Genomic DNA, 118,426 nt, shown 5'->3' on the forward strand with positions numbered 1-118,426 from the left:
TAGAGTACTATATTCATTTCTTTGGGAAATGCAATTGCGTATTACCTTCTAAGTAGTGATTTTCCTTAATTAACTTTTACAACAATTATATTCCAACATTCAGTTCTAAAACTTAGATATTGTTAACAGGTCTAACAAAGACTAAAATATCATATTTCATCGAAATCAAATAATCAATTCTCTAACAAGTTAATATTGAGATAAATAACACATTGATTGTTGGTTGATTAATTGTTAGTTGCTTAACGTCAAGTGGCAAAACTTTCATACATGTGCAGGACTTTTGACATTGATTGTCACAAGAAATAATCAATACGAATACTGATGTCACATATCATACGAAATACATCTTTCGATAAGCCTGTAATTTTGAAGGACAAGTAATTTTAGCTTTCATCTCTTCACATTTCATCATTTCAATAAAAATACAGCTATACAGATAATAATAGTATTCAGTAGATAAAACAATAACATCTTAACAAAACAAAAATCAATCATATAAATATCAATATACAAAAAATGTTTTACGCTCAAGGAGGCTTGAAGGTACTAAAATTACCGAAAAAATTACAACATTTTTTTTTCATTACAAATTTTATTTATTACACTATCGACTATTACTTTATGATATGCCACAAAACTCAACCAAAACCATCGATTCGTTAGACCCAGATGACTGTTTAAATGTGAATATCAGTGATTCTAAATGAATTCCGTCAATTTAAAAATGCATATGCAACATTGCTGATAAAAGAATTTAATCCGCCAAAATTATAACCACCGAAATATTTCGTATACCTCATTCAATGGAAATCGCAAAAGTTTACGCCCGCGAAATAAACCGCCATCCGGTAGGATGGACATTGAAACAGATATAAAATAAAAACTTCTTTAAACACTGTCTTTTGAATTCTCTGAGTGAATGAAAGCACAATCAAAGTACATTTATTCAATATTCTAATATTGAAAGCATGTCGGCAAACACTGTATTTGTAAACAAGTTGACTACGACAATATCATGAACATTGTAGCAATGTCATTTCTTTTTTTGCACACTTAATTTCAAATTTGCGTCTGAAAATCCATTTCAATGTGCATAAGAATTAAAGAATAATGTTTGTTGCATTAAAGTACCTTGTTTCAAGTGCTTGCTATTCACTTTGATAAGATTCAGTTAATGATATGCTGCTTTTTTTTTCTCTCGTGATCCCAATGTACTGATGACTTTTTGGACGATCTTGGACTACTGTTTCATAAGCGTGTTCATATCCATCTCCAACGTTGCCTACCATAACACTATTTGATACTTCACTGTCAGAGTCATAACTTACTCGACTGTTTTGGTCACTTGATGCCTCTTTGTTCATGTCTGGTATCAATGGGAAAGGTATTGGAGATAAATCTTTTAAAATATTTGTGTCATCCAAAGTTATAGACGTTTGCTGCTCTTGCACTCTTGTAATGTCACGTTGTGATAAACTTTTTTTTATAAATTCTTTATTGCATGACATTGCATTATCGTCAGTTGAAATACCAACTGCTCGTAGTTGTGTTTGATTTGGAACTATATTATCGTTGTTAGAGTTTGTTGAATGTAAGTTGCTGGCAGCAAGGTTCGTTATTGACCCAATTTCATCATAAATATGATAATTAGAGTCTTCATGCACATTAAAGCGTTTTGGAACTCTATTCCTTATGTGATTTATACAGAAGCCGGCAATCACAATGACCAAACTTAATAGAACCGCACCTACGATGTAAAGTGTGACTAGATGCGTACTCTTCTCTTGGTTAATTACACGTTCATCTACAATGGATACTTTTCTAACATTATTTTGGTATCTTTATTCAGTTCTAGCATTTCATATAGTTATGTAAATTAAATGACCAAATAGAAAAATGCCTCGGGTCAAAGTAATATTGTTTTTGTTTATACTTTCGTACAACGACATTTGTTTAAAGGTATGTGTATGATATTGTTGTTTCTTTTTCGTAAAATCATAGATCGCAATCAATTAAGATAACAAGTATTCGAGTAATGATCGGTTTTATCATAATTACCACCACCATATTAATTTCATGTTTGGTATTGATTTATTGCTGATGCATATTAAGACTGAAGGTTTATCAGAATTGCATATCATCAAAGAGATGCTTTATACTTCTATTACTTAAACACAATTTGTATTAATATCTTGATATGAGCGTCACTGATGAGTCTTATGTAGACGAAACGCGCGTCTGGCGTACTAAATTATAATCCTGGTACCTTTGATAACTATTGTGGACTGTAGTATGGCAATTGCATATACTATCTGTGACATATGTTTTAATATGAGCAAACAAATTGTAACATAAAAATAACAATGATCATTGCAAAACAGAAGTATTACGACGTTCTGTTCAAACTCAACATGAAACTAAAATAGCATCAGTGGGGACAATTCACGTGCATATTGTCAATAGCCAAACAAGAGTTCACAAAGTACTACAAACTTATTAAATATATGCTCTACTCAGTTCCTCACAAAACGTTGATTAGCAGTTCCTAATTTCGAAAGAAGATCCGTATCGTTTCAAATATTTTATAATACAGTCGTATTCGGCATAGAAATCCTATTGAGAACGAAAACGATGATGAAGCTGTTTACATGGCTAAATTTGAATAACAGATGTTTCGTATAGGTCATGATTGTACTTGACTTCGGTTTTACGAATTAGATATAAACGTTAAGTAAATAGTTGAACATAATCTTTTTTTAACCACCCCAATCTATCAATTACTCTAAAGTGGCTTATTCTTAATTTCTACCCACCTTTCCTTATGATTTCAAAATTAAACTTGCTTGCGCCAAGACGATTCGTTATCGTGATACAATAGGCTTGAAAATCATCTATATCTACTAGCTCACTTTCAATCAAAATATCATAACCTTCGATTCCATTTGAGTTGTCATATTCACTGTATATCAAGATATGTTTCAAAGTGTATTTTGTTATTTTCATTTTGTTGTCTTCCATATGTCCTATTTTTTCCAGGAATATTTCTTCAACACCAGGATAGCTGTAGACTTTAAATGACATCGTCATTGATGATTTTCTCTGTTTTCCAACCTTAACATATCTATTTTCTTTTGCAAAAACAGGTGGACCTAAAAAATATATGCAAACATTGTGTTAATACATATGTATTAATTTGAAAATTATCTTAAATAACTTAAATATTTATTCCTGTTTGTGTTGTTTTAGATATTGAAGACTCTCCGCCAGTAATCAAATTCGGTGGAATGTTTTAGTTGACTTTTACGATAGTAAAGAGGCATTATGTTTTCTGGTATGTGCTTCTGTTCGTTTGTCCGTACGTCTGTTCATTCGTCCGTCTGTTCCGCTTATGTTAAAAGTTTTTTGGTCAAGGTAGTATTTTATGAAGTTGAAGCCCAGTCAACCTGAAACTTAGTACACATATTCCCTATGATATCGTTTTTCTAATTTTAATGCCGAATTAGATTTTTGACCCCCAATTTCACGGTCCACTGATAATAGAAAATGATACTGCGAGTGGGTGATTCGTGTACTATGGGCACATATTGTTTTTAATATAACATCATCATGTAAAAAAATACATTTCTGTGCAAAGAAAAAATCAGTAAGCAATTGTTAGATGGCAAATTATAGATTAAAAGAAAAAAATGGTAAACTTGTATTCTTTTAAAATACAATGACTTGCTGGTAAGAGTTTCAACTTGTATATGTACATCAAAATTAAATATGTCAGTGAGAAAGAAACTGACAGTTTAATTCATGTACTCCAAGTACAATAACTTACAATTTCTAACCAATCTACTCTAGGCAAGAAAAATTTCCTCGATCACGCTTTACGCAAGTGTTTGTTTGTCATTATGAGATTGGATTATTGTATTGAATAACATTCATGATTATTGTTTAATTTTTTTCTAAGTGCACCCACATCTCCAGTAACGGATGCATAGCTCGTCACAAAGAAAATCACAATCGGGAATAGGACTTATATGTGAAATAATAAAATTTAAACTATTGATATATTCCAGAAACGTTAACTCAGTATGTACATTGTCAATACCAATATCTTCATTTTGAACCGATCACAAAGTCGAATATGGATTTATACATCTCTGGCGTTGAAATGGTTGAGCATTACTAGTGAGGCTTTCTAAGTTTCCTAACGTACACAATGTATACAGCGTAAATAATACCTTTCATACCTTCATATTTCACATTTCTCGACCAAGTCTGTAGTATATTCCCATTGGTGTCTGGTATACCGTTACAAACAACGCATCTAAATTTTCCATTTCTTTGGTATGGAAAAGGATCAGTGTCGAATGTGAATGTTTCATTAACCAGATTTACTGAATGAACAAGTTCCCCATGCTTAGATATTTGATCTAATCTGTAAACAGTATAAATTGCTGGGTTTCCATCGCACTCACACTCAATCGTTCCATTAGTGTAAAGAACTCTACCTGCAGGCGGATCTAAAATTCGAGTTTAAATCTTTTTTTGAAGAAATTTAGTTTTATTTTCTTTCCACATTATACTTATCTATAATACTAAAATTACGAGGTCCACTTTATCAACCGGCATCACGTTAAAACGATGAATCAAAGAATTCAACTTTATTTATAACTAATAAAGTACAATGGTGTAGATTAAAAATTACACCACTCCAGACCCTTTTGTTTTCCAGATAATTAATATTGCCAATAATTAACAAGTTCCGGGTCGAATCCGATACCGATACCAATTTAGTATATTCACCTGTTACTTTAACCTTATATGTACGTTCCACATCTGACAGGCGCACCACCAAATGGTGTATTTGATTTTGCTTTAAACACGGGTCATAATCACAGGGTCGACACAACTAAATTCAATCATTGTCAAATTGTTCCCCATTGTAGTTTTTTAATTAGTAAGACTTTCTAAGATAACAATACGAATACTAAAAATGTGGACTTAACTTGAAATAAGGCGTTTATATAGGTACAGTTTTCAATTTGTTAGCGGGCATGACGTAAAACAGCGAATCAAAGAATTGAACTTTATTGGACAATGCTGTTGATTAAAAATACTCAATTCATGGACCTGAATATTACCAATAATTGAAGAGTTCTAGGTCGACGGGTTCAAACAGAAAGATTTGAAAGCAGAGAAACTGTATCTTATAATCGGCACGACTTTTATCAGATGATAATACCAATACTGAAATAAGGCTTCCGCATAGTTATATACTTTAATTCAGTCACGGACCCGCGATATCACGGGTGTGTTCTAGTATATACTAAGCTTCAACAAAACCATTATAACGCTGTAAGAAAAGAGGTTTGAAAAATAGTTGTTTCGAAACGTAAAAGTTTGTTTATCTTGCATTTACTGAACACCAAAAATCCACAATAGACACAATGATTAAAACTTTCAACAGCAATGTACAACTGCTTCCTTAATTCTAAGTTCGGGTTATGTTATGGGGGACGTGAATTCCATACCAAATCGCATTTAAAGAAGGCAATGATTTTGATAATTTATTGCATTATGCCAAGCATGTGACATTCAAATGTTAGAGTAGCGAGTAACGCGCCATATACTAACTTTGACATTTTGTTATCAAGAGCCGGGTACCTACTCGATCGACTTTTATCAAATAAATACAATAAACTGAAGAAATGTTTCAAAATTTATAAAGCAATTCATTACGTAAGGATATTTTTTTATTTTCTGATCTGTGATTAGATAAAAACAAATGCAAATTTATCCAATTTTATTTTGGATAAAATACAAATGTACATTGCAACCTTTAAAAATTTTTTTTAGCCTGAACATCTTTTAGATAATTGAACATAAAAAAATATGGTATTTATTTCATAAAAATCTTTCATATAATAATTTAGCAATATTTCTTTTTATGATTTTAGTTGAAAATTATTTTATTTTGATTGAACTCAATTTTGTCCAATATCTGTGCGAGTTTTCAGACTATTTCTCTATCTTTTTAGCACTGATGGTTTAATTTTACAAATACGTATTTATATAGTTGTTTAAATTTTATAAGACCATTGCAACTCGGATTCTAATCGGTTTCTAATCTATTAAGGTGTTTTAGATTTTCGTGAAAACCTTTTTCCATAACAAATGATCCCTTCGCCTACCCCACCATCCCCCTTTCCCTGTGTCAATAAGGGTTTATTCCTTATGTGTGTTTGTTTTTCTAATCTGAGTGTTATTTTGATTCATCAGACCATTTTGGAATGAACATTTCCCGGCATCATTTTAACTGCCTAAACAGTTCATAAATAGTGTGTATTTGTATAAAAGACGCCACTGTGCAGAAACGTCAAAATGACACCCTTGGACATCATGGCTAGACATAGGGAATACTTTCCGAAAAAAATTGTAAGGTCATAATGTTTGTGAAAACACCCGACTCATTTAACCATTTGTATGCACTTATAGTTTGTATCTTATAAATATGTTAGTTTTGTATTATAAATGCACATACAGCATTTATACCACATGTTTCACCCAAGGAATGGACAAAAATAACGTTTGACCAAAGTGGCTAGACATTCGATTTTTAAAAATTCTGCTTCAAAAAAAAGTTTTTTTTTTACATTTGAAACTTTGAAATTTTTTATCTTTCTTTTAACTTTCTATTGAGTATAGTTTTAATATGATTTGATTTTTTTATAGGGACATAATAAAACTGAAATTTTGATAAACTTTCCTCAAAACTCATTAAGACAGGTTCCCCTTCTGAATATTTCGTTGAAGGCTTGGTTCAAATTTCAGCCAATACCAAAAAAACGGGTGTGATGTTATAATATAAATCTAGTAGGAATCAGATATACTAAATTTCGCTGCTTTTATGTGCAAAATTACAACGGAACATAGAGAAATGCATTTAATTTAATTTTAAATGTTACGCCGGACATGCAATTTTCAAAGCAAAAGTAAGATTTGTGAGTTCAATAAAATAAATGTATGGTGCAAAAACTTAAAGAATTAACTTAAAATAAGAAAAACATGTCCGGGCCATTCTGTTGATATTTGGATTTTGGTGATTTTATTTGTTTATAGGCAAATGGTTGCTGTTCTAAAATCATATAATAACGTAACTTTAATCCGAACGCATTATCGTGCTTAACGTTATATATGCACATCATATAAGGATGTTTACACATCATATAAGTATGGTTGCACATCATATAAGGATATTTGCTCATCATATAAAGGTTTTTGCACAACACATAAAGGTGTTTGCACATCATATAAAGATAAATGCACATACCAAGACAGTGTTCGCGTTCCATACAAATCATGTGTCTAATTTTTGCTTACATCTGACAACCATCAACCATCAATTTTACCTTCTCTTTTTGTCATTTATACTTTTGCCGATGGAATTTTTACTTTTAAAAAGTGCTTCAATATGCTGAAAACTCGACGACTCAAAAGAGTCTTTGAGACATTCATTACAATGAAGCGGTGTCAGATACTTATAATTTTAGCAAACCTAGTAAAATAATCGGAGGGCATATAGAGTAAATAGTATAAAAGTTCGAATTGTGATATTAATTCAAAATTGTAAAAATTTAAATTGCTTTTTTTGCAGAAAAACTTTACAATTATTCAGAATCTATATATACATGAACTATTCCAAGTAAGGAATATGATAGTTCTTGTTCATGTGATTATGGACTTTCCGCATTGATTTTCGTCTAAGTTCAGTACTTTTGAGATTTTACTTTTTACATCACTGGTTAAATATGTGAATATCCAGCAGAAGGACTAAAAACACCCGTTGTGTAATAAGACAAAAAAAATAAGGTTCTTGGTATATTTTAATTACTGATGAAAAAAAAATTCAATTTGTCATTATCGTACATACTTACACCTTATATTTAATTTAACTGCAATCATTATTGATGAGTGCGTACTAGCCATACATTCATAGTTTGACAGATGATCTGTGCGAACGGGTATGAAAGAATATATCACAGTTTTCTTATCACCAACAGCTTTAACTATTCCATTTGATTCTAACATCAAAGTTAGGTCTTGTACTGTGTCAGAGAAACAACTGATGTCCATTTCTATACCTTCCTGTGCAATAATTGTATTTTCATCTGATTGGTTAATGAACCGTAGTTCTGAAATTATAGACATTGCTTCTTCATACAGCTAACATCTGGTTAAAGATTGTTTTACGTTCTATATCTGTATATATATATTGTCATAATTTCAACTTTCTATATGTGTTGTTGTTCTAAAAGGATGGAAGTAGCTTCCCAATTGTAATCTTCATTTTTATGTGTACAACATTCCAAATTCTTATTAAAATTTCCTTGATAGAGCGTTTGTAATTACAAGGAAGCGTATTAACCAAGAGTTTAAAAAAATGTATCTAAAGTTGGTTGAACCTTTGGTTACTTTTGACGATTATATTTTCTATACCTTCATGTTAGATAACACGGATCGTGGTTATGAACGTTGCAAACGGTTTGCAATTATTGTCCTTAGAAAAATCGAATACCACAATTTTCGACCAGAAAGGATTATTTTACAATAGAAGCAATTTCTAGTGAAATAGATATCTAGGGTTGGAAATGTTTGACATTCACCGCTTCTACGGGGCAATAATTCTTTTAAAAGACCAGTTTCTGAAGTAGATGCTGTGTATGTCTCATGTATTGACACAACTTACTTGAAATTGACATAGTGATAAAATTTGTTTACTCAATGAAAAAACGTAAAATAAAGAAAAATAATATCTTAGTAATGTTTAACATGAATAAGTATTAGATAAAAAAGAAAGCTTTTCGCACACTTGTAATGTTATTTTCCCTCAATGGCTATCCCCGGGGTCATTAAAATATATTAGGATCATAAATACGTTTATATCTGTAAGGAAAAATATTTATATTTTCCTAGTTTAAATCTTGAACGTGTTACTCAAGTTGAACTTTTGGATATATATTAGTGTATTATAGACTTGATGATAATTCTTAGCCAATTTGAATCCAGTTTTTTTGAGTGTTTTGATGGAAGTCCTCTAAGTCAATTTGGAGCCACGGATTTCGTTCAAAAAGTAATGGCGCCAAATCCAATTGAAAATGCAGATCATAATGTGAGTACTTTAACTACGGTAGCTCAGATACATAAACCACATCTAACGACAACAAATACTCCTAGAAAACGTCATTTATCAGAAACAGACCAAGATCAGGTCGAACATAAGAAGATGTAGCATTCCAGTATTTCCGCCACCCCCTCCACGCATTTCCCAAACTCTGACAACACCCAGTTTAATGCAATTGTTCAAGACAGACAATTTTAATAGTGTAATTAGCAGGTTAGAGAGCAGAATGTCTGAAATTGAGGGAAATGTGGGAAAACGCCTAACTGTTAAATTCGACAAAGTCATTCATGATAAAGTAAAAAGTGAAGTAGGTAAATTGAAAGACCAAATTTCTAGTGAAGTTAATGAATTGAAAGAAAAGGTTGTTTCACTAGGAAAATCATATGCAGAAATTGCGGCATCTAGCGGTAAGGTTATTAACTCTGAACTAAAAGACCAACATCAGCTTAATGTTATTGTGAAAAACCTCCCCTTCGACAAACGAGAAGAAAATGACAATTCAATACTAAAAAACAAGGTTTTTGCTTTATTAAAGGATGGTCTGAAACCGGCAGATATAAATGTAGCTAAATTAGTCTAATTAAAGATTGTTTTACGTTCTATATCTGTATATATATATTGTCATAATTTCAACTTTCTATATGTGTTGTTGTTCTAAAAGGATGGAAGTAGCTTCCCAATTGTAATCTTCATTTTTATGTGTACAACATTCCAAATTCTTATTAAAATTTCCTTGATAGAGCGTTTGTAATTACAAGGAAGCGTATTAACCAAGAGTTTAAAAAAATGTATCTAAAGTTGGTTGAACCTTTGGTTACTTTTGACGATTATATTTTCTATACCTTCATGTTAGATAACACGGATCGTGGTTATGAACGTTGCAAACGGTTTGCAATTATTGTCCTTAGAAAAATCGAATACCACAATTTTCGACCAGAAAGGATTATTTTACAATAGAAGCAATTTCTAGTGAAATAGATATCTAGGGTTGGAAATGTTTGACATTCACCGCTTCTACGGGGCAATAATTCTTTTAAAAGACCAGTTTCTGAAGTAGATGCTGTGTATGTCTCATGTATTGACACAACTTACTTGAAATTGACATAGTGATAAAATTTGTTTACTCAATGAAAAAACGTAAAATAAAGAAAAATAATATCTTAGTAATGTTTAACATGAATAAGTATTAGATAAAAAAGAAAGCTTTTCGCACACTTGTAATGTTATTTTCCTTCAATGGCTATCCCCGGGGTCATTAAAATATATTAGGATCATAAATACGTTTATATCTGTAAGGAAAAATATTTATATTTTCCTAGTTTAAATCTTGAACGTGTTACTCAAGTTGAACTTTTGGATATATATTAGTGTATTATAGACTTGATGATAATTCTTAGCCAATTTGAATCCAGTTTTTTTGAGTGTTTTGATGGAAGTCCTCTAAGTCAATTTGGAGCCACGGATTTCGTTCAAAAAGTAATGGCGCCAAATCCAATTGAAAATGCAGATCATAATGTGAGTACTTTAACTACGGTAGCTCAGATACATAAACCACATCTAACGACAACAAATACTCCTAGAAAACGTCATTTATCAGAAACAGACCAAGATCAGGTCGAACATAAGAAGATGAAGCATTCCAGTATTTCCGCCACCCCCTCCACGCATTTCCCAAACTCTGACAACACCCAGTTTAATGCAATTGTTCAAGACAGACAATTTTAATAGTGTAATTAGCAGGTTAGAGAGCAGAATGTCTGAAATTGAGGGAAATGTGGGAAAACGCCTAACTGTTAAATTCGACAAAGTCATTCATGATAAAGTAAAAAGTGAAGTAGGTAAATTGAAAGACCAAATTTCTAGTGAAGTTAATGAATTGAAAGAAAAGGTTGTTTCACTAGGAAAATCATATGCAGAAATTGCGGCATCTAGCGGTAAGGTTATTAACTCTGAACTAAAAGACCAACATCAGCTTAATGTTATTGTGAAAAACCTCCCCTTCGACAAACGAGAAGAAAATGACAATTCAATACTAAAAAACAAGGTTTTTGCTTTATTAAAGGATGGTCTGAAACCGGCAGATATAAATGTAGCTAAATTAGTCAGGAAAACAAGCAGATCTGACGATAGACCGGGTATTGTGGTTATAACTTTCGCTACTATTGAACACAAGAAAGGTGTATTAAAAGCTAAACGTGTACTGAAAAACTCAACTAAATATTCACGTGTGTATATTGAGAAAGATTTACCACTCCAACAAAGAATTAGTAACAATAACAATAGTACACTATTAAAAGCCTTAGGCAGGGATAACGATTTCATGATTAAATCTGGGCGTGTAGTGAGGAAACAGTCTGATAATACTAGTGTTCACAATTTGCCACAGGTCAACGGTCAACGAGCAAACAATTATCCACGCTCCCGTACCGATAGAAATAGACATAATGATCGAGATCAATACCGTGATCATTCGGATGGACGACAGAGCTACGAAGGTAACAGTAGGCGTGGTCGTGGGAGGTTGTATTAGCTTACATGCGGGTTTTGGAACATTAAAGGGTGGAGCAAAACTATAAATAGCGAAAAGAATTCTATGCTAGCTTAATGTATACATAAGAGTAATTTGCATATATTAGGGTTGGCCGAAACTCACCTGGTTGGTCAATCAGTTGTTGATATCGAAGGTTACACGTGGTTTGGACATAACCGTAAACATATACACGTGCGTGCAAGAACAGGATCGGGAGGTGTTGGTGTAATAGTACGAAACGATGTTTTAGTGAATTATAATGTTGATAAAGTGAGTGATTTTGTTGATGGGATTTTATGGATACGTTTTTTCCGAAAAAAACAACCCGGACAATCGTCCTTTTTTTACATGTGTGATATATTTGCCTCCAGAAAACTTCGCACGATCGGTGAACATTTATGAGTTTTCTTCCGATATATATACAATCCCTAATGGTAGCCCGTTTTATTTGTTTGGAGATTGAAACAGTCGAGTATCCGACATGCCGGATTTTATAGAAGGAATAGATATTTTACCAGAGCTCATTGTTGTTGATTTTACAAACAACAGTTACGGAGACATTTTCTGTGAGTTTTTGAGTAATGTTAATTGCTGTATTTTAAACGGAAGGAACTTTTTAAGCAATGATTATACATTTATATCTACTAGAGGAACATCTGTCGTTGATTACTGTATAGTGCCATATGCATATTTGAATAAATTTGTAGATTTCGAAGTTAATAGAGCTCAAAGTCTTGATAATAGTACTTTTACCACAGGAGCGTACGACCCAAAATATGTTCCTGATCACTCATTGATGTGCTGGACATTTAATAATTTAGTTTATGATGACCAATTTACGGTTCGTCATGCTCGGTCGACCGATAACGAAACAACTGAACATGTGAAATTTGATACACGAAATTTGCCAAACGATTGGTTAACAGATTTTGAAGTAGTATCTAAGGTAAACCAACTCATCTTGAACATTAAAAAACAATCAATTAGAAATAGACAATAAATACGACGAGCTTGTTAATGTTATTCAAGATGAAATGAACTCCACACGAGATAAGCGGTATGCGTATTGCGCGGATGGTATCAGTAATAAGAGAAGGAAGACGAAGAAGCCTTGGTGGAATGACAACCTTACAGTACTATGGAATGAAGTGTGTGCAGCTGAACGTATTTGGCGTAAAAATCCTAGCCGTAACGAAAGGAAAAGTGCACGTCATGTATTTGTAAAGACGCGTAAAACTTTTGACAAACTGCCAACAAGCGAAAAGACAATACTGGTATCGTAGTCAAGAAGAAATTTGTGCCGTCCGAAATGGTAACCCCCGGGAGTTCTGGAAGAAAATAGGAAGAATTGGTGTTGGAAATGGAGGACAGAAGAACATCCCGATGGAAGTGTTACAGGATGACGGTTCAATTTGTACTGATATTGATGTTGTTTTAAATAAATGGAAAATTTCTTTTGATAATTTATTGAATTATAAAGATAAAGATAACTTGCCCAATGAAAGTATAACAAATAATAATTCCGATGATTTTTTAGATTGGGAAATTACTATTGACGAAGTTTTAAATGTATTGATTAAAGCAAAAAATGGCAAAGCGCCAGGTAATGATTTGATACCTATAGAGTTGTATAGAAATGATATACTTTTACAGTACCATCCAAAAATATCGATTCGATATCTTTTTTGTCCGATTTCCGTGTTTTACGGAATCACACCGCATACCGCGGATTTCACTTCTAAAATCCTCCAAAGATTCTCTCCAAAACCGCGTGGTTGTTAATTGGTTTATTGCCCATCGGATGTACTTAAAATTAACGACGCGTGACAACATAATTGGATTACCCAGATAATTTACCTTTGAACATTTAATCGATCTTGGTTGCACAGGTGTGCTTTAAAATCACGGTATTATAAATTGAGCAAATGTTTTCCTTTCTTTGAAAGATAAAGGTAAGACAATATCATTTAGAATAAGATAATTATTACCTTATATGTTTTTGTCTTGTGCCATTATCTTTAAAATAAAACGTTCATACGAAAAAGTATGAAGAAAATACTTGTTATTTTGTGTTTCTATTACAGTCCAGTCAGGTCATACATTGTGTTCTTTCAACAAGGACGATTTTGCCACAATTAGTATCTTTTGTAACTTATTCAATAAGCAATATCGGCGCATTAACTGTTCATTATTTAAAAATCAACTGGCTAATAAAATCATGTTGTTTTTACGCTCGGATCATCAAGTAAACTTAGTTTACTGAGCAATGTGAAATATTATGTTTCACCACCTCGGTACATTTATACAGACTTGAATAATTTAAATTACGAACAGAAACTGTAAAATGACAACTCTGTTGAACAAAGGAAATAATTTCAAGTGATATTGATAGCGCTCGTCAATTTCGTATTTTACGGAACGGTTTTCAAATTTACGAAAGTATTTAAATCAATTTCGTCATTTTAATTTGGAAAGTGTAAAAATATTTTCACATTAAAGTACTATAATTCTACCGGTCTCCATATGTTTGACAAGTTTATGACGCTCAATCATTTTACGTTTACAAAAGATGTTAAAAGTTGTGATGATAAGTAATCCGCGTATGCTATCCGATAGGTCACTAATCCTTTAATTATTAATAAAATTTATTAAACCTCATAATTGCCCATCATAATTATTATTCCAGTTAAAGCAGTCATCATTTTATTTTTCAAACCCCCGCCTACAATTGGCAGTTCTTTATCGTATTATTGTCATTTGAAAACAATTTAAAATCATCCCGGACAATTTCCATCATAATTTCAATTAATACATCATCAACCGTGAATTTATATTGTTAACCATGGACGTATAACTAATGTTCAGGTCTACTTTCTTTTTTGAAAGATAAACATTAAGATTCATATAGTTAAAGATTTGTTCTCGTTTATTCGGATAAGAATTATATTATAGATTCCTATTAATCAATTGTAAAAGAACCTCCTCAATACGATTGCACAAAAATGTCGTTCTGCAACTTTAGAAACCTTAAATAGAATTTTCCCACGGTCGTCTAGAAAGGTCACCCGAGTTTACTGGTACGCGATATTATTTCCCGCCCTTTAAAAACTCGTGCCGAGGATACAATTGATGTTAACTATTTATAGCATTTAACATTGTTAAGTAAGTCAAGTTCAAGTTCAAATTTACATTCATTGTGAGAAAATAAATGTTTTACAACAATGAATTATTGCAGCTGTAGAAGTATTCCTGATGTAACCGAAATGACTTATTATCATACAGAACTGCCAACAAATCGTAAAACGAAAATGCCGTAATTATTAAGCATAACGAATGGTAAATAATATTTCCCTTTTTAGTTGAACATACAAAACTTTCAGACACGTTATTTTTATGATTTTCTTTAAACTGCTCTCATTAATTTAGCGAAAGTTTCCGGTTATTTTTACACAATTTAAGTATCTTCATTTCGTAAATAAAATATCAATTTACTTGTGAAGACATCAAGGTCAAAATTAAGTAGTTTTCATTTTTTTTTATAAAACTTAAATGCAATTGAAAGAATTGACAACAACCTTTTGCTTTTAAATCATTTATTCATTCCAGCAATTAGATAATCGTAAAAAGAAATTGCCGTAGACTTACACAATTATTACGGGGCTATTATTATGCCTAATGAATGGTAAATGAATTTACCTTTTTACTTGCATATATAGAAAACTTTTAGACACAATTTTTAAATAGAGACTTTAACTTTGAGGTAGAATATTTGGTTTTAAACATTTTCAACTATATTTTATAATCCTTTTTTTTTTATAAGCAAGTACAAAAAGGTAAAGATATTTTTAGATTGGCTAACAAAAAAAATACGAAAATATTTTGACTTATTATTACCACAAATTAAATTTAATTAGTATAAAAGACATTTAAAATTATACACCTGTTTGACACTTAAAATGATACAGTAGACCGGAAATATAATTCTTTATTACTTCAACCTTTACATGTCAGGTAATCCAATTACCCTATCAGTGGTGTGCCGGTAGAGATCAAAGAAGGATAAGGGCAATTAATTCCTCGGTGTAGAGAGTGAGCTCGCTATCACAATAAACATTTACCTGATTTTGGGAGAGATTACTCCCAAATTCCTCCCAACATTTTGGGAGGATTATCGGAGTTTTTCGGAGTGACTCCGACATTTTCCTCGGTGCAGGGTGTGGGAGAGTTGGTCCTCTTGAATGGTACTGCGTACCATCCAACAATATCGATTCGATATCTTTTTTGTCCGATTTCCGTGTTTCTCGGAATCACACCGCGTACCGCGGATTTCACTTCTAAAATCCTCCAAAGATTCTCTCCCAACACCGCGTGGCTGTTAATTGGTTTATTGCCCATCGGATGTACTTAAAATTAACGACGCGTGACAACATAATTGGATTACCCAGATAATTTACCTTTGAACATTTAATCGATCTTGGTTGCACAGGTGTGCTTTGAAATCACGAAAAAGTATGAAGAAAATACTTGTTATTTTGTGTTTCTATTACAGTCCAGTCAGGTCATACATTGTGTTCTTTCAACAAGGACGATTTTGCCACAATTAGTATCTTTTGTAACTTATTCAATAAGCAATATCGGCGCATTAACTGTTCATTATTTAAAAATCAACTGGCTAATAAAATCATGTTGTTTTTACGCTCGGATCATCAAGTAAACTTAGTTTACTAAGCAATGTGAAATATTATGTTTCACCGACTCGGTACATTTATACAGACTTGAATAATTTAAATTACGAACAGAAACTGTAAAATGACAACTCTGTTGAACAAAGGAAATAATTTCAAGTGATATTGATAGCGCTCGTCAATTTCGTATTTTACGGAACGGTTTTCAAATTTACGAAAGTATTTAAATCAATTTCGTCATTTTAATTTGGAAAGTGTAAAAATATTTTCACATTAAAGTACTATAATTCTACCGGTCTCCATATGTTTGACAAGTTTATGACGCTCAATCATTTTACGTTTACAAAAGATGTTAAAAGTTGTGATGATAAGTAATCCGCGTATGCTATCCGATAGGTCACTAATCCTTTAATTATTAATAAAATTTATTAAACCTCATAATTGCCCATCATAATTATTATTCCAGTTAAAGCAGTCATCATTTTATTTTTCAAACCCCCGCCTAAAATTGTCAGTTCTTTATCGTATTATTGTCATTTGAAAACAATTTAAAATCACCCCGGACAATTTCCATCATAATTTCAATTAATACATCATCAACCGTGAATTTATATTATTAACCATGGACGTATAACTAATGTTCAGGTCTACTTTCTTTTTTGAAAGATAAACATTAAGATTCATATAGTTAAAGATTTGTTCTCGTTTATTCGGATAAGAATTATATTATAGATTCCTATTAATCAATTGTAAAAGAACCTCCTCAATACGATTGCACAAAAATGTCGTTCTGCAACTTTAGAAACCTTGAATAGAATTTTCCCACGGTCGTCTAGAAAGGTCACCCGAGTTTACTGGTACGCGATATTATTTCCCGCCCTTTAAAAACTCGTGCCGAGGATACAATTGATGTTAACTATTTATAGCATTTAACATTGTTAAGTAAGTCAAGTACAAGTTCAACCCAAACTGTTGACAACTGAGATGTGTATCGTGGAATTGTCTTCGCACGGCAAATAATTGTTTTTAAAATCTTTTATATGATCACTGTTTAAACTACACAAATTTACATTCATTGTGAGAAAATAAATATTTTACAACAACGAATTATTGCAGCTGTAGAAGTATTCCTGATGTAACCGAAATGACTTATTATCATACAGAACTGCCAACAAATCGTAAAACGAAAATGCCGTAATTATTAAGCATAACGAATGGTAAATAATATTTCCCTTTTTAGTTGAACATACAAAACTTTCAGACACGTTATTTTTATGATTTTCTTTAAACTGCTCTCATTAATTTAGCGAAAGTTTCCGGTTATTTTTACACAATTTAAGTATCTTCATTTCGTAAATAAAATATCAATTTACTTGTGAAGACATCAAGGTCAAAATTAAGTAGTTTTCATTTTTTTTATAAAACTTAAATGCAATTGAAAGAATTGACAACAACCTTTTGCTTTTAAATCATTTATTTATTCCAGCAATTAGATAATCGTAAAAAGAAATTGCCGTAGACTTACACAATTATTACGGGGCTATTATTATGCCTAATGAATGGTAAATAAATTTACCTTTTTACTTGCATATACAGAAAACTTTTAGACACAATTTTTTAAATAAAGACTTTAACTTTGAAGTAGAATATTTGGTTTTTAACATATTCCACTATATTTTATAATCCTTTTTTTTTATAAGCAAGTACAAAAAGGTAAAGATATTTTTAGATTGGCTAACAAAAAATACGAAAATATTTTGACTTATTATTACCACAAATTAAATTTAATTAGTATAAAAGACATTTAAAATTATACACCTGTTTGACACTTAAAATGATACAGTAGACCGGAAATATAATTCTTTATTACTTCAACCTTTACCTGTCAGGTAATCCAATTACCCTATCAGTGGTGTGCCGGTAGAGATCAAAGAAGGATAAGGGCAATTAATTCCTCGGTGTAGAGAGTGAGCTCGCTATCACAATAAACATTTACCTGATTTTGGGAGAGATTACTCCCAAATTCCTCCCAACATTTTGGGAGGATTATCGGAGTTTTTCGGAGTGACTCCGACATTTTCCTCGGTGTAGGGTGTGGGAGAGTTGGTCCTCTTGAATGGTGCTGTATATGTTTTACATAATTTATTTAATTAGTGTTTTAAATTTGGTAAAATCCCATCCATGTGGAGTAAAGGGATAATAACACCTATATATAAGTGTTCTACAACAGACACTAGGGATCTTTTGTCATGTCGGGGCATTACATTGGCACCTTGTAGTTATAAATTATGTGTAGCATTTTAAATAATAGACTAGTATACTGGTTAGAAACTAAAAATATTTTACACGATGAGCAAAACGGCTTTCGTGGTGGCAGAAGTACTATTGATCATTTGAGTACGTTAACATCGATTATTGAAACCAGAAAAATACGGAAAATATCTACGTTTGCAGTGTTTGTTGATTTTAAAAAGGCATATGACACGGTTAATAGAAATTTATTGTTTAATGATCTTAATGATGTTGGTATAAGTAACTGTAAACATTTTTTGTGTGTTATTAAGGTTCATCATAAGGAATTGAAAAATATGGCCGTGTTTACACCTCAAAAATTACTATGAGTACAGACAAACTGGTACATTTAGGAAAGTTTTAAGGCATGGCAGGAACTAGATATTTAAAAGTTTTATGAAGTCTACGTTTCAGAAAATGAAAAACTTACCTGCATTTTGATGTGCATTTTTTTCCAGTCTGCAGAATATAGCAAAATAAACAAACACCCGAGTTTCATTTGATACGGTCCACTCAGTTACACAGTTAAAACCTGTTAAATCACCTATTGTTTACAAGTGTCTATTGTCCATCTATTGTCCATTTAAACCAATACTACTCACAACATTGATTATATGAGGGGAGCTTCTCAATCGTTTTCACTACTTAGTTAATTTTTGCACCTTCTGCAGGAACGAAAAAAAATGGATAGCAAAATCTAGAAAAGTTAATAATTTTCTGAAACATAAAATGCATTTAAAATTTATATATCTAGTTCCTGCCATCCCTTAAAACTGTTGCAGGTGTATAAGTTAGTCTGTACTCAGAGTAAAATTTGGGGTGTAAATACGGCCATTTTAGCCAAAAGGTTATGATGAACCTTAAAGCTATTTTTTCTCAAGTTGAATGTGCTATAAAAAATTAAATGGGCATATGACTGAATGGTTTAGTGTAAATTCAGGCCTAAAACAAGGCTGTGTTTTGTCGCCAATTTTATTCAATATTTGTATGAACAGCTTAGTTACAAGTATTAAAGCATTAGATATTGGTATTGATATTGACGGTGAAAAGTTGGCATTTTGTTATATGCAGACGACATTGTACTGATTGCAGAGAATGAAAGCGATTTGCAATTTCTGTTAGATGTTTTAAAAATATGGTGTAAAAATAAGTTATTAAATGTTAACTAAAATTGAACATTTTAGAAATCCTTCTGTATAGCAGACAACAACATTGTTTTTATTTAATGATAAGCAGATATGTGTTGTACAAAGCTATCAATATCTGGGTTTACTAGTAACTGAATTTTTAAATTATGATGTAATGGCTAAAGCTGTAGCCAAATCAGCGAACAGGGCATTTAGTTTGATTATTGTAAAGAGTAAGGCCCATGGAGGTTTCCAGTACAGTACATTAACTACATTATTTGATAGCCTGGTCTGGCTAGTAATAAGTTATGGTGCAGCCATTTGGGGCACCAGAGATTTTTCATGTATAAATGCTGTCCAGAACAGAGCTATCATGTCTTTTATGGGTGTGGGTAAATATACCCCGAACGATGCACTTCAAGGGGATATGGGCTGGAGACCTCCAAGTGTTAAGCAGTGGACTTGTGTTTTTCGACACTGAGCTAGGTGTAACATAATGTGCGCAGATAGATTAAATTATAGAATGGAGTTATAAAAATGCTCTTAATAAGAGAAGAAATTGGTGTTTTAGGATTATGTCTAAGTTTAAAGAATGTTATATAGTTTTGTATACTGATTTAAATATTGTAATGTGTAAACAAAATATCATGTAGATAGAAGAATTTTTACTTGATAAGAATATAGAAAACTGGCAAAATAGAATATTAACACAAAATCTTGGTAAAAAATTGCGGACTTATAAATTGTTTAAAAACAGTTATGGAAGTGAATTATATTTATCTAAAACATCATCTATAGATACAGAAGTGCTTTTGCTAAATTTAGATGCGGAGTAGCTCCGTTGAGAATTGAAACAGAGCGGTATGAAAATAAAAAATGTAGACGAAAGAGTGTGTTTTATGTGTAATGATAACATAGAAGACGAAAAACATGTAATAATATCATGTACTTTATATGCAGATTTGCGCTTTTGTTTATATAGCGAAGCTTTGAAATATAATGTAGATTTTATTGATTTGTCTAATGATGATAAATTTGTGTATTTATTTAAAAACATTAGTTGTTATGATATGGTTGCCAAAACCTGCTTTGATATTTTAAGTAGAAAAAATACCTTTTTATATTTTTAAAATGAAATTATTTTAATAATCGTATTATTTTAACTAGTTTTATATAGAAATTGTTTTGTAGTCTCTCATAATTCTTAATATAATGGTACTTGTAATTTATATTTGTGTATTGCCTATTTTATAGTGTGTATATACTTTGTATGTACTGTATATTTATGTATTGCAAGTAGTGAGACTTTAATACAATATTGAATCTGAATCTGAATCTGTATTTTTTTTTTTTTAACTAACGGTGGCAATCAACATTACCTGTAATTTTGGGATAATAGTTGTGAAAGAAGGTGTCGGTTTTGTTTAGTTTATGAAAAAGTTCTGAGCCAATTTTTTTTATTTATTTGATGTAAATTCAAATCATTGTTTTAATGATTTTTTATTGGTCTACACGCGAGAGTAGCACTCTTAAAAGGTATCTTGCTCAGCTAGGGGAAGAGTAAATAATCTCCCACGTATTAGTTAACAAATATTTGGCATTAAAACCTAAAATTTATTAAAACTTTATTTTATTACAAACGTATAAACTGAACTGACAATTAATGAGGGATTCAAATAAAGATAATAATCTAAATCAATTCGTTATAAAACAAACGTTGTCTATAAAATAGAAATTGCAACTTTATGTATAAATATATTATTTCATCCTCAGACAGATTTCTACTTACTTACTACTTCCAGCTTTACTCTTCCAAACAATGGATTTAAATAACATTTAAAAAATCCTTCGTCTTCAAGGGTAACATTGTAAATTTGAAGATGTACATCAGTTGTAGAATATCGAACTTTTAGAGAGTTGCCTATACTGTAGGAGTCTTCATCAACTATGTTATGATAAACAGACACGTCGATTGTAAATGTAAGTACTGGCGATGACCCTTCAATTGCACAGACATGTTCAATTGAACGAGATGAACAGGACATATCTATAGTTGGAAATAAGTATATAATTATATGTTTTTGCACAATATATATCGGTGCTACACAAACATCAAAGTACATCAACATACATCTAAACCTTTATATGGTTGTCTTAACAATATAATATGTTTAATATTTTCCTTGCAAATCATTCAGGCTATAATTCAGTTTATGAAGCTAAGAAACGAACTTTTAAATAAAACTTCATACAATGTTAATTTCTTTTGTCAGCTGACACAGTTAGGCATTATTTCATAATGTTTTAAATAAATACATGAACTATTTTTTTCAGAAAACAAAGTTATGTTTTATTTGCCTCTCCTCTTGCCGCGTCAATTATATTTCCACAAAAGGTCAGATGCATCCCATTAATAGTCATACATCATATACTGTATATAAGGAGAAATTAATAGATTTTATCAAACAACATGTGTCATTATGACACCATGCTCTTCTGATATATTCATGTTGTATTCATACTTTGTAATTTAACAGATATTTATTTATTACCATGAGCTATGGTAATTTCTAGTCAACAAATGTTTTTATTTGTCAATATCTCTATACCTAGCGTAAATGAGGTGTAAAATGTTGACAAATATAATACCTACTTATGTTAAAATCAGCATAGAGCATGGCATGATAGATTTATATTGATTATATTATGAAAATGTAGGACTGTTGTAGTTCGAAACGGACCTATAATGGCGTTCAAAAAGCATCCATTTTGTAATCAAACCGAAAAAATTCTCGATACACAAATGAAACATGTCAACTTACTTGAGAATGATTTTATTTTTTAAGGTTCACGTCTACTATTAATGGTGACATCATTTATTAATGTTGTTATAGTTCATTATTAAAAACGAAGCAGTGAAAGTCCCCCGTGCAATACATTCGTTATAAACTTTACTACCAACCCCCTACTGACCATAGATGCCTCACCCTTTATGGATTAACTAACCCTATATGAATTCGTAGGGGTTAGTAGCAAACCATACAACTAATATTATTCGTCAGTGATGGTTATCAAATAACCTTTTTGAACCCGTCCGATAACACTTATATACTTAATGATAACATACTTGTTATTTTAAGCTCTGAAACAGTTATTAAATTCCCATAATTCAACTAGTAAACTCCTTCGTGTCTTTCTGTTACATTTATAATTGGAAATGGAAAACTGTTCACATGTAATATCGTGTCGTATTGTTTTGGTTTCACCCTCAAGGGGTTTATGTAATATGATAAACATATTTTCTGGTAAAGCAAATCTCTCTTTGGAATGATGACGTTAAATGTAAGATTCACCGTTGACCCTTCTAAAATGTAAACTGTGGTCATGGAATCTGCAAGTATGGCAATGGAGAAGGCTGCAAAAAGTTAACAAATCAATTTCAAAGTGTTTTTAGATAAAGATCATGATTTAGTATCATTGTCGTTAAAATAAGCCTTCCACAGCATACATTTTTTCTCTAATTGTTGAATGTCGTTCGGTGTCCCATTATTTCTGGTGGCTAGTTGTATCGTTGGTAATCATACCACATCTCCTTATTGTATATGGGAGCAACCTTAAAAAATATTTATTAATTGCTACGATAGTCTCCCATTTGATATAGAATATGATTCTACTTGATTTTTTTATATTTAATATTGTTTAAGGACAGATTTGACTTGTCTTTCAACAATAACTTGACAATAAGTGGTAAAAAAAAAAGGTAGGACGATTTGGGTAAATAATATGACTTTTTTTGTATGTTTGATGAATTAAGGTGTCTTTGAAAAAGACGTGAACACTAGTGGAATGCAACTGTAATGTTAGAATGTATAGTAATGTAATGTTAGAATGTAAGAAATCCGAGTCAAGCGAATCTTTTTAAAGTACATGTATGTCAAATATTAAACAACTTTTATAAACAGTAAATTTCTAAATTTGTTTGTAATTGAAACGTCTTAATCACAGTCTTTTTTATGAATATACATTTTGTATATGTTACTTGGTGTGAGGTTATCATTAACCGGTAGGTTAATTTTTCCAAGATATTGTAAAAATAATTGACGACGATCTACAGTTGCTAATATCCACGTCATTTAACTCTGGTGGATAAAAGTCGCATTAACAATCACACAACATAGTTCCGAATGTTATAGAAATACGAGGTAATGGATACAGTTTAAAAGTCAATGACACCAAGGGTTAAAATCAGAGACAAATAGTTGTTTGAATTTTCTAGTTTTTATATAGATGACTGTTGTGTGGAAATGCAGGTTGGATTCGTTTTTTTTGTCATCTTCATGTATATTTCCCTTTCTAAATGCTCGATCGTCATGAACTCAAAGCTTGTTTGCACAGCTCAAGTTTGCGACTTTGCTTCCATAATTTCACCACAACCCTTTTTTTTTTAATATATATATGATGGTGTTTTTGGATATGCTAATTAGGTGATTTTCTATCAAGACATTGGGTAATGATTAATCAAATTTTCGCAACGTTGTCGCATGCATACAGAAAACGACACAGCCTTACGACATATCCAATGTTCAATTGATTATTTCGGAGACTCAAACTCTTGTTACGCTTGTATGCGATATTTCAATGACACCACTTTGTATTTCAATCTTCATACGGTTATCGTATCAGTAATCGTCTCCAGCAAACTCATATACAATTGAAAATATAATAAATCCAAACCCAACATTCCTCATATAAAGTTAATTCTTTTACTAAAAGTCATATACATGTGCGATTGTACATGTATATATATAGAATAACCATACATTGTCTCAAAATATCAATGTTATTTGAACGAGGCTTAGAAACAGGTAAAAGCAAGGCTGTACCGAGCATTTTTACCTGTTTCGAGCCAAGTACAAATAACCGATTGATATTTCGAGACAATGTATGGTAATCTTTATATGCTGCAGCTCTTAAAACTGTTCTCAATGAAATATTTAGGAAAAAAACCTCATTTTTAAATTTGAAGCGGACGACGTAAAATTTCCGCGAACCTGTATGTTTTATTGACGTCATAAATAAAACTCTACGGAAACGCATTGTCAACGTCATAAACAAGGTGATATACGGTCAATGACTGTATATGACATATGAATATACGGTCAATGCAATTTGACTGCTCAAATAGCACAGCTGCAGTATATAACACAAATATTATGGTTTGTCTCCAAATACAATGTGTTTTATATGATCAGTGTTACACTACTCACATCTGATCTTATTGACATACATGAAATACAAGCTAACGTCTTTTACAAATGTTTTAGCAAGTAAAGTGTTTGCTGTATATACACAACATGTCAATCAATGCTATAGAGGGTAATATCTGCTTCAAATTCTAAAGTCTTTACCTAGTCTTCCAATGTATCAGTATTGTGCAGTTTTTTGGATCCCGGTTTTTGTAGTTAACACAATCTTTTTATTGCCTTTCGTTTTGTTTTTTATCGCATTTTCAGTTTTTGAACAATTTTTGGGATCAGAATGTCCGCTTCTAATTTATATATAAATATAAGTTCTCACCTTGTGAAAATAACCAAACAAGAAACAGTTTCTCCAACACCTTTAATAAAATACAATGTTTACATTACTAAAGTGTAAGGAAGAAAATCATCAAAAACTTGTAACAATACCGATGCACTAGTAAAAAGACGTCAAAGTTTAATTTAAAGTCGGAGAGTATTGTAAATGAAAAATCTCGATGAGTGTGCGATTGATTTCAACAATTTACATGTTTTATAAAAAAAAAATGACAGTTAATCTGTCAGGTAAAGACTAGTGTTGAATCATTGTTTTTTAAGTAAAACAAAAGTGATGCCATGTTCATGAATAGAATGTCGGAGTTAATTTTCTAGTACGATTTTCTATTATTGTAAATATTTACATCTTTTAAACTCTGGTGTATAGTTGTATAATTTGCAAGCACACTACGTCTTTTTGATTGCTTATGAAGTTACTATATAAAAAACACATGGTTGGGATGGTGTTAAATCAGATTGTTATCCCGAGAAAACATGGTCAACCGTGGCGAAGCCAAAGCTGACAATGCTTTTTAGAGGTGAACCAATCGATATATATCACCATCTTAGCATTGTGTTGTTTAATTTGTTATACTGAATATCCTATCATTATTGCTTTTTACAGATGAATTTATTTAATATTATTTTGCATGACGTCACGTACATATCAACGTTACGGGTATTATTATAGAATTTGAACCAAAATATCGAATTCAAGCACTGTCTTTAATAACTTGATGTACATTCAATTCAGTTTCCTTTAGATTATAGATTTTTGATTGGTCTAGACCAGAGAGTGACATTCAAAAAATTGTCACCCTCTCAAACATGTGATAAAGTAAATTATTACTTTTGTATCAGCCAATCAAAATATGATATTTTAATGTGAGGTATGATAAATGTATATGTTAGCGGCAATAAGTGAAATAATGCATTCAGCTTAAATCCTAGGCATTAAGATAATTCATAGGCGTTAAGTTATTGCCTGAAATGTTCAAGCATAAAGCTTTTTTACTGAAATCTGATGAAGATAATTCAACATGTTCAACATATCTCCAAACATAATTTAAGGCAATAAGTACATTAAGTGAACTATGTTTATTCGGTAATTTATTCTTGATATAAAGCAGTTTCTGAATTATATTCCTAATAACAATGAATTACAATCTACATTCATTTCACAGATCTTAAAATTTTAGTATTTTTTATTTTCAAAACAGAATCAACTGATGCTTTTTTGTGCTTTTTCTTTGTGGCATTACAAAATATAAAAAAGACTTAATTTTTTTTTATCTAATACAACAAGGGGATAAGATTCTATATAATTATTATAATAATTGACCAGGTCAAAAGTAAACAGAATAAGGATATGGGGTTTTTTTCTCACACCATTTTTCCTATATTTTATTCTATTGGATATCAGTAAGTTTTCTTTGTTTAAAATTTTGTTAAATACCCCTAGGCCATCTTGTCTTTTTTTTAAATTCTTTATCTGTTGTTTAGCATAAAGCTATCAATGAGTATTGAGGAAAAAATTCTAAAATTTTTACGGTCTAATTTCGAATCAGGAAAAACAACCAATACAACTGTAAAAGAAATGTCAGTGTCACAGTTCTACAAATTGTGAAAACAAATAATTTTAACACAAATTTCTATCAAGTTTCATATTCTTAAAGTATTATTTGATGAGTTTTTAAAAATATGTATACATTTTATTTTTATCAGTGATTTCAATCCAGGAGATGACATAATTATATTTTAGGCAATAAGCTTTATGCCTGCACTCATATGTCATAATTTAAGCTTAATTCTAGGAATAAAGAGCTGTTAAATAGAGAGCTATTCCTTTAGCTGATATGGTCAGCTTGTTAAGTTGCATACATTCGAAAGTTGGTTAATTTAAACACAAGACATGTATGCAGAAATCATACATAACATTGATGAATCGCAATGTATTCTCCTTTTATAGAGTAGAGTGTTCCTGTCTTGTTTCTGTCCTTACCAAATGTCCATTCACATTTTTCCATGAACAAGACAATGACTCATTGGATTTGCAAGAAAAACGTTATGAACAGAATATACCGACATGTTAAATCAAAAACAACATCACTGTACGATAAGATAAATGAAATTAGGATGCAATAATTAGAAAATGTATTGCAAATGAAAAAATGAAAATACGAAAACAAAAATGTAAGCCTACCATTCTGAATGTCAATTTGAATACTGCATCAGTCTGCAAGTACTTAATATTTCCTTCTTTTATTTCATATTATATTACATTCTATTAAATCATACTGAGGTGACAATAGTTTCACATTTCCGTTGTTTAATATTCGGGATAATATTCGTAATTGCTCGAAATAAAAGGAAGTTACAATTACATATATGACAAAATATTAAGCATCTATCAAATTTTGCAACTGAGGGCGACACATATTTCATTAAAAGGTGTAATACCACCAAATCGTATAACATCCACATTGCATACGAAAAATTTCCATCAATTTAACAGTTGTATGAATTTAATTCTACTATTTATTGCATTTACAATTCATAAAAATATATCTTTAGTGTTTTCAAAACACTATTCTTTTTTATTTGGTGTTTTTATCGAATATTTTGAAAACTAGTGGCTATATAGTTACCAAAACTTGTGCACAGAAAAAAGGTTGAAATTCATATATAAGGAATTAAGTTGTGTGTGCTTATCCCAATGCAATTCATAGACATACAGGTTTTCTATATTTTTAATAATTTTACAGGGTTACCTGAAGCTATTGGATCGGGATTTTTTATCAGTGTCACTTTTTCGTAGACCAATCCTCTCCACTTTTTACTAATAATAACGGAACGTGACTAATTACCGGATAGATATACACAGATAACAAATGTTGTCAACACATCCCTCCCCTGTCAAAGCACCTGCTATTGGTCATTCCTGATTACTTCAGTTTTTGATTTTTCTTTAATTTTTATATTCGTGAAATATTCGTGAAAGATTTATAAGTTTTGAATATCAGAATTTTTCTGTTGAATTTAGATGGAATTAGGGATAGTGTTACTGTGAGTACGTTACCTTCCGCAAAATTAGAAATGTTCGCAATTACGCTACCCCACAAACACAGCGACAGGTCAGAGGAAAAGAAAATATAAATCAATTTTCAAAATTAAGATTTCGTTTCACCACATGTTTTGTTGATACTTTAATGACCTTTATATCAATTTAAAAAAAATAATATTTTAATAGTTCATTTTTGTTACACCCAGCCTTACCATGAATCATAAAGGAAAACGACTATTACAAAAAATTTAGCAGGAACAGCTCACCCTTTTCACCACCTAACTTAATTATTATATTCGGTGTGTTTTTGCTGTTCACATGTACATGTAGTCATATTTTATCATTGTTTGCTTTTTGTCTGTTTTGACTTATGACTGGTGATTTCCACTCCGTATATTCTTTTTATTCAAGTTTTGATCCAAGAGAATTCATGTGGGTGTATAATATATAAATTCAGAATTAATATTGCAAACGAGACTTTAAAATAAGGCCTTAAGTCATTCTCATAACCAATATCGTAAATAAACGATTACACGACTTTTATTAGTCATTGTATATAGATATAGGAAGATGTGGTGTGAGTGCCAATGAGAGAACTCTCCATCCAAAAACAATTTAAAAAGTAAACCATTATAAGTATTTACATGTTTTTGTACTAATTATTACCATAAAAACAACATTAAATGAGTTATATGTTAAAGTATAATGCATATATGCTTGTATTTCCTATCATGATTTTTTTATAGAGACTTGTTGCTCACAAGGTTGCCATTTAACCAAAATGGTGAATTAGAATCATCCCTTCGTAAATTTTACGGATGCCATCACGAGTTGGTTAAATGGAATAACGGTTGCACAGATGATATCGAATACGTTCCTTACGTCGTGACTATAATCCCCTTCCCTTTTATGAATGTGACCTACTGACATAGACTATTTACTGGATTTGTTATAACAAGGGCAACACGACGGGTGCCACATGTTGAGGAGGACATGGTTACCCTTACGGAGCACCGAACATCACCTCTAGTTTTTGGTGAGGTTCTTGTTGTTCATTCTTTGGTTTTCTATGTTGTGTCATGTGTACTATTATTGTCTTTTTGTCCTTTTCAATTTTAGCCATGGCGGTGTCAGTTTATTTTCGATTTATGAGTTTGACTGTCCCTGTGGTATCTTTCGTCCCTCTTTTATATATAGAAAACCTCTAGTTAGATATATTTCTGGTACATACACATAATCTACAGTCAGCATTCACTAAGACTGCTTACAATTGTTTCGGTTCTTGTACATCCTCGGTTTTCAAATATTTGGCTTTTAAGTGTTCCTGATGAAGGTAAATCTAGAAAGCGCATGAGACGCATGAAACTTATGTAACGTGTTGTTCTTATTTTTATTTATTTTCAAAACCATATTTAAATTCGATATTGTTAACAGGAAGATCACAGGTATATATCAAATGAGTATACCTGGCCTCGTAATGAACGAATGTTCACGTGTAATCTCAGAAGATACCTTCTCGATTGAATGCATGCTCCCTGTTCTGGCCTATGTTTGCTTTTTTGTTTAGATAGAAACAGGCTAGGAGTATTATTTACAAATAGAAGTTAGAGCATTCGGTTCAAAGTTTGAACGGACAAACTTTCATGACAGAGATTATACAATAATTTCACGTTTGATTATTAGATAATATAGTGGTATATATATATATGGATACAAACCATTAACGATTCAAAACCAAAAGTTGCACTAAGAATGCTCACTTATCTTATCTTAAAGTCTTGTAATAGATTTGCCTTATATTATGTAAACCATTTACTTACACTGATTATATTGAAACAGTGTAATGTAATCATTAGAAATAATTTGTTGAAAACATTTTTGAAATGATTGGTAAGTTGTTGAAAATTTCTTTATTTGTTCAGTGATGAATAATACAACATTCAATGCATACATTTGAACATTTACTGCCTCAAGCTCTAAAATAAAAATATGTTTTGTTTTGCAGAAATGTGCAAGGACATGTACTTTCACGTATGCCTATTTGTTGTGGTAATATTACTGCAGTCAACGATTTCCAGTAAGTTATCAATATGTACATGTATATGCTACGTGTGTTAAGATTACGTCACATCTCGATCCACATTTTCGATGAAATTGTTCTTTAAAACATTAAGAAAAGTCAGTGTAAAAAATAAGAATAAATTCTAGAGTTATAATATTTTATTAATCTACTTACATTTTTGTATTTTAATAAATGATAAAACAGCATAATGTTTTAAATTTTTGAACACATTTAATATTATAACTACAACTATATCAATGATAACGCATTTCACAACACATTTGCAAGTGCTTACAACTACCTCTTACTCACACTAAATGCGACTGTTTACCTTCAAATTAAAACGTGTCAGAAGATTTAACCAACAAAACAATGAATATCTAATGATACATTTAACATGATGTCTATCAACTCAAAAATATTTCTTCAACTATTCATCTGAAAATAAATATTGTGTACTTATATTCTTGAAACATCCCTAGAATGCCTGCAACTGGATGGTCAGTACGTACGCAAAAATCAATCAATCAATCTGAATCATTTGACGAAATCATCTTCCTATCGTCTTGAAATCAGTCTTAAAAGAACAGAATATGTAAATCATTAAGCTTCGAAATTTTTAGTACGAATTGCACATATCTATGACAACTTAGAAAATAAACCAATGGGCTTCAGCACAGTCGTATTATGACATAAACTTACTTACTTACTTACTTAGTCCTTGTTATGCCTTTTGGCACATAGGGCACGGACAAGTTGCCGCCACTCCTCTCTGTTTTCTGCTTTTTTCTCAATAGTTCCCCAGGTGTAACCTCTCTCCGTCAGCTCTGTTTCTATTGTTCTACGCCATGTTGTTTTTGGTCGTCCTCTCTTCCTTTTTCCCTCTTGTGTCCATCTTAATGCAACTTTGGTCATATCTCCTTGTGGATTTCTTAGAACATGACCAAGCCATCTCCATCTTTTCTGTAGCAGAGTGGTTTCAATATCTTGGCTTTTTGTTTTCTTATGAAGATCTTCGTTAGTTATTTTGTTTGGCCAGTATATCTTCATGATTCCACGTAGGCAGGTGTTGTGAAAGCTGGATAACCTGTTAATGTCTTTTTCGGTCATTCTCCAGCATTCAGCTCCATAAAGTAAAACTGATGTTACACAGCTGTTATAGATTTTCAATTTGGTCTTTTTTCTGATTGATGGTGTTTTCCAGATGTTTCTTAGTCTCTTGCCTTGCCAATTCTAGTTTTGATGTCTTGTTCAGCTCCACCTTCTGATGTTACAACACTACCTAGGTAAGTGAAAGACTGTACCAATTCCAGTTGTTCTCCATTTACTTTGATGTCTGGTGTATTAGGCATGTTAACTGTCATTATTTGTGTTTTCTTAGAGTTGATTTTCAAACCAATCATTCCGGCATTTTGTTCTAATCTCTCCGTTTTTTCTTTCATTTGATTTTCAGTGTGGGATACTAATGCTAGATCATCTGCATAGTCTATGTCCTCTAGGTTTGAAGTGAGTGTCCACCTTATTCCGTTGTTGGTATTTGACATTGTTGATTTCATCACCCAGTCGACTGCAATGATAAACAAAAGAGATGACATCATACATCCTTGCCTCACTCCAGATTTTACCAAAAAACTAGTGTCTGGGTCAGAGTCTACAGTGCATTTAAAGTTGTCGTAGAAGGCTTTGATGAGTTGTATTATTTTTTCAGGAATTCCATAGCTTTTTAAGATGGTCCATAATCCCTGTCTGTGCAAGCTGTCAAAAGCCTTTTCAAAATCTACAAAGTTGATGATTATTTTTCTTTGCCATTCTGCACATTGTTCGAGGATGTTTCTGAGGACAAATATGTGGTCTGTGCAGCTTCGTCCTTGTCTAAAACCTGCTTGTTCTTGTCGTAGTGTTCTGTCTATAGCTGTTTTAATTCTTGAAATTAGGATTTTGCAAAATACTTTACTAGGAATAGAAAGAAGAGTGATACCTCTCCAGTTATTGCAATTAGTAAGATCACCTTTCTTTGGTATCCTTATGATGTCACCTTCGGACCAGTTGTCTGGAATGGTGTTGTTCTCCCAAATTTCTTTAAAACTGGGTAAAGGATATCTGATGTTTGCTTAGCATCAGCTTTAAAGAGTGCAGCATTTAATTGGTCAATGCCTGGTGCCTTTTTATTCCTTAAACTTTTTAGTGCTCTCTGGATTTATAGTTTGGTTGGTGCATAAAGATCTATATCTAATTCTAATGGTGTTTCTGTGATATCGATGCTAACTGTATTTTCTGGTTCTTTTCTATTGAGAACTTCTTGAAAATGTTCTTTCCATCTTTCCTTTTGTTCTTTTTCGGATGACAATGTGTTGTTTTGTTTGTCTTTAATTGGCATGCTCTTATTAGTTTTCTTGTTGCATAGCTGTTTTACAACTGGGTAAACCTGTCCCATTCTCTGATTGGATGCAGCATGTTCTGCTTCATTTGCAAGGTCTTCTGTATACTTTCTTTTGTCACTTCGTGTTGCTTTCTTCACTTTTTTATTACATTCTGAGTATTCCTTCCTCAGCTTATCTTTTATTCTTTCTGAATAAGTCTGACATAGTTTGTTGTTTATTTCTTTTCTTTCGTCAATCAATTTCCATGTTCCTTGTGTAATCCATTCTTTATGTATTTGTCTTTTATAGACAAGAACTTTTTCACTGGTTTCTTTGTATATTTCTTCTACTTTCAGCCATTTGTTGTTTATCGATGCTGGTTCTGCTGTTTCTTCTATTGTGTCCTCTAGGACCTGAAATCTGTTCTTTATTTGCAGGTTAAATTCTTGTTTTACTTTGGTGTCTTGCAATTTATTTATATCAAATTTTCTTTTAATGGTTGTTGGTGAAGACATCTTTTTAAGTTTCAACTTTATATTGGCTGTTATTAAAAAGTGATCACTTGCAATGTCAGCTCCTCTCTTTACCCTGACATCTTGTAATGATCTTTCCATTTTCCATTGATCATAATGTGGTCTATTTTATTTTTTTCTCTTCCATTTGGCGAGTTCCAAGTTAGCTTGTGAATGTCTTTGTGTGGGAAGATTGTTTTGACATAAAGGTGACCAATAAATCAGTAAGCTTTAGTTAACTAAAAATTGCATATACATGAAAATAATAAAACTTTTTTTTTTTATTTCAAATTTATACCATTGTTTTCTCTTAGATGCCGGACAACAGTGTTTGTCATGTAGTAATGTAGAATCTGCACAAAGTTGCCAACACCACATATTTTGTAGCAATACCGAGGTATTAGTTTGTCATAATCAGATACAGAATGATTGTTAAACTTCTTGTATTTAAAATGTAGTTAGTCTCTTAAATGTGATGATTAAATAACTAATTGAGGAAGTAATAGAACACATTGTGTAAATTCAGTTCCCAGATTCTTAAAAATTCAATAATTAATTGTGACTTTTCTATTAGCTATTATTGTGTAAAGTATTTTCTATTAGCTGTGTAAAGTTTACTTGCTCGGTTTTCCCAGGGGCGTTGACTAAGCTTGAATGTTTTGGTTATAGTGCGGAACTAAAATACTAAGCATGATAAATAAATTTTACTTTTGTACTCTAAATGCATCCGTGTGCTCTCATTCAAATGCATCATTGGTATTGTATATGCATATGGTATAGTTATCTACAAATAAAAAGAAGTATATGTGTTTAATTAAGAATTCAAGACAGAAGTAAATTTCGGATGCAAATTATTCGTCAAATATGAAGAATATAAATATAAAATGACTTGGAATTAGTGTCAATTAATAGTTATTCCACAAGGACGCGGTGTGTCAGTGTTATATCAACCCGATGGCCGGATGCCAGAGAGTAATTTAACACTGACACACCAAGTCTGATTGGGATAACTATTTTACATCCCAGCTGTTTTAGATTAGACGAAAAACCATTTACTATTCATAAAATCTAGTTTAGAACGTTACACAACCATTATAATATACTTTATATATTACTATATGATGTTTACCCTTTATGACCCCCACACACGATGAGTAGATATCAGACAATGCCAATTCGCCCCACTTTTTAAAAAGTGTAAAATAAAATTGAACAATCAGTCTGAAAACTTATTTATTAATGAAAAAGGTTTAAACACCACTGAATAAAGGTCTGAGAACTCGCCCTACTTATAAAATGATCTTGCTTCCTTTAAGTATGTCAAATTATAATTAGTTCGTATCCAGTCGTCCTGGTGTAGTGGTATGTGTCGTGGGTTGATATGCTAAAGGTCTTGAGTTCGAATCCCAGCATATACACTGGATTGTTCTACGTGAATTTTGATAGATAGTCTTTTCCGTATAATTAATTAAAAGTTTTATAGTGGATTTGACATTCCCGCCAAAATGTTACAGATCAAAGGAAAGCATGCATAACAAAGAAACTCAAACTGGGTTGATCTGATAGGGGTGATCCGGTTCAGATCACCCCTGTTAGAATAAAGGAGCTGGGATGTAGTGTGACAACTCTCCATCTAATTGACATTTTTTAAAGGAAAACTATTATAGGTCAAATGCTTAATGATAGATGACAATCACACACACACTAAATTCTTTACAGGTTTGTTACAAACACAAGTATGTCACAGAGTCTGGAGGAGTAAATTATGATTTTGGATGTGCACAGCTAGAGGTATGTCTATTAATAACAATACAATGTAAAAGAGTGATGAAAGATACCAAAGGGATAGTCAAACTCATTAATCGAAAATAAACTGACAACGCTATGGCTAAAAATTAAAAAAAAAAAAGACAAACAATAGTACACATGACATGACATATAAAACTAAAGAATGAGCAAAACGCAACCCACCAAAAAATAGGGGTGATCTCAGGTGCACGTGTTCCGGAAAGGTAAGCAGATCCTGCTCCACATGTGGCACCCGTCGTGTTGCTTTTAAGTGACTGTTCGATTGCATAAACTACTTAAAAATGGGAGATTACAAAATACAGTTCTAAACGTGAGACAAGAACTTAATTTGCCATGCCGGTACGCCAAGGTCGGAATTGTGTAGGGAAAATATCACATTATAAATGTACTACAAATTTTTAATCATAAAATTATTTTGATGTGATATTTTGTCTCTAATAAATATAAAATTACTTCAGAATTTTAATTCAGTAATTTTTAATCAATGTCGCAAAAACATCTCTTAGTTTGGTAGATAGATTTAGAACACATTTTGTAAGAGGCCAATGGTGAGCTTATCGTATCTTCTCTTGAATGAATACAGTAAACTTGTATGCACATATATTGAAAGTGAACATAAGTATAAAAATAAGCAGTCAGAAATAAACAAATTGCGTGTTATCCATGTTATCGTTTTGCTCTCTTTCGAAACACAATATTTCAGACATGTAATCACCTGATTGGATCTATTTTTGGACGAAGGTCAGAGGGTCATCACCTCACTTGCTCCACCTGCTGTAATACTACTAGGCTTTGCAATCAGGATGTTTCATGTTCGGGTGTGACCCCTACAAGTAAGTATGCTAACTTGTATTTCCTATCATTCGATGACAGTCTTGATTTAAGGAGTAAAGTAATATAACTCTAGGCATATAGAAAGACAGATTTCCTTTTTTCATTGATTTTTAAGAAGCTGTAATCTAAAACATTCGATAAAATATTTGTAATTTGAATTTCACTAATCATTTGAATCTTTTGGAAATATGATCACTAATATTATGTTTTTCTCAACAATAATGTCAATGAATGTGATGATTTAAAAAAGAGCCTGTAGTAACTTCAAAAGTAAAATCAACAAAATACTGAACTTTAATGAGAATTTAAAACCCTTATTAACTGGTGAAATCATAAGCTCAAACCAATAAATCGAATGGATAACAACTGTCATATTCCTGACTTGGTACAGGCATTTTCTTATGTAGAAAACCAGCCTTGTTGTGTGCTTAATATAAATTGAACATATTGGTACAAAACCCAAAATCAATTAAATGTTCAAACAAGATTATAAACATCACAAATTCTGGCTTCCTTTGTAATGCATTTCATGCATACATATGATTTGTTATGATTGAAGTATTTCGTTTCAACATGATTTTTTTTGTCAGACTATAATAAATTGTTTCTTTCCATTATATTTAAATGTAAAAAATGTTTACATGTTATGTTTTGACAAAGAAAAATTGTCTCTAACATTACTATAGATTTCAGAAATGTGGTTTTCATTCAAAATTCATCCTTCACATGATAGCTAATGAACAAATTGCCTTTTCATTGATTTGAAATACAACCGATAATTTGCGAAATATATCTCTTACTCATATAAAGTGTCCATTTCAGGTGTGTGAAAGATAACGTTAATAGAAATAATTAAGAAATAAACAACTGAATTCCAAGCTTTTATATTTTTTAAACAGAGGATTTTGAAATATACGTTATTTTTATTTCCCATGCAGACACAAACCTCCCACGTGATTGTTCTGATATTGAAGTTAAAAGTCATGCAGACGGTGTATACACTATTTATCCTGACGGGCGACAAGCTGTTCCTGTATATTGTGATATGACAACTAAACACTTCAGATGGACAGTAAGTATCGCTTGTTTTGATGCACATTTAATGCTACACCCTCAGATGACCTCCTTAAAAACATTTATAAATTATACGCTCTGCACTGGCTAGTTGCATTATGCTTACAAAAACCCATAAACACCCATTATACTTCGAAAAGCGTATTGAATACTGAATACCCTATTTATCATTATTAACCTATAATACATTGATATCTGGTGCTTTTGATTGTTCATAAAAACTGCCAACATTCAGACTGCGATATCTACCCAAAATATTCGAACGCGGATACCTTTTTAATATTACTTAGAAACATTGCAACCAAAACATCTGTTTAACCCAACAACTACAAGACATTTAACTAATAATCTCCTGGCGTTCAGTCGAACAACAGGTAGTTTTGTTTAAAGGCAGAAATCTCGCGAGAATACAAGTGCATTGGTAGACCTACCCGGCGTTGGTTTGTTAGATCAAGAATATCATAAACAGATATATTTGATTGTCTTAAGAGAAATGGAAGAGCATTAAGTTTTCAGAATATATTCGATTACTACAACTTGGACCTTATACATTCCATAAGATTGTTTATGAACGACATAATAACTTACCTGATATCCTGAATTGAAGTGCATGAGAAAGGGAGAGAGATCACGATGGATCGAATAGAAACAAACTTGACTAAAACGCGTAAAAGTATATATTTTAATGTATGTTTTGACAGATTATACAGAGAAGAATAAATGGATTTGTTGATTTCTACCGAGGATGGTCAGCCTACAAAGAAGGTTTTGGTAATGTTAACGGTGAATATTGGTTGGGTACGTATCAGTAAAGAGATGTGAAATGTTAATGACCAGAAACTTTACAAAGTAGTCTTTATCTTTTTTTGTAACGTTGCATTTATTGTACAGTTGAATATTATCATAAGCAAGCAATACGCCCAGAGATTCAAATTAACTTGATAATACTTCCTAGTGGACCTGAATGTGTGGAAAAGGTTTTTATTTTAACATCTGCGCAGTGAATTCTTTTTTACTTTTCTCGGAACAATTTCTCATGAATTTCCCTAGCCATCAAATAAAATTACATATCGTGTTGCTTCTGTGTGATTTAGGCTTTTCCAAAAATCTTATGGAACATATCACATCATCAATGATGAAACATTTTTTTTAGCTAAAACATAATAATGGTTTCATTGAGTGGAAGTTCATATACTTGCGTATGAAAATATTTGGACAGATGTTGGAATGCATAAAAAACTAATTGTACAGTAGTCAATTTGACATTCCTTCTGTCATGTTGTTAACTTTTGATATATTTGTTGACAGCTTAACACATGTCAGGCAGTTTTCATAGTTTCATCTGATTTATATTTATGTATCTATAACAAGTAAACGCCTTATATATCATCTGTATAGACATGATGCATGAAGTATTTATCAATGTTGGGATTTAACAACTTTGATTGTTTAGGGGGCAGGATTTGAAGATGTATTAAACATCCATTCGAAAATATTTGTATTCAATCAATGCAATTTTGAACTTAAAGTTTGAAAAAAACTCATCATAACTACCAGAACTAAAATTAGTATATACGCCAGACGCGCGTTTCGTCTACAAAAGACTCATCAGTGATGCTCGAATCCAAAAAATTAAAAAGGCCAAACAAAGTACAAAGTTGAAGTGGATTGTGGACCAAAATTCATAAAAGTTTTGCCAAATACAGCTAAAATAATCTATGCCTGAGGTAGAAAAGTCTTAGTATTTCAAAAAAATTAAAAAAGGATAAACATTCTTGCTTTACTGTTTAGTTCAGCGAGAATGTCTATCCTATTCTTCTTCAGGCAACGATAACATCCATGAGATAACTTCCCATAGTAACCATGATCTGAGAATAGAATTAGAAGATTTTGATGGAAACATGAGATACGCAGAATATACAACTTTCAGTGTTGGTGACGAAGGGAGCGGCTACCGTTTGCTTTTGTATAACTACTCTGGAAACGCTGGTAGGTTGTGGTTAAAATTTTACATTCGAAACAAATATATAGATTTAGTGAGTCTTGCGTTATCAACATTACCAAACCAAAGAAAAAGACACGATTTTTTTTATGTAGAAAAATAACATTTTACACTTTCACATTACTTAAAACATCTTTCGTTTGCTCTTACTCATTCGTAATTATGTGTATTAGTTTCCCATCACCTTATGATTATTAACACACACTATGATGACGTTGTCAAGCCAATTTATCACTGGTTAGGTTATTCGAATATAAGTGTTTGATTAATGATCAACAGATCTGAAATGAGCAATTGAAAACAAAACGGAAACTAAGGTATTAATATTAAAGAGGAACGAAAGGTACCAAAGGGACAGTCAAACTCGTAAATCAAAAATAAACTGACAATGCCATGGCAAACAATGAAAAAGACAAATAAACAAACAATAGTACACATGACACAACACTTATACTATTAGTTAAATAGTGTGTTAGTTACCTAATACGATATAAAATCTCACCCTATATGAAATTTACTGACTCCGTATATATCGTATTAGGTCACTAGCACACAATGTATCGCATTTATCTTACTGACTATCTTTAGTTGTTGAATTTAAAAATCATACCATACCTTATTATTTTTACATTAATGTATTCATGTGTTCAATTTAAAGAACACCTTCTTCGATTGTTCCGCACACAAAAAACTAATGTCAACAATAACAATCTAATACCAAAAACATTGATATAACAATATTCAACAGAACTTCCAATGCATTTAAATAATCAGACAGGGTCAAAGTCAAAACTCCACTACTAACCGAGGATTGAAATAAGCCCCGTCTTCCTACTAACCTAATATGAAATATACACGGTCTTCACGCGGACGCTTTTAACCAATCACATTCCTAGACATTTATAGGAGGTATGATGAAATGCCAGTCATGCAAAGATTTAATAAGAGTAGCCTTATTTCAGAAATTATAAAACACGAATACGTAATACACTTGGCACTTATTTTTAATAAAGATATGGACATATGAATATGAAAACGTAAAAGATTAAGAGTATTCGTAATATTTGCTGAATGTTCTAGTATCCTACATATTGCATCCTTAAAGTTGTATCAATATTTTTAGCAAATGTCTGACTATTTTTTGTCTATCTGACGATTTAGCCTTTTTCAATTGATTTTTATAGTTCGTTTTTATGTTGTACTGTTAAACCACTGTCCCAGGTTAGTGGGAGGGTTGGGATCCTGCCAACATGTTTAACCCCGCCACATTATTTATGTATGTGCCTGTCCAAAGTCAGGAGCCGGTACTTCCGTGGTTGTCGTTTGTTTATGTGTTACATATTTGTTTTTCGTTCATTTTTTTACATAAATAAGCCCGTTAGTTTTCTCGTTTGAATTGTTTTACATTGCCTTATCGGGGCCTTTTATAGCTGACTATGCGGTATGGGCTTTGCATTGTTGAAGGCCGTACGGTGACCTATAGTTTTTTTAATGTCTGTGTCGTTTTGTTTTTTTGTGGATATTTGTCTCATTCGCAATCATTTTTTTATATAATAGATTTGAATAAAACTGTCTCATTTTGGAAAACATGCACCAAAATGTGGTCTTTTCATAAACGATGATGTTGATATTGTAAAAAAGAGATGACAGAAGCTGTTTCAATTATCAGTATTTAAGGACAAAGGAGCACATTATCACCAATAAAAACATGTGGCCTGTATCCCTGTTTGATAATTGCCCATCCAAAATACTGTGTCATGAGTGTTTTTCACGAATAAAATTTTATCTATCTCCGTTCAACAATTTTAAAATAAGGACATGTAGAAAGATTGCCAATGAGATAACTACATCCACAGGAGTTATATTACAAAGATATACGCATTTATAGGTAACCATACAATCTTCAACAACGAAAACAAAACGAATATAGTCAGGTTAAACCTCCACCACCACCCCAATCCCCCACATGAAAAATGTGTAATAGTTTAAAGGAAAAATCCAAATGGCCAACTTCCAAGAAAACAATTTATGACAAAATATAGAAAGGAAATTATTTAAACAAAGAAAACCACTAAATTAAAGGCTTAGGACAGGAATATACAGAAAAAATATGTGTTGAAGCTCAACCCTCTTTCTAACCCACGACAGTGGTGAAACAGCATGTGTATATAATGTAGATGGTTTAACTCAATAGATCGGTACGATTAGCATAAAACAAGTGACATATTTAAAAACAATAGATACAAAGCACTAATTTAAGTGTTTTTGTAATACTGACGGAGCTAGTTGAAAGCGTCTTCAATTGTGTTCCTGTTATTTTATTTGCGGTTCCTCCATCGTTTACAGCAAATATAATCTCATCATAAAGCAATGTTTGCATTGTTATGCCCCACATCCGATACCACCTACGATAGTAGAAGGGCATTGTGTTTTCTGGTCTGTGCGTCCGTTCATGCATTCGTCCGTCTGTTCGTCCGTTCGTTCGTTCGTCTGTCCATTTTCAAGTTAAATTTTTCGGTCGAAGTAGTTTTTGATGAAGTTGAAGTCGAATCAACCTAAAACTTAGTATATATGTTCCTTATGATATGATCTTTTTAACTGTAATGTCAAATTAGAGATCTGACCCCCGATTTAACGGTCCACTGAACATAGAAAATGATAGTGATAGTGGGGCATCCGTGTACAGGGGACACATTCTTGTGTATATTTTAGAAAGATATTTTCCTTCGGTATAGGTGACTCCTTAGTACACCACAATGGTATGAAGTTCACTACATTTGACAGGGATAATGATCCAAATACGGCTAATAACTGCGCAGTTTTGTTTAAAGGAGCATGGTGGTACCATTCAGGTTGTCTTAATTCAAATCTAAATGGCAAATACCTTGCGGGACACCACCTTTCAAGGGGTGACGGTATTAATTGGTATCACTGGAAGGATTTTTACTACTCACTAAAGTCAACAAAGATGATGATTCGAAAGTATTGATGATCAAATTATTTTATTAAATTGATGAATGAGTGAATTCATTCAATATTTATTAGTTGTCATTTATAGTCCTATTCTCCTTACAAATCGAATCCAAAAACATGGTTTTCATTACACATGTTTTCATAATATTAACAATATTATATATGGTCTTTTATTTATCTTTTGCGGATGTTGCGGTGTTGCCTTTACTTATTGTCTAATTAATATATTTCATATCAATAGAAACGCATCACATCTTTTTTTTTAGCTGACGTTCTATTGCATAAACATTATTAAAAAGCAAAATGTAAATGAGTTTAAAATGATAAAACGAATACGACTTTGATTTTTATTTTTTTTAAGGAATAATTGTTTGAAGACCAAAGTGAGAATGATTTTTAACTCCGATTTTTGATTCTTGATTTTTGTTTTTGAAATCTCAATTGTCACTACTGTACACTTAGCAGAAATGCAAAAAAAACAAACATAATAGATTATACAAATTTGTTAAATCTAATAAATTTTAAGCATAACCTTTACAAAACCTATTCAGTAAAAAGAAATTATCGGTGTTTCCCAAATGTCTCTATACTTTATATAAAAGCTCTTCTAAATCTCTTTTCATTTTTTGCACATTATTTTCTATGTATTTTCTAATGTATTATCATAATGATTGAAATGTTCAAAGTATATGTACTTTCCTCCAATTTACCAACTTTGTTGTATTGAAAGAATAAGGATAGCTGATATGTTTTTGTAAAAGAAAATCAGAGGGATAAAAGATATTATTCGACAAACCAAAAAAAGAAGTCCAATACAAACGAGAAAAGTAACATGACCATAAAAAAACAATCGAAAGACAATCAAAAGTTAAAAAGCAATACAAAGGAATCTAAAGATTTGTCACCATGAACCAAGCAAAATAAGAATTACATTTTGCTGCAACCACTTTCTAACGCAAATTGTAGCATACGTGATCTGTGTTTGCCTATGTGTTTACATAGTTCAATGGCTATGCCCGCTGCATATTTTAGTATATAGCTTCAAGTATCGCATGGCCCCTATGTGTCTTACCAACATACTTCAATTTCCATTAGCGCTTAGAATTCAGACCCTTCTTTCCATTTGACTAGTTTTGCAGAACTTACAGTCATTAAGTGTCCCTTATATGCATTACATATTACTTGCTTGTTATACAAAGCCTGAAAGGAAAAAAAACTTTTAAGTTTACTGGAATGTAAGAATATGGTGTTTATCATGTCCAAGCGTAAATCGCTTGCTTAATTGGAACATCAAGACGTTTGAATACTCTGTTCTGTCGGAATAAGAATTATAAAGTGTCACATATATATGATAAAGAAGAAAGAGATACGCCCTCTACACGTATGAAAAGTTTTTTACAAAATCTAAGGCATGAGTCTGTAGACGACTAGTTAAAAAGTTATGATGTCTAACACCTATTCAACATATCCCACTTTCCTGTCGAATTCAGTAATCAAACCTCTCGTTTTTGCAAAACTTACTTGTAATCATTAACTGTATCTATGTTCTTGTCCTTTTTATGTATGAAATAGTCGTAAATGAACACCAGCAACTAGTTACCAATCGGGTTTTTTTGTAACACAGACTCCTTAAAATTTAAAACAAAGTTTGAATCCCAAGCAAACATAACAAATGTACACATGTATAGTATTGCGCGGGTTCAAAACAACCTTACTGGTGTGTATTAAACATTTATCATTTGAAGAAAACATAAGCCCCGCTCGAATAGGTTGATGCAATCAAAAAAGTATCAACATATTTCTAAAGATTCACATTTACAGTTACAAGAATAAATGACATGTCCTGTTTAGTATCCCTTGCAAAAATGCAGTCAAGAAACCAAACCAAAGTTAATGACGAAGAAGAATCTTGTTTTCCGAACTTAGATTTTTGAAGAAGTAGAGCATTTAGCTACACAACGGTTGTAACAATTGGAGCAAAACTACCGTCACGAAAAATACCTGGTTATATCCCTAGTCTTAAATTTTGGTGTCACAGTAGCTGATTATCCATCTGTTTTTTTTCTAGCTTAAACAGTGCGTTGTATGTCTATTTTTGTTTGACGTTTGGAATTGACGTGCATCCCTGAGTACCTACTCTCTGTTTGTTGGTTTAAACACGCAACCAACGACTATAGATTTATAAATTAAAGTGCGCTGACCAAATTGCAATTCTGTATCTCGTTGCTTACAAAATTCGTTCACAATTTGTAATCTAAGTGTTTGAAGCGTCAAATATATACCGTTTGAATGGTTTTACACCTAGTAATTTTGGAGCCCTTTATAGCTTGTTGTTCGGTGTGAGCCAAGGCTCCATGTTGAAGGCCGTATATAGACCTAAAATCTTCCTATATCTATTGACTTAAACTTATAAATGTTTTTTTAATATGTAAGCCTACATTTTGAGATTGCCCTTAACAAATCAAGCTATCTTTCTGTTTGGGGCATAAAATAATGAAAATAGTTCTTCTATCATTGAAATTTGCACATAAACATACATTTTGATACATTGTTTATCAGATTTTTGTCTTATTGAATTATAAGATTTCAGTTACTCGACATAAAACTAATAGTTATCAAAGGTACCAGAATTATAATCTTAATAATTTTTGAACTAGTTCACTGTTTTTCAGTCGACAAAGACATTCATGTGACTCGCAGTTAATATTTTACAACATTATTATGCTTTAAACCTTCTTATAATAATTATGATCTGTTTCGTCTTAAAAACTTTTTTTTTTTTTTTAAATATTTTGCCTAAAAATTTTGGCAGGAAATAATATTAATAATTGAATCAAAGACCATTGATAAAATGTACCATGGAAATTACGGGGCGCCGAATGGGACTCTTGTGGTTTTGTTCTCGAAATTCAATTTTGTACGGACAAAAGTGACTTTTGTTAAAAAAAAATGAGTTTAGTTTAACAAAATTTGTAGCAAACTACAAATTTAAAATTTTGTCATACAAAATTATCTTTCAGTGGACAAAAGTCATTTTTGTTACCTAATTTGAAAATTGGGCGACAAAACTCAATTAGTATTGTTTGAATTCTGTGAACTAATTTGCATACAAAATCGACTTTTGCTACACAAAATTGATTTTTGCTACACAAAATTGACTTTTGTGAGACAAAATTGACAAAATTGACTTTTGTGAGACGAAATTGCTAAAATTGACTTTTGTGAGACAAATTGACAAAATTGAATTTTGTCTCACAAAAGTCAATTTTGTCTCATAAAATCAATTTTGTCTCACAAAAGCCAATTTTGTCTAACAAAAGTCAATTTTGTCTCACAAAAGTCAATTTTGTCGTCACAAAAGTCAATTTTGTCGTCACAAAAATGAATTTTGTAATCACAAAATTGAGTTTTGTCGTGACAAAATTGACTTTTATGAGACAAAATTGACTAAATTGAATTTTGTCTCACAAAACTCAATTAGGTCTCACAAAACTCAAATTTGTGTCCCAAATTCAATTTTGTCTCACAGAAGTCAATTTTGTCTCGCACAAACGACTTTTGTGTTTTAATTTCGATATCAGGTAACAAAAGTCAATTCTGTATGCAAATAAGTTTATATTTGCATACGTTTTTGACAAAATTGACTTTTGTCATGACAAAAATGAACTTTGTCATCACAAAAATGAATTTTGTTATCACAAAAATGAATTTACAAAATTGAAGTTCTAATAAAACAAGTCTGTATCACATAGTTTTGTTAGACAAACATGATTTTGTTATGACAGAATTGAATTTTGTACAAACCACAAGAGTCCCATTCGGCGCCCCGTAGAAATCGCCTTTTCTCGCTAGTCTTAATACTTACTTATTAAATGGATGTATGCAAAGAAAGACAACAATGACAATATTGCATCTCATATATCCCATTGAACCGAAAATCTAGGACACAATTGATACTAGAAGGACTGCTACTTACTTGATCTTTTCCTCAATATTGACACAGATGAGCGACTTCACACCAAACAAAATGATAAATGGAATGATTTCTACCGGCATTTTGCATTTGCGCAATCTGCATTTCATTTGCGCCGATTTTTTCTTTCATTTGCGCCGATTTTTTTTCATTTCCGCCGATTTTTTTACAGGTAAATAACAGGTAAATTACAGGTGAAATGATATAAGAAGAATTGGTATGAGTGCCAATGAGACAACTCTCCATCCCATAATGTTATTTTCATTTATCATTAAAGACCTCTTCCGTTAGCCAGTTGTACATATGTTATGAATTGTCAATCATAACATGCATATAACTGTTGTCTCCTGTTTTAAATCAAAATGTAAAAACCTAAGATAAAAGCACTTTGTTCATACTAAAATGACGAATAAAAAATATATGTACAGCATCTAAATCCATAAAAACGGCATACATTCAAAGGATAAATCTGTTTTTGCCGAGTATGTATAGTAGGCAGCACATCTAATATATTCCTTTTTTATGATTTCGTCTCTTCTATATTTGGCGTAATTGTCGATAAAGAAGGCCATATTTTCTTTGTCTGGCATACGTACTGGTGGGGGCATTTCTAGAGTTTGCATTTTCTCACGCAGCTATTAAACCAAGAGTTCCACATGGTGAAGTTGAAATCATCCCTTGGTTAATTTTATGGTAGCCATCACGAATTGGTTGACCGTTTTGGAATGTGTACTTGTACGTTGTCTACGAATGTATGAAATTTGTCATCAGAAGGAGCGAAGCGTCAGACAATGCCAAACGTGAAGCAGTCAACGATTTTATTTAGGGAAAGGAATGGTGACCCGAAACATTGGGATAGCCATTTACCAATTGCAATGTCACTTCATTTGTCTTTATACTCTGTGCTCGGCCAATTTAAAAGTATGAACTTATATTCAACTTACCTGTAAATCCAATTAGGAAAAAAATAAAATCGGCGCAAAGGAAAAATTGAAATCGGCGAAAATGAAAGAATGAAAATTTTCAAAATCGGCGCAAATGTCATACGCCCATTTCAACTTTCCAGTTATCAATTTCCCATTTCTCAGCAGTAACATACCATTTGCTCCTTCGTTTGTTGTTTACATATCTCAGTTGCATAGTTAATAACCACTTCGGTGTTAACATGTATATCAAGTATAAGCGGATAACATTAGCCATGTTTTTTTTAAATTTTGGGTCAGCAATGTTTTTCACCTTCGTTTGGTTTTCTTTGATAGTTTATCATTAGCGTCACTGATGGGTCTTATGTAGACGAAACACGCGCCTGGCGTTATAAATTATAAGTCTGGTGCCTTTAATAAATATTGGCTTGTCGTAATGTTCTATTGTATTGTTTATATTTGACCATTTCTCTGTCCTATATGTTCTTCTATTTTTGTGTATGGTAGTCCTGTCTATGAATGTAGTGTAGCTTTTTTAGTGTAATATCTAACATTGTCATTAAAACGGAAAGTTTGGCTAGCCACAAAACCAGATTCAACCCACCATATTTTTCTAAAAATGTCCCGTACAAAGTCTTAAAAATGGCTTATAGTATCTTATAGTTCGTCTTTGTGTGTGTTGCATGTTAGTGTTGCTGTTGTGTCGTTGTTTTCCTCTTATATTTGATGTGTTTCCCCGAGTTTTAGTTTGTAACCCGGATTTGTTTTTTCTCAATCGATAAATGATTTTCGAATAGCGGTATATTACTGCTGCCTATATTTAGTTATGGGAATTCTGAATTTATTAACTGTTAGGAATTAGTTTCTTCACTGAATACCTAAGCAAGATAAATTCAACTGTATACATGAACATTTTGGTGCTTATACTTGTAATGTCAAGAACATGTACTCCAAAATTTTCTACGATTAAAAGTATCTGATATATATATAAATAATTATCAAAGGTACTAGGATTATAATTAAGTACGCCAGACGCTCGTTTCGTCTACATAAGACTCGCCAGTGACGCTCATATGAAAATAGCTAAAAATCCAAACAAATAGAAGTGCATTTATAAAACATTGTAGTACACTCAGGATGTTTTGCGCTTGTAAAATATTATCTCTCTCAGCTGAGACTTATGCTTGCCTGAAATTCTTTTTTGTGTTGTATTTTAGAAAAACCTGTCGTGGTAAATATATTCCCGTGTTTATTTCTTATAACAACATAGTTTTACAATGTTAAATAGATTATGCTTTATTTTTGGTTACTGGACATTACCCAAACAACATTCACTACCGTATTAAAAATCTTAAAGATACAGAACAACTGTATTTAAAGAATACAGCTGTTTGAGTCTAACAGATCCCCAAACAACAAAACCCCTTTTTCCGACGTAGTCGGTATAGTTTCGGTTTGTGCCCTTTGAACTCAAGAACGCTCAACTATGGCAACATAATACGCATGCTCGAAAATCCTTTCTGTGATTGGACAAAATGCTGTCATGGTGGGTTATTTGGTTGTGTTTGAAAAAAAACGTCTCGTTATTTATATCGTGATGGAAAGCAAGTGAAAACTATAAATGTTTGAACTAGATATTTCAAAGATTTTTATTTTTATTAAAATAATTGTTTCTCCAATAGCTCTTTGCATCCGTGACAGCTGTTTATTTGGGACAATTATATAATTTTCAGTGTAAATTTTGTTGTACGAACGTACATGACTTTTAGAACGCAACTACGCATGTGATCTAACCGTACAACATTAGAACGAACCATAACATCAAGTTCAAGCAGGCTTAACTTATTCGATTGATACACATAGAAAGTCATATAACAAAAACACAGAGTGGACGTCGACGGCTACTTGTATATTCCAGCAACAAATTATACCATGTACATATCTGAGAGTACTCGCAGTTATTGACAGCTTGTGCAAAGCCACTAACAACTAATAAAAAAATCTTGCATCTAAGGCTAAAGGCCATGGTATATGAAGGATGAAATACAATTCAAATGAGAAAACTATCGATCTAATTTAAAATAAAATAATTCACGAAAAACAAATAATATATGGCAGACATGAACCACGACACGATTATTGACCAAATTTACCTATTGCTGAAATTGCATTAATAAGAGTATAGGTTGTATGACCAAATCTAGACTAGTTTAAAACGAATTGAAAAACAACGAAAAATAATTCCACAATTTAAACCTGTTATTGATCAAAATTCAATAAATTGATTAAAGTTAAATCAATGAATTGATCAAAGATGGTTATCCATGTGACTTTATCCTCATTGGATTATTGGTATATTTTTTCGAATTATAAAGATTTAAATTGAGCTTAACTTCACATTGAACAATCATGTCCATTGGAATGTTGCACGAAGACTTCGCTTATACATTTGTACGTTCATAAGTTAAATGGGGGGATATTTCGCACATAGAGATAAGTCCTCCGATCATTACTGTCCGTTATAGTACAAGTGATTTAACCGACCATCCAGGTGGTCTTTGACTTCCGTGCTTTCTGTCGTAATAGTCTTGTACTTTTAACATATATATGGATACGAGTACGCATGGACCGTTAATAAAATATTGTTTTGATTTTTGTTCACCCGCGGAATGCATGGGTACTGATAATTAAAATATGTCCTCGAAATGTCTCGAAATGTTCGCATCTTGGATATGAGTGCAATTACTATGCAAACTTTGATTAATATTGAAATATTGAAATACAAGTCTTTCATGTTATCATAAAAATCAATATTATTGGTTTTTTTTAAATATCTATATATCAATGTGAATTGTTTCCTTGCAATTAGTAAAACTCATTTGCAATGAAATAGAATAACAAGCCTATCGAATTAACGCGAATGATAGTCTCCACATTTTAAACAAATTAATTTTGGCACAATTGGTACATCTCAACAAATAAATAGCATTGACATGGAAGCCATATGGTTCTTTCGAGCGTGTCAGTTTGAATGTGTCGTTCAAAGAATGTAAATTCCTTAACTTAAAAAAAAAATAGACTTTACATATCCTTAAATCATACATAAAAATCATATGTGTCGATTTTTAACTAAAAGTTATATAATTATATATAATCTATGTAAAAATAAAATCAAAATCAAAATGTATATGGCATACATATTACCACTGCTAAAAATTATAAATGTGCTATTCATATGCATTTTCAATCGATAGGCAAAACTTTAACAGTTTTGTACTTGCTGTCCACGAGTCAGTTTTATATGGCACTATGTAAACTATTTAAAGATTTTGGACGATATTCAGTATCAATGTGACATAGATACTTGATGGCTTTCTTTACTTCGAGTATTTTGTAACATACAGTATTATTAATTTGTTCTCGTTCTTAATATTCATTAAATATATGCCACTAGATCTAAATCATGCAACCCCCAAGGGTGACTGGGGTATAGAAATATAGTCACTTGGTCTTCTCCCGACCGGCAGTAAAACGCTTGCCGAAGTGGGGCGTCCGTTTGGCTGTGTGGGATGTATCAAGTTCGCAGTCACGTCCGGTCAGAAGGGGGACGTTAAATCCGATGCCTCGTGTAAAAAGAGTGCCACGCTCTTTGCACGTAAAGAACCCTTGCAACAACTCTTTTGAGGGGTCCGTAGGTGGCCTGTTGCAAGGCAAAATTGCTGTCCCTATCTAATATACCCTCCTTTTCCGGTGGCAGTCCAAATTTCCAAATTCGACCATCACCCCAGATGGTGTATCAACCTACCTATTGTATTTTTTGTGAACTTGTTCTCGTCCTGAATATGCATGAAATATTTGCCACTGGACGTTAAGCAACCATCAATCAATCAATCAATCTAAATCATGCAGCATTCATCTTTACAACTATAATAAGATTTATCACGATGATCTAGGTGTCTTCAATAAACGAACATAAAAAAATAAGCTTTTGTAATGGAGACAGCAATCCCACAAACAAAAACAGATATTGCATATAAATGTTTTATTCAAAATGTATATCAAATAACTTAATATAATAAAGGAATTCTTGTTGTGATATTACAGGGGTGTAGTTATTATTAAGGCAGTTACAAAATGTATGTATTTGTATAAGATATTTTACCAAGTAAACAATATTAGGTATTTAATAGTTTGTCTCCCTGACGCTTAGTGTCCTGAAGTAGGGGCCTGTTGGATGTACCCATTTGGATGCACGGGATGTATAGTACATACTATGCATTCCCTCTTGCATGAAACGGAGTGTTTACTCCGACTTTTCGTGTTTGAATAGTGCCACGATCTCTGTTTCTTACATAACTCATCCAGCATACGTCCTAGATCACAAAACATAGGAATACAACATTTGGAAATGGGGACTGGGGTGCATGCCAATTTCAAAGGCCATTATAATTTAAAGTCTTTATTTTTTCTGTAATCTGGGACTTGAAGGATAAGCAAGAAGTTTTTCTTGAGTGTGAAATTTATAAAGATTTACAATATAATCTATTTTTTTATGTAATGATCAACGTTTACAAGCTGTTCAAACTTTGATTATTGGTACCCTGGTACAACGAGAGATCAAAAACAAATTCAAAGTATAGGTTGTGTGGTTCAAAAGTAGGTAAAACACTACACTAGTAGTGTATTACTTGCACACAGGAACATTGTATATTCTTCAGGTGGTATTATATTGATACCCTACTTTTTATCATAAAAAATAGACGTCATTGCATTTGCTGGTAGTTAATCTTGTGTCATGTCATCTTTATTCTTGTACTTGTCCGTTGATATTTATTGTATTGACTTGTTATCGGGTGAAATGATAAGTCAAGAGAGTTGATATTACGTCATTTGGGGTCAAAAAGAATCTTCCAATCAGTACATTGACCAAAATTCTTAAAGATCGATAATTTTATTTAATGTAATACCGAAAAAGATAACCCTTATTTACAAGACGAAACTAAGCAATTAAACATCCAACGTAAATTGGTAGAATGACATGTATTGTAAAAGTTGTGTTATTTAATGCTATGGTGGTATATATTTTAATTGACTTTTGTACTGCGTGCGAGCAACGGTCAAATTTTTGTGATATTGAAAGCTGGTCGAATTGGAGTGCATGCAATGCCACGTGCGGAACTGGAGTACAAAAAAGAGAGAAATTTATGTGTTGTCAGCCGAAATCATTGACAACATGTTTGAGTACTTGTAACATTTCTAGCAGTTGGTGGCAGAAGAATGCCGTCGAGGACAAGACTTGTGGCGTCTGTAAGAATGGAGGAGTATTTGATGCCACACGAAATCGATGTAAATGTCCTATAGGCTTTGTTGGAAGTTGCTGTAATGGTGAGTTTTGTATAAAAATCAGCTCTAAACGAGTCATCTTTTATTATGAGATTGTCCTGGTATCTATGATGAGTTTATTTGTTGTATTAAAAATATTTTTTCCGTTTTTTACTTCCCACATGACTTGTATAAACACATTTAATTTAACTCGCGTAGAAACAGTAGAACAGAAAACTTGAATATTCTCCCATTTCGACCTGATTTAAAGAATTGGATAAACAAATTTGACATTTTGTTTTAATTTTTAAGGAGAAATAAAAAAAAATGATGAAGTAAACTATAGAAAAATTTGCTTTCTGTTGTATATTTACACATAATATTTTACAGCAAACATAATTACTTGGTCCAGTCACATGTTTAAGTACATTTTCGGTTTCATTTCTTTTATACGGAATTCCGAGTTTTTTTATTGTAATATTGATAATCTACTGTTTCTATGTGCGCCGGTTACACGGCATAAATTATGATCAGAAATATAAATGCAAACAAATATATCGATCTGAAATTCTGATCATAATTTATTCCCGAAAGTGATTTATCCCAAACAGATGATTTCTTATTTTTTTGCATTGTTATCAAAATTTCAATAAAATAGCCAGACTTAGTTTTTGACGGAAAATGCCCTATGCCATCGTCGTCCGTCTACCTGTCGGTGTAAACTTAAAACATGTCCTTCACTATAACAACATCTTCTTTAATTGATTCGTACGGTTAAAGTGGTACCCAACACTTTGCTTAAAATTAATTTGGCTCGTTTAATTTTCATAAAATTTTGACTAAGTATTTACGTTAACCCTTTGACAAAAATAAAAAAAAATTAGAAAATTTGAGCCAACCGTTTTATCAGAAAAATTACACTGGTTATATCTGACTTTTCAGAGTTATCTCCCTGTAGGTACCACCTTAAATGAGTATTTTCTACAGTCTGTTTAGACAAAATATCTTGAGAGAGCAAACTCGATGTTGTTTTATTATTTAGTATCAGCATATAATTTTTGTTGTTCCAGATTTTAGTGTGTGCGGATTCCATCCATGTCAACATGGCGGCAAATGCACAACTAACGGACAGGGATACAACTGTACATGTACCCCGGGATATGCTGGATCGAACTGTCGGATAGGTACAATGTATTGTCAATATTTAAAACTAAACCATGATGAAAAAGTTAAAACTCTTCTTTATAAGCTACAAGGAACGTGAACACATTCGCTGAAATTTACACAATCTGTACGTTTGAGTTATCTTTTAAATTTCACTCCAAATTCATTTCTAGATATTTGTATAACTATTGTTATATTTTGAATATATGATACTTACTTATTTACTTACTTACTTACCTACATGATTATAATTTGATTAATCACATTCATTGACATTTTCAAGAAAAATCCTATGTAAACAAACAAAAAAGGAAGAATGTTCAATAACGATAAAATCAAGACACTCCAGTATAATATAATTAAGAAATAACTGTACTGTGTTTGAAAAGTTGCCACCGTCAATTGTGGATTTGACGGTCGCAAATCAGTTTTACTGGCGACTGTTCTTTTACTGGCTTTAAAAAGGGAATTATTAATGATTAAAAATATCAAGCTTTTTGTCAAGTGCGCTCTTCAAACGAGTCCAAAAGGATTAATATTTTCTGTAGCAGCTGATATAGTACAGTATATATATGATGTAAATCTGATAATCGCATTATCGGATTGTGTTTGTATAATTTACAAGAAAACAGCAGTTTATCTTTGTTTTACCAAATTATGACTTGATAAATTCTTGTCAAACTTGTCAACGTCACGGTTAATTCAGAATGACGAATTTGATGTTTCATTTTCAGTAACAAATCTTATCTCTTTTTGATAGATATTGATGAATGTGCATCAAATCCGTGTCAAAATGGAGGTAGCTGTAGAGATAAAGTCAACAAATACAGTTGTTCGTGTATAACAGGGTATACAGGAATCAACTGCCAAACAGGTAAACTTGAATATTGGCCATACTATACTATTGGTCTTATATGTTATTAGCATCAACACGCTTTTTCGTATTTACGAACACGAGTTTTAGATGTTTAGTTAAGAGCGTTTCGACATTATAGATAGTGTTTTTGGAAGTTTACACATATTTATATATAGGGGATTGGAAAACAAGTTATTACAACTTATATTAATCTCTTTCAACTTTGCAAGTGCGAGTGCTGCCTTGTAGTGGCATTAGCCTGCTCTTTTTCAAAATCTATAAGGGTGTCTTTTGCGTGCAAGATATATTGCTGTCTCTTAACACGGGTCAGCCATTTATTGTCTATTGACGGACTACCATACCTTCTCAAGACCATACACAGCAAATGGTATCAACAATGTTTTGTATTAATTTGTCAGTAAACTGATTTGAAATAACCGAAGTCTCACGTTGGTTTTAGCATAAACAACAAAAACAACTTAAGTATTTTTCCGATTTGTGTCGTTCGTTTGTCTGTGCATGATTTGTAAGTATGCAGCCACGTTCAGTCGGGATTGGGAATTTAAATCCGATACCTCGTGTATACAGAGAAGGCTCCATTCTAGATACGAAACCATGTTACAACTAGTTGAGGGGTCCGTAGCTTGCCTATTGCAATGCAAAATTACTGTCCCTTCCCTATATAAACCATATTTTCCAAATTTTAATGACCTTAAGCTGGAGAGTTGTCTCATTGGCACTCACACCATATCTACCTATAGCTATTAACACCGCACAGATATTTCGAAAAATGCCTTGAAAAATTATAACCAAGATAAAAACTATTTATAAAAAATTTGTAAGGGTTCCACGGAACACAGTGTCTCGCCTATTTTTGCTGTAAATTGCAGGCTCAACAACAATGAGGAAAAAAATCATTAAAAATATTCCTCTTGTTACTATTTTATGATTGTAAGAAAATCTAAGTCCATTTAAAAGTAAATTACAGAAAAAACAGAGTAATTTTTTTACAAACTTTACTTCTGGATTTAATCATATGATCATAAATAAGCTTCTGTCTGAGTTTGGTACAAACCCAGGATAGTTTAAGAAAGTTATTAAAATTTTAAAAACTTTAACCACAGAGTGAATGTAATGTTTCCCCGCAGAAAAAACTAAGTCCATTCAAAAGTAAAATATGGAAAAAACGGATTTATTTACTTACAAAATTACTTCTGGATACTAGCTTATGATCATAAACAAGCTTCTGTCCAAGTTTGGTACAAACCCAGGATAGTTTGAGAAAGTTATTACAATTCTAAAAACTTTAACCACAGAGTGAATGTTTTGTTTCCCCGCAGAAAAAACTAAGTCCATTTATAGTAAAATACGGAAAAAATGGAATTTTATTTTTACAAAATTTACTTCTGGATACTATCTTATGATCGTAAACAAGCTTCTGTCAAAGTTTGGTAGAAATCCAGTATAGTTTAAGAAAGTTATTAAAATTTCAAAAACTTTAACCACAGAGTGAATATTTGTTGACGCCGCCGACGACGCCGACGCCGACGGAATGTAGGATCGCTTAGTCTCGCTTTTTCGACTAAAGTCGAAGGCTCGACAAAAATCATACTAGTAGATAAAACATATTACATTACAAACTAATTTAAGGATACTTACCTTGGTTAAGTTGAAGTTAAAGTGTAATTCTATGAAGACATAGAATAACACTGGAGGTGTTAGATGAGATAGTACTGCGCAACTGGAACCTCAATATTTATAGTAAAAACAAAAAAAAGTTGGTATTAAAAGTACATCTACCAATTACAATATACAAAGATGTACCAAGCCCTATAAATAGAGCTGATGGGGTGGGAGGTGGCATCTAACACCTCCAGTGTTATGCTATGTCTTCATAGAATTACACTTTAACTTCAACTTAACCAAGGTAAGTATCCTTAAATTAGTTAATTCTATTACGTCATAATACTTCCGGTATTAGATGAGACTTCAAAGCTACAACTTTTTTTTCCCCGGTGTGCTTTTGAATGTATGTTACATTTATTTCTCATTGACAATGAATACCTGTGATAATCATAAGATACACTAAGACAATTTGCAACAACCAGATGCCAGTGATATGCATTATGTAGCACTCATAAATATGTAGATCATTTGATCTTTCTTATTAAAAAACTAAATCATAAATCAAACATTTAATAAACTCGTATTCAGATTTGTAACACTTTTTCTGCAAAATCACTTGTTGTTACTGTCTTGTCATAAAATTTTCCAAAAGTCGTTGAACTTGACCAACTGGCTTTAGCTAAAATATCAGTTACAGACACACTATTCTGCTTTGCCTTCGAAGTAGATGCAGATCGCGTAATGTGTGCTTTAAATATACTTGTGTCCTGCACGGCACATAACGGACTTAATCCATCTAGAAATAGTTAAGCAAATAACTTTTTTGTGTGGTTTAATATAACTTAATATTAATGAATCTTCTTCTGATCTTATATCAACAGTACGTTTCAAATATTCCTTCAGCACTAAACACACACATAATCTCCTGTCTGGAGGAAAACGTTTTAAAATAACTTCTGGATTCTTATATCCAGGTCTGCTTTGTGTCAGTAAATTAAATATCTTTAAACGAAAACAGTCCTTCTGTTTTTGCATATTGCTGATTTTTAATAAATGAATACTCTGTGATCTAGTAGCATTCGTCAATGCAATTAACATAACTAGTTTAAAAGTTAAATCTTTCACTGATATATCAGCAACTGGCGATAAAAGTCTTAACAATCTCAAAACAATAGAAACATCCCAAATATTTACATCATTATGTACAGAAGGTCTCAAATGATATACTCCTTTGAGAAATCTTATCGCAAGTGGATGCTTTCCAACAGGCACATTATCGAAAGTCAAACCAAACGCAGATAGTGCTGACCTAGCACTGTTCAAACCGGAATAACTCAATCCACATTCAAACAAATTTGTCAGAAATTCTAGCACAAGTTCTACAGACGTGTGAAATTTATCCTCTTTCCGTTCAAGACAGATAATAAACCATTTCTCTATATATGATTTATATTGATTCTGAGTTCCTGATCTCCATGTTGCCATGATAATATTTGAGGTTTTCTCTGAAATTCCTCTGTTTTGTAATCGGTTCCGGATAGCCGACATACCGTCAAATTCAATGTCTTTTCTAAAGGATGAACTATGTCCTTGTATGGTAGAGTCAATAGGTTTTTGTTTTGGATTTGGATTGTTTATTAACAGTTTCATTACTTGAACAAACCACGGTTGTGTTGGCCAAAGTGGTCCCACAAACAGCACGTCTGCCTTGTCTTCTATAATCTTCTTTACACAACGTTCTATCATGCTAAAAGGAGGAAACATATAACTGTAAGAAAAACTACCCCAATCAAGAGTAAAAGCATCAACAAAAGATGAGTCTGGGTCAGCTTTCCATGAAGAAAAATTTGGTAACTGAGTATTTAGATGTGAAGCAAATAAATCTATTTCTGGTTTATTCCATAATAAACATACTTTTTCAAAATTGTTTTTATTCAGTTGCCATTCTATCTGATCATTAAAATTTCTTGACTGATATTCTGCTTTTGTATTTAACTTCCCCGGTATATGAGTAGCAATCAGCCATATTTGGTATTCAATGCACCAAATCCATTTTTTTCTAGCAATTCTATTGCATTCAATAGACTTTATACCACCCATACTGTTTATATAGCTTACAGCAGTTGTATTGTCTGTAAGAATTTTGACATTTTCAACAGTATTCAAATCATCCTTGAAGGATTTCAGAGCATAATTAACAGCTAATAATTCTAAACAATTAATATGATTATCATTTTCATCATTGCTCCATCTGCTATCAATTTTGTGTTCATTCAAGACTGCTCCCCAACATAATTTTGAGGCGTCTGTTTGAATTATAACATGTGGGTTACCTCTATTAAATTTCCTCTTTTGAGTATAAATATTATCTGACCACCACTTTAGGTCTTGTTTCATTTCTGATGTTACAAACATTTCAGATTCAAAATCTCCCATAGCTAATTTTAATGCTTTAATTTTCTCTCTCTATTTTCCTGTAATAGAGTTTACCAAATTCCACAGCAGGGAGACTATAGATATGAGTATCCCAAGAACTCTAGCTACTTCTCTTATTTTACATTTATTTTTACTTTGTAATTGTTTGCATTCTTTAGCAACAGTATCTTGTTTTTCAACTGGTAAAGTAACTTTCATTGTTTCCGAGTCAATGTAAAAACCTAAAAACTTGATGCGTTTTTTAGGAGTAAACACTGACTTATATTTATGTACTATAAATCCAAGACTTGACACCATATTAACAGTTTCTGTTACATTATTTTTGCATTCGAGTTCAGTATCACCTAATAGTAGTGAATCGTCAATGTACCCAACATTAACATAACCCATTTTAAGCAAACTTGCATATACAACTTTCATAATTTTGGTAAAAAGCCTTGGTGCCATAGCTATACTATTTGGTAAGCAGGAATATTGAAAATATTTCTCTTTCCAAACAAATCTTAAAAAATTTCTATGCTGTTCAGCAATATTAATAGAATAATACGCATGTCTTAGATCTACACTTGACATGTATGCGTTTTCTTAAATTAAATTTAAAGCGCTTTCAAAAGAATCCATTTTGAAATGTTGATATTCAATTTGTTTATTTAATTCTTTTAAATTAAGTATCATTCTGTATTCGCCATTCTTTTTTGGTCTTAAAAAAAATGGGGAAATAAATTCATTTATTTCAGATTCAACTTCTTGAATTACATTCATTTTTAATAATTTTTAAATTTCAATATAAACAATTTTTTCTTCCTTTAAATTGAAATTGGAATTTCTAATTGACATTTTATTTTGTATAGGAGGTTTATTGTCTGTAAATTCTATACAACAGTGCTGAACCGCATCTAAAATATATTTATCAGATGTTAATTTTCTTCATTCATTAACAAACAATTTCAATCTTCCTGCTTGAAAATCATTTGTGTTAATACTCACAACATCTAATTCCTGTACTTGTTGTGAATCCAACAAGAGTTTTTTTACTCAGATTTGTCAATTGACCTTGAGGCACTACCACGGCCTCTTCTGCCTCTGCTTCTACCACGGCGTCTATTCCATGAGGATCTCCAGCCACCACGGAAACCGCCTCTAAACTGGCTATAACCGTTACCAACTGAAAGGCAATTTGAAATCTTACTACATTCTCAAATGTCTTTGACTGTTTTAGAGACATCTCCACCAAATAACCATTTATTGAAAGTTTGTGTTTTATTAAACAGGTGACTATATTCACCTTTTACATCAGGTTTCATGAGTTCTCTCCTAGCTAAGCATATTTCTTTATTTGCATGACCAAATAAAGCAATAGATTTTATACAGTCATCAAGAATACCTTCCAACTCAGGTTTGTTTTGAGTATCTTCTTTACTTAGAATTGTGTCTAGTCTATTAACTACTTTGGACAGATAAGTTGCCCCTCTGACTACAGAAGTCTGACAGTGTCTCATTCTATTGTCATTAGTTCTAGTTCTGGCCCATAACAGATCCCATACTAACTGATCAGTTTGGACTGGTACAAGTCCTTCACAATTCTCAGGCCGATTATTCTTTTCATCTTTCATAAGTTCTCTGTATTTCTCTTCAGAAGTACCATTTCTGAACGTATCTGTAATATTGTCTGCTTTATGTTCATCTAGTTTATCCCCACATTTCTCACCAGATCTAAATCTTGTTATTTATACTAGAAAACCTAGACTCTTCGCTATTTGAGACAGTATTCTGTTTTTACAAGGTTGTTCATTACCGATATCTTGACCGTCATCAGGTTCATGAACCTCGTCCATATCTTCCTCTACATCACCTACATTATCATACTCATCATTATATTCATCATTATACAAAACATCTATACGTTTGTTCATATCTTCCAACTTTTTATTAGTTGAAGATTGTTCATTTCTCATGTCAGTAAGCATATTAATAATCACATTATTATTGCTATCTGATGTGCTAGCCGACACCTCGTGTCTCTTGTTTACCAGAGTCTTTCCTTTAGCGTCCTTTGTATTAACCTTTGGACCGCTACCTGTACTACTTTTACTGACAATAGGTTTTGAGCATTTTCTTTTAGCGGGACCTTTATCTTTCCCTTCATATGCTATTTCATCTTCGTCCAGCCTTAGTAAGTCATCTTCAATAGAAAATTTAGGAGTTTTATCTCCTTTCTCTTTGTGCAGCATGGCGTCCGCCATCTTTGTCAACTTAAATAATCTCGTTTCACAAACGAAATAATTATAAGATTGTTACCTGCGTAAAAAATCTGTTTATAAAGACATATACTTTTATTCAATATGAATAAAATATATGTGCAAGTCAATCACATTGACTTAATATGTCTTTAATAATGAAATCTAAGTTAGAGGTTACGCATCGAGACAAACCACGTCCGCTCGATAGCAAAGTTAGCAACACATTGAGGTTGCAGTTGCGCAGTACTATCTCATCTAATACCGGAAGTGTTATGACGTAATAAAATTATATGTTAACCTTTTAACATGTTAATATTGCATTTAAAACAATAGATACAGTTAAGACGACAGTGAAATCAAGAACAACAACCATACCAACGATGACTGCAACATCTGAAGTAACAAATACAGAAAAACCAACAACCGCGACAACAACGATATCAGTTACACAAACATTACCACCATTACCACCGACAATAGAGATATCAACGATATCAGTTACTCGAACAATTCTAACATTACCAACAAATACAACACAGACAATAGACTATTTACAAAGGACGGCATCTTCAGCAATGTCATTACATACAGCGACAGCTACCACACAAGCAATAAATGCTTCTAAATCAGAGATCACCATGCCATCAACAATTACTATTCAAAACAGAACCTTATCGAAAGCAACAACTGTACAAAGTGGAACCCCAACAGATGCAACCATACAAAGTTCAATCTTACTAGTAACAACAATCACACAAAATTCTAAAACTCCTTCAACGTCAGTATCTTCATCCAGAACAAACCATACAGCTTCAAAACCAACATCAATCGTACCAGTGACAACAATCACACAAAATTCTAAAACTCCTTCAACGTCAGTATCTTCATCCAGAACAAACCATACAGCTTCAAAACCAACATCAATCGTACCATCACCATCTATAATATCATCAACTATTAAACCAAATACGAAAAAAGGACCGACCAACATAACACATAGTGCAACAGGGTCTTTCACACAAATAGCACAAAATACAACAATTAATGGTAACAGAAACAGATCTGTACATCAAAACATCAAAACAATCACTCCATTGTCAATATTCGTACTAACAAACATCACGACACAAAGAACTTCAACTGCAACCAATACGAAAGAAATAACTCCAACGACTCTACAAGAACACTTGGCTTCTACAACTACACATGTGTCAACTATCAATTCAAAGACGACACCATCCATTTCCGTGTCAACTATAAATTCAAATACTACATCATCTAAATATGTGTCAACTGAAAGTACAAAGACGACTACATCAATATATGTGTCACCTACAAGTACAAAGACGACACAATCTATATATGTGTCACCTACAAGTACAAAGACGACACTATCAATATCTTTGTCAACTATAAACTCATCATCGACATTATCAACATATGTGTCAACTTCAAATGTTAAGACGATACCATCCAAATATGTGTCAACTACGAATAAGAAGACGACACCTTTAAAATATGTGTCAGCTATCAATTGGAAAATGACACCGTCTAAATCTGTGTCAACTATCAATTTGAAAATGACACCGTCTAAATTTGTGTCAACTATAAATTTGAATCTGACACCATCCACAGTCATGACAACTGCTTCTCAGCTACCAACAACGAGTCCATTGATATCTGCGTTAATCTCGAACACACCAAGGCAAACAGCACAAACAGCCATTATATCAACTGGAACTAACACAAAAACAACGAACAAATTATCAACCCGAAAGGGATCAACGATTAGCAAAACAACAAAATCAACAAAACCAATATGGAAAACCAAACCATCAAAGAAACTTCTGACAATACAATCAACAACAAAACGAAACACTTTCACGTCGATGGTAATAGTATCACCAGTTATAGCAACATTTGCCACAACTTTGCCAAAAAAATCAAAAACTGTGAGCATGAAACAAGTTTCGACAAGTACATCGTTACCCTTGAGAGAAACAGGAATGTCGAGATTATCAAACAAAGCTACTTTGATCAATGTCAGGACATTATCAGTATCTACAACACATAAAAGGATAAAAATACCAGCTACACAAATGAGCACTTCACCAACTCCTTTTAATTCTCTGCCAATAACGACTTTAAACACACCAACATTTAAGAGAACAACAAAAACACATAAAAGGACGACAACACCAGTTATAGTAATGAAATCAATACCAACTACTTTAAAAGCGCGGTCACGAATGACCTCAACCATATCAGCATCGACGGCAACACAAACACCAATATCAAAATCAACAAAAAACCGTAAAACCAATATTGCATCGAGGAAAAGGACCGTTAAAAGTAAAAGACCAAGATTACATACCACTACAGTCAAAACGATGCCCAGGACACATAAATCGGAATCAAATTATGGTAAGTGAGTACATATATTTGGGATGTTTGTGAAAATTATTAAATGTCTCATTTATCATTCAGAACTTTCTGTTTTATTTGCAATTAAAAATATATGTTTATAAACATTTAAACTTCTTACGAAAGCATCGTAAAAAGCCCAGAAAACATGAAAAGAGTAGACTTTTTTCTCTCTCTCACCGAAATGGATTATATTTTCCTTTTTTTTCTATCCAAATAAAACATGTATATTGCAGGTTCCTCGTTTGCCATAGCTATTACATCAGTGGGAGCTCTAATTCTATTTCTAATGTGTGGTTTTGCTATTTGGAATATTATTAAAGTGTAAGTATATTAAAATTCAAGAAAATATTAATTCTCTGATTAATATTAGTTTGAACATATTTATTTATAGTGGATTGGGAAACAAGTTTTGCAACTTATATTAATCCCTTTCTACTTTGCGGGTGCGAGTGCTGCTTTGTAGCGGCATTAGCCTACTCTTTTTCGAAATCTACAAGGGTGTCTTTAACGTGCAAGAAATTTGGCTCTCTCTTAACACGGGTAAGCCATTTATCGTCCCTTTCCGACGGACTACCATCGTTTCCTCAAGACCATACTCGCAGATGGTGTCAAGGGAGAGCCGAAAATTGAGTTCCTGAAATTTTCATCCCAAACGGGACGACAATATTGATTAATATTGTTCGGGACAAGTTTGCTTCTACGCTGGGTGCAAATTTGATACCTTAATTTTCATAATATAGTATTGGATTTCTTATGAATGTCTTAAATTTTCTGGCACTCAACTTTCCTTTAGCAATGATCTACTTGATATTTTTACTTTGCATGTTATAACATTGCGAGATGAATTAAATATATGGACATATTATTAGTTACATAGCGTGCTAGTGTCCTAATACGGTATATATGAGGTAAGTATATTCCATATGGGATGAGAGCGAACTACTAACCGTGTATGAAATAAGCCCCGCCTCCCTACTAACTTAATATGAAATATACACGGTATCCATGCGGATGCTTTTAACCAATCATATTACTAGAAATGTATAGGAGGTAAGATAAAATGTAAAAATTAGTGATGAGCCGGAACATGTCATCAATTCAACATTATTAAACCACAGAGTAGAGGAACTTAATATATTTTCTTACGTATAGATATCAGTGTATATAAAGTGCGAATCCAGCTAGTTCATTTTTACTGTTATATGCGGGTATGTCTATTGTAGAATAAAGGATCATGGGAAAACTGTATTTGTTTACGTTTTGAAAATATCAAGTTAAAGGATTTTAAGTTAAGTTTTAACATATTTTCATTGTGATATGTCTTTATAATATACAAACATAGCATTAAAGTTCAAATAAGTGTTATAAAAGCATCATAATATAGCATATCGATTATTGAAAGCGATCCATTTTAACTATAGATGCGATGAATTATCACTGTTAGTGCAGTCATTATTAATGTAGAATTTTCAAAGATGCGAGGAATTTTTATTGTAGAATTATGTGATAAATGCACTTACAACAAATGAAAAAAACTTAGTTGATGACTTTAGAATTTATGATACATGTATTTTCAAATTGAAATACAAACTCCTCATTCATTCATCATCAAATATATAGCTTTTCAAACTTGTAACAAAAGCGATTCTCAAAATGTCATATTGTATTCTTCAGATTACGTTTCTCCTTGATTTTAACTTATAAAATTAAGGGAATCACTGGAGCGTGACAGCAGCGGGCCCTCTTAGGCAGTTAGTGGGTCCCTACTTATGAAAAATTCTAGATCCGAGAATGGATACTACCGCAGAGGTAAAACCATGCACATTTGGGTTATTGTACACGAAATGCATGCTACAATTCATTTTTGTTGATTTTATACCCTTTGGAACTCTATGTGGGCTATTTCAGCAACTAGGCAAAAAATCCTCAAACTAGATACACGGTTAGATTCAGCATGTCAACGAATTCCAAATATCTATATTAAAGGACTTTTGTCTATAAATTTGGACCCCACAAAATTGAAAAAGGGACCAAAAATATAAAAAAATGCATGCATCGGATACATTTGTTTTTGAAGGCATGACTGTAACAATAGGATGAACTATACAAAAATATCTTATTCTGGGGTCTCATTGGGGGGTTCGGATCCCGGATCCCGCTTACTGTTTTGGCAGATTCCCGTATTCCGCTTATTGTTTTGTCAGATTCCCGTATCCCGCTTATACTATGCAGTTCTAATACTTTGTAATTATCTGTGTCCCGCTAGACTTCATTTCCCGTTTTCCACTACACAATCATTTTACTTTCACATGTCACGCTTGCAAAAAATCAGCAATCCGGCGTGACGCTTATACCCAAATGCGATCTACTATTTTACTCTATTTTGACTCATATTAAGCCCATTATAAATATATTAAAAAAGTAGCGTAGATTTTTGTTATCCTTTTTTATCCCGTCTCGTTTCGTTTTTTGAGCCATATATAGATGTCGTATGTGACAATGAGACAACTCTCCATCCGAGTCACAATTTATAAAAGTAGACCATTATACGTCAAAAAACGGTCTTCAACATGGAGTCTTGGCTCACACCGAACAGCAAGCTATACAGGGCTCCAGTGTAAAACCTTTTAAACGGAAAACAAAGGTGCAATCTATATCAAGATGTACGTAATTAGTGGTGAAGTGTCATGGAAATGGATAAAAAAAATAAGGATAAAGATCCCTATACGCTTTATAAGAAACTAAATGGAATACATTTGAAATAAATGTTATTTCTATTGAATTTATTAGAGTGTTTTAAAACCAAACTTTCCTCCGTAAGTTAAATTTTATCAAATCTTTCTCTTACTTTATCTATTGTTTGAGCAAGTCGGCTAAATTAAGGCTTTACAGCTAATTTCCTAATGCATGTAAAGCAAAACTTTGGTTGGCTTGCTTGCTTTGTTTGTATAATTATTTATACAAACTTTGTAAATAAGATTGACAATTTTAAACAATATGAATAGGCATAGTTTAACCTGTATTTTTAATATTTGAATTAAATTGGGTGTTATCATAATGATTATCCAATAAAAAAAAAGCAAGCAAATCAACTAAAGTCTTGATCTACATGTCTAAAGAAATGAGCTGTAATAGATAAAAAAAAATAATTATACAGTGATAATGCACCGCATATACAATAATAATGATTCGCTCCACAGTGAAAATGAAAGAATAGTATCATTATTCGACAGTAAACATGACTAGCATTACGAAATCATCATAGTGGAATTTAGTTAAATATGAAGAAACTGAAAGCAAAAACATATTCTACGTTATACAACTTTAATAATTGTATTAAATTGAATATTTTTTACTGCAACAACATCTCACCTGTTAGTTATAAAGCACCTGCACGATCTGTTCGTGAAATGTCCTAAATATTCACCTATTTTGGTATATATTTCACAGCTGGATGACTTTAGGCGCGATAAAACCCCGCTCGCATCTCTAACATTGTTTTATTAGTATTATGTATTTCTGAACATATACATTTTAACTAATTTTCTTCATTTTCTTCAAAAATTAAAAAAAGTTCGTCTGTTTATTTATCATTCCACATTAGACATTTATTGCATATACAGTAAAAATGATATTTTAGGATCCGCACTTTACATACACTGGATATGTGAAAGATGATAGAATTCAATATTTCATCGATATTAATCCGACCTCCCACCCCTTTTCACCGAGTTGATAGAGCTATTTAAAGATTCAAATAGTCGAAAAATAACCTGAAAATGCCATGACAGTAACGAAATATGACCGAAAGACAGACAACATTATACAAAAAACAACATGGAAACCCAAATCACCCGACACAAGTAAAATATGTGGATAGGCGATAGCTAATGGTTGCTTTTTGCATGATTCTTAATATTTAATTGAAATAATGTTAATGTTTTAGATTTAGCATAGCAAGTGAATTAGCAAAGATTACGCCATTCAAAGAAAAAACAAATGACAGATCCCTGATATCTGATTGGTAATAGCATGTGACTCATATGTACTGGGTACCCTCGGATCACATGTACAAAAACGTTGAATGCGTGTGTTCTAAAATGTTTGAACTCGGTGTGCATTTGAGACTGTCTGTAAGCATGTGTTAAACGGAACTTTTCAACGGATTCTAAACGTTAAAAATTGTGTGTTACATAAATAATATGATTTATGCTAGAGAAGAAAATTATTCAATTTGTTTTGTGCTGTAAAAGTCACAATACATGTATGTTTCGTAAGAATAACTATGTATGACTGTCTGAAAACAATTGAAAGGCACTATTCGTATAGATTCGATCAGAACAAGGCAGGGAAAACAATGGAAACATTAGTGATGACACTATATTTTATGGTTGTAGCATGAACATTAATTATATGAATAGCATGCTCTAGTTCTGTACTTTTAAACCGTTTCCTTTGCTAAATAACGCAAACATTTTTATTGTTTAATTATCCATTAAGTTTTGAGTATTCTATGATGAAAAAAACTATATTTAATTTATATTTTATGTTGAATATGTTACTTGGTTGTACTGTTTCTCATAACTCTTTGAAGAGTGGCTCTTGTTGTTATGAATGGCACTGTGATTTGAATAATATGTGTATGATTATATATGTCAATAGTGAAGTTTCACTCAAAGAAGTTTAATAAAGTATAATTTGTCTTGTCTTGTCTTGTCTTGTCTTGTCTTGTCGTTAATCAAATTTATATCCCAACACACTTTCTATTATAGTTTAAATTAATTGATAGTATTACAAATGAGTGCTATGTTGAATGTGTTTATGTTGGCGAAATAAAATTGAGATTGAAAATGGGGAATGTGTCAAAGAGACAACAACCCGACCATAGAACAGACAACAGCAGAAGGTCACCAACAGGTCTTCAATGCAGCTAGAAATTCCCGAGCCTGGCCCCTAAACAAATATATATACTAGTTCAATGATGATGAACGCCATACTAAACTCCAAATTGTACAAAAGAAACTAAAATTAAAAATAATACAAGACTAACAAAGGCCAGAGGCTCCCGACTTGGGACAGGCGCAAAAATGCGGCGGGGTTAAACATATTTATGAGATCTCAACCCTCCCCCTGTACCTCTAGCCAATGTAGAAAAGTAAACGCATAACAATACGCATATTAAAATTCAGTTCAAGAGAAGTCCGAGTCTGGTTTCAGATGATGTAACAAAAGAAAATAAACAAAATGACAATAATACATAAATAAAAACTACAAGCAATTAACTGACATAACAATTGTCCAATATGTGCTCACGTCTTTTAGCCTTTTGCCTGACGCGTTCTATGAGTGAATTGAAAGGTATGATTGGGACATTAAACATATATATAAGAAATTAACAAAAAAAGAGCTTGAATGTGATATTCGTAACTTTTACGGTCACTAGGGTTGTTTTTTTAATTATTTTTTTTAAAATAGATCAGTGACGTGGATACCTGTAACAGGTTGGAAAGTACGTTTAAACTCTGACTTCGTTTGTGTATATTCCCATACCTATCAAACAAATATTACAAGTTTAATAGATAAGACATGTAAAATATCAATTTATTTTCGTTCCGTAAATTCTGTATTCAAATAATACATATTATATAGTATCATCTTGGTTAGTGTATTTCAATAATTTTCTTTATGAAAACAGAATTGATATAACATGTTGACATAAAACAAATAATGTCTTTAGGTTGCAGTCTTGTAATTGACTGTTCCATAGGCTTACATGCAAAACAGCCGATCTTTGAAAATAAAAAAATAAAAAACTTTAAGGTAAATCGAAAGAAAAAATTCATGTTCATATCATGTATGTATTAATGTGAAATTGTGAATTAGTCGAAAAAAAGGGGGTCTTGACACGAAGAATAAAAAGTGACGCAATCCTAAAGTCAAAACATTTGTTTTCTTCTTTATGTTTGCTATACTAGCTATTTTTACTAGGCCGCACCACTTCCAGTAAACATGATATCCTTTCACTTTCCTGGATTGATATCCCGAAACGATGCAAGATTTTTTAAAAAGTCTATATATATGTTTCAATTCAGCATAAACCTATAATCAAACATAAAAAAATGAGTTCAGAAAAAAAGGACTATTTTTTTCCCTCCATGTTTTGAATTAACACCACTTCTACCCTCTTTCTCTCTGTTATTGCAGTTACAGTATGTGCTAATGTCAACAATTGACAATAGTAAACAGGCAAATTAAAAATAGAGAAATATAGGCAAAAAATAGAGAATAATGGGGCGCTAAAATATAAAGAAAAGATAAAAAAAAAAAGGCAACATAAATAAATCAAAGAGAAAAATGATATAAAAGAATAAAGGAAATGAGGGCGTTCTGTCAACGCCCTCAAACAAAAGACAACGCATATTTCTCCGGAAAATAGTACGCTGAACATTCCTAATCAATTAAATTAAAAGAGGGTTTTACATTAATAGAAACTTTGCGTGCAGGAAAAGTAATTATGTTATACATTAAGCTTTTTCATATAATTAGAATCTGCTAAAATCTAATTTAGAATTCCGGAAACAATTGATAAAGAAAAAAATATTCCTTATTCTTAAGATTCTGATTTTATTTTCGCTTTGTAATGTTTATTTAACTTTTATAAGATAGGGTTAATCTGGTTCTTTCGTTATTAAAGTGTTAATTTGGTACTTTCGTTATTAAAGTTCATGTTTATTCAATCAAGGAGGACTTAGGTGCATTTCTTTCTAACACAAACGGTGCAAACGACTAAGCGCGCACATGTTTTTGATAATTTGTTTCTAACATACGTTTGCAAAGTTTACACAAACTTTGACAAACTATGCAATCGCTAAAGATGCGTTTACAGTTTGTCGTCTGTCGTTTGTTAGATCAAACGCTACATTTGTTTCTAACTTGAACTTGATTAAACGATATATTTTTCCTACGTTTGTAAAAAATCTGTTTACCAACAACATGTGCATGCATAAATGAAAGTTCAAACAGAGTCAGTAAAGACTTACATTGTATTAAACGTTGAATTTGTTTCTACTTTCGAAGCGTTTAGGAAACAACAAACGCGACACAACTTTTACAAAAATTTGGTTAGAAAGAAATGTAGCCTTATTATGATTCAAATTCGGTTTCTGTCTATGTTTTGAGGATGAAGAAAACAGTTAAATTTCTATCAACTTATGAATAATTTTGAAATGTACTTTGAGTTTGTTTTGTTGTCATACACTGTATTTAGATTTTTGAATGGGTGTTCATATGGTTGGATCTTTTTCTTTTTTTTTTTAATTAATAATGATTGCCACAATAAACTTGTCGTGAAAACTAGCACCTCATTAATTACGTTGAAGATTTTAAATATAAATGAGTTTGACTGTTTTGTTGAATATATTTCACGGGCGATTTGAAAGTAACGTTCTCTAAATCAGTGACCTTTTCCTGTTTACTTTACATAATTTTTAGTATATACATTGTACCTCCATAGTATCCCCGGAGAACGTCAAAAATCAGGATTTCTCTTCGCAAAAAAGCGCCACTAAGCATACGAACACGCGGGATCTGATTAATCACTATATTTTTGCACAAGAAACGTCTTATTAGTTTTTCAATTATATCAACTCACATTTTTTTTTTTGTATAAAATTAAAGTTCCAAATTTGACTGTCGTTTTTTTTTTTTTTTAATATTTACAGTTTAATTTCAGTGAAAACAGGTATCTATGTTCATGAAATTGTAATAGACGAATTTCCGAAGAATAATTGCATTGGGTACGATGAGATATTGCGGGAAAAGGGGGAGTGGTCCCAAACTACGCACCGTTAGAAATGTAAAGAGTCCATGCATTACCCATATACGTAGCTACACAAAGGGTTGACTCCCTGCAACTCAGCAACCCTACACCCCATCAATCCGCTTATGTGGCGTCTATTCAAATTCACAATTTCACTGAAAAGTAAGTGAAATAAGCGTCATAAACGATAGGCGTGTTTAATATGTTTCAGACAGAATGATAGATGCTGCAAAGGATACCATTCCTTGATTGTGTACCCTTTTTTTAAGGTGGTACCCCACATTTTAACTTAAATTAATTTGCCTAACATTGGTTCGTTTAATTTTCTTAGAATTTTGAAAAAGTATATATATATGTACTTTGACCCTTTGACAAAAATATTAAAATATTAAAAAGTTTGAACCAACCGTTTTATTAGAAAAATTAAACTGGTTATATAGCAGTTTGACAAACACTTATTTTGAGCATTGAGAAGCTTAATATTCCGTTAACAACACAACGTAATTAAAACGTTTAGCTGATTTTTCAGAGTTATCTCCTTGTAGTGTTAGGTACCACCTTAATTAATTCAATTTTAAAGGCGTTTCTATAAAAAGAATAACTAAATTCAAATATTCAAATTAATATAGAGGGAATATGGATTATAGCGACCGCAATGAATAACAAAATAGCTTGTACTATTAATCTATTTAATTTCATAAATAAAAAATGGTAAATGCATTCGAGTTGTCTTCCGTTTGATCGTACAGTAATGTACATAACTTATTAAAAAATGTCGATTCTGATGTCACCTTCGCTTTTCTGGACGGCATTGTCTGCATTTACCTTCTCCAGGAACGTTCAAAGCCGAATATTCGAAAGCCAAGGATGTATAAAAATATCATCTGTCAAAGACCTATGTGGCCAAGCCAAATAGTACCTCAATACATAGCCAAATTATTTGAAGGCCAATCTTGCCTGATGCTAGTTGAGGGATATAGGATTATATATAGGATAATCACAGATTTTCTTTGTTTCTTCATCGTTATTTTATCTGTTGTTTTTTTACAAATCAAATCATACGTATCCGGCTTATAAAAACCGATGTACATCTTCCTCGCAAAAATTATGTTCGGTCACTAAATAACTTTTATATACTGAACCTCTATAGTTATTTGCATTGTTGCGGTATATATCATTTGCGCCAAAACAATTTCTGAAATGTACTAATTGCGCAAGAATACGAAGTTGATGTATACATATCTATCAAATGTGTGTTGGATACCGAGAAGTAGAGAAGCACCCCCGTACAGTGTTGAACAACACAAGCATTTTTAAAGCTTTGCTGTCGTTAGATGAATTTCCGGTGCACTAATTTTCATTTGGAACTCACTTCGAATCTTCATTGGACACACACACAACGTACAAGAGTGCCAAATGCTTCGAATTTTCTGTAGACGAAAGCAACATAAATGACACCGAACATATAAGACACTTAATTTCTTTAGTTTTCTATGTTGTGTTTTTCATACTATTGTTTGTTTGTTTTTTGGTCTTTTTTTAAGCCATGGTGTTGTCAGTTTATTTTCAACTTATGATGTTCAACGTCATTCTGCATGGTATCTTTCACCTCTGTTTTAGTATGGAGTTGTTAAAAATTGACAGAGAGCTTCCCTAACGAATTTGTCCGATAATCAGACATGTATGCAGGTCAGCGGGTTTAGTGCAATGATAATATAGATACCAGGTCAGCCGTTTCGTCGAAATCGTAATATGGTGCAGTGGTACTATAGATATCAGGTCAGCCGAACTGGCGCAATCGTAATATGGTGCAATGGTACTAGAGGTATCAGGTCAGCCGAACTGGCGCAAACGTAATATGGTGCAATGGTACTATAGGTATCAGGTCAGCCGAACTGGCGCAATGGTAATATGGTGCAATGGTACTATAGGTATCAGGTCAGCCGAACTGGGGCAATCGTAATATGGTGCAGTGGTACTATAGATATCAGGTCAGCCAAACTGGCGCAATGGTAATATGGTGCAATGATACTATAGATATCAGGTCAGCCGAACTGGGGCAATCGTAATATGCATGATGCAATGGTACTATAGATATCAGGTAAGCAGAACTTGGGCAATCGTAATATGGTGCAATGGTACTATAGGTATCTGGTAAGCCGAACTTGGGCAATCGTAATATGGTGCAATGGTACTAAAGATTTTTTTAAGTAATGAAGCAAATGTATCATGTCCGCAAATGAGCTGTTACAAGTGCATGCAAACGGAAGCATTTTAAATCTGGTGATCATCACTCTATTTTTGTCATTAATTGCTGTAAGGGCGACCATTTGAAACTTATCTATAATTTATTGATTTAGAATATTTACATCACAAAGTGTAAAAACGAACAACCGAAAACGATGTATACACTGTAGAACTTTTTTTATTGTTAACCATCCAAGAAAAATTGACCGTTTTTCGTATTGACTTATTTACACTGTTGTAAAATTCTTGTACATGACATTAATTCAAAGTAATATATTAGGCAAACGTTTGTGAGTATTAACGTTCTTATTAAGTCGATGAAATATTTTAACTACTGGCATTCGGAACAAAATTAATTCCTATACAAAGTTTCATTTCTATGCAATTTCTATATGTATGATAAAACTCATCAAATATTATACCATGATAATAATTTTGAAACCCAGAGGGGCGTTTCGTCAACAAAAGATTCATCAGTGACGCTCTGAAGAAAAATAAATTAAATGACAAATAAAGAACAAAGTTGAGAGCATTGAGGACCAACAATTACGCGGTTTAGCGCCCAATAAAGCAAAATATAATTATTATAAATATTGTTCTTTTTTTTTGTAAGAATTTAGTTTAAACATATTTTATTTACTCAAAGTAAAATGGATTGGACACAAGTAAGCCATACTTATGAAGTACTCTCCGAATAACAATAATTTACAATCCAATATTAATATGAGCATGCAATATCAAAATAAACAAAATTTTACGAGTCTATCAATTGAGAAAAAAAAAGGAAACAGAAATAAATGTAAACATTGAAATCGATGATGATGTTGATGATAATGATGACGTGAATGTACCGTAAATACGTTTTCTACATAACAAGAAATCTCCCAGACCTTTTGATAAATTCGAATACGTGTTTGAATATATTCACGTTTTGTTCATACGAGAGATTCGGATTACCAGATGTACAATGTAAGTAACTTAACATTTAATATAAGGTCATCAGGAATACAACTAAGTACTATGCTTTGTTGCATGAACGATATGGAATTCATAGACTATAATAAGATTGGTAGTATTATTTTCTTCATGAACCAAGATTTATATATTTGTCTGTAGAATAAAGTAAGTCATCTTGGTGCTCTCAGATCCTCTCAATGTCATGCGTATGAATATGTAATTCGGTTCTTCTGCTTAGTGTCTTCCGCACAAAGTAGTTTATTAAGTAGTGTTTTATAAGTGCCCGGCGCATGTGATATGTCAAACTGAGGAAGTTATCTTGGTAGATAATAGATGACCTCTGTGTTTAATATTTAAGTGCTCTTATTGTCTTCGGAATTGAATGTTTTATTTTGACAAACTTGATGACTCTAGATCTCCTTGTACAGTTTACTTTTTTCATTTTTTTTCTAAATCTTTTCGGAAAGAAACATCTTATTTTACACACAATATTTGTCATTGTATGTTATTTCGAAAATGAATATAAAAAGAACGTTCTAACTGGAAAACTTTAAATTATAATTTTAAATATAAAGTAATTGTTATAAAGAAGATCTCTAATATAATTGCATCTTCACTAGCCAAGGGTTACGATCCACTCCCCTCCTCTCCACTGTAGGGGAGTGGATCGTAACCCTTGGCTAGCAAAGATGAAATAATAGATTTGTTGGCTTAGTATGTAAAGCCTTAAATGGTAATAGTGAAGACGAGCGTAGGAAGAAGATTTTTTCAACCATGTAATACAAAAATAAACGAAACTTTTATTTTAAGACCAAACATGGAGATGAACACACTCAAATCCACCTGGAACTCGTTCCTACTTGAAGTCTTGTATACGTATATCCTGAATCGTCAGGGGCGGATTCAGTCTTTAAAAAAGGGGATTTCAACTATATTTCCCCATTTAGAATTGATAGTCAAAGAAAGGGGATTTCCAACCCCCGGACCCACACCCCCTCCCTCCTACGGATCCGCCACTGATCTTATATTCTCTATGTCATGCATGGAATATTTCAAGCGTATCAATGTTAAGTTATAAAGTTATTGCAATAACGTTCTCAGTTTGAATGACATATATCTAATCTAATTACTAGTATCTTACAAATTAATTAAGAAAATGCTAATAAACATATTGAGATAATACTTCATAAGTAGGACATAAACCTTATTTTTTTCATCTAAAACTTAAAACTATTTTCCTTTTGTCGTTTTAGTAACAGATCAATCAATATAGTTTATAACTTTCGAATGAACATAAAACAATACTTCATGAACAATACATGAAACCTCGGAGTGCTTTTTTCATCTAAAACTTAAACTATTTTCCTTTTGTCGTTTTAGTAACAGATCAATAAAGTTTATAACTATCGAATGAAAACGAGGTTGATCAGTTTCTCCCACATAAAGGCGATGATTTGTAACTAATCATTGATACTTTATATAGAGTGTTTCTTCTTGGGACGTATCATTCTGTAGTGACGGAATTTGTTGAAAACATAAAGAAATTAGAAACACATCAGATTTCTTATAGCAAACCATCAAGTGAAATTATTTGGAGAAGATGGACTTCGAGGAATACAGAGAAAGAGGTTGGTCAAAATATAATTTAAAACTTTTTAGAGCATTATTTTTTGTATCTATTCATTTATTTATTAACATTTTTTTTTTGAAACTCTCATTCACTTTTGAAATCCTTTACTTTTAAATGCATTTTCAGATAGGTATAATATACAATTGTACTTCATTTTTTTCTAAAATGAAATTTGATACCTTTCTCTTATGTACAATGTATCGCATATTTCCTTACAAAACCTTATCAAAGCCTCAAATTTGAGGAAGAAATTTTAATAGTAACTTATGCTCAATTATAGTCTTGTGCATTTTATTAAAATAGATTGTTGTTCAAATATTTCAAAATCTTTGTTTTTGTCATTTCTTGATTATTTGTTAAGTATGTGGTTTCATAACCCTTTTCTCTGAAATTAAATATTGCAATATGAAAATCAGAATGGCAAAGGAGTCACATAATTTATGCTTTCTGATGGTTTGGTTGCAATATACATACTACTTGTCTCTGCCAAAAAAAAAACCTTTATGTAACATACGTGTAAATTATGACTACGTTGTACAACGGCTTTCCCGTTTGACGCTGACGCCATTCCATTAATTTCTTTTCACTCCTACATGTAATTGTTCGCAATGTTTGAATAACAACAAGGATTTTTCTATTACTAACAAAGCAATCTAATCTAATATTTTACAACTTTAAATTTGTTTGGGTAATTTTATTACCTTTCCTTTTTTTGTAGTATATTTCAGTTTTCATTTGGTAAAACGAAGCAGCTTGTTTTAAATTTGATCTTATGCAAAATAGGCATATAGTTATTTCTACTACTGCTCATATTTGTAAATTTTAAAGCAATATGTCTCCATAAAGCACATGTAAAGTTTGTCAGGGTTTGAGTTTACAATCTTTCCTTTTTGGTTTATCGGCATTTCAACATTTTGTTTTAGGTTTTGGGTGTTTAAGGTGGTACCCAACACTTAAACTAAAATTAATTTGGCTCGTTTAATTTTCTTGAAATTTTGACAAAGTATTGACTTTGACCCTTTGAAAAAAAATATAAAAATTAAAAAAAAATCAACCAACCGTTTTATCAGAAAATTACACTGGTTATATAGCAGTTTGACAAACACTTATTTTGATCATTGAGAAGCTTAATACTCCCTTAAGAACACAACGTCATTAAAACGTTCTGCTGATTTTATAGTTATCTCCCTGTAGTGTTAGGTACCACCTTAATTAAGTGTGTTTGCCCGAAAGACAAACAAGTTATTTAAATTTATAACAGTAAAATACATGAAAGTACCAGGTTTTGTTAGGATTTGATTGCATATTGTCTTAGTGATTTGCGGACGCTAGGCTGTTGGTAGTTTTTTCTAAAGCCTTCTGCTTCTCCACACGAGGAACGCCTTGTTTTGTATAATGGTATTCAAACGCGCGGACTCACACGTTTAAATTTGGCCCAGAGTGTCGGTCAAGCACCAAATAAGAAAAAAAACAGGATTTATATGCATATAACATTAACATGTCCCCGTCCTGAATTTACATTTAATTTGCTATTGGACGTTTATCAGCCATTCACCCAATCACTTTCATTTAATCAATTTTGAGATGCAGTTGTCAATATCATTCTTTAAGGGACCACATCAAAAGTTCAATGCAGGATAAAAAAAAAAAAAAACTAAGTTCACGTAGTTTTCTCACTGACCCTAACACCCCCCCCCCCCCCCATTCTTACCTTAATTTGGGAAAAATTGATTGAAGAATAGGGATATATGTAAAATCGATTTTGGATTAAATAAAAATTGCAGCAATGTTGATCCCCCCCCCCCCCCCCAAACTATTTAATTTAAGGTTTTTTTGTTATCCTACATCGATCTTTTGATTTGATGTAGTCCCTGTAACAATAAACATATTTATAAATTATAAGGAAATTAAAGATCAATCTTATAAGTAAAGGTTAACTCTTCGTTTTTATTTTTCAATTTAAAATGATACTATGACGTTGATATTTCTATGATACTAGTTTTTTACGAACTAGTTGACATTTCTTAAAACGATAGTAATATTGGTTCACAGTTTGTGGTTAACTGAATGAACTTTGTGCATATGTTACCGTGACATAAACGTAAGAAATTATAGATAATTTGTTACATGTATGTATATAATTGATTCTTTCAATTAGTTCATAGTTCAACTAGAACGACTATGTCATAAAATTGAGAATTGAAATGGGGAATGTGTCAAAGAGACAACAACCCGACCATAGAAAAGACAACAGCAGAAGGTCATCAACAGGTCTTCAATGAAGCGACAGTATTAACATGGAAAAATCTCATCTATTAGAAGGGGGGTTGGGGGGTCTTGATCCCCAAAATCCTGGGATTAAAAACATGAAATACTGAGGTCCCAAATTTAAAGAAATTTAAATACCGAAATTCCGAGCTTAAAAAAACCTGATCCCGACGTCCCGAAAAAGGTCCAGCATCCCCCCCCCCTCATCTATACTATGGAAAATTTTATTTCTCAATGCGCGTCATACTATAAAGCCTGAAGTCATATAACAATAAGAACATTTTAAAAATATATCTTATTTTATGCATATCATTATATATTAGTTACTTAAACTGTTAAGTGATAATAAAACTATGGTAAACATTTCTAAAATAAAGCCAATCTTTCTGTTTCTGAATTTCGATATATCTTGGAAGAAACTTTCAAGTGTCTATTATCACATTGACAATAGTGTAAGCTTTAAACAATCTACAAAGGACTACCCAATAAGATCGCATAGAAGACGGATAGTGGTCTCAGAGTGTCCTTTGTGAGGATTTGGATGGGGTTAAATGATTAAAGAATAATGCACTTAAAAAATGAAGATTGGAGAATAACGGGCAAAAAATATGAAGATTAGAGAAAAAAGGGGTGAAAATTAAACGTTTACAGAATAACAGCCCCCCCCCCCCCCATCCATACCCCCCTTTGTCGTATACAGCTTTCACTGGCATAACTTTCCTTGTAACCAGAGCATTTCAATATATTCATTTCCACGTTCCAATCATTATAATGGCGAGGTTTCGACACGTTGTCATAAAAACCTTCTGCTGACAATTTTATGTTTTATTTATGTTTGTACAAACAGATTCTTTATATTGAATCCCAATTAGTAAATTAAAAAATTCTTGAAATATATCACGTGACGAGAAATTTATTTTAGCATGGATGTATTATATTGTTCTAATATACCAATAAACCTAGATTTTGTTCAAGTTCAGTTTGCTCAAATATGTTCTGTATTAGTATCAAAACAGGGACAGTCTAAAGAAAGTCTCTGAAAAAAACATACATTCTTCCAAGGAGATATCTCCACGAAAATGTACAAATAAAGACTTATATTCCTCATCAGTTTCTTTGATATGATCTTTGTTAAAGATACAAGTTCGACGTTATCACACTTTCTTTCACGATGAAATTTTTAAACGTGTTGTTTTCATTTTTTTTAATCACTGGGGTGATTCCTATGCTGGTGGACTGTCAGTCCCCGAGGGTATCATCAGGTCAGTAGTAAGAACTTAGCAACTGACATGATTTGATAAACTTTTCTAAAATTGTCAGTTTATAAATTTTGAAATTATAAAGAAACTAAGGTTTCAACTTCCTCAGGCAAAGTTGACCTTTGATGAATTTAATTTGTATTTTAGGTATTTTTGTCCTATAGTTCTTCAACGCTTTTGGTACATATATATCCCTCGGATTTCAAATGTTTCATTTTGGGCGTTCCTGGTGAAGGTAAATACAGAGAAAAGCGCTTCAGACGCATGAAATTATTAAACGTGTTGTTCTCAATTTTTTACTATATAGTTGTGCGATATTTTGCATATACTTGAGATGTTGTGTTTAAAATAATCGGGTATGACAACTGTACTGCATATATACTTTCACTTTCTTAAAATGTCATGGCGACTTCCTTCATTCATAGTCTTCTAAGAAGTATTTTATTTGTCGATCAGATACATTGATTTGAATTAAACAACAATCCTCCGTTATTGTTTTCTGCTTGTAAACTAATTTTCCACACAGAGCGAATAGAGCACTGATGTTTACATTTTACTTTTCTTAAGGACTCGTCTTGTTGATAGTAAACTAATGTCTGTTGTAAATACGATTAGCATTATTAGACAGCGAGCACTGGAGTACGGTTCAATCTTTACAAAACTATTGTCTAACAATGTCATTTCAAAGTCTGATTCGTTGTGTTATATTGTTGTACGATCTTATACAGTAAAACCTGACTACACCGAACCTTTCGGGACTTGAGATTTTGTTCGGTTTTGGGAGGTACTCGGTTTCATCAGGTTCACAATACATAAAATGTGATATGATTGGTCTTCAGAACCAGTTTGGATTAGGCAGGTTTCTGGTCTATTCAGGGTTCGGTTTAATCAGGTTTCACTGTAGTATTGTATAGGAGAAATACAATTATGTTCTTAACATTCTTGTCGAAGGCGATCGTCTCAACATATTCGCCATGACTCGAGTAGGTACTCGGATTTGTTTCTTTGTCTACCGTGTTTGTTTTGTTTTTAACATTGCTGATACAATCAAACAAATCCAATATATTCTGTTGTTTCGTTATTTAATATTTTTCTGATAATTAATAATATAAAAAAAATAATATACCAACAGGGTTATTAAGGATGTTCGCTTCTCTGTTTCAAATTAAGTAGCTTTTTGATTGATTGATTGTTGGTTGCTTAACGTCCAGTGGCAAATATTTCATGCATATTCAGGACGAGAACAAGTTCACAATAAATACAATAGGTAGGTTGATACAATAGAGGCCATCTGGGATGATGGTCGGGGAAATTTGGACTGCCACTGGAAAGTGAGGGTATATTGGATAGGGACAGAAATTTTGCTTTGCAACAGGCCACCTACGGACCCCTCAAAGAGTTGTTGCAAGGGTTCATTGGAGCGTGGTACTCTCTTTACATGAGGCATCGGATTAAACTTCCCCTTCTGACCGGACGTGACTGCGAACTTGATACATCCCGCACAGCCAAACGGACGCCCCACTTCGGCAAGCGTTTTACTGCCGGTAGGGAGAAGACCAAGAGATCATATTTCTATACCCCAGTCACCCTTGGGGCTTTTTGAAAGACGGTTCTAAATTGATTGTTTATAAATAAAGGAACTTAAAAGGCAGAAAAAATAAGGGTCCGTGTGTTTGTTTTGGAGATATAAGCCATCGAAAATTTGGTGGGAAATAATTGCCTCTTGATTTTTCATATATTTAACACTGACACCGTTTTGCTTCCAAAAAAAATAATTAAAAAATAACAAGGATTTTATAAGATTTTCAAATATGGCTTTTTAAACTATATGTTATAAAATTATGAATAGAAAAGAAGGGGTTAGTAGGCAATTTGTTTTAGTGGTACAACATGGATAAAACCAGAGGATTCAGTTTATCTCGCAAAAATTCTAAAACAAGATCTAGAGTAGCGGACATTTTTAAAAACTATAATGCGAAGATTAACAACCACTCACGATGACAAGAATATAAAACACAAATAATTTTTCTTATTTCAATTTTCTTTTGAAACTTTATTTCAATTTTCTTTTGAAACTTTATTTCAATTTTCTTTTGAAACTTTATTTCAATTTTCTTTTGAAACTTTATTTCAATTTTCTTTTCAAAGTTTATTTCAATTTTCTTTTGAAACTTTATTTCAATTTACCCTAACTAACCAACTAATCATTGTCATATTTACACATGACTCCCCAAAGCAGTGTTCAGAAGTAATCTTAGCAAATGCAAGTTATGTGAACAATTTTATGTGTGCCTACTACGAAACAATAATATAAATATATGTTCTCTAACTTTTAATGCCTTCAACAATGACAAAACTCATATCGCATTGTCGTAACAGCGACATAACACGGCTGTTTGCCGTGACGAGGATTCGAACCTGAGTTGTCGCGGACCGGTAATTTTTTTTTATACGTGTACATGTATCCACTATTGTTTCCAGGTTAAACGATTTATGAAAAAAAACCAATTGCATGACCTTATGTCGAAATAATTTTTTCCTTGTAAATAAGTAATAAAACACAAAAAGGGAAATTAACAATAATTATTTGTAATTTGAATTCATTCGGCACTACATTCCGACTATAAACATTCGATAAAAAATTCGGAACATTCTATTTTCCGTTATTGTTTTGTTAATTTTTACGATATGTATTTCCGGGTGTATTGCAATTAATGAAATATATAGCATAATTCCATTAAAGTTAGAGAACGTGAGCGGGGCGCAGAAATCATATCCTACTTCACGTGAACTTATTATAAACGTGCCAGGAGCATAAATGGAATAACTATGTGACGTAACTGTGTGTACATTAGTATACATGTTCAGAGACATCTCTGATATGTCCTGCTATTTAGAACACAAACTATGCATTTTAAAGTGGTCTGCCTGGTTATATAACATTATAGACATTTTCTATGTCATTTAACAATACAGAACAATGATATTAGTTACTCTGAGAGATCTTTGTGAAACATTACATGCACAATCATGTTCATCGCATAGTATCCACCCAAGCCATTAGTCGATGAAATTCACTTAAGGGAGCTACCATTTGATTTTTTTTTTATTTTTCACTCTGTTCGGTCCTGCTTTTTTTTTTTAGTTTATCCTGACTTTTTTTTTACCTAAATTGTCGTCCTGACTTTTTATTTTTGCTAGTGTCTCATCCTGCCTTTTTTTACTCAAAACTCATGTCCTGCCCTATTTTTCAAATTTCATCCTAGCCCCCACCCCCTCTATAAAACCAAATGGTAGCTCCCTTACCGTATTCATACTGTACCGTCGACGACTACCATAAAGGTGGTACATAACACTACAGGAAGATAACTCTGTAAAGTGAGCTAAACGTTTTAATTACGTTGTGGTTTAAAGTGAATATTAAGTTTTCAATGATCAAATTGGATGTTTGTCAACCTGCTTTATAACCAGTGTAATCTTTCTGATAAAATGGTTGGTTCAATTTTTTTTAAATTTTTATATTTTTGTTAAAGGTTCAAAGTAAATACTTCAAAATGTAACAATTTTAAGAAAATCAAAAAAGCCAAATTAATTTTAGTGAAAGTGTAGGGTAATACCTTGACGCGTAAAACACATTGCTGAAACAAACACCCAGTACATAGCTTAGATATCAGAACGCAAACAGCTTCAACAGTTTCATTCGGTATTCTTGCTCATCAGGTCATTGACTGTGGTTAAAAACTCTCATAAAATAATGAGATAAGTTACATGTATGATTGTCAATGATTCAACAAACGAACACGGTCCAAATAACGTGGACAAAGCAAATATACGTCTAGGATTATATAAATTAGACCGTTGGTTTTCCCGTTTGAATGGTTTTACGCAAGTAATTTTTCGGACCCTTTATAGCTTGCTGGTCGATGTGAGCCTAGGCTCCGTGTTGTAGACTTATAATGGTTTAATTTTATAAATTGTTACCTGGATGGAGAGATGTCTCATTGGCACTCATATCCCATCTTCCTGTATCTATTCAAGACCATAACGAGCAAAATCGTACATAAACCATAAATATCCTCGTTACTTTTGTGGTGCTTTCCTTTTGTGTTTTGTTTTTGTTCATCAAATAGTCTGTTTATATGTAGGGACCGATGTGGCAACATCAAGTAATTGTTTTTTGACTGGTGCTGGTCTTTGACTTGGTTGGCTCTGTTTTGTTGAGTCTTGAGCTTTAATGCAAATGAATTTCCCGGTGGATACAGCTATTTTTAAAAGTGGGTTCCAACCATATGTCTCCATTCAAAAGCGTTGATCGTGAATTTAAAGAAAGGGGGGCAAACCCCTGCAACCCTCTCCCCTTTGGATCCGCCATAAATACAATGTATGATACTCCTAATTTTGAAAATACTGTTCGTTACCTGTGCAACACGATCCAACATGGCACTGTTTAATATATACATCCCGTTACTACACATTACCGAAAGCTTTCCAGCTCCCTTTTATGACAAAATATATCAGGTTTTGAGAGTTCAAAAATAAAGTGGTTCCAATAAAACATAACTGGATCTTATGTGAATTCATGGATTAATTATTCTTAAAATTTACCAAAAGCAATTTGTACCTTAAGAGACCATACCTGCCTAAAGGGTCGATAATTTGTTCCAGGTAACCCATTAATTTCCAAATCGGGACATATGTCTGCGCCTTCAGCAAACATTAGCCTCTGAAGAGACTGAAGTAATTTACGAGAGAGGTGTCTGGATGTCATATAACTCAGCTAAATATCATTGATCCAAAACTTTTTTTCTCTCTCTCCTATCAATCTGTCCAATTAATAAAAGACATTATTTTAGTCCTTTGTGAGTAAATCGTTAATTTATCTTCCTAATTAAATTGTTATTGAACGGATGTGTTTCCCTAATCTATCCAAATGTCTGTAATGTTGGACGTACTATATATTGACAGCATATATAATTCCCAGCTATAAAATTGTCACCATTATTACAAAGTAAGAAACAATTAAAAAGCAGTATACAGCGAGAAATATAGATTCTTACACTGCAACAAGTGTATTACGATATTTCTCCACTCGAGAGAGTTAAATTTTATTATTTAAAGCGCGAGGCTTGCCGAGCCCTTTAAATAATAAAATTTAACTGTCGAGAGTGGAGAAATATCGTAATACACGAGTTATGTGATATAGATACAATGGATAAGCGTTGATTCTTGAAAAAGAAACCATGAGCCCGCAGGGCGAATGGTTTGTTTTTCATGAATCAACGCTTATCCATTGTATCTATAACTTAAACTATTGTGATAATGTCTTTTCAAAATTAAAGCCTATTCTTAATTAGAAGGTGTTGTAAGTGAGTTTAAATGACCATGTGATCGTGACAAACGGTGCATTACAATAAATTATAAATTTCAATTTTAAATGGTTAAAATAACACAAATACCTGTTTTACACAAGACATCTGCCCTTAAAGATTTTCATTTATCAGCAATCTGCAAATTATATGTTTTGATAAAATGAGACATTTTTGATTTTCTTTCTAATCAAATTGAGAATGAAAATGAGGAATGTGTCAAAGCCGGGAACAACAACTTGACAAGAAACATATATATAGAGCATATATATAAAGCATGTATCCGTAATTTTTAACAAGATGTCTTATTCTAGACACATCATGATTTTCTAGCTTAAGAATTTGCGAATACACAGTTAAATCATACTTTATTGATTAATAAAACAAAAATGGACACTTGAAAACATTTTCGTTTGAAACATGTGGAATAGCTAACAATGATCCGATTATAAACGACCAAACACGAAACATTTCCACAATAACTTGAAAAAAACAAGAAACAAAACAGGAAAACTAGAGAATAGGAACAACAACAAAAACAAAACCAGGATTCGAACCTAAGCCGACAATGTCTAACTCATTGAGCATAACCATAAAACCTCGCGGCTACCAACTCATACTATACGATTGCCTATTATTGTATATATAAAGGTGCAATCCATGTGTGTCCGTTGTACCGATGTATATCAAATATTCATTTAAATATATATATTAGACAATTAAATCGTAACCAATTGGTAGCCGAGAGGTTTCGTCGATATATTGATGTAAGTGACACTTAAAAAGTAAAATCACAAAAATACTGAACTCAGAGGAAAATCAATTTGGAAAGTCCATAATCACATGGCAAAATCAAAAAACAAAACGCATCAAAAACGAATGGACAAGAACTGTCATATTCCTGACTTGGTACAGGCATTTTCAAATGTAGAAAATGGTGGATTAAACCTGGTTCTATAGCGCTAACCCTCTCACATTAATAACAGTCTCATCAAATTCCGTTACATTTACATGATGCCTTAAATAAACAGTCACAATCAATAAAATAGTCAAAATATGGGAACATCAGTCATCATCGTATAACAATTTAACAGGACACAACAACATCTACTATCTACGAACACATGGATTGATTTGAGTGTCTGACGTCAGAAAAATTATATACGTCACATAAATTTGTCGTTCAATGTGAATACAATAGTTATCAAAAGTACCTGGATTATAAACAATTTTTTAAATTTTACATAGGCAATGAGCGCAGACAGGGTTAAAAAATCAAAAGTATGTAAGAATAAATTACAGAAATCAAACTAGTCCAAAAGTTATACATAGAATTTATGAGAATCCAAAACTTTTAAAAGGAACAATTTAACAGGACACAAAAACCTATCCACGAACACATGGATCTACTTGAGTGTCCGACGTCAGAAAAATTATATACGTCACATAAATTTGTCGTTCAATGTGCATACAAACAAGAATTCATGGACGAGTCCCAGTGCAGGCATATAGAAATTACAAAAAATAAAGGTAAGTTTTTAAACTAATTGCATAACTGAACAGAAATCAGTAAATTGGCCAATTCAACCTTAATGTAATAAGGCACACAAAGGTAACAAAAGAATATAAAATGGTGAGTCCATTTCAGCGACGGATTAAGGAAGCGTTGATTCTAGAAAAAGAATCCACGGTAAATGAATAGGCTGACGTCACCACAATGGTTTAAAGTGTCGGAATCTGTTTCTCTAATGGTTTTTATCGGGTTTTTTTCAAAAAATTTCTGAAAATTGTGCTCTTTATATGCGACGTCATCAGGCAAGGTCGCCTTTTTTCATGACGTCACAATAGGAAAATTGAGAAGAAAACAAAACATTTAGACGTCATAATCAAATTTCGACTAATCATTTGCCGAGAACAGATTTTTCACTAGTGAGGAGAACTATTTTTCTCACACCGGTCAGGAAATGTGAAAATAGCACAAAAATTAGAGAAAAAAACATATTCTCATAACCTAGCTTAATTTTTTACTATATAAGTTTAAATTATTGACTGGTGTTGCAGTGGCTGAACCCCCCCCCCCCCTTTTGACGATCAATGCATTTGAATGGGGACATGTAGTTGAAACCTCATTTTTTTAAATGGCAGGGTCCGCCACTGTGGTGCCTGCTGAATGTCCAATGGAAGTTAAGTTTAAACACATTTTTAATATATTTCAAAAAGGATTAGACACTAGTGAGCCGAACAAGAAGAAATAACAAGAAGCTACAATGGGAAACCAACAGCGACTGTATCTAATTTAAAGAGATCAAAATTACGGAAGTGATATTCAGAATTTATGAAAACATGCCTTGAAAACATTTGTCTAATTAATTTAGGAGATATGAACCTTAAAACATCAAAGACTTTATCCAAAGTTATTAACGTCTTTATTGTTTTACTTAATCCTGCACGTGCACACAATGCCAACAATGTTGATTACCGTATGTGGCTTTTGTAATACGATATATTGCTTTAAAAAAAAGTATACTTCATTAGACGAAATAAGGTATAAACATAATTTGCTAAACATTGGAAGAAAACAACCTATTATAATATGTATGTATCAGTTTTAACGTCGAAGTATTTGACATATTCCCCACTTGAGGTACCAAATCTATTTTGTTTTTATTTTAATTGCTGTCTTGTGATGTATATAACGCTTGCTTCACGTCATTCAAGTTTATTGTACACATGTATACTATTCGGAGATATATGACATTGCGACAACACGCAAACTATAGAATTTTCGTGTTATCTAAGTTTCATAACAAAGTAAAATGTTTGTATAAAATCATTGTTATTCTGTTAAACGACTGTCCCAGGCAAGGAAAACAGAGCCCCCACAAACATTCTTTGTGACTTCCCAAATCAGAATCGTCGTTAGAGTGGTGATTGGCCTTGCATGGTTTCTATAATTGTTGTTTTTGTTTATTGTTTTAGCATCAATCGTTCGATTTTCTCGTCTGAATACTTTCACAATTAGTTGCGGCGTCGGCGCCTTTTATAGCTGAACATACCGTGTATGTTTTGCTCATATGAAATTGATGGCCGTAAGGTGATACAATGTTTATACAATGTTTATCTATAGTTGTTAGATCTTCAATAGTTGTCTCATTGGCAGTCATACCATATCTCCTTATTTTGTATCAAATTTATCACTGAACGAGTATATATTTGTTTAGGGGCCAGCTGAAGGACGCCTCCATGTGCAGTAATTTCTCGCTACATTGAAGACCTGTTGGTGACCATTTCCATTCTCAATTTTATTAGTAAACATTATTTTTTGACAGAGCAGTGAGCGACATATGACAATTTGATTATTCTGGTTTTACAGATTTGTAATTAATCATCATCAATTATATTTATTGTTATCTGTCTATTAATCTCCGAACTGTGTCATTCACAGTTTTATATACAAAAACAATGTCTGAGCATTAATTTAGCAATTCCAATCTGTTACGGACGGTAGATTCCTCCGCGGGACGGACGCATCACGTGTGTCTATTCGTGTCAAGATAAATTACCGTCATTCTTAGTTATAGAAATAGAATGACAATAAACATTGTACAAATGACATGTTTAATATTTCATTGTTTTTGATAATCAAATTAATGAATGTTTGTGATTGTATTTTCTTTGTATCACGAAGGTTATCGACTGGCCTTGTGTATGGTTTTTGAAGACGAACTTAATATATATATTCCGAAGTTAAGTATCACGTCCATTACCACTGAACTGGCGTTTTAATAGCTGACTATGTGGTGTGGGCTTAACTCACTGTTGAAGGTCATACGGTGACCTATAGTTGTTAATTTCTGTGCTATTTTGGTATCTTGTGGAGAGTTTTCTCATTGGCATTAATACCACATCTTCTTTTTTTAAGGGCCAGCTGAAGCACGCCTCCGGGTGCGGGATTGTCTTGCGTTAAATATCCATTTTGGACTTCGGCTGTTGTCTGCTTATTTGTTGGGTTGTTGTCTCTTCCTTGACTTATTTCCCATTTCTATTTTTAATTTGTATTTATGTAATGTTAACAAATGTACGTCGCATGACATTAAGTGTTTTTCAATGTTCTTGTGTATTCGAGTTAGATATTAGAAAACCTTTATAACATACGTAATTGCAAGATAATACTATCAGATAACAACGCTAGCAAATATAGACTTGCATGATTTGTAAAAAGGAACAATAGCTAGCTTCGTCTATGATAGTATGTTAGCAGGTCATACTTATTCATGCTCGGTAACATTACACAATGTCATATCAAACAACTCGCATAGAGAAAAAATCCTTTTTATTGCTCATTAAAATACCGTTGCGAAAGAACACTGATTTTCATCATTGTAAGAGATACACTTGATTCAATGAATGAGAGCCATGTAAAAACAGTTGTACCTAATTACGTCTATAGATTAATAACAAAAAGTAATTTATTGAGCGTGCGACGAGTCTAACAAAGTTGTAAATAGATTTGATATACATCACCAATGAACTACCCAAAAACACAAAAAAGGGGGAATGCTAAAGGGGCCGGTCTTCGTTTCTTTGCTCTTTTATTTATACATCTTGTTGTCCATAATGCTATATTTACTTTATATAAGTTCCAAACAAATCTATTTTGTATCAATATATTTCTTTCAATTATTCTATATTCTCTAAACCACACCAACACTCTCAAAAAGTGATATAGTTTATTACTTGTCATGCAGCGATCAACCCCTTAGATCAGTGTATTCGTAATGACATCCTCCTCACACAATTTTGTCACACGATTGGAATCTTAAATTAATTTTGTTCAGCCTTATCGTATTTCATAAGAAAAATACACGCATTCTTTTCATATTTATAGAGTTGTGTTTCTAAAATTAAATTTGGTCTTCCAATAAAGAAACTAGCTTGACAGTTTCTCGCGACCGATTTACGTCACGTCATATAAAGTTGAAGGATAGTGGAGGCAACAAAACAAAATGATATAATTATTTGATAAAATTGACACAAATCTCATGAAAAACAGATGATGCACTGCAAGAAGTTCACACTTCAGTGTTGTTGTTTTGTGTGTTTATTTTAAAGATAACACTGAAAAATTGTTTATTCAGATATACATGTACTGATAATTCGACACTGTTATAGCAAGAAGAGAAATGAAGCACCATACAGTCTTAAAAAATGATTAATCAGATCAAAATAAACCACTGTCAAATTTAACGAAACAGTTTTTTTCAATGAAATTTGGATTTTATGTATAAATCAGAACAAAGGTATACATATATGCTCCAATTCGTTATGCATAGTAGATAACAAATTCTTCAACAAATACACGTGTTACATGTACTTTCTTGTTTTTTCCACCATTCAAAATCTGTTTTATATGCCGGGTTTTATTGGTTTCGTCATGTACATTGTATTGCTTCACTAACGGCTTGAAGTTTATATGATATTAATTTTCTAACTTTCATGCTAACTTCAGTTTATAATACTGATATTAAAACAGTGACAGGTAAACGGATTACATTTGAAAGTCTAATTTATAAGACGATTCGGTGGACAATTTTTTTTTTTTTTATTTCTAACGTCCAGTAAAAAGTTTTACTTGCATATTAGGACTAGAAAATCTTGCTTATAAGCCATGCAATATACAAGTCCAACACAGTCGATAATTTTAACCATATACTAATTAAATTATCCGCGCATAATATAGACAATATTATCCCAAAAATAGACATCGGTTTTAATATAATAGAATTGTATGCGACTGTTTATAACTAGCTACAAAACATTTTTTTACATTAAACAAATGCCCGTTCCTATGCATTGATATGACAGTTGTTATCTGTTTGTGCTTTTTTTATTTTGCCATTTGATTTAAGTTACTATTTGTTTTGATATTGTCGGAAGATAAATCAAATATTATTGTAATAGTACTCGGCATTCAAATAACTGAACCTGTAAGGAATAAATGTACTAAAGACAAAAAAAAATAATAAAAGATTACGGAATGCCATCTTTTGGAATAGGTGGAATATATCAAACTGTATAAGTACTCGGCATTCAAGTGAGAATATGTGCGCTAATGACATAACAGAAAGAAAGATTACTTAAGATCGGTCATTGTGACTACAGATACTTTATTAATCCAAACGACATTCTTTGTTGTCTTTTCCAATAAAAAGATTAGTGGATGGATAAATAATTTTGATTTATAACGTGCAGTGGCAAATATTACTAGCAATATAAATCATGCAATTTTAAAAGTACTCAGCATTCAAATAACTGATGGGGGAGAAAATAAGTGCACTAATGAAAAAAAAAGGAAGAAAGATTACTTAAGGTTGTGCATTATGCCTACAGATACTTTATCATTCCAAACGACATTCTTTGTTGTCTTTTCCAATAAAAAGATTGGTGGATGGATAAATAATTTTGATTTATAACGTGCAGTGGCAAATATTACTAGCAATATAAATCCATGCAATTTTAAAAGTACTCAGCATTCAAATAACTGATGGGGGAGAAAATAAGTGCACTAATGAAAAAAAAAGGAAGAAAGATTACTTAAGGTTGTTCATTATGCCTACAGATATTTGATTATTCCAAACGCTTTTCTCTCTTTATCTCCATTGTAGTTTATTTCGGTCGTCTATTTATTGTCTGTCACGTCTTTATTTGCTTCAGTAGATGTACAAGTCATGATAAATTGTCAACCTTTGTACTGGATAATTTACAAATAGTTGCAATTAGTAAGGAATAAAAGACACGTCTCACGTTCTGTACATTATGTACGATTCTGTAAATTCAGAAAAGTGCGTGCACATTGCAATTTTTGAAGAATGAAAAAAAAAATGCGGTCTTAATTACTTCGATTTCGAAAAAGAAATGCCAACCGATATATTTTTCAGAACTCGAATTCTTGTTATTGCAATATACTCATTCAGTCGCATTATTCGCCTTATAAACTAATAATTTCTGGATTTACAGAAGCAAACAGTGTTTCTTCTTCTTCAAAATGCTATGATATGACAACGCTCTGTTCTTTATCTTCTTTTGATAATGATTACATATATCAGTAGAAGAAATGTTAGCTGTCAAATGGTATTTTATGTCGAGTTAATAAAAAAACGATTATGATGTATATAAATAAGTAATGAATTTTGCTATGTTTAAAAGAGATATCCGAGTTGTACCAAAAAGTCTTAGTATTTCCGTGTACAAGTGTTGAAAAATATCCTTATTACCTTAGACATTCTGAGGCTGACTTGATCAGTGATGAATTAAAAATTACTATACTTAGCTTATTGAAAAAACATCCCTGAAATTATGTTACTTAAAAAATATTCAAACTAGTCCAAATTCAATGTAGGGTCAAGAACTAACGGAGAATGACATTGTCAAGTCCGCTTCTGTGTCTCGCCATGCAGGGACAAACTATCCTGCAATAACTGCTATCCTTAGTAGTTGTTGTTCTTTTGTTTTGTTTTTGTTTATTTTTTGTGGTAATCTGGACGTTGTTTTTATTTCTTTTGAATAGTACCACATTTTGCTATTAAATCATACTATATTAAAGTATGAGATGGACTTAATTTTAATGGCGGCACGGTAATCTGCAATGAATCACATGCGTTACCTTTTAGTCTTTGAGTGGATATGGTCGTTTTACTGGCAATCATACCACATCTTCTCATTTTAAAATTAGCTTGTTAAAATTCATTTGAAGTCTGTAAATAATCTCGAACGTCTTAAATCTGTTTTATCTAATAACATTCTTATTCATTTCCTGTACGTTGGAGATTACGCAATAGAGCGTAAAAGGCACATATACAATGCAATGCTGGAGGAGAAAGTCTGAAGTTAGAATGAACAATTAAAGCTCAAACTTATATGCACAATCTGTTTAACACACAAATCCTGTGTCCAAGATTTGCATTTTCGCGAAGTAACCAAATAAAGATAGGTCTAGATACAGTAACTGTCCACTACAAGCAAAACTTTGAAAAATAAATTAATAATTACGTCAATACGCATGTCCACATTTATTTCAGATTTGAAGTTAAACCTTACTTTCACCAATTGAGATCACATACATGCAGGTTTTTTTTTCGAAAATGCACGTCTCAACATATGTCTTCTTATTTCAGGTAAAGAGATGGTAGACTATATAGCAAATTATCTACAAAATATAAGACAAAGAAGAGTGTTTCCGAATGTTTCGCCTGGTTACATGCGTACTCTGGTACCTGAAACAGCACCACAAGACGGAGAGCAATGGGACGATATATTTAGGGATGTAGAACGTGTTATCATGCCAGGAGTAAGTTAAGATACTACATAAATATTAGTCTTGGATATGAATCTGTATAGTATTTTACCTAAAGGTGGTGCCTGACACTTGAGGGCGATAACTCTGTACAAATCAGCTGAATGTTTTAATCACGTTCTATTGTTTTGGAAATATTAAGCTTCTCAATGATCAACATTAGTGTTTCGTCAATCTGCTAATTATCCAACTGACTGAGGTTGAAATCCTTCCTTGTTTTGTAATCTTAAAAATAATCCAAAAAAAAACCGTTCTGTCGTATAATCTACAAGATGTTCGTTCACCTGATTAAAATGAAAACCAAAATGAAATAGTATGCCTATAAACTAACCATGTCTTTTTTAAGTGTTTTTGTAGGCTAAATTCTAGCTACCAAATAGGTCTTACATGACAAATTGAAGCATCATGAATACCCACGTATTCTGTCTTTTATGTGCAGTTTGAAAAAGCATTAAGAGAACGACAATTCAACTTCAAGAGGGGAGTTTAGTGTTTTTCTTTAAAAAAAAAAGACGCTGATCGCCATTTTGATTGGAAAAAATATTGTGGTCAAGCAGATGACAAAACAAAATATTCCGAATCCAGATTTTCCAAATGACGTATGGTGACACATTAAAAAAATATATTAATAGCGTAGACAAAATCTTAACCGCCTTGAAATTGCTCCCCAACTATTAAAATCATTATTGGTTTTTCACGTGTCTGTTTAATATTACTTCTTCTCATCATCTTTGCTCATTGTTGAAGTTCCAATATTACTAACTTTTACGTCATTTTGGCTCTTTTGGAGGGTTTTATCATTGGTATGTTTTTAAATAAAAAAAAAAAAAATATTATTTTTATTAAACTATATTTTTGTAGGCGGACATAAGTACTTGTTATGATACTATAGGCAGCTGAATATCAAAGCTGACGCTTTTTCTACTCAGATTTTTATTCATTCCATTTCCGGTATATTAAACACCGAATCTTTTATCGAATTGATATTTTGTATTAGTAGTATTTTCTCAATTTAACAACAAAGGTCTTTTTAATAGACATTCTTTATTAAAAACTCTCACGACAGATTCGATCGAATGGATTTTTTTTAGGGGTCACACATATTGTTAAATATGCCTACTGAATGTATAGTTCAATTTTACACCTAATCACACGTATTTTGATCATTGCTAGAGTAAATTATTTTATCAATTAGTGTAACATTTGGGAAGTTAAGATATAATGTATATTTATTAATTCTAAGAACGATGTCTCAGCATCAATTTGATACTATCATCATCTTTTATAAAGATAATTTGTAACGGCCGTTCACGGCTGAAGTGCTTTAATAAGCGACATATTTCTTATAATATTGTGTATAATGCCAACTTCCGAAGCAAGTTTGTCGGCCCTCGGAACTTTCTCGAAGTCCTGCGTTTGATTGCCGAGTGTATGAGCTTCAGTTCTTGCTTGGAAGTTGGTATAATGCATCAAACAATTATTGACCAGTGGCGAGAGGTTAAAGATGAAATCCAATTTCTGACCGAATTTGAATTTAATAGAGATATAAGGAGAGAGCTATATTCAAATAATCGGGAGATGAAAATTTCTCACTTTTAACAAAATGTGATCAATTGACTCACCTATAGATTTTTATTATATTTTTCAAAAACATGCAAGTCCTTAATTTATTGCAAGTCATGGATGTACCACTGTACTGCCTTATTTTTGTACACATTTATTTCTTGCAAACTCAAATTAGAAAATCACAACCAAATGAACCAGACGTGTTAATTTGAAATAATCTTATTCTTATACAGTAGTACACATGTCACTATAATAATGATTGTGTTTGTTTTACGTCCAGTTGCAAATATTTCATTCATATAAAGGACGAAAAATACAAAACAACATTTAGATCATGTGATAGATCGACTGTGATGAAAGGGCAATTGAAGATGAAGGTATAATGAATATGGAACGACCGCCTGCATATCCCTCAAATAGTTGTAGCATAAGTTCTTCACGTGCAGAGATCGTCAAACTCTTTCCACAAAACAGATCTTAATCGTCATACCCAATTCAGACCTAACGTGTCTGCGAATCTCTGCATCAATCACAGCCAACCTTACTTTGGAAAGCGTTTTAATTACTGTCCATTGAAATAAAACTAAGAGATGACCAAACTTGTAACTATCTAGAAAAAACTTCATCGAAAACTAAAGACTGATAAACAAAAAATGGCGGTGATATGGATTGATAAACAAAAAAGTTATATGACATCGATCAACATAATCTATTTACAAGTAAAAATTGTCATTCAAGACAAGAAAAGCCATCACTTGTTGTTTTTGTTATTTCAGATAACACACTGGCAGAGCCCATACATGCATGCATATTTTCCGGCCTTGAATTCCTTTCCGTCATTGCTAGGTGATATGTTAGCGGATGCCATTGGCTGTCTTGGTTTTACCTGGGTAAGTATTCGGTGATTGCAGGAACATGAAAAGAAAAATCAGTATAAAACTTTTTAAGGTTAAAATCCAAATATGTATAATTACATTGTAACGTAATTTCTATACATACCAATTAAAAAGATGTGTACCATTGAAAGATAAAACCAAGTGTACAATGTAATATTTTTTTCGACAAACTTCAAATCGCACTTGAGGGAGCCAGAATGCAAAAATATAAATGATCATATTTTATATCTATCTATCTTTCTTTTTTTCACTTTTATATAGTATATCAATGTATCGGTATTTGCATAAATAGCGTGTGAAACCTTAAAGTTTGTTCTTCATTTTAAGCAACATATTGTAATGAAGACTTTGTATAATATGGAACATGTCCGTTATGTGTGGTCGCTTTTTATTATTTATTCACCACACAGTCATTTATCTTGATTTCTCTTATGGATTTTAGCATAACCTCATTAAGGTAAAAAAAAAATTAACATGCAAGAAGTGTAAAATACTTCTTTTTTTGGTATTTTTTTTTTATTTTATCTGAAAAAACTTTTATTTTATTACTATAGTTACACGGGATTAAGTGTTACAAGTTCTGTCAAGATAATTACCCAAACACTGTAATCGAGAAATTAAAAGCAAATAGTAAGCATGATAAAATCTCTCAAAGCCTTTGGATAAACTCGTCTATAAAAAGTAGCATGTTGGAGTATGCGATGCAATCTACAGCTTTATTCCAAGTTCTTTTAGAGATATAATCTACTAACTTGCTATACCGTGCTAGCACGCAAATCATTAAATTTGGTTTCAGATTTTATTCAAATTTAAGCAATTATACTTCAATCTGCCAAAATTCGTTTAATATATTTGTCAGCTAATATAAATGTAAAAGGAAAATTAATTAATTAGTCTATTAATAAAAGAAGTTTGTTCAAATTAAATCATTTTAATGAAAGGGAAAAATAATTAAGATATTGCTTTAGTTACACGAGCGAATCATCATATCAAGCCTATCGCAACCAGCTAATACAAAACGAATTCAAAGGATCATAAGTGAGTGGATAGAATAAAAATAAATCATCAAAGTTTCTTGGCTAAACCATCGTTTAGCGAAGCGCGTGCTTCATCTACACACGACTCAGCAGGTGCTCTCTAGTCAAAACAGTACAAAGACCAAGGTCAAGAGTGCTGAAAACCAAATATTCCTAAATACAACAAAAACGTGATATTATATAATTTGCAATTTTTTATCCCTCTGATAGACACATCAATCAATAAAAAGTGCTACAATCTCAAAAGAAAAGTTAACGAAAAAGAGAATTATTTTATAGTTAAGTCATGATAAGCACACATCAATTGCAGACCACTATTTATCAGAAGCACTTGCAATGTGTTGTCACATCGCTTCACCCAAAACATAATATTAACCATTATGATTTAACAGCTGACCTTACCATATCAAATAAATTTACGATAAGTACATATTGCTTAACTGTGGGTTTGTTCCAGGCTCCATCTCAAACACATCAGTTATATATATAGTTTGTATGTGTAGCTTCTCTAAGATACAGGCGGTATTTTTAGCAGTTCAACAAGTATAGATCAGAATAATGTATCGGAGTAACATGTCTTTCTACGCGTTGTCAATTTGTGCGTTAGAATGTACAATTCGTTTCAGTATCAGAATCAAGATACCCCAACTCATCACAATATATCGGTAACACCTTATCGTCTTACATATCTGTAATATTTACCACTGGACATTATCCTTCGATAAGGCAATTCGTTAATCCATGCGTTTTTGGTATTAAATTTAGGCTTCAAGTCCAGCCTGTACTGAGTTGGAGACCATAGTTATGGATTGGCTTGGTAAAATGATCGGCTTACCTTCAGGCTTCTTACATAGTAACAAACAGACAATGGGCGGAGGAGTTATACAGGTAGTTAAGTTCATTCTATTTATCATTACATATATTTGCTGTATTCGTGACAATGTTTTGTTTCTCTTAATAATATTTGTAAATGTCTCCACTCGAATCTGATTTTGTTTTCGAAAATTCACAACATTTGGAGCAGCATTTGCTAACTTGTTAGCAGCTTCAGTGTGCAAGTAATTTTACAAGTACGGAAATAGTGAATGTCAAATTATATGATCACAGAATAAGTTAATAACAAAAAGCATTTTGTTTATTTTCTGAGAAAAATAATGTCAGAAGTAAGGTTTTTATTAAGTGTTTTTTTTTTTAAATACAACGGTTGATTAGTAAAAAAAATTAAAACCGCAGTTTAGAGGAAAATGGTACAAAAGAAGAGATAAACAAGTAAAGACATCTTGGCAAATGAATAAATAAAACGAAAGACTACGATAACACGAAAAAGTCTACAAAATACAACATAAAAACCACACACTGATCCCCACTAACCCAAGAAACAGTATGGGTGATCTCAGATGCTCTGAAAGGGTAACAAGAATCTGCTCCCCTAGTAGCATCCATCGAATTGCTCGGGATAAGTACGAATTTTCTGATCAAGCATCAACGAAAAATTTCTTAATATCTAACAGGTAACAGCAAGTGATTGTACCTTTATATCATTGCTGGCTGCTAGAACAGAAATACTCCGAAAGTTCAAAAACTCAGGACTAGAAGACATGGAAGTCAATTCGAGGCTGGTTGCTTATTGTTCGGACCAGGTATGAAATATTTAATACTACAATCAGGTTTTTATGACATTTATTTACATTTTGATTAATTTCACTCGTAAAATGAAATAAAAGTGATGGGATTTATACGAATATGTAAGAGTTCCTTCCATGCAGGTTAAACAAACTTCAAAAGAAATGGCGACCTCTTATGAAAATAGAACATTTAACCTAGATATATATGAAATTGGTTGAATGTGTAATTAAATTTGAATTTCAGACACACAGTTTAATTGAATTCCATATGTTTCGTACTTTTCCTTTTGCTTCTTGCTTTCTAGGTTACAATAGAAATATCAGATTTGATTAATCGCCTGACGAGAAATAGATGACATTACTGATATTCCGGCCATTAATGTCACATGACAAATTGATACCGATACCACTAATGTCAGACGATTCTTTACATGACAGAGAACAGATGGGATTTGACATTTTCTTTTGATTACAAAAGATCTGTTTTGTAAGATCTTGTAAGGATTCAAAACAATCGTAGAAATTGTATTTTTTTATATTAAATGTGACTGAAAGATTCGAAAAAAAATACGTTCGAAAGAACCAGAGCTTATTTTGTCAAAAGCTACATTTATTAAATTCAACCAATTTGTATTTGAAGAAATATCAAAGTCTGATTAATTTCTTAAGTAAAGACGACAAAATGTTCTGCAAACGTACAACAAAACGAATGTTTTTATCACCAATTGTCCTTGTGTGTGTTTTTTTTCATTTTCTATTTTCTTTTCTACAATTTCATTAATGAATACGTCTGACATTTTGAAAAAAATATAATCAAATTTTACAGGCACATTCATCAGTTGAAAAAGCAGGATTGATTGCACTTGTGAAAATGAGGTTCATTGAATGTGACGACGAGCTAAGCATGCGCGGTGATGCAATACAAGAGGTTATAGACAAAGACAGAGAAGACGGTCTGATACCGTTTTATGTAAGATATAATTTATTTCAATGTTCTTCAAGTGATACTCGATTTGTTATTTTGAAATTGCTAACGTTCATCATTAGTCTCAAATCTACACTATAACATGAGCAAAACTGCTGTAATCAATATGTCATGAATTCATTTGAATCACCACGAAGCAAGTATTCATTTTAATATAGCCAATAACATTGTCCGTGTAATATTTATCGATGAAATTTTGAATCACCAAGAACATCAGGGTTCAGAAGATGAAGAGGATTTAATTTAATTGAACCTGGTTGGCAATGTAAAAAATCATCAGAAGAAGAACAGGGGTAAAACAGACAACATTGATACCTAAACAAAAATACATCGAAAATTACAAATTGTGCAACACGAACCCATCAATAGATAGTACAAATGGTAGGTAAAAATTCGTTGATATGTTGGTAGAAATTAAAAAAGTAAAACGGATTGTAGGAGTATAATCCGTGATCATCTGTGTACTAATTTGAGCCTACTAATCAAATATACATCCATGTTATTCTACTTTTAGGTGTGTGCCACCTTGGGAACAACAGGTGCATGCGCGTTCGATAACTTGAAAGAACTAGGACCAATTTGTAAGTATAACTGCTTACAGATAATTAAATCAAACCGTATATAATGTCAAAATACATCGTAAAAAACTCGGAATAACTCCCACTGCAAAAAAATATTGGCATTTGACATGTTTAAAATGTAATTTGACACGTTAGTTTAATAGTCTGGCTCTTCTGGCGATATTGCCTACCATGTTCTTCAACTATACTCTTTTACAATTAACCACAAATCTCATAACACGAATTATTTACAATCTTGCACAGTGCAAATATACTCTATTGCATCTTGGTTTTTATAAAACAAACTGTTTAAATGTGAAACAATCATTGGAACTTTATATTAGCACTGCTTATTAATGTACGAGCACGACTGTGACGATGTTAGAAAATAATTATATATGCTACAATGTCTTAATGATTGTAAAATAAAATTAATTTTAACCTTTTTTCTTTGAACAGCTAGTGTAAAATGAATGTTAAAACATAAATGAAATTAAAAGTTTGACACTTTCTGCTGAAATTATATAATAATGTGCATACAAGTATAACATCGCTCATGGACGAGTTTTTCTTATAGTATATGTAGGAGTGATACGTGGTACATGTATATATATATGACCATTCATGAATAGATAAAAACTATAAAACAATTAAGGGTTCAACTCTTTCAGACATAGTTGAACTTATATGGATTAAGATATTAGTATATGGCATTTTGAAACAATAGCTCTTAATGTGTTAAAATAGTAGTGCATCATTAGTTATCAATTCATTTTGGTGTATAAGCGATGATGAAAAATCAAGAGCAGAGAAGCAAACTTTTTTAAGCATTATTAAAGTGTCATTTTGATTTATTATATATGTGAACGTTACGTGTTCTGAATCCTTGCCTGTCAATTATTTTGGTATCAGATTCCCTGGTCAAAGCAAATCCAGAAAAGTGCTACGGCCGCGGCAATTTGACAGTTTTTTCGTTTTGATTGGTTGAGCTTTGGATTTTTCGGTTTTGCCATTTGAATAGGGACTTTCTGTTTTGAATTTTCCTCGGTTTTCAATATTTTTTCTGATTTTAATTTTTGTACTGCAGGTGAAAGAGAAGGCCTGTGGCTTCACATCGACGCAGCATATGCTGGGACTGCATTCATCTGCCCAGAATTCAGGAAGTATATGGAAGGGGTTGAATATGCCAATTCGTTTGCATTTAACCCTTCGAAATGGATGATGGTACACTTTGATTGTACGGCATTGTGGTATGTTGCAAACATTTAATGGATATTGTATGTTACGAAGGGATTTGAAGAAAATAAAAAAATAAAAAAATATTTGGTGTACGAGCACCTCCGATTGCGGGACTTTGTCGCTGCGTTCATGACTCATTGGTGGCTTTCGGCTATTATCCTCTGTTTGGTCGGGTTATTGTCTTTTTGATATATTCCTCATTTCCATTCTAAATTTTATTAAATGAATTAGACAGAAAAGCATGAACACAATTTTTCCACAACCACTTTTTATATTGCTGCCTAGAAAATGAATACAACTATATTTCAAAGAACTAGAAATCATACAACACAAAAATTAAAGACTTGTAAACGAGCTATTAGCGATACATGTTCCAAAGAGATATTCAAACTCATACTGTAAACCAACTTATTTTCGCGGATACTTTATTTCGCGTTTTACCCTTTCTTGACTACTTCGCGGCTATTTAATTTCGCGATTTTTTTATTTACTTGATGAAGTTTAATAAGGAAAGATCCAAGGTTTACATATTCTCGAAAATTTATATTCGCGTTATTTTTCTACTCGCGAAAGTCGCGAAAATAAATCGCTCGCGAAAATAAGTTGGTTTTTCAGAAAGTCGCAAACAAACTGATAATGTCATATCAAAAAAGGAAAACGATCAAAAGGCAGTATAACAAATACGACATGCAATGTATGGAATATGATATAAACAGGTGGAGACAAATATACAATATGCAGGATATCAAAAATGGAACGTTTAGGATTACGAAGCTTAAGGTGGTACCCAACACTTTAACTAAAATTAATTTGGCTAGTTTAATTTTCATAAAATTTTGACAAAGTATTTACTTTGACCCTATAACAAAAATATAAAAAAATCATAAACATTGATCCAAGCGTTTTATCAGAAAAATCACACTGGTTATATAGCAGTTTGGCAACCACTAATTGTGATCAATGAGAAGCTTACTATTGCCTTCACAACGCAACGTAATTAAAACCACTAGCTGATATTACAGAGTTATCTCCCTGTAGTGTTACGTACCACCTTTACTCCTCTCCTTTGTCATTAAGTTTTGTTTGTATAACCCTCATTACCAATTTCTAGATGTAATTCTCGATATAGGGCTGACTAACATGTATATGTTGTATCATTGATTTCAAGTTCGATCGAATAGATGAGTTCAGGTTAACATGCGACCTTCAGTGATATAAAATGCCAACTGTAACAAGTGCACTCATACATAATGAAGTATTGAATATGCAAAATCTTTCGCTATTGTATTAAAAACTAATCAGTAGTCAATTGAATGTTTATCTGAAGTAACAAATAAAACTTCATCATTATCTTACAACATGTCATTCCTCTTCCTTTGTATGTTTTCTTTTTCTCTCGTTCAAATTTATTCAAAGCATATTGACACATCATACATGCTCTTCTGCGCACTAGGGGTCATACAATATGTCTTTATTGTCTATATAAATCTAGTTAAGTAGATTAACATACTCATTCTTTCATGCAATCAAATTCCAGGTAGTTCGTATATTTATAAAATAGTTGTTTGTCATTTGTTTGATATGTTTTAGCTTTTGATTTTGCCATCTGAGTTCGATATTAAATTTTGTATTTTACTTTTTACATTTAAAGGCGAGCATTACATCGCCATATTAATAATAACTACGCCATATTATTAATACAAATGCAACGCAACGCATTTAGGATACACTTACTTAGATACTTGCAAAACATAAGTATGACATTTCTATTAAAGGGTAAAAAATAGTGGAGCATTACACAGAACTTTCAACGTTGACCCTTTATATTTGCAACATGAAAATACTGGTAAGTAATATTTTGTACTAATGTCAGATTCTGATTTCAAAGTGTTAACCTTATAACCAAGTTAGTATGAATAACATAAAGTCCCATGTACATGTGCACAGACCAATATGACACGAAGTTGTCGTCCTTTTGTCTCTGGTGGGTGTCTAATTTTTTAAAAATATCACCTCGCTTCATTTTTCGAATCAAATTGCATCAACACGTTACTTAATGCTTACTCTAAGTATCACTTGCGGTGTGAAAATGAAAGTCGATTATAAAGTATCTACTGACAAAAGCATATTCAAAAGCTATGGAGTTAGAAAAGGTCATTGTTCTCGTCAACAAAAGAGGACAATCTAAACCTATTCTGGGTCTGTTATTTTGTCAGATGTCTAAAAATTTCTGATTTTTATTGATCTGACGAGTTCAACCTTTTTCAACTTATGTGTATAGTTTGTTTTTATGTTGTACTATTACATCACTGTCCCAGGTTATTGAAAGGGTTTGGCGCACTAGCAAGCATATTTAACCACGCCCCATTATCTATGACCTGTAAAAAGCCAAGAGCATGTAATTACTGGCTAGACTTAGAACAGTCACATAAAGAATGCGGAGGATTAAACATGTTTGAAGGTAGCATACCCTCCCATAAACTGGGACAGTGGTGTAGCTGTATATCATAAGGTTTTTAAGAATTGACAGGTCGGTCACGATAATTTTTAACTCTACAAGCTATAAACTCTGCTTTGTTTGGTTAGATAAAGTCAAAATAAACAAAAACAATATGCTAATTATATTCTGTATCCTTGCAATATTATTTAACAACAAATTTCCTATCAGGAACTCCATTTTGGTTTGTCATTTTTATTCTTTACGTAATTCGGAGATTGTTTTAATGCATTGCATTCACATACTAGTATATCATACTAAATCTATGCCGAAAGGACAACTAATAACAGAGACTTAATTGAACACGTCTGTCTTTACTTCATCTAATAACACTAAATAAAATGAGCAAAACCTAACATGTTTGTTGAAATTAAAGAACAATCTTTCTCGGTATAATCATGATAATAATGATTTAATTGTTTTAATAGAATTTCAAATTTTTACTTATTTGGCTTTTTAAATATTTTGATGAGCGTCACTGATGAGTCTTATGTAGACGAAACGCGCGTCTGGCGTACTAAATTATAATCCTTGTACCTTTGATAACTATAAGCATATATGCAGTTCTGAATTAAACTAGTACTGATATACCAGAACTTTTTTTTCTAAAATTCCTACACCAACACGAAATCTCAAGGGATGATTAACAATGATTAATACAGACATATAATAGGCTTATTCGATTAATTATCATACTTAAACGTTTCTGAAACGAACTTGTGTCCTTTATTTAGCCTTATATTGTTCATTGACATTGTTTATTCATGTTGATATTCTAGTTTACTAAGATAACATCTGTTTTATAGAAGGCCAATGCATACTAAAGACATAGTTACGGTGTACAATTACTCGTGTCACGAAAATCTGTTTGATTGTAATATCAACTTTTCTAACAATAACACTAACTAATTGACCTTCTCTCACAACGATATAAGAAGAAAAGTTATGGTTAATTTATCACAACCATTTATGATGTTATATCCATGAGAGAAAGTCAAACCAAACGAACAGGCACTCTTTTTTATTCAGATATAAAAATACACGAAAACAAAACGGTTTGACTTGGTTTGTTTGCTGAATATTATATCAAATCAAATATTTTATAAAAGAAATGTGACATATAAACATTCCAATACACTGAAAACGACGTATTGATTTTTTTTATATAACCTTTCAAGACAAAATTTATGCATAAACAAGGTATATTTTTTTTATTTGTTGAAGGCCGTACAGTTGTCTATAAATAAAGGCAACAGTAGTATACCGCTGTTCAAAACTCATAAATCCATGGACAAAAAACAAAATCGGGGTAACAAACCAAAACCGAAAATATAATTGCTTTCACCCAATGCATTTGAAATTTGGTAGATTGTCATCTCTTTATTTCATACTACATATCTTCGATTTGAAATAAACAAAAACAAAATGAACAAACATTGTATTATCCGCAGTAACTCTATTAAAACAATCTATCTAACGGCATCAAAGATATGTATTTCGGTTAAAATTATCCTGAAGTTTAATTTCTTATATTACTTTGGCTGGACCAGTGTCGCCAATAATTTAACTATTTAAACGTTAGATTCATGGATTTTAAAATGATATTAATTGATTCATTTGAGTATTTTTCTGATAATGCATTATCAGTTTACTTGTACATCATAGGATTCCAATGTTTGGCTTTAAGCGTTCCTGGTGAAGGTAAATCCAGAAAATGGCTTTGGACGCATTAAATTATTAAACGTGTTGTTTTAAATTTTTACTTAAACTAAGAATGCAACTGCCCTATAGCTAGTTCCAACTTGACCTATTGATTTGGCTTTGTAACGTTTAAGATAAGAGCGAATATAGAATTACCACACCTTGGCGTACAAAATAGTAGGCCTTGTATGTTTTAACAGATTTGTTGTTTCTTTAATTAAACCTGTTGGAGTTAAACGTTTAAAGCATTGGAGTTAATCGTTTAACGCACGTGCCTCTATTTTTCATTGTAATAGAACCTGTTGAAGGTTATTCAATAATACATTTCGTGTTCTTTGGTTGCATACATACCACACATAAAGTGCACATCATTTATTATGTATAAAGTTTTCTCATATTATGTTTATTTTTTTCTTGTTAATTGTTGATTTAATGTCTTTAAACACCTCCGCTTAATTTGCACATATTAGAATCACGTCAAGTCATTAGAAAACTATACATATAAAATTAATTTCATTGTTTCCATTAATTAGATATAGATGTAGCAATTGCGTTTTCAGTGAACATTTTTTATTAGAGACTTTGTTTTTTATATATTAATTGATCAACGTGTCATTTGGTTTATATTACATGAATAAGATAATAGAATTACAATTTTGTAATTAACATATGTGTGAGGTAAGATTTTAGGATTTGCGACACGTGTTTTTGAAAATTCTATTTTCAAAGACGGGATCTGTTTGTTTACATGAGCAACATGACGGATATCCCATGAGAAGCTTGATTTGTTTACTCTTCCAGAGCACATGCGATCATTCTTGTTTTTGTTTTGGCGGGGGGATTGGTGTTGCTCAGTCTTTAGTTTTAATTTTTCTATGTTTCTTGGTCCTTTTCTGTTGTTGCCTATTTTTTTTATAATATCGTACATATTTGTTTTTCGTTCATTTTTTTACATAAATAAGGACGTAAGTTTCTCGTTTTACATTGTCTTATCGGGGCCTTTTATAGCTGACTATGCAGTATAGGCTTTGCTCATTGTTGAAGGTGTACGGTGTAGTTGTTAATGTTTGTGTCATTTTGGTCTTTTGTGGATAGTTGTTTCATTGGCAATCATACCACATCTTCTTTTTTTATACAACATATAAGTAGTAAAACGCTATATTTAGTCAGGTTTAGTATCACATACCGGTCAGCTGTAGAATGGTCTTATTTATTTACAAGAGATGAATTTGAGATCACAATATAATTCTCTTTTATTTCTGTTTCGTTTAGACGAAAAATATTGAAAATAAGCTTTCCGTCTTTGTTTGACATTTAGACTCGTCACAAATCACCATCAGCTTTATTTCATCGAGTGGTTTATAGAACAAATTATTTGCAATCAGTAATGACATCTTATCAGCTTCTCACATGCAACGCCATTTAAATATGATCTGCACTCACGACATATAATTAATTTGATTGGTCAATAAATATAGGGAATTGAGTGGGATCGTCAATTTGTTTTGAGACTTATCACTTCGCGTAAATCAGAAATAAACTGTTGACAAAATATGTTTAGATAATTAATCTGGTAAAGAGCCCTTCTGTTTGACATAATGACAAAAGTGAAATCTTATTATAAGAAATTGATATAAGACCATGTGACATTGATATAAGACCATGTGACAACTGAAGATAAGAGAGAATGGCAATACGTTTATGATTAGTCTTGAATTCCACTTATTTCACAATGCTGAATTATGGGACATTCTATTGCATGTCATATATTTAATGTCCATTGCCATGTTGAATAAAACACACAAAAACTAATAAATATATCTGAAAATAATTAAGTTAGCAGAATAAACTATCATGATAGAAATTCCAATACAGAAGAGACAACTTAATAATTCTTTCATGTTTGGAAAATTAGAAAAAAGTGTATTTCATTTTTACATATATGTAAATAGTTGAAAATCAAAAGTAACAGGATTATAATTTAGTACGCCAGACGCGCGTTTCGTCTTAATAAGACTTACCAGTGACGCTCATATCAAAATAGTGATAAAGCAAAACAAGTACAAAGTTGAGGAGCATTAAGGATCCAAAATTCTGTAAACCATATAATTTTCTCTAACGATTTATTCATTCGAATAACGGCATACGCTAGTACCAAAACATTGCAAATATAAACTGTCGTGAACATGTCAAACCTTGATCTTTTCTTTCAGTACTACATCAATTAAATTCGAGTAGTACGAAAATAAATCTCTGCGAAGTCATATAGAAAGGACTGAACGCGTAATACAGTATTCGTAAAAATGAACTGGTGTTTTACATTATGCTCTTAAAAGAATTGTACTACAAAAATAAACGTTGGTTAATCAAATACAAAATGTGAGTCTTCACGGAGTACTTTTGAAATATTTTCCATGTGATTCCTATTTTGTGTTGATTTATAAAGTATAAGTATGTCCAATTAACTAACGAGTTAGTTTTAAATTTAGTAACGTCGCCCTTAATTCTTAATGACTTCGAAGCATATCTTTAAAACTATCAATATTTCCCTCAAATTTATGGTATACTATAAAGGATTTGTGAAGTTTCAAAAGTTCTGTTTTGACTCATAGATTTTCTTCAGAATTCGCAATTGTTTTTCCTTCTTCTTTTTTAATATTGAATATCGCCGAATTGTAAAGTAAATATTTGAATTCGTGTCATTCATTTAAAATTATTAAAAGAGAGTAAAACTTCTCGGCAACGTTTCAAAAACAGTGCCCTAATTTTGATATTTAACAGTTTCCTTTTTATTCTATATATAACCAACTTGATGGAAAATTATAAACACATTAAAGCAATATCTTACATAAGAATTGTCTTGGCTACTGACTGCATTATCTTGATCATATTTCTACATTTCTCTGGAAATAGGTAAAGTGATCATTAATCGACTGAAACTTGGAATGGAATCTGGGATAAGGAGGGGAATTAAGACATATTACGTGAAAGGTCGCAATACTTTGTTAACAAAAATTCCCCTTGGTGTTCGATTGACAAAACTATTATTTGTCAGCTCGACCTTAGTATTGGTATATAAAAACGAGACAAAAATGACACAATCATTTAACCTCATACGTTGAAAATATATTGACCACTCACTGGCTAAAAAAGACAAGTCAAGCAGACAAACATTAGTACACAAAACACAACATAGAAAACAAAAAACTGATATGCGGTGGTTTATGACATGTTTGTATTATAGACTTTTTGTAATGCAGCGATACTGTTTCAAAAATGTATGACAAATAGGAAGGAAATGCAAAAATTATGGCAATTTTCATTTAAACTATATCTAAGATAACTAAAATACTAGTTGTATAAGGTATCATACTATCATTCGATCATTTTCTCTTGTTTTATACTTAAATGTTAGCACATCCCAGTACCGGCTATCACCACTGTCATCGTTGAGGAAAATATATTCAATATGATCATGCAAGATTGTTGTAAAACCTATTAATTTTCAATGGCAATAGGTACATGAACAACAATTTGCAATATACACTCACTTAAAAATATCTTTTTTCAGAAACAATCGGGACCACATATCTTATGCCGATACTAGGGGTTGATTATTGTCATAGTGAACATTAATGTATATTAGTTATAAATAAGGGCATTTATATTTTAACTGGTTAATTATTTTTTTTCTAGGTGCTGCAATTGACTATATGGTAGGTAAACATATATATCACTAAGACAAACCAATACGAAGTACTAAAAAAGTAATTTCATAAAACGGTTTCAATTGTATAACCCACAAATATAAAACAGAATGTACTTGTTTCACATATTTCATGTATAGTTTTATATCTTTATTGTTATTCTTGACCTATAATTTCGTCGTATTAGTTATAGTGAGTCTAGAACCAATATGCACAGGGGTTAGGATAAAGGGTATACAATACAGGGTACATATATTTTATATCATATGTGTTTCAAAATATATAAAACAACTGTGCTTTTTCTAAATCGCTTTTCTGTATATTGACCTTCATCATTCATGACTAATATAAAAATTAAAACAAAAATGAAAACAATCAAGGTATGAACTATTTTTTTGAGTTTAGTTTAAACATATTTTATTTGCGTAAATGTGCAAAAGGGATGAGACATAAGTTAATCAAACTTATAAAATCTTCTCCCATAACAATTTATAACAATAGAATATTTACAAAGCATGCATATAAACAATACATTTTGAAAAAATCGCAAAGATGGTGTGTGACGATGTGAGTGGTAAAACACAATATGCAAGTATTTGCACTTTATAATGTGCTACATTACACAATTAGAAACCTCTTAGACTCTTTAATAAATTATATTATTTGAGACAAGAGCTATTTGATCAAAAGGTAAATAATCAAATGCAACCTTATATTAATATCTATTATACAAACAGCTGCATACTGAATTTAGTTTACAATACAGGATAGATAACATCAACAACTCATTAACTCGATTATTGTTTACTCCGAAATCGAGGACTGCAAATTAACCCACTAAACTCAGTATCGATACGATTACTGTAATGTCTGCATGTTTATTTTTCATCTTAAATATATTTCATAATTTTAATATTTAAGAATAAAATTACATAGCACTTTTAAGACGACGTTAACATGTTTAATAAAATGTAGATTATGAAAATACACCAATGACAAATCCAACACCATTTCGCAAATACACAGATAATGAACTCTTCTTTTTGCTTTTCCCTGTGTCAAATATGTCAATAAACTTGTGCGTACTAGTTTCTGTAAAAATGAATAGTCCTCAAGTTAAAAACAATTGAGGCATATTTTGTTGAACTCAGTTCATGTACATTATTTATAATTGACAGCACTGGCAAATACCTCTGAGTAAAAGATTCCGATCACTGAAGCTATGGTTTGTAATACGTTCATTTGGTGTGGAGGGTCTACAGATGCATATTAGAAAAGCAAGTATATTTATCTGGAAAACGAAAATATTCAAATGTGAACAATCAAGACTGTGCTACAAATTGTGACTTGAATAGAGAGTTGTCTAATTGATACTCATACCACATTTCTTATATCTATTGTTACCTTTTTAGCTCACCTGGCCCGAAGGGCCAAGTGAGCTTTTCTCATCACTTGGCGTCCGGCGTCCGTCGTCGTCCGTCGTCGTCCGTCGTCGTCTGTCGTCGTCCGTCGTCGTCCGTCGTCGTTAACTTTTACAAAAATCTTCTCCTCTGAAACTACTGGGCCAAATCAAACCAAACTTGGCCACAATCATCATTGGGGTATCTAGTTTAAAAAATGTGTGGCGTGACCCGGTCAACAAACCAAGATGGCCGCCACGGCTAAAAATAGAACATAGGGGTAAAATGCAGTTTTTGGCTTATAACTCAAAAACCAAAGCATTTAGAGCAAATCTGACATGGAGTAAAAATGTTTATCAGGTCAAGATCTATCTGCCCTGAAATTTTCAGATGAATCGGTCAATCGGTTGTTGGGTTGCTGCCCCTGAATTGGTAATTTTGAGGAAATTTTGCTGTTTTTGGTTATTATCTTGGATATTATTATAGATAGATATAAACTGTAAACAGCAATAATGTTCAGCAAAGTAAGATCTACAAATATGTCAACATGACCAAAATGGTCAGTTGACCCGTTTAGGAGTTATTGCCCTTTATAGTCAATTTTTAACCATTTTTCGTAAATTAAAGTAATCTTTTACAAAAATCGTCTCCTCTGAAACTACTCGGCCAAATTAATCCAAACTTGGCCACAATCATCTTTGGGGTATCTAGTTTAAAAAATGTGTGGCGTGACCTGGTCAACCAACCAAGATGGCCGCCACCGCTAAAAATAGAACATAGGGGTAAAATGCAGTTTTTGGCTTATAACTCAAAAACCAAAGCATTTTGAGGAAATCTGACATGGGATAAAAATATGTTTATCAGGTCAAGAACTATCTGCCCTGAAATTTTCAGATGAATGGGTCAATCGGTTGTTGGGTTGCTGCCCCTGAATTGGTAATTTTGAGGAAATTTTGCTGTTTTTGGTTATTATCTTGAATATTATTATAGATAGAGATAAATTGTAAACAGCAATAATGTTCAGCAAAGTAAGATCTACAAATAAGTCAACATGACCAAAATGGTCAGTTGACCCCTTTAGGAGTTATTGCCCTTTATAGTCAATCTTTAACCATTTTTCATAAATCTAAGTAATCTTTTACAAAATCTCCACTGAAACTACTAGGCCACAATCATCTTTGGGGTATCTAGTTTGAAAAATGTGTCCGATGACCTGGCCATTCAACCAAGATGGCCGCCACGGCTAAAAATAGAACATAGGGGTAAAATGCAGTTTTTTGCTTATAACTATGAAACCAAAGCATCTAGAGCAAATCTGACAAGAAGTTAAATTGTTATTCAAGTCAATATCTATCTGCCCTGAATTTTTCAGATGAATTGGACAACTGGTTTTGGGTTGCTGCCCTCCAATTGGTAATTTTAAAGAAATTTTGCCGTTTTTGGTTATCTTGAATACTATTATAGATAGCGATAAACTGTAAACAGCAATAATGTTCAGCAAAGTAAGATCTACAAATAAGTCAACATGACCTAAATGGTCAATTGACCCCTTAAGGAGTTATTGCCCTTTATAGTCAATTTTTAACAATTTTCATTAATTTGGTAAATTTATGTAAATTTTTACCAAATATAGTTCTCTGTTACTAATGGGCAAAGTTCATGATAGATATAATTGTAAGAAGCAAAATCGTTCAGTAAAGTAAGAACTTCAAACACATCACCATCACCAAAATACAATTTTGTCATGAATCCATTTGTGTCCTTTGTTTAATATGCACATAGACCAAGGTGAGCGACACAGGCTCTTTAGAGCCTCTAGTTCTATTTTCAATTTGTTTATACTTAAAACATGAAATATAATATGTTATTTGGTATAACAAAAAAAAGAGTATAAAACTGCATATGAAATGTAGCTCACTTCTGCTTTTGTTAATCGGGTTCTAGTAAACTAAATACGAGTTTGATCGTAGATGACAACATGAAATTCATTTTTAAATGATGTTTCTTCTTAAAAAGTTGGAGCATGTTAAAACCAGCATGAAACATTATTTTAAATTTTAAATAAAAATATAAATAATTTAATATGAGGCAATAAGATATGAACAGAAAACAAAAGCATTTATATATATCAACATGGAAAGAAAGAAAAATACACGAACATTGAATTTGCACAACATAAGGTAAAGAATGAATATAAAGACAACTCATTTAAGATCGGTGATGTTTTGCTTAATAATTAACTGAAATATTTCTGTTGAATGTTATAGGGCATACGGTTGGCAACGAAATTTGAACTACTTGTACGAAATGATAGTAGATTTGAAGTCGCTGCCAAACGAATATTGGGAATGGTTGTATTTCGACTGAAGGTAATTTAAAAGTATTATTGAATGCTAAAATGATAGCCAGAAGTCTGTTGATGATTTTATCATATTATAAATATGGTAAACGAATGAAGACAACTCTTTCAACAATCTTTTCATTTCAAAACAGCAAATCGTGCCTCAAAGTAAATGGTTTACCCATCTTTTATGTCACCCTAATATACTAATCGATAAAATCCATCAATTTAAATGTTTGAAAAAGATAAACAGGTGTCTGCTTATGTGTCGTTGCACTACACATCTATTTTCCAATCTATTTGAACAGTGACTAGAAGACAGTCATGTGCAGGATAAACGCCTTGAAATTGCATCCTGATTGATACATGTAAAAACAAATCAATAAGGTTTAAATCTAAACACAAGAAAAAATTATCTAATATGTTATATTCACGATATGCTTCTATTCTTATTTTAGGGTGAAAATGAACTGACCGAATTTTTACTGAAACGGCTTAATCGTTCCGGAAAAGTTCATATGGTCCCTGCATTACTCAGAGGGAAATACGTTATTCGATTTACTGTGACGTCACAATATACTGAAGACTGTGATATAGAACGTGACTGGAAAATTATATCTGCTACTGCTACAAAAATTTTACACGATGACGAATCAACAGATGAGGAAGTAATTTCCCCTGACGACGAAGTATTTGAAAAGGAAATCCCGATTCTGCGCGTACCCCGTGTCGTACCGTTGAAACGGAAAGATTACGGAATCAGTCTCTTATTGAGTAATGTTCCAATGTCACCTAAACTAATCAATGGCAGTTTTGCAGCGTTATTCGATAACAATGACGTCATAGTGGAATTTGCGAAACAAATAACAAATACCGATTTTAACGGTAGACCAATTCGTTTGTCCCCAAGACGACGGTTAAAATTGAAAGACAGTACAAAACAACAAAGTCTAGACACATATAAGATAAATCGACCCCTTTGTAATCGTCAAAAGTACGGATCGCTAGACTCAAAAATTGAGGAAATACTTGAATTGTCTACCTTGAACGACCAAAGAAATGGTGTTTGTGATATAGATGACATACGTGAAACCGATTCCGAACAAAATCAGTCGAGCGAAGAAGAGAACCCTACCGTCCAAGTTCACATTTCACAATTTACTGACTTCAAATCGGCCAATGGTAATGCAAGCGGAAGTCCAGTCGAAAATGGCACTCTAAAATGCTGTAAACACTGCGGACATGTCATAGACTAGAACTCATCAAAGTATACTATTTTGATTTAGCCAATGCAGATATTTGAATGTAGATGTATGTAAAGTTTGTTAAAATAAATTAGTTTATGCAAGACTCATTGTTAGTCATATTTACGAAACGACGCGATCTATAATAACTACGCATATGTCGTTTACCCATATATACAGCTAATTAAATTATATTTTAGGTATTAAAAAGAGACGAAAGATACTAAAGATCAATTCAAACTCACAAGTCGAAGAAAAACTGACAATGTTATGGCGAATAATAAATAAAACCCCAGCAACTGACTAATAACAGTATCCAAAACACAACATATGATATTAAAGACTGAGCGAAATGCACACCACGAAACACAGGTGTGATCCCACTATTTTCACATCATACTGACACCGAACGAAGGGTAAACAAAGTCGATATATATGAAAATAATCAAAATATGGCTGAAAAAAAAACACCTACCTAGCCATCCTATGTTAAAGTAACACTCATCCTGAGTTAGAAATGGTAAGTCTTTAGTGTCTGCCTGTCTGTTGAGAAATCTTCACATAAACTTTGGTTAGAATGATAGCAAATTACAGAGTTAGCTCCCCTTAATTAATTTCTAGTACATTATAACCAAATTTTATCTCCAATTACCAGACCAGGACAAGAAAACGAGTGGTATACTTTTGCATCATTATACATTTTAAGCATAAATTAATGTCAACCTGAATGGGTTTTTGTTTGTCATGTTTTCACCACTGCCTGATTCTTAGGTAGACTAGCACTTAAGATGAAAGGTCTTCATAAAAATAGAGAACACTTAAAACCGGTGAGATTCTTGAAATTGTACATGTTTTATATGAAAAATAGGTTCATACTACACTACCTTATTACAGCTATGCAAAAATAGACATTAAAGCTTTGCAGTAGATAACTCAATGTGCTAAATTATTTACTTAAATCAAATGGAAGGCTTTAAAAAAGGTCATTTTTTAGGGTACTTACATGTAACAATATATTTTAATTGATGTGTATGAGCTGTTGATCTTGTTATAGGGACTTCCCGTTTTGAATTTCCCTCGAGGTTTGGTATTTTTGTTATTGTACTTTGAGGCATGAGGTCGAACATCTGTACTCTTTTATATATTTTAAAGAAAAATCACAACCCACTTATTTAACTTTTCTAGGTATCATGATATTTATTACAATTGGAACGTTATACTGTTGCTAGATATTCACTAGTGATATTAAAATCATCATACACAAGTACACAAGTTATAATATAACCAAACAATCTCAAGATTACACATCTGGTGTCAACACATATATGAAATTTTTATCTTAATGGTTTTACGGATACTGAAATTAAATTATCTTTTGAAAATACACATGCTTTTTACAAGTTAAGATTCAATTTGCTTAATGTAGAAAGTATCAGAATTTAGTATGTTGTATTGCAGCGATTTGGCTAGTTTTGTGATGATTATGTGTATAACAATTCTCAATTAATCAATTAACATTTTGCTCAGTTAAAGACTCCCAATTTCTTTTACATTATAAAAGTGATTGGAGGGTAACATAGAACGGCTTTGAACTGTAACGCTAAGGACACAATCTACCCTTTTTAAGCATATAATGTTGTGTCTTGCCGTATGCAAATGTTATATAAAAAAGAAGATGTGGTATGATTGCCAATGAGAAAACTCTCCACAAGTGACCAAATGACACAGAAATTAACAACTATAGGTCACCGTGCGGCCTTTGACCAAGAGCAAAGCCCATACCGCATAGACAGCTATTAAAAGCCCCGAAATGATATTTTAAACAATTCAAACGAGAAAACTAACGGCCTTATTTATGTAAAAAAAAATAACGAAAATCAAATAATTTTTATCTAACACAAAAACAAACAAAAACTACTGCATTACAGACCCCCTGGCTGGGGACAGACACACACATACGGAATGCGGCGGGGTTAAACATGTTAGCGGTATTCCGATCCTCCCCTAACCTGGGAGAGATCTGAGGCTACTCGCAGTTACTTACAGCTAGTTCAAAAACAGAAACAACTAGTAAAAAAAACTTTATAATTATGAACGCTAATATACTGCAATAACAAAAAATGCAAAAAACATAAACGAATTAATCTTTGCTAACCAACACGCAGGTAGCAGATGTTCTCGACTCAAATCATTATTGACGGTATTCCTTCATTGAAAGTCATGCATTGAAACTCATCCATTGAAATTTCATTATTGCATTTATTTATTTATGAACAGATTATGTTGTAAAGATTTTGAAATATATTATTAACAATGTCATAATAAATACTTATACTTTTTGTTAGTTTCTGTGTTATTTTGTCTCTTGTGAAGAGCTGTTTCATTGACAATCATACCGCATCTTCAATTTTTTATATTCAATTATTCAAATGCGTATAAACCTTTCATTTACAAAAAAAGACCAGTAAGAACATATATTGCTACTCTGGCATTCATATATGAGACGTAAAATAGGAACACCTACGTACAGTATATATTATACTGTTTAGATTTACTAAGTACTTACAATTATAAGATGTATTTGTATATTAAACTCATGGGGAAGGAGATATACATGAAATTTGGTTTTGATATTACTGTACTTAATTCTCATTTTACCGAGATACGATACGCTGAAATGTAGTGTTTTGGTTGGTTTTTTTTTTTTGTGGCGCTAACATTTCTCCCAAAATAGAAAGATTTTAAGCAATTTTGAACCCGAGTAAATGCTTTTAAGTGATTTCAAAACAGAAGTCTAGTATTTTGCTTAAACAGTCTCAAACGAATGCAAAATATGGAACATGCCCTATTTACTTTCATGGAGCACCAGATATCACTTCCTATTTTCGTCTGCGGTTCGTGTTACACAGTCTGTAGTTTAACATGTGGTGTTTGGTATACGGTTATTTATCTTTTTGTCTTTTTCTTCTTTTTGTTGTTAATGCAGAGGCAGAAACATCCCTTTGGTATATCTAATTTCTCTACCTAAATCTAATTTCAGAAGTTCGTCACGGTAGTGTACTGTATCACTTAAAGGTAATCACGTCATTATATGAACTATACTATATACCTTGTTATAGAGCCGTACTTGAAAACAATATATGCAAATATAACAAAGGTTTTCAAGAATGTTAAATAAACATACGAAAAAGTCCTATTCATTGACAACAAATTATTCGAAAGGGAAATCCGAATTCTTTGTAAACCACTGCGTATACCATTGCAATGGAAGGATAAAGAAATAAGAAAAATGAAAAAAATCAACTACACCATCAAGAGACATATATTAAATTGCTGTCGTAACTACAATTCCATTCCTTTTCACGATTTTAACGTCTGAAATAAAATTGATTCTTGTCGGTATTCGACTATATAAATAAAATGTTCTTAAATTCTGAATTGCTTGTTTAAATTAGGAGAAAGACTTCATGGTTTAAGTGTTCATTTATTTTCCATTTTCATACATTTGTACACTGCAATAACATGGAGAAACAAGTACAGAATGTTTTGGTCAATTTGGAGAAATGTGAATATTGCCAGGATTGCGATTTCATATGACATTAATTTACATATTTTTTTCTTTATTTTCGATTCTAACAATTTTCACAATAACAACATTTCTGAACACAAACTGATACGCATCCGCTACCACACACTCCTCTACAATCAGTCTCCATTCGACAGTCTACAAAAACAATAACATAAAGATTAAACGAGAGAAAAAAAAAGTGTTTGATATTTAAGCATACAATTCGCCGATAGTTGGAGGTAAAAAAATATCATTCATAAGTAAATGATACTTGAAGGAGTTGTTTGGTGATTTTTGGTGATTTTGATTTATTTGTAGATCTTAGTTTGCGGATCGACTTGATTATTTTGTGATGTTTATTTTTATTATCGTTTAAAAAAAAGGCAAAATTGAGTATGCAATTTAATTCAAGGGCAATAATTTACAGGAGCTGACATGGAATAATTTATGAAGTTGACATTGCTCGACGTAAGTGGCGAAAACATAATTTTTTAGTACAATATGTAGGTCGACTATATGTATTTATCAAAGTTATACACAGAGTTCGATACATGAAAGTTGTTATCATCAGCTGGTGACCATGGTGTCATTGTGGTTGTTTATGATGATAAAGTTGAGGATGGAGTTGTCAGTATAAAGTGTGACAGGCTTTTTTACAGCTAATTAAATACATGTTTATATTTAATCATGGTACACAATTAATTGATGTCATGTGGTTTTCTTTGTATATTTCTATTTCCTTTACCCTGTCCAGCGAAGAGAATGTTAATTGACGGCTACTTTGAGTGAACTTTACAGTGTTAAATTGTTGGGATTTTATAAGTTGTATAAGTCCTATATATTAAAGCCTGCCACTGGGACCTGCAAGTGATACCATCACACCACGACAAGCGTCGCTTCTTGTTTATGACATAAACATAGTTTATAGTCCATGTGAGAGTTCCAGTTATTTATTTGATAAATATTTTATGTTCGTTTAAGTGAAACAAATTAGAACATAAAAGATTTGACATGAAACTTATACAATATTGGAAAATAAACTTTATTAGTAGGGACACTTTATCCTGGTAACAGCTGGCCAAATACTGATGCTCACAGAATTTGCGCAAGAGATAGCGTTAA

General features: G+C 32.1%; 4 protein-coding genes across 4 annotated transcripts; 3 read left to right on the top strand and 1 right to left on the bottom strand.

Moving 5' to 3' along the window:
- The first annotated feature begins 35,066 nt into the window (after positions 1–35,066).
- Positions 35,067–54,378, top strand: LOC134717646 (neurogenic locus notch homolog protein 2-like). The gene is made up of 7 exons (XM_063580141.1): positions 35,067–35,171; positions 37,799–37,895; positions 38,922–39,086; positions 41,835–41,940; positions 52,229–52,353; positions 53,361–53,474; positions 54,215–54,378. The coding sequence occupies exons 1-7, from the start codon at positions 35,067–35,069 to the stop codon at positions 54,376–54,378; spliced, it is 876 nt and encodes a 291-aa protein (XP_063436211.1).
- A 2,308-nt stretch (positions 54,379–56,686) lies between these two features.
- LOC134717647 (uncharacterized) lies at positions 56,687–58,372 on the bottom strand. The gene has a single exon (XM_063580142.1). The coding sequence runs from the start codon at positions 58,370–58,372 to the stop codon at positions 56,687–56,689; it is 1,686 nt and encodes a 561-aa protein (XP_063436212.1).
- A 2,620-nt stretch (positions 58,373–60,992) lies between these two features.
- Positions 60,993–63,044, top strand: LOC134717648 (mucin-2-like). Its single transcript, XM_063580143.1, has one exon. It carries the CDS (start codon positions 60,993–60,995, stop codon positions 63,042–63,044), a length of 2,052 nt encoding a protein of 683 aa, XP_063436213.1.
- Positions 63,045–75,565: 12,521 nt separating this feature from the next.
- On the top strand, positions 75,566–113,795 carry LOC134719444 (histidine decarboxylase-like). The gene is made up of 13 exons (XM_063582440.1): positions 75,566–75,690; positions 92,760–92,932; positions 95,281–95,394; positions 97,203–97,325; positions 97,949–98,077; positions 98,889–99,032; positions 99,562–99,628; positions 100,695–100,857; positions 102,622–102,692; positions 108,741–108,760; positions 109,930–110,028; positions 112,419–112,520; positions 112,951–113,795. The coding sequence occupies exons 1-13, from the start codon at positions 75,663–75,665 to the stop codon at positions 113,746–113,748; spliced, it is 2,031 nt and encodes a 676-aa protein (XP_063438510.1). The 5' UTR covers positions 75,566–75,662; the 3' UTR covers positions 113,749–113,795.
- Positions 113,796–118,426: the final 4,631 nt, after the last annotated feature.

Source organism: Mytilus trossulus, chromosome 5 (assembly GCF_036588685.1).
Source record: "Mytilus trossulus isolate FHL-02 chromosome 5, PNRI_Mtr1.1.1.hap1, whole genome shotgun sequence".
Taxonomy (NCBI): domain Eukaryota; kingdom Metazoa; phylum Mollusca; class Bivalvia; order Mytilida; family Mytilidae; genus Mytilus; species Mytilus trossulus.

Coding starts and splice junctions, on each gene's coding strand:
- LOC134717646 (XM_063580141.1), top strand. CDS start 35,067: ATGACAATCACACACACACTAAATTCTTTACAGGTTTGTTACAAACAC. Junction 35,172..37,798: donor TTGGATGTGCACAGCTAGAG/GTATGTCTATTA, acceptor ATGTTTTGACAG/ATTATACAGAGAAGAATAAA. Junction 41,941..52,228: donor TTGTTTAAAGGAGCATGGTG/GTACCATTCAGG, acceptor TAACATTTCTAG/CAGTTGGTGGCAGAAGAATG.
- LOC134717647 (XM_063580142.1), bottom strand. CDS start 58,372: ATGGGAGATTTTGAATCTGAAATGTTTGTAACATCAGAAATGAAACAA.
- LOC134717648 (XM_063580143.1), top strand. CDS start 60,993: ATGACTGCAACATCTGAAGTAACAAATACAGAAAAACCAACAACCGCG.
- LOC134719444 (XM_063582440.1), top strand. CDS start 75,663: ATGGACTTCGAGGAATACAGAGAAAGAG. Junction 95,395..97,202: donor GCTGTCTTGGTTTTACCTGG/GTAAGTATTCGG, acceptor TATTAAATTTAG/GCTTCAAGTCCAGCCTGTAC. Junction 110,029..112,418: donor TACAGATGCATATTAGAAAA/GCAAGTATATTT, acceptor TGAATGTTATAG/GGCATACGGTTGGCAACGAA.